This window comes from Scylla paramamosain, chromosome 16 (genome assembly GCF_035594125.1).
Source record: "Scylla paramamosain isolate STU-SP2022 chromosome 16, ASM3559412v1, whole genome shotgun sequence".
NCBI classification, from domain to species: Eukaryota; Metazoa; Arthropoda; class Malacostraca; order Decapoda; family Portunidae; genus Scylla; species Scylla paramamosain.
Window position 1 is genome coordinate 16,759,853 of NC_087166.1, and position 126,413 is coordinate 16,886,265.

The 126,413-nt window shown below is 36.6% G+C and overlaps 4 protein-coding genes across 10 annotated transcripts; 2 read left to right on the top strand and 2 right to left on the bottom strand.

Annotated features, from left to right (window-relative positions):
* The first annotated feature begins 57,711 nt into the window (after positions 1-57,711).
* On the top strand, positions 57,712-120,392 carry LOC135108112 (ketosamine-3-kinase-like). Of its 7 annotated transcripts, XM_064018796.1 has the most exons (7): positions 57,853-58,229; positions 59,202-59,297; positions 60,353-60,449; positions 67,021-67,205; positions 108,859-108,933; positions 111,976-112,150; positions 119,882-120,392. In XM_064018796.1, exons 5-7 carry the CDS (start codon positions 108,918-108,920, stop codon positions 119,943-119,945), a joined length of 255 nt encoding a protein of 84 aa, XP_063874866.1. In that variant the 5' UTR covers positions 57,853-58,229; positions 59,202-59,297; positions 60,353-60,449; positions 67,021-67,205; positions 108,859-108,917; the 3' UTR covers positions 119,946-120,392. The 7 variants fall into 7 exon arrangements, with proteins under 7 accessions (XP_063874865.1, XP_063874864.1, XP_063874866.1 ...); XM_064018791.1 differs by lacking the exons at positions 108,859-108,933; positions 111,976-112,150; positions 119,882-120,392 and adding an exon at positions 73,250-76,128 and having other exon boundaries at positions 60,353-60,507; XM_064018790.1 differs by lacking the exons at positions 108,859-108,933; positions 111,976-112,150; positions 119,882-120,392 and adding an exon at positions 73,250-76,128 and having other exon boundaries at positions 57,855-58,229.
* LOC135108190 (uncharacterized) lies at positions 90,763-92,808 on the top strand. The gene is made up of 2 exons (XM_064018964.1): positions 90,763-92,424; positions 92,533-92,808. Exons 1-2 carry the CDS (start codon positions 90,763-90,765, stop codon positions 92,806-92,808), a joined length of 1,938 nt encoding a protein of 645 aa, XP_063875034.1.
* Positions 98,980-101,891, bottom strand: LOC135108191 (uncharacterized). Its single transcript, XM_064018965.1, has 3 exons — positions 101,378-101,891; positions 99,209-101,286; positions 98,980-99,072 (listed from the first exon to the last, which is right to left on the bottom strand). Exons 1-3 carry the CDS (start codon positions 101,889-101,891, stop codon positions 98,980-98,982), a joined length of 2,685 nt encoding a protein of 894 aa, XP_063875035.1.
* LOC135108192 (putative uncharacterized protein DDB_G0287113) lies at positions 101,888-102,553 on the bottom strand. Its single transcript, XM_064018966.1, has one exon. The coding sequence runs from the start codon at positions 102,551-102,553 to the stop codon at positions 101,888-101,890; it is 666 nt and encodes a 221-aa protein (XP_063875036.1).
* Positions 120,393-126,413: the final 6,021 nt, after the last annotated feature.

Consider the following 126,413-nt stretch of genomic DNA (forward strand, 5'->3'; position numbering starts at 1 on the left):
AAATGCATGGAAAATACACTGTATGGGAATATCAAACAACATTGCAAAAAACGTACATATTGAGTCTTTCAGTTCCTTAAATGCCAAAACGCTTAAACGCATGGAAAACTCTTTTTTAAGGAGAAAGAACAATATTATGAAAAATAGAGTACTTTTAAATTTGTTACTTATGGAAATGAGAATATGTATGGAAAATATGGGCTACCAAAAGGACATAAATAAAAAACGATATTATGAATTCTTTTGATTGTCTTAAGTATCAAATAGCTAAGATTCAGCTCGTCGTTTTAGTACTACCAAGGTAAAATACACTCAAAATACACCTTCTTGGTAAAGTTGTACTTTCTCCATAATGATTGATATTTATGCGTTTTAGAGTTTTCGTACCCAAGAAGCTAAAAACCATTGCTAATACACGTTTCAGGTAACGTTCTTTCGTTTCTCCTTAGAGCATGCATTTTGGTGTTTGTCTAAGTAACAAGCATAAAAAAAAAAAAAAAAACATTTCATGATGTTATTCTGTTTCTACATGAAAAGTGTTTTGTATACGTTTTAGCGTTTTGGTACGTAAGTAGCTCAAACACACTCACAAGACACTATAAATGTGAATCACTCGTAAAAAAAAAAAAAAAAACGTTTTGATAATGTTTTTTTTTTGTTTCTCCATTTTCAGTGCAATTCATAGAATTTATTGTTTTGGTACCTACTAAGCTCAAAAACACTCATAATACATGTTTCTCGTATTTTTTCCCCCCCATTTAAAGTACTTTGAAGCATTTTGTCTTTTTTGTAACATGCTGGAAAACACTCGAAATAATTGTTTTTGGTATTTATTTTGTTTGTCATACAAAGATACATAAGTTTTTAGCATTTTCTTACGTAATTTTCTTAAAACAGGTGTAAGAGATGTTTTTGAAAATGTTCTTTTGTTTTCCCATATAGGACTCTTTCCATACTTTTTAGCGTTTCGGTGTCCAGCACGCACTTAAACATTCGAAAGGCACGTTTCAGGAAGTCTCGTTTTCTTTTTCCATTTAGGATGCTTTATATTCATTTTTGCGTTTTGTTAATTAACAATGTGAAATACATTCAAAATATACCTTTTTTGTAGTGTTGCTGTTTCTTCATATAGAGTGATACTCTAGCCTTTTAGCATTTTGGTACCTGAGAAGCTCAAAAACTCTCCTAACGCATGTTTCTTATATCTCCGATATAAAGTACTTTCCACGTGTTTTTGATATTTTTTCCAAAATACTGGCTCAAAAACACTCCAAATACATGCTTTTAATTGATATATATATATATATATATATATATATATATATATATATATATATATATATATATATATATATATATATATATATATATATATATATATATATATATATATATATATATATATATATATATATATATATATATATATATATATATATATATATATATATATATATATATATATATATTTTTTTTTTTTTTTTTTTTTTTTTTTTTCATGAAGGGCGTTTTAACGTTTTCATAAGTAGCTCAAAACAGTAAAAAAAAACACGTTTTTTGTTAAAGCTGTTTTGATTTTACTTTAGCGTGTTTTCCATGCATTTTATTATTTTGGTTCCCAGCGCAGTCATAAACATTCCAAAGTAATGTTTCTGGAAATCTCGTTTTCTTTACCAATGTAGAGAATTTATCATTGTAAATGTTTTGTATGCTTTTCGACGTTTTGGTAACTAACAAATCAAAATATTTGTTTTGGGTTAAGTTTCTCTATAAAAGCTGTTTTCCATGAGTTTTAGTGTTTTTGTACTTAAATGGTTGATAAAATACTCAAAAACACGCTTTTGCTAATGTTTTATTTTTCCATACAGGATGTTATATATGTTTTTTACCGTTTATCATGCTTAACACGCTGAAAAACTGTCAAAAGACACGTTACTGTTGATGTCGTTTCGTTTCCCCATATAGCTGGCTTTGCAAGCATTTTGTCGTTTGGTAATGGCAGGTTTTGTAAATTTGGCGGCTTTGGTAATATAATTTTGTTTCGCCATACTGAGTGCTATTGAAGCCTTTTAACACTTTCGTACCTAAGATGCACTTAAAATACACGTTTTTCTTAATATTATTTTCATTACCTATATAGAGTTCTATTCATGCATTTGAGAATATTTATATGTAACAAACTCAAAACTCTGGTAAAGTTATGATATTTTCCCATAAAGTGTGTTTCTGCATGCATTTTTGATACGTTAGTAGCTCAAAAACACCGAAAAGAGAAGCTTTTTGTAATTTTTATATTTTTTTCTCCTCTATAGCGTTCTTTCCAAGTTTTTAGCGTTTTATTACCTAAAACGCTCAGAAATACCAAAAAGACGTTTCTGGAAATGTTTCCTTTCCCCATATAGGGATTTTTTTTTTTTTTATTCTGCTCGGCGTTTTGGTCCAACCAAAGAGAAATACACTCAAAATACATATTCTTGGTAAAGTTGTACTGTTTTTTTTTTTTTTTTTCCATACTGAGTGCTATTTATACGTTTTAGACTTTCGGTACCCAAGAATCTCAAAACCATACGTAAGTAGCTCAAACACTCTAACAAGACACTAAAAATGTGTATTACTCGTAAAATAAACGTTTTGATAATGTTTTTTTTTTTTTCTGTTTCTCCATATTCAGTGCTCTTCATGCATTTTATTGTTTTGGTACCTAATAAGCTCAAAAACACTCATAATATATATTTCTGGTATTTTTTTTCCCCACATTAAAAGTACTTTGAAGCATTTTGGCCTTCTTGTAACGTGCTCAAAAACACTCGAAATACTTGTTTTTGGTATTTATTTTGTTTGTCATACGGAGATAAATTAGTTTTTAGCATTTTCTTGCATAAGTTGCTTAAAACACTGGAAAGAGACGTTTTTATAATATTCTTTTGTTCACACATATGGGATGCTTTCCATGCTTTTTAGCGTTTCGATGTCCAGCACGCACTTAAACATTCGTAAGGCACGTTTCAAGAAGTCTCGTTTTCTTTCTCCATATAGGATGCTTTGTATTCATTTTGGCGTTTTGGTACCTAACAATGTGAAATGCATTCAAAATATGCCTTTTTTATAGTGTTGCTGTTTCTTCATATAGAGTGATATTCTTACTTTTTAGCGTTTTGGTAGCTGATAAGCTCAAAAACTCTCCTGACGCAAGTTTCTCATAATATCTCTTTTCCCCATATAGAGTACTTTAAACTCATTATTGGCATTTTTTCTATGTAACAAGCTCAAAAACACTCCAAATACACGTTATTAATAAAAATATATTGTTTTTCCATGAAGGGCGTTTTAACGTTTTCTAAAGTAGCTCAAAACACTAAAAAGAGACGTTTTTGTTAAAGTTGTTTTGTGTGTAGTACGCACTTAAACATTCGAAAGGCATGTTTCTGGAAGTCTCGTTTTCTTTCTCCATATAGGATGCTTTATATTCATTTTTGGCGTTTTGGTACCTAACAATGTGAAATACATTCAAAATATACCTTTTTGTAGTGTTGCTGTTTATTCATATAGAGTGATATTCTTGCGTTTTAGCGTTTTGGTACCTGAGAAGCTCAAAAACTCTCCTGACGCAAGATTCTCATAAGATCTCCTTTCCCTATATAAAGTACTTTCCACGAATTTTTGAAATTTTTCTATATAACAAGCTCAAAACAGTCTAAATACATGTTTTTTAATAGAAATATACTCATTTTCCAAGAAAGACGTTTTAGCGTTTTCGTAAGTAGCTCAAAAAACTAAAAAGAGACGTTTTTGTTAAAGTTGTTTTGTTTTTACTTTAGGGTGTTTTCCATGCTTTTTACTGTTTTGGTTTCTAGCGCGGTCATAAACACTTAAAAGTAATGTTTCTGGAAATCTCGTTTTCTTCACCAATGTAAGCTGTTTTATATGCTTTTCGAAGTTTTGGTAACTATTAAGTCAAAATATTTGTTTTGGGTTTGTTTCTCTATAAAACGTGTTTTGGATGCGTTTTAGTGTTTTTGTATTCAAGTGGTTGATAAAACGCTCAAAAACACGTTTTTGCTAATGTTGTTTTATTTCTCCACACAGGGTAATATCTATGCTTTTAACGTTTATCGTGCATAACACGCTGAAAAACTCTCAAAAGACACGTTTCTGTTAATGTCGTTTCGTTTCTCCATATAGGTGGATTTGCTTGCATTTTGGCATTTGGTACCTAACAATGTGAAAAACACAAAAAAATGAACGTAATGAAAATTTGTTTCGCCATACGGAGTGCTATTGAAGCCTTTTAACACTTTCGTACCTAAGAAGCTCTTTATATACACGTTTTTCTTAATATTATTTTCCTTACCCATATAATGTTCTTTCCTTGCATTTGAGATTATTTATATGTAACAAGCTCAAAACTTTGAAAGTACACGTTTTTGGTATAGTTATACTGTTTCTTCAAAAAGGGTGTTTTGCCTGCGTCTTAGCCTTTTGGTACATAAGAATTTCAAAAGTTCCAACAGCAAACGTTCCACGTAATGTTCTTTTGTTATCCCATGTAGGGAACTTTGAATGCATTTTTGCAGTTTTCTATGTAAGAAGCTGAAAAAAACTCAAAGTAGACGTTTTTTTGGTAAAAGTTATGATATTTTCACATAAAGTGAGTTTTTTTCATGCATTTTAGCGTTTTGGTATGCGTAGCTTTTGGTAATTTTTATATTTTTCCTCCCTATGGCATTCTTTCCATGTTTTTAGCGTTTTATTACCTAACACGCTCATAAATACTAAAAAGACACGTTTCTGAAAAAGTTGTTTCCTTTCCCCATATTAGGTGTTTTGTATTCAGCTCGGCGTTTTGCTCCCAACAAAGTAAAATACACTGAAAATGCACAATCTTGGTAAAGTTGTACTGTTTCTCCATATTGAGTGCTATTGATGCGTTTTGGCGTTTTGGTACCCAAGAAGCTCAAAACCATTGCTAAAACATGTTTCCGGTAACGTTTTTTTTTTTTCGTCTCCCCTTACATGATACTTTGCATGCATTTTAGCGTTTATCTACGTAACAATCTCAAAAAGAAAAAAAAAAACTTATTTTTGATATTGTTATTCTGTTTCCACATAAAAGGTGCTTTGTATACGTTTTGGTACGTAAGTAGCTCAAACACAGTCAGAAGACACTAAAAATTTTAATTTTTTGTAAAATAAACGTTTTGATAATGTTTTTTTTCTGTTTCTCCATATTGAGTGCTCTTCATGCATTTTATTGTTTTGTACCTAATAAGTTCAAAAACACTCATAATATATACTTCTGGTATTTTTTTTCCACATTTAAAATAGTTTGAAGCAATTTGGCCTTTTTGTAACATGCTTTAAAAAAACTCGAAATACTTGTTTTTGATATTTATTTTGTTTGTCATACAGAAATACATGAGTTTTTAGCATTTTTTTACGCAAGTTGCTTAAAACACTGGAAAGAGACATTTTTGGTAACGTTGTTTTGTTTTCCCATATTGGATGGTTTCCATGCTTTTTAGCGTTTCGGTGGCTAGCACGCACTCAAACATTCAAATGGCACGTTTCTAGAAGTCTCGTTTTCTTTCTCCATATCGGATGCTTTGTATTCATTTTGGCGTTTTGGTACCTAACAATGTGAAATATCTTTAAAATATACTTTTTTTGTAGTGTTAATCTTTCTTCAGAGTGATATTCTTCCTTTTTTAGCGTTTTGGTACCTAAGAAGCTCAAAAACTTTTGACACAAGTTTCTCATAATATCTCCTTTCCCCATATAGAGTACTTTAAATGCATTTTTGACATTCTTTTTTTTTATGTAACATGCTGAAAAACACTCCAAATACACGTTTTTAATAGAAATATACTCTTTTTCCATGAAAAGGCGTTTTAGCGTTTTCGTAAGTAGATCAAAAAGACTAAAAAGATACGTTTTTGTTAAAGCTGTTTTGTCTTTATTTTAGGGTGTTTTCCATGGTTTTTAGTATTTTGGTTCCTAACGCGGTCATAAACACTCATAAGTAATGTTTCTGGAAATCTCGTTTTATTTACCATTGTAAGCTGTTTTGTGTGCTTCTCGACGTTTTGGTGACTAACAAATCAAAATATTTGTTTTCGATAAAGCTTCTCTATAAAACGTGTTTTGCATGCGTTTTTGTGTTTTTGTACTTAAGTGGTTGATAAAACACAAAAAACACGTTTTTGCTAATGTTTATATATATATATATATATATATATATATATATATATATATATATATATATATATATATATATATGCTTTTTCTTAACGTTTATCGTGCCTAACACGCTGAAAAGCTCTCAAAAGACACGTTTCTGTTAATGTTGTTTCCTTTCCCCATATAGGTGGCTTTGCATGTATTTCGGCGTTTGGTACCTAACATTGTGAAAAAACACTAAAAAATACACGTCTTTGGTAATGAAATTTTGTTTCGCCATACAGAGTACTATTGAAACCTTTTAACACTTTCGTACCTAAGAGGCTCTTAAAATACACGTTTTCCTAAATATTATTTTTGTTACCCATATAGAGTTCTTTCCATGCATTTGAGAATATTTATATGTAACAAGCTCAAAACTTTGAAAATACACGTTTTTGGTATAGTTATACTGTTTCTCCAGAAAGGGTGTTTTTCTTGCGTTTTAGCCTTTTAGTTCGTATCTTAAAAACACTGAAAAGAGTAGTATTTGTTAATGATGTATTGTTTTCACACTTTTCATTGCTTTCAGGGCGTTTTGGTTTCTAACATGTCTATATTTAGCATTTTTTAGCATTTTAGCGTTTTAGCATTTTAAAATGTAGCACAAAAAAAATCGATTCGTTTTGTATTGCCATATAGGGTGCTTTTCAAGCTTTTCTAGAGTTTTGTTCTCTAATGCACAAAAATACTCGTAACATACACTTCTCTTAATATTGTTTCCTTTTCCCATATAAGGTATGTTGCTTGCATTTTAACGTTTTGGTACTTTACAGTGTAAAAAAAAAAATCTTAAATTACACGTTTTTGGTGATATTGTTGTTTCTCCATATGGAAAACACTTTTTTGGCTTTTTGATACCTAAGAAGCTCAAAAAAAAAAAAACACTCGTAAACACTTATTTCGTAATGTCCTTTTGTTTTTCCCATTTTTCCCATGTTATATGTTTTGTATCATTATTTTTTTCCCCTATAGTGTGTTATTCATACGTTTCAGCGTTTTGGTATTTAAGAAGCCCAAAAACACCAAAAATACATGTCTCTCGTAATGCTCTTTTGTTTCCCGATCATATGTACTTTCCATGTATTTTATCGTTTATGTAAGTAACAAGCTAAAAAAAAAAAACACTGAAAATACTTGTTTTTGATAGTGTTATTCTGTCTCAATAAAGGAGGTTTGCTTGCATTTTAAAGCTTTGTTAGTTAAGTAGCCCAAAAACACTCAAAATGATTTTTTTTAAATGTTGTTTTGTTTTTCCATATCTGGTGCTTTCGATACTTTTTTGCGTTTTACTGTAAAACATGCACAAAAACACTCATAATGTACGTTTCCTGTAAAGTTTCATTTCACCGTAGAAGCTGTTTTGCATGCATTTTGGTGTTTTGTTATCTCACGATGTGAAAACACATAAAATACATATTTTTTGTATTGTTATTCTGTTTCTCCATATAGAATGTTATTCTTGCGTACCTTCGAAGCTCAAAAACACTAAAACATACACGTCTCTCGTAATGTTCCATGCACCATGCACATTACGTTTTAGCGTTTTGGTAACTAAAAAGCTCAAAAACACTCATAATACACGTCTCAGACAAAGTAATTTTGTTTCCCCATATAGGGTACTTTGCTTACATTTTGGCGTTATTCTACGTAACAAGCTAGAAAAAAAAAACACTGAAAATGCTAGTTTTTTTGGTAATGTTTTTTTTTTTTTTTTTTTTGTTCTTTTAAGGGTGTTTTACATGCGTTTTATCATTTTGGTACCTAAAAAGTAAAAAAAAAAAAAATAATCGAGGGCACATTTTTCGTAGAGTTGTTGTGAATTCCGTATATAGGGTGAATTTCATGCTTTCTGGCTAGGTAAGTGGCTAACACGCTCAAAAACACAAAAAAAAAAACGTTTTTTTTTTTTTATTTATGTCGTTTCGTTTCCTCATATAAGGTGTTTTCTATGCATTTTAGCTTTTTTCTCCGTAACGCTCAAACCACAATATTTTTTTTGTAATGTTATTTTGTTTCACATTATTGAATATTTTATGTAGTTTTTGCTTTTTGTAAGCTCGAAAACACACAGAAGAGACGTTTCTCTAAAAGTTACTTTGTTTTCCCATATAAGGTCCTTTCTATGATTTTTAGCCTTTTAGTGACTAACACGTTCAGAAGCACTCAGAAAACCTTTTTTTTTATATATATCTCGTTCACTACCACATATAGGGTGCTTTGCATGTATTTTGGCGTTTTTTAACCAAACAATGAGAAATACACTGAAAAATACACGTTTTTGATAATGTTCGGTCTCCTCATATGAAGTGCTTTTCATGCGTTTTAGCGTTTTGGCACCGAAGAAACTCAAAACACTAATAATACACGTTTTTTTTTTATAAAGTCTCTTTCGATTCCACATATACGGTACTTTACCTGCATTTTGGCGTTTTTGTACGTAAGATGAAAAACACTTAAATTTATTTATTTATTTATTTATTTATTTATTATTTCTTTTTTTTTTTGTAATGTTATTCTGTTTCTCCATAGAGGGTGTTTTACATGAGTTTTAGCGTTTTCGTACGTAATAAGCTCAAAACACAATACACGTTTTTCGTTATGTTTTGTATTCCCATATAGGTTGACGCTTTTTTTTTTGCATTTTGGCGCCTACTACGTTCAAAAACCCTCAAAAGACTCGTGTCTTGTAATGTCATTTCGTTCCCCCCCCCATATTGAGCTTTACAAGCATTTCGACATTTTTGGTACCTATTAATGTTAAAAAAAACATTCAAAATACACTTTTTGGGTAATATTGATCTGTTTCTCTATATAGAGTGCTATTTATGCATTTTATGATTTAGCTTCTTAACAAGGTGAAAAACTCTCATAATACACGTATCTCGTAATATCTTTTAGTTTTCAATATAAAAAACTTTGTATGGGTTTTTGGCGTTTTTCTACGTAACAAACTAAAAAAAAAAAAAAACACTCAAAGTACTTGTTTTTGGTAATGTTATTCTGCTTTTCAATACAGTGTGTCTTGCATGTAATGTGGTTTTGCATCATATATCTGGAGAATTAAATGCTTTTTTTTTTTTAAGTTATAGTGTCTAACACCCTCAAACATAGTAAATATATAGAAACTTTTCTGGTAAAGTCGTTTCGTTTCCTTGCATGCATTTTGCCGTTTTGGCATCTAACAATATTAAAAACACTCAAAATACACATTTGTGGTATTCTTGTTCTTCCTCCGTATAGAGCGCTATTCATGCCTTTTAGCATTTTGATACGTAAGAAGCTCAAAAACACTCAAAAAACACTTTTCTTGTAATGTCTTTTGGTTTCTCCATATAACGTGCTTTTCATGCATTTTAACGTTTTACTACGTAACAAGCTCAAAAACAATGAATATACTTGGTTTTGGTAATGTTATTTTGTTTTTGCATAAATCTTGCGTTTTGGTACGGAAGTAGCTTAAAAACACTGAAAGGAGACGTTTTTTGGTAATCTTGGTTGTTTTTTCCCATATAGGTTATTTTCCAATATTTTTTTTTTATCGTTTTTAATGCCTACCGCGCTCATAAACATTAAAAAAACACTTTTTCGTATATCTCTTTTCCTTACTCTATAAAAGATGCTTTGGATGCATTTTGGCGTTTTGTTACCCAGTAAAGTGAAATATATTCAATATACACGTTTTTTTTTTTTTGTAATATTATTCTGTTTTTCTATATAGAGTGCTATTTAAGCGTCTTATCGTTTTGGTATCTAAGCAGCTCAAAAACACTATTATCATATGTTTCTCTTAATGTCTTTTCGTTTCCCTATATAGCGTATTATTCGTGGATTTTTAGGTTTTTTTTATACTTAAGAATCTTAAACACACTGTAATATTTTGTAATGTTATTGTGTTTTTCCATGAAGGGTCTTTTACATGCGTTCTAGTGTTTTGGTAGGTAGGTTGCTGAAAAACACTCAAAAGACACGTTTTTTTTTTCTTTTCCATTATAGGGTGTTTTGCATGCTTTTTAAAGTTTTGGTGCCTAACACGCTCATAAACACTCAAAAGACATGTTACAAGAAACGTTTACTTTCACAGTATAAGGTGATTTAAATGTATTTTGACGTTATGGCAACTAACAGAGATAAATATACTCAAAATACATGTTTTTGGTAATGTTTTTCTGTTTTTCCATTCACAGTGATATCCATGCGTTTTATTGTTTTGGTAATTAAGAAGCTTAAGATCATCCATAATACATGTTTCTCGTTATATCCTCTCGTTTTCTTTTATAGGGTACTTTTCATGCATTTTAGTGTTTTTGTACGTAACATGCTCAAATACTCTCAAAATACTTCTTTCTGGTGTTTTTTTTTTTTTTTCTAGTTTCAGTGTAGAGTGTTTTGCTTGCGTTTTAGCGTTTTGTTACGTAAGTAGCTCAAAACACTGCAAGAAGACTTTTTAATAAAGTTTTGTTTTCCTTTAGAATACTTTTCTTGCTTTTTATTATTTTGGTACCAAGCACGTTCACAAGCACTCAAAATACACTTTTCTGAAAATCTAATATTATTTACCAATATAAGGTGCTTTGCAAATTCACGTTTTTGGTAACGTTGTTCTGTTTCATCATATAGAGTTGTATTCAAGCGTTTTCACGTTTTGGTACCTAAGAAGCTTAAAATCTCTCATAATACACATTCCTCGCAACGTTTTCTTTCACCATATACGCATTTCTGCTTTTTTGTACGTAACAAACTGAAATACACTCAAAATACTTTTTTTTTAATAATATTATTCTATTTTTCCATAAAGGAGATTTAGCAAGTGTTCTTTTTTTTCTCGTTTTGGTACGTAAGCTGCTCAAGAACATTCAAAAGAAACGTTTTTCTTAATGTTTTTTTAGTATTCCCACATAGGTCGATTTCCATGTTTTTTTTTTAGCGTTTTGATGCATAGTATACTCATAAACACTGAAAATAGATGTTTGTGGAAATCTCTTTTCCATTTTACACACAGTATAGTTTGCAAGCATTTTGGCGTTTGGTACATCAAAATGTGAAATATACTCAAAATACACGTTTTTTTTAATGTTGTTCGGTTTTGCGATGTAAAGTACTAATCATGTTTCATTTCCGTGCCTAAATAGCTCAAAAATACGTATAATACACGTTTCTTGTCATGGCATTTCATTTTCCTGTAATTTGTATGCATATAGGCAGTTTTCTACGTAAGAAACTCAAAACACTCAAAATTCTTGTTTTTGGCATTGTTCTTATGTTCTTGTATAAAGTGTTTTGCTTGCGTTTTAGCGTTTTAGTACTTAAGAAGTTGTAAAACACAAAAAATAACTTTTTTTGTAATATTTTTATTTTTTTGTCTTCCTATACAAGCTAAATTTCCTTTTTTTTTTTTTGCCTCACTCAAAAACAATGAAGAAAAGCATTTTTGGTAATGTTCTGTTTCCTCATATAGGGCGCTTTACAATCAAAACTACTGAAAACACACGTTTTTCGTAATGTTGCTTTGTATCTCCATGTAGTGTGCTATTCATGCGTTAAAGCGTTTTGATAACTAAGAACCTCAAGAACTCTCATAATACACGTTTCTCTTTATAACTTTTCTTCTTATTGTGTATTTTCCAAGCATTTTGTCGTTTATTATTTTTTTTACGTAAAAGGCTCAAAAATACTCAAAATACTTTTTTTCATGTTATTTCCTTTATAAAGAGTGTTTTACATGCAATTTAGTGTTTTGCTATGTAAGTAGCTAAAAACACTCAAAAGGACACGTTTTTGGTAATGTTTCCTTTTCCCATATAGAATGCTTCCCATGATTTTTCGGCGTTTTATGCCTAACATGCTCATAAACACGTTTCTGCAAGTCTCGTTCCAGTTATCAATATATGGTGCTTTGCATGCCTTTTGGCGTTATGGCGACTAAAGATGTGAAAAAAAAACACTCGAAATACACGTTTCAATTTTTTTGTTTTGTTTTTGTTTTCCATATTCATACGTTTTAGTGTAATGGTATGTAAGAAGCTCAAGAACACTCACAATACACGTTTCTTCCAATGTTTTTTTGTTTCCCCATATAGGCTACTTTAAATGCTCATTTGCGTTTTGGTACGTATCAAGCTCAAAATTTTTCAAAATACTTATATTTGGTAATGTTATTCTGTTTCTCCATATACAGTGGTATTAACGCATTTTCCCATTTTGGTACGTAAAAACCTCAAAAACCCTCATAATACACGTTTCTCGTATTGCCTTTTTCTTTCACTATATTATATAGAGTACTTTACACCATAAATCCATTGCATGTGTTCCATGCGTTTTAGCGTTTTGGTAACTAGCTCAAAAATACTAAGAAAGACACGTTTACCGTAATGTTTTCTTTTCTCATATAGGGTGTTTCCCATGCCTATCAGGCTCAGAATCACTTAAAACCACGTTTCTGGAAATGTCGGTTCTTTTCTCCTTATATAATATTTTACATGCATTTTGTCTTTTCGTTACCTAACAATACAAAATACACTTAAAATGCACGTTTTTAGTAATGTTCTTTTTGTCAATAAACAGCGTTTTTGCATTTTGGTACCTCAGTAAGAAAAAAAAAAATCATAATATTCATGTCTCGTAATATCCTGTCAATTCACTCTATAGGGTACTTTGCATGCTTTTAGCGATTTTTGTATGTAACAAGCTCAATGTTTTTTTTTTTTTGGGGGGGGTTAAGTTATATTGTTTCTTCCATGCGTTTTAGGGTTTTGGTACGTAAGCTGACAACAACTGTAAACGCCTTTTTTTTATTTCTTTTATTCCCATATACGATGCTTTCTATCCTTTTCCTATTCCTTTTCTTGTAATGTCTTTTCGTTTCCACACATAAGTGTTTTACATGCATTTTGCCGTTTTCATATCTAACAATGTAAAAGACACTCAAAATGCAAGTTTTTGGTAATGACCTGTTTCTCCACATAGAGGATGCATTTTTGCGTTTTTCTAAATTACAAGCTAGATAACACTCAAAATATATTTATTTGTTAATCTCGTTGTTATTCTTCTTAAAAGGTAGTTTCGCATGAGTTCTACTGTTTTGGTACCTAAAAAGATCAAAATCACTTAAAAGACACGTTTCCCGTAATGTTTTTTTTTTTGTATTCCCAAATAGGGTGATTTTCATATTCATTAGCGATTTCGTGGTTAAGACGTTCAAAGACACTCAAAAGACGAATTTCTTCAAAAGTAATTTTTGTTTACCCTTATATAGAGATTTGCAGGCATTTTGGAGTTTTGGTACCTAACAAGGTGGAAACATTTAAAATTTCCATAATTGGAAATGTTGTTTTGTTTCTCCATAGAGAGAAATGTCATATGTTTTAGTGGTTTGGTACCTCAGAAGCTCATAAACTCTTATAATCTCTTGTAATGTACTTTTCTTTCACTATATAATGTACCTTGCATGCATTTTGGAGTTTTTGTACGTAACAAGCTGAATTACACTCAAAATACTATTTTTTTCTCCATAAAATGTGTTTTGCATGCGTTTTTTGCGTTTTGGTACGTAAGAAATTCAATAACACTCAAAGTAAACGCTGTTCAGAATTTTTTTTTTATATCCCTATATGCAGTGATTTCTATGTTTTTTTTTAGCGTTTTGGTGCCTAACACGCTAAAAAAACCCACACTCCAAATTACGTTTCGATTAATGTCGTTTATTTTCCCCATGATAAGAAGCTTTGCATGCGTTATAGCGTTTTCGTATCTAACAATGTGAAAAAAACACTCAAAATACACGTTTTTCGTAATGTTGTTCTGTTTTTTCGATATACAGTGCTATTTACGCGTTTAAGTGTTTTGGTACCTAAGCTCAAAAATTCTCATAATGCACGTTTCTCGGAATGTCTTTTGTTTACCCATATGGAGTACTTAGCATACATTTTGATGTTTTTGTACGTAATAAGCTCAAAAACACTCAAAAAAATTTTTTTATATAATTTTATTTTTTTTCCATGTCTTTTAGCGTTTTGGTACGTATGTAGCTAAAAACAATGAAAAAAAAAAGACATTTCTTGTCATGCTGTTTCGTTTTCCCCATATAAGATGATTTCCATTTTTTTTTCTAGCGTTATGCAAACACGCTCTTAAACACTCAAAAAAACATGTTTGTGGAAATATCGTTTGCTCTGGTTTGCTTGCATTTTGATGTTTTTCGGACCCAGAAATGTAAAATACACTCAAAATACACTTTTTTTTTTATAATTATGTTCCTTTTCTCCATATAGAGTGCTATTCATGCATTTTCGAGATTTTGTACATAAAAAGCGTAACTCTCTCATAATACACGTTTCTCGTAATTTTCCTTCGTTTCCCAATAAGGTACTTTCCAATGATTTTCGGGTTCTTCTGCGTAACAAGCTCAAAAACACTCAAAGTACTTGTTTTTGGTAATGTTACTCACTTTCACTATGAAAGAGTGTTCAGCATGAGATTTAGCGTTTTGGTACGCAAGTAGCTCAAAATACTGAAAACACACGTTTTTGATAATGTTGTTTTATTTTTCCCATATATTGTGGTTTCCGTGTTTTTTTTTTTAGCGTTTTGTTGTCTAGCATGCACAAAAACACTTAAAAATACGTTTCTTGTAATTTCATTTTGTTTTCCCATATAGGGAACTTTGCATGCATTTTGGCGTTTTGATACCTTAAATAAGAAAGAAAAAAAATGAAAATATACGTTTTTTTGGTATTGATTCTTTTCTTTTTTTCTCGATGAAAAAAAGTATTATGGCTTTTTCGCGTTTTGGTGTCTAAGAAGCTTAAAAACACTGTTGATACACGTTTCTCGTAAATTCCTTTTGTTTTCCCATATTGGGTACTTTTCATGCATTTTTGGTATTCTGCACGTAATCTTAAAAAAATAAATAAAATAAAATAATGTTATTCTGTTTTTCCATTAAGGGTGCTTTGCATGCGATTTACCGTTTTGGTATGTAACTAGTTTAAAAGCAATGAAAAGAGACGTTTTTGGTAATATTGTTTTCCATGTAGGTTACTTTCAATGATTTTCAACATTTTAGTGGTTAACACACCAATAAGCACTCAAAAGATATATTTCTGGAAATGTCGTTTCGTTTCACCATACAGAGTGCTTTGCATACATTTTCATATTCTGGTATCTAACAATGTGAAAAAAAAACACACAAAGCACACATGTTCTGTTTCTCCATATTGAGTGTGATATTCATGTGTTTTATCGTTTCTGTATCTAGCTCTAAAGCACTCAAAATTCGTCTGTCGCAATGTTCTTTTGTTTCCCCATATACTTCCCCATTGCACTTTCCATACATTTTGGTGCTTTTGAACGTAACAAACTCAAAAATCCTCAAAATACACGTTTAAAGAAAAATTATTTTGTGTATAAAGGGTGTTTTGCATGCGTTTTGTCATGTAAATACCTAAAAAAAAAAAAAGACTTTTTTTTTTATCCTTGCATAGGGTCCTTTCCATGTTTTTTTTTAGCGTTTCGGTGCCTAACACGACCATAAACACTCAAAATACATGTTTCTAGAAATCTCGTTTCATTTCAAAATACATGCTCCAAAAGATACTCAAAAGAGATGTTTCTGGATATGTGTTTTTTATTTTGCCATAGAGTGTGTTTGCATGCATTTAAGCATTTTGATACCTAATATTGTGAAAACGCTAAAAATACACCTTTTTGACCATCTTAATATGTTTTTTCCATATAGAATGCCATTGTCTTACCGCTTTGCTATCTAAGAGGTTCAAAAGTACTCTTAATACACATCTTCAGTAATGTTCTTTCGTTACCGTATATAATGTATTTTCCATGAATTTTGGCATTTTTATATGTAACAAGAATAAAAACTCTCAAAATACTTCCTATTCGGTAATTTCATATTCTTGCTCCATAAAGGGTGTTTTGCATGCGTTTTACCGTTTTGGTACGTAAGAAGCTCAAAAGCACTCAAAAGCCATGTTTTTTTTCTGTAATGTTGTTGTTTTTTTTCATATTGTTTTGATGCCTATGATGCTCATAAACACTCAAAACACAAGTTTTTTTTTTTGGAAATATCGTTTAGTTTGTCCAATTTCGTCAGTTTGGTATCTAACAAGAAAAAAAGGAAACAATTTACACTTTCATGGTAATGCTCTGTTTTTCTATACAGTGCTATTACAGCGTCTTTTGCATTTTGTTACCTAAAAGCTATAAAACACTTATAATAAACGTTTCTTGTAATGTCTTTTCGTTATTCTATATATGGTACTTTGCATGAATTTTGGCGTTTCCCTACATAACAATGTGAATAACATTCAAAACACACGTTTTTGGTAATGATGCTTTGTTTCTATATATAGAGTGCTATTCACGCATTTTAGTGTTTTGTTAATTAAGGAGATCATTATATAGGGTACTTTGCCTGTATTTTGGTGTTTTTGTACTTAACAAGCCCAAAAACATTCATAATACACTATTTTTTTTGTTATATTGTTTCTCTATAACGGGTGTTTTTTTTTTACGCGTTCTATGTTTTTGATACGTAAGATGCTCAAAAACACGCAAATGACTCCTTTTTGTTAATGTTGTTTTATATTCCAATGCTTTCTATACATTTTACCCTTTCGGTGCATAAGACGCTCAAAAAACAATAAAAGACACGTTTCTGGTAATGGCGTTGCGTTTCCTCTTAAAGAATAATTTGCTTGCATTTTAATGTCTTGGTACCTAATTATGTGAAAAAAAAACACTCAAAAAAACAAATTTTTGGTAATGTCGTTTTGTTTCTTCTTTTTCTTAAAAATATGTTTTGCATAATTTTTAACGTTTTGACAATGAAGAAGCTTGAAGACACTCTAAAAACACGTTTTGGTAAAGTTTTCTATTACCATATAGGGTAATTCCCAGGCTTTTTACAGTTTTGGTGCCTAAAACGATGAAAAACAGTGAAAAGGCACATTTCTAGTAATGTCATTTTGTTTCCCTATTTTGCATTTTGGAGTTTTGGTACCTCACAATCAGAAAAAAAAAAAACACTGGAAACACACGTTTGTTTTATAATGTTCTGTTTCAACGTATAGAGTGCTATTCACGCGTTTTAGCGTTTTGTTATATATGGTCAACAATACTCATAATACACGCTTCTGTTAATTACCTTTTGTTTCACCATTTCGGGTATTTTGCATATATTTTGCCGTTTTTCTTTCTATCAAGCTTTAAATTACTCAAAATACACATTTTTGGTAGTGTTATTTTGTTCCTACATCAAGGGTGTTTTGCATGTATTTTACGTTTTCGTTAGTGAAAACCCAAAACAAACACACACACACACACAAAAAAAAACGTTCTTAATAACATTGTTTTGTATTTCAATAAAGAGTGCATTCTAAGCATTTTAGCGTTTTAATTGTTATAACGCTGAAAAAAAAAAGGCAGGTTTGTGTTTTATTCGTTTAGTTTCACCATATAAGTTGATTTGCATGCATTTTGTCATTTTGGTGCCTAACAATTTTTGGTACCTAAGAACACACGTTTTATATATATATATATATATATATATATATATATATATATATATATATATATATATATATATATATATATATATATATATATATATATATATATATATATATATATATATATATATATATATATATATATATATATATATATATATATATATATATATATATATATATATATATATATATATATATATATATATATATATATATATATATATATATATATATATATATATATATATATATATATATATATATATATATATATATATATATATATATATATATATATATATATATATATATATATATATATATATATATATATATATATATATATATATATATATATATATATATATATATATATATATATATATATATATATATATATATATATATATATATATATATATATACTCGTATATATACTCGTATATATATATATATATATATATATATATATATATATATATATATATATATATATATATATATATATTTCATTTAGTTCTGTTTTTCCATATAGGGTGTGTTCCACGCGTCTTAGCGTTTTGGTACACAAGAATTAAAAACACAAAAAAAACAAATACTTTTCTTGTAAAATAATTTAGTTTCACCATTTAGGAAACTTTACATTCATTTTTTTCTTGTTTCTGCACATAACAACCTCAAAATAGTCAAAATACAAATTTTCACTGTTATTCTGTTTCTCCATAAAGCATGTTTGGATACGTTTTAGCGTTTTGGTACGTAAGAAGCTCAGAAGCAGTGAAAACACAAGTTTTTAGTGGTTTTCATTCCAAAAAAGGGTGATTTCAATGCATTTTCACATTTTGCTTTCTAAAACGCTGAAAAACATAGAAAAAGCACGTTTCTAGTAATGTCATTTCCTTTCCCCATATAAAGCCCTTTGTATGTATTTTGATGTTTTGGTATCTAACAATGTGACAAACAATCAATACATTCATTTTTTTTGTAATTTTATTCCATTTTTCCTTATAAAAGGCTATTCATGCGTTTTAGAGTTTTGGTACCTAAGAAGCTCAAAAGCACTCATAATACACGTTTCTCTTAATGTACTTTTGTTTTCCCTTATCAGGTAATTTGCAGGTATTTTGGCGTTTTAGTACTTAACAATATATATGAAAAAAAAAAGTCGTTTTTGGTAATGTTCTTCTTCTTTCTCTCTTTTAAGTGATATACATCTGTTTTAGCGTTTGCCCCTGATAAGCTAAGAAACACATTATACGCATTTCTTATAATATTGGTTTGTTTCCTATATCGGGTTCTTTCCTTGAATTTTGGCGTATTTCTCCGTAAGAGGTTCAAAACACTGAAAATCCACGAATTTGGTAATATTCTGTTTTGCCTGCGTTTTGGTATGGGAGAATCTTAAAAACACAGAAAAGACACGTTTCTGTTAATGTTTTGTTAATGCTTTCCATGCTTTTCATCGTTATGGTGCCCAACACAATAAAAAACTGAAAAGACACGTTTCTGGTAATGTCATTTCGTTTCCATATAAAGAATACTTTGAATGCATTTTGGCCTTTTGGTACCTATTAATATGAAAAAAAAAATCAAAATACAAGTTTTTTTTTTTTTTTTTTGTAACGCTATTCTATTACTCTTTAGAATTAAAAGACATGTTTCTGTTAATGTGGTTTCTTTTTCGAAATACAGTGCTTTGCATACATTTTGGCGCTTTGGTAACTAGTAATGTGAAAAAAAAATAAAAACAAACGTTTTAGGTAATGTTTTGTTCCTCCATATAGAGTGCTATTGAAACATTTTTTAGTTTTCTTACCTACGTAGTTCAGAAACACTTGTAATATACGTAACTTGTAATACCGTATGTTTTCCCATATAGGTGACTTCCATTTTGACCTTTTTTTTTATGTAAAAAAGCTCAAAAACACTAAATATGCACGTTTTTTTTATGTTTTATTCTGTTTCATTTTCTCTATAAAGAGCATTTTCCGTGCATTTAGCATTCTGGTACGTAAGAAGATAAAAAATACTCAAAAGACCTGTTTTTGGGGAATTTTGTTTCGTATTCCAATATAGATTGCTTTACATTTATTTTAGCTTATTGTGCATAAACCGCTGGGAAACACTTAAACGCAAGTTTCAAGTAATAAAGATTATTTTCTCAATAAAAAGAGTTTTGGTATATATTTTTGGTAATGTTATGTTTTCAACTGAAAAAACACTGAAAAGAGAAGTTTTAGGAAATGCTTTGTTTTCCCACATAGGGTTCTTTCCATAATCATAATCGTTTTGGTGCCTAGTACTCTCAAAACCACTCAAAAGACGTGTTCCTAGAAATCTCGTTTCCTTTCCATATACAGGGTGCTTTGCTTGCGTTTTTGCGAATTTGTACCTAACAATTTGGAATACTCTCAAAATACTCCATATAGAGTGTTATTCATAAGTTTTAGTGTTTTGGTAATAAACTGAAATACTCTAATAATCTAATACTTTAAAACTCTAATAATAGGGTATATTGCATGCATTTTGGCGTTTTACTAGTTAACAAACTTTAAAGCACTCACAATAATTGTTTTTAATAGTGATATTCTGTTCCTCCATATAAGATGTTTTGCATGCGTTATAGGGTTTTGGTATGTAAATAGCTAAAAAAAAAAAAAAAAATGAAACGTGACGGTTTTGGTAATGTTTTGTTTCCAAATAAAGAATGCTTTCCATGCTTTTTAACGTTTTCGTGGCTAGGACGCTCATGAACAAGTTTCTGAAAATCTTGTTCCCTTCTCCATATAGATGTTCATGTGTTTTAGCATTTTGGTACCTAAGAATCTCAAAAACTCATAATACACTTTTTTCTCGGAATGTCTTTTCGTTTACCTGTATAGATAAGTTTGCATGCACTAAGGCGTTTTTCTCCCAAAAAAAAAGGTGTTTTCCATGCGATTTGGAATTTTGGTACGTATGTAGATTAAAAATGACGAGTTTTGTTATGTTTTGTTTTCCCATATATGGTGCTTTCCATTTTTTTTTTTTTTTTGGGAGGGTTGGGGAAATTTTCGTGAATAACACACGCATAGAGTGTTTTTCATCCGCTTTTGAGTTCTGGCAGTTATGAAGCTCAAAAACAATCATAATACATTTCTCGTAAAGTCCTTTCATTTCTCATTATAGAGTACTTTTATGCATATTTGGCATTTTTATACGTATTAAGCTCAAAAACATTCAAAATACTTGTTTTTGGTATTGTTATTGTGTATCTGTAAAAAGCGTGCTATGCATGCGTTTTATGGTTTGGTACATAAAAAAAAAAAACACTCAAAAGACACGCTTTTTGTAATGGTGTTTACTTTTCTCATGTAAGGAGCTTTCCCTACTTTTTAGGGTATTGGTGTGTAACACGCTTACTACAAGTCAAAAGATACGTTTATATATATATATATATATATATATATATATATATATATATATATATATATATATATATATATATATATATATATATATATATATATATATATATATATATATATATTTTTTTTTTTTTTTTTTTTTTTTTTTTTTTGTCCCTCCTAATAGGGAGATCTCAACCCAGTTTTGTGTAATGGATGTTACACTGTGAAATACAGCTTTTTGGTACCTAAGAATCTCAAAAACGTTCATAATACACATCTCTAGTAATGTCTTTTCATGTCCCCATAGAGGGTTCTTTGGATGCATTTTGGCGTTTTTATACGAAACAATGTCAAAAACACTCAAATTACTTTTACTTATTTTTTGGTAATGTTATAATATTTCTCCATATAGCTTCCTATTGATGTGTTTTAGCGTTTTGGTACCTAAGAATCTCAAAAACATTCATAATACATGTTTTTCTTAGTGCTTTTTCATTTTCTAGTACTTTTCATGCATTATAGTGGTTTTCTCCGTAACGAGCTCAAAAACTCTGAAAATTCACGTTTTTTATGAAGTCATACTGTTCCTTTATAAAGGGTGTTTTCCCTACGTTTTTAGCGTTTTGGTTCATAAGTTGCTTAAAAACACTGAAGAAAAAAAAAGCGTTTTTAGTAATGTTATTTGGTTTTTCATATATATCATATATAATGCTTTTCAGCGTTTTCGTGACTAACACTTTCATAAATACTCAATAGACATATTTATTGAAATGTCCTTTCCTTTCCCATATGCGTGGCTCTTCGTGCATTTTGGCTTTTTCGTACTTAATGTAAAATACTCTCAAAATACATATTTCTAGTGATGTTGTTGTTTCTCCATATAAAGAGCTTTTCATGCGTTTTAGTGCTTTGTTACTTATGAAATTCAAAAGCACTCATAATACACGTTTATCATACTGTCTTTTTATTTCCCCATATAGGTTATTTTCATGCATTTTGGCGTTTTTACGTAACAAGCTTAAAAACACTCAAAATACTTGTTTTTGGTAATATTACTGTTTCTCCATAAAGGGTGCTTTTCATGCGTTTTAGCGATTTAGTACGCAAGTAACTCGAAATAATTGACACACTTGTTTGGTATTGGTTTTTTTTTCTGTATTATATTGCTCTCCATGTTTTTTTTTGTTTTTTTAGCGTTCTTATTTCTAACATGCACAAATATATTTAAGACATATATTTCTTGTAATGTTTTGTTTTCGTTGTTAGGAATGTGCGTGCATTTCGATGATGTAAAAAATCTTTTAAAATACACGTATTTGGCAATGTTCCGTTTCTCAATTTAAAATGTTCTACTGAGACAGAACACAATACATTTTTATAGGAGGACAAAAGAAAATAGATATATCAGAATAATATAGGACAAAAAAAAAAGGAAAAAAAATTACATGCCTCGCAGTGGGTGAAATTCATGCGGGTTAGCCTTTTTGGTACATAAGAATCTCAAAAGGTCCAACAACAAACGTTCCATGTAATGTTGTTTCGTACCCCATGTAGGGAACTTTGCATGCATTTTGGCATTCATCTATGTAAGAAGCTGAAAAACACTCAGACTAGACGTTTTTTTGGTAAAGTTATGATATTTTCCCAGAAAGTGTGTTTTTGCATATATTTTAGCGTTTTGGTACGTAAGTAGCTCAAAAACATGGGAGATAATCTTTTTGGTAATTTTTTTTTTATTTTTCTCCCCCAAAGCGTTCTTTCCATGTTTTTAGCGTTTTATTACCTAGCATGCTCATAAATACTAAAAAGACGTTTCTGGAATTGTTCTTTCCTTTCCCTATATAGGGTGTTTTTTTATTCAGCTCGGCATTTTGGTATTACCAAAGTGAAATACACTCAAAATACACATTCTTCATAAAATTGTACTGTTTCTCCATATTGAGTGTTATTTATGCGTTTTAGCGTTTTGGTACCCAAGAAGCTCAAAACCATTGCTAATACGCGTTTCAGGTAACGTTTTTTCGTTTCCCCTTATAGGGTACTTTGCATGCATTTTGGCGTTTGTCTACGTAACAAGATAAAAAAAAACACTTATTTTGGTAATGTTATTCTGTTTCTACATAAAAGGTGTTTTGTATACGTTTTAGCGTTTTGGTACGTAAGTAGCTCAAAGACACTTATAAGACACTAATAACGTACATTACTCGTAAAATAAACGTTTTGATTATGTTATTTTTTCTGTTTCTGCATATTCAGTGCTAATCATTCATTTTATTGTTTTGGTACCTAATAAGCTCAAAAACACTAATAATACATGTTTCTCGTATTTTTTTTTTTTTTTTCCACATTTAAAGTAGTTTGAAGCATTTTGGCCTTTCTGTAACATGCTCAAAAACACTCGAAATACTTGTTTTTGGTATTTATTTTGTTTGTCATACAGACATACATTTTTAGCATTTTCTTATATAAGTTGCTTAAAACACTGGAAAGAGACGTTTTTTTGGTAATGTTCTTTTGTTTTCCCATATAGGATCCTTTCCATGCTTTTTAGCGTTTCGGTGTCTAGCACGCACTCAAACATTAGAAAGCCACGTTTCTGGAAGTCTCGTTTTCTTTCTCCATATAGGATACTTTGTATTCATTTTGGCGTTTTGGTACATAACAATGTGAAATACATTCAAAATATACCTTTTTTGTAGTATTCCTGTTTCTTCATATAGACTGGTATTCTTGCATTTTAGCGTTTTGGTACCTGAGAAGCTCAAAAACTTGACGCAAGTTTCTTGTTTGCAAGTTCTTGATGCAAGTTTCTTTCTTCTCTTGACGCAAGTTTCTCATAATATCTACTTTCCCCCATATATAGTACTTTCCACACATTTTTTACTTTTTTTTATGTAACAAGCTCAAAAACACTGCAAATACACGTTTTTAATAGAAATATACTCTTTTTCCATGAAGGGCGTTTTACATACGTTTTAGCGTTTTCGTAATTAGCTCAAAACACTAAAAGGAGAAGTTTTTTTTTTTTTTTTATTTAGGATGTTTTTCTATGCTTTTTAGTATTTTGGTCCCTATCGCGGTCATAAACACTCAGAAGTAATGTTTCTGGAAATCTCATTTTCTTTACCACTGTAAACTGTTTTGTTTGCTTTTCGACGTTTTGGTAACTAACAAAGTAACTAATCAAAATATTTGTTTTGGGTTAAGTTTCTCTATAAAAGGTGTTTTGCATGCGTTTAGTGTTCTTGTGCTTAAGTGGTTGATAAAACACCCAAAAACACGCTTTTGCTATTGTTGTTTTATTTTTCCATACAGGGTGATATCTATGATTTTTTGTAACGTTTATGGTGCTTAACAAGCTGAAAAACTCTCAAAAGCCACGTTTCTATTAATGTCGTTTCGTTTCCCCATATAGGTGACTTTGCATGTATTTTGGCGTTTAGTACCTAAAAATGTATAAAACACTCAAAAATACATGTCTTTGGTAATTAAATTTTGTTTCACCATACAGAGTGATATTAAAGCCTTTTAACACTTCTATACCTAAGAAACTCTTAAAATACACATTTTTCCAAATATTATTTTCGTTGCCCATATAGAGTTCTTTCCATGCATTTGAGAATATTTATATGTAACAATCTCAAAACTCTGAAAATACACGTTTTTGTTATAGTTATATTGATATTCTTGTTTCTCCATATTGAGAACACTTTTTGGCTTTTGATACCTAAGAAGCTCAAAAAACACGCGTAAACACATATTTCGTAATGTCCTTTCGTTTTTCCCATTTTTCCCATGTTTCATTTTTTGTATTGCTATTCTGTCTTTTTTTTCCATATTTTTTTCCATATGTAAAACATGCACAAAAAAACTCATAATATACGTTTCCTGTAATGTTTCATCTCACCATAGAGGTTGCTTTGCATGCATTTTGGTGTTGTGTTATCTAACGATGTGAAAAACACATAAAATACACATTTTTTGTATTGTTATTCTGTTTCTCCATATAGAGTGTTATTCATGCGTATCAGGGTTATGGTACCTAAGAAGCTCAAAAACACTAAAACATACACGTCTCTCGTAATGTTCTATTGTTTACCGATATAGTGTACTTTCAATACATATTTGCGTAACAAGCTGAAAAGAACACGGAAAAAATGCACGTTTTTTTTTAGAGTTATTGTTTTTCTATAAAAGGTGTTTTGCGAGTGTTTTTAGCGTTTCGGTGCGTAAGTAGCTAAAAGAAAACACTCAAAAATCGTTTTGGTATTATATATATATATATATATATATATATATATATATATATATATATATATATATATATATATATATATATATATATATATATATATATATATATATATATATATATATATATATATATATATATATATATATATATATATATATATATATATATATATATATATATATATATATATATATATATATATATATATATATATATATATATATATATATATATATATATATATATATATATATATATATATATATTACGTTTTTTCCATGCTTTTTAGTTTTATCATGCCTTCAAAGGACACTCATAAGACATGTTTATATAAATGAAATTTCAATTCACAATTGAGGTGCTTTGCATACATTTTGGCGTTTTAGTATTTAAGACATAAGACCTACCTAAGACCTATTTCAGCCTCACTCATAGTACTTATTTCTAGTATGTTCTTTCATTACCTGAAATAGGGCTCTTAACCAGCCTTTTTTTTTTATACGTAACACGCTAAAAAATATTAAAAATATTTCTTTTTGGTAATGGTATTCTTACTCCATAAAGTGTGTTTTGCATGTGTTTAGAATTTTAGTACGTAACAAGCTAAAAAACACTCATAGGATACCTTTTTTTTTTTTTTTTATGTTATTTGGTATTTTCATACGGGGTGATTTCCATGCATTTTAGTGTTATGGTGCATAACAGGCTCATAAACATTCCAAAGATATGTTTCTGGAAATTTCGTTTATTTTACCCCTTATAGGGTGCTTTGCATGCATTTTGGCAGTTTGGCACCTAATGATGCAAAAAAGTTAAAATACACGTTTTTGGTAATTTTCTGTTTCTCCACATATAATGTTATTCAAGTATTTTTGCGTTTTAGAACCTAAGAAGCTCAAAAGCACTCATAATACATTTTTCTTTACTAATGTACTTTCATTATTCCATATAAGATACTTTGCATGAGTCATTGCGTTTTCGTACATACCAATGTTACTAAAAGTAGTTTAATTTCACCGTACGGGTTGCTTTGCATGAATTATGGTGTTTTGTTGCATAACATTGTAGAAATACTCAAAATACTAATTTTTGTAATGTTCTGTTTCTTCACATACAGTGCAATTTATGCGTTTTACAGTTTTCGTACCTAAGAAGCTCAAAAACACATTCAATACATATTTCTGATTTGGTACGTAACAAACTAAGAAAACACTGAAAATACATTTTTTTTATGTATTGTTTCTCTATATTGTTTTTGCATGCCGTTTAGCGTTTTGATATGTAGCTAAAAACACTGGAGACTTGTTTTTATTTTTTTCTCAAACAAGGTGTTTTCTATGCATTTTACTGTTTTTGTGCCTAATACGCATCAAAATACACTCAAAAGACATGCTCCTGGAAATAGAGTTTCAAATCACAATAGAGGGTGCGAAGCATGCATTTTGGCATTCTGGAATCTAAGTATGTGAAAAAGACCCAAAATACACGTTTTTGATAATGTTGTTCTCTTTTTTCATATAGAATGCTATTCATGCGTCTTAGAGATGTGGTACGTAAGACGATCAAAAGCATTCATAATATCCGTTTCTATTTATGTTCTTTCGGTAGCCCATACATTCCATGCATTTTGTTGTTTTTGTAACAAACCTAAAAATACTCTCTTTTTCATAATGTTATTTTTTTCTCCTTAAAAAGAATTTTCCATGCGTTTTAGCGTTTTGGCATGTAAGGAGCTGAAAGACTCAACATATACGTTTTTTGTAATGTTGTTTGATATTCCGATATAGGGTGGTTTCCATGCATTTTAGCGTTTTGGTGCATAACATGTTTATAAACACTCCAGGGCACATGTATCAGGAAATGTCATTTCCTTTCCCTATATACGGTGCTTTGCATCTATTTTGGTAGATTTGCACCTAACACTAAAAAAAAAAAAAAAACACTCACAACACACGTTTTTTGGTAATATTGTTCTGATTATCCACATAGAGTGTTATTCAACGCATTCTCGCGTTTTGGTATCTAAGAAGCTCAAAAGCTCCTTATACACGTTTCTCGTAATATTCTTTACTTTTTCCATATAAGTTACTTTGCAGCATTTTAACATCTCATAAACGCTCAAAAATACTTGTTTTTGGTAATGTTACTCTGTGTCTCATCAGTTTTAGCGTTTTTGGTAGGTATCTCGAAAACAGTGAAAAGGAACGTTTTTGATAATGTTTTGTTTTTCTAATATAACGTCCATTCCATTTTTTTTTTTCGCGTTTTGATGTCTAACATGGATGAAAATAATTATACGCTTCCTCTTTAATTTCACCATAGAGGGTACTGTGTATGTATTTTGTCGTTTTCTGATCTAACCACGTGAAAATCACTCAAAAAAAAATTGTAATGTTCTTTTTTCTCTAGTTAGTGCTTTTTATACGTTTTAACATTTTGGTGCCTAAGAAGCTCAAAAACACTCAAAATAGACGTCTCTCGTAATGTTCTTTTGTTTCCTTATTTGGTATACTTTTAATACATTTTGTCAGTTTAGTACGTAACATAAACTCATAACGCTCATAAATAATGAAAATACACGTGTTTGGTAAAGTTACTGTGTTCCTCTCTAAATGATGTTTTGCACTTGTTTTAGCGTTTTGGTACGTAAGTGGCTAAAAACACTTAAAAGACACACTTTTTTTTTTTCCTATACTGGGTGTTTCTTATGCTTTTTAGAGTTTTCGTGCCTAACATGCTCCAGAAGACACTCACAAAATATGTCTCTGGAAATGGCTTCAATTCACTATAGAGGGTGCATAGATGGCTCGCTTTGGTACATAAGAATGCGAAAAACTCTCAAAATATACGTTTTTGATTGTCTTTTCTCTTTTGCATATAGAGTGTTACTCACGCATTCATAATACCCATTTCAAGTAATGTTCTTTCGTTACCCCGTATAGGGTACTTTCAATTAATTCGTGGTTTTTATACGTAAAAAGCACAAAAAACACTCAAAATACATGTTTTTTGGTAATAAGAATAATATATTCTTCTATATATTTTCTCATGCTAAAACGCATGAGTAACACTCTATATGGAAAAGAGAAAAGACAATCAAAAACGTGTAATTTGAGAGTTTTTCACATTCTTAGGTACTAAAACGAGCTATCTATGCATCTTAATTGAGATAGAATATATTATTCTTATTTCCAAAAAATAAGTATTTTGAGTGTTTTTGTGCATTTTTCCTATAAAAACCACAGAATTAATTGAAAGTACCCTACCCTATACGGGGTAACGAAAGAACATTACTTAAAATGGGTATTATGAATGCTTCTTATGTACCAAAAAAGTTAAAACGCATGAGTAATACTCTATATAGAAAAGAGAAAAGAATAAAAAAAAATGTGTATTTTGAGAGTTTTGGGACCAGCTTTTTTAGAATTTTTGTACGTAAGAAGCTCAAAAGACTCAAAAGACACGTTTTTCATAATTTTTTGGGTATTCCTATATAGGGTTATTTCAATGCCTTTTAGCATTTTGGTGTATAACACACTCATAAACACTCCAAAACATTTATCTGGAAATGTTATTTATTTTCCCATATACAGTGAATTGCATAAATTTTGACTGGTACCTAACGATGCAAAAAAAGAAAAAGAAAAAGGAAAAGAAATGCTTTTCGTAATGTTGTTCTGTTTCTCTTTATAAAATGCTATTAAATAGTTTTTTTGAGTTTTGGACACTAATAAGCTGAAAAACACTCATAACACACTTTTCTCGTAATACTTTTCCGTTATTAAATATAGGATATTTTGCATGAATTTACGCGTTTTCGTACATAAGAATATAAATAACACTCATAACATTTTTTTTTATACTGTTGTTCTTTTCTACATATAGTGTGTTAATGACCATTTTGATAATCAATAACTTTCACAATACACGTTTCTGGTAATTTCGTTATGTTTCACCGTACAGGGTACATTTCATGCATTTTCCCGTTTCTGTACATAACAAGCTGAAAAAACACTCATAATACATCGTTTTGGTAACATTATTCTGTTTCTTCATAATGGGTGTTTTTCATGAATTTTAGCGTTTAGGTACGTAAGAAGCTCGAAAACACACAAAAGACAGCTTTTTGGAAACGTTGTTTTTTGTATTGAAAATATAGACTTTCCATGCATTTTTGCGTTTTTGGTAACTAAAACACTCAAAAACCCTAAAAAGGCACATTCATGGTAATTTCGATTCGTTTCCCTATAGAGAGTGATTCGCATGCATTTTACTGTTTTGGTACCTAACAATATAAAAAACACTCGAAATAAAAGTTTTCGGTAATGTTGTTCTCTTTATCCACACAAGAGTGCTATTCAGCGGGTTTTCGCGTTTTGGCATCAAACAAGCTCAAAACACTCCTAGTACACGTTTTATCGTAATGTCCTTTTGTTCACCTATATAGAGTACTTACTTTGGATGTATTTTGGCGTTTATGTACGCAATAAGCTCAAAAATACTCAAAATACTTGATTTTGGTAATGTTACTCTGTGTCTCAATTAGGGAGATTTTCTATGCTTTAAGCTTTTTCGTAGGTAAATACCTAAAAACACTGAAAAAAGGAACATTTTTGGTAATGATGTTTTTTTCTTTTCCATATCGATTGCTTTCCATGCTGTATAGCGTTTTGTAGTCTAACATGTACAAAAACACTCATAAGATACGTTGTTAAGGTCAAGAATACTTATAATACACGTTTCTTGTAATGTTCTTTTTGTGTCCCAATATAGGGTGTTTTCTATGTATTTTAGCGTTTTGGGGCCTAAAAAAAAAAAAAAAACACTGAAAAACACTTTTCTGTTAATGAAGGTTTGTTACTCCATATACCTTATGGTGTTTTGGTACCTAACATTGTCAAAATACATTTTTGGTTATGTTTTTTTTTTTTTCCTACATATATAATTTTATTCATACATTTTAGAGTAAAAAAAAAAAACACACTGAAAAACACTTTTCTATTAATGAAGGTTCGTTTCTCCATATACTTTATGGTGTTTTGGTACCTAACATTGTCAAAATACATTTTTGGTAATGTTTTTTTTTTTTTCCTACATATATAATTCCATTCATACGTTTTAGAGTTTATGTACCTAAGAAGCTGAAACACACATGAAATCCACAATTCTCGTAATATCTTCATTTCCCCATATTAGGTACTTTCCATGCATTTCTGAGTTTTTGTACGAAAGCTAAAAGCACTCATAATACTTGTTTTTGGTAACGTTATTCTCGTTCTCCATAAAGGGTGTTTTGCAAGCATGTAGTGTTTTAGTAATAAAGTAGCTCATAAACCCTCAAAAAACATTTTTTTTTTTTTGTAACACGGTTATAAACACTCAAAAGACACGTTTCCGGAAATGTCGTTTCTCTTCGCCATATCAGGTGCTTTCCATGCATTTTGTCGTTTTGGAATGTAAACATGTGAAATACGCAGAAAATAAATGATCTTTAGTAATGTTATCCTGTTTCTTCATACAGAGTGCAATTCATGAATTCTAGTGTTTTGGTACCTAAAAAGCTTAAAAACACTCAATATCTGTTAATATTCTTTTATTTCCCCATATAGGGTACATTACCTGCATTTTGCGCTTTCCTACGTAACAAGCACAAAAAAAATAAATAAATAAAATATAATGTTATTATCTTTGTCCCTAAAGAATGTTTCTTGCGTTTTAGCATTTTGGTTTATTATAACATCAATAACAATGAAAAGACCCGTCTATGGTGATTTCCATGTGTGTGGCATTTTCGTGCCTACTTCACTTAAGAACTCTGAAAAGACATGTTTCTGGTATTGTAGTTTCGTTTTCCCACATAGTGAACATTACAGGGATTTTGGCGCTTTGATACCTAATAATGTAAAAAACAGTCAAAATGCACGTTTTTTGGTAATGCTGTTCTGTTTTTCACTATAGGTATACTATTTATGCGTTTTAGCATTTAGTACCTAAGAAGCTCAAAACTCCCATTGTACACTATTCTCGTAATGTCTTTCACTTTCCATATATAGAGTATTTTGCATGCTTTTTAGCGTTTTCGTGCCCACCACGCTCAAAAACATTAAAAATAAAAGCTTCCATAAACATGTCTTTTGAGTTTTATCAGCGTGTTACGCACCAAAACGCTAAAAACATAGAAAGATCTCTTTACTGGAAAAGAAAACATTACGAATGTTCTTAATCTATTTACGTACCAAAATGCATAAATGCATGCAAAACGCCCTTTTTAAAGAAACAATAATATTACCAAAAAACGAGTATTTTGATTTTTTTTTTTATCTTGTTACGTACAAAAACGCCAAAATGTATGGAAAGTAGCCTATATTAGAAAACAAAAGAGTATTACGAAAAACGTGCATTAGGTACCAAAACGATAAAACTAATGAATATCACTCTATATTGAGAACTCAAAAACGTGAAATATACTCAAAATCCATGTTTTTAATTATGTTATTCTGTTTCTCCATATTTGTTTTCGGGTTTTGTTACCTAAGAAGCTCAAAAAATACTCATTTTTTCAGCGCCAAAATCCCTGTAATTACGTTTCTCGTAATGTGTTATGGTTTCTCCGTAGTCCATGCATCTTGGCGTTTTTATACGTTACAACTTCAAAAAACATTCAAAATAATTGTTTTTGGTAATGTTTTTTTCTGTTTCTCAATTAAGGGAGTTTTGCATGCCTTTTAGCGTTTTGATAAGTAGCTCAAAATGAATGAGAAAAAACGTTTTTAGTAATGTTGTTTTCATTACCCATCCATATAGGGTGTTTTCCATTCTTTTTTAGCGTTTAGATGCATATAATACTCATATATATAATACATATACATAATATATAATATAATACTCAATATATTATATTATGTGGATGAGCTACTGAGCAGGCCAAGAAGATTTTCATGTTGTATGTAATTCAATGTGACAATAAAGCTTACTTACTTACTTACTTACTTATTAGAAGACACGGTTCTGAAAATTTCAGTTCCTATCCTCATAGAGTGTGCTTTGCATGCATTTTGGCGTTTTTGAACCTATGTGAAACACTTGAAATACGCATTTTTGGTAATGTTGTTTTGTCTCTCCACATAGAGTGCTATTCATGCGTTTTATTTAGCATTTTGGTACCTAAAAAAATGAAAAACACTCAAATTACACGTTTCTCGTAATGTCTTTTCGTCTCTCCATATAGTGTACTTTGAATGCATTTTTGCGTTTATGTACGTATCAAACTCAAAAACTTTGAAAATACATGTATTGGTAATGTTACTCTGTGTCTCCATAAAGGGTGTTTTGCGTGCGTTTTAGCGTTTTGGTACGTAAGAGGTTCAATAATCTTAAAAGATTCGTTTTTGGTATTTTTTTTTTGTCTAACATGAACAAAAACACTCAAAAGATACGTTTCTCCTAATGCCGTTTCGTTTTCCCATATAGGGAATATTGCATGCATTTTGGTGTTTTGGTACGCTCAAATACCTTAATACACTCAATTTTTGGGGTTTTGTTTCTCCATATAAAGTGCTATTTAACTTGTTTTCGCGTTTTGGTACCTAAGAAGCATAAAAACACTCCTTTTACACGTTTTTCATGTCTTTTCGTTTTCCCCTTATATGGTACTATGCATGCAGTTTGGCGTTTATGTACTTAACTATAAAGACACTTATGATACTTGTTTTTAGTAATTTTATCCTGAGTCTGAATGAAAGGGGTTTGGCAGGCGTTTTACCATTTTGGTAGGTAAGTACCTCAAAAACACACAAAAGGATTTTTTTTTCTTGTAAAGTTGTTTTTGTTTTCAAATATCGGGTGCTCTCGATCCGTTTTAGCGCTTTGGTACGTAAGAAGCTTTAAACACTCAAAAGACATGTTTCTCGTAATGTTATTTGGTATTCCCATATAGGGTGATTTCCATGCATTTTAGCATTTTGGAGTATATCACGCTGATAAACACTCAAAAGAAACATTTCTAGAAAAATCGTTACTTTTCCCCATATAGGGTGGTCTGCATACATTTTGGCAGTCTGATACCTAATAATCTAAAAAAAACACAAAATACTCCTTTTTGGTAATGTTGTTCTGGCTCTCCATACATAGTACTATTGAAGCGATTTTGCGTAATGTAGCTACTGAAGCTCAAAAACACTAATAATACACTTTTCTCGTAACGTCTATAAGATACTTTCCATGAATTTTTGCGTTTTTGTACATAACTCTGTGAATAACACTAATAACACGCCTTTTTTGGTAGGTTTTTTTTTCTGTTTCTGAATATAGGGTGCTATTGAGCGTTTTGTTACTTAGGAAGATCAATAACATTCATAACACACGTTCCTGAAAATATTTTGTTTCACAATATAGATTTTTTTTTATATGCATTTTGCCATTTCTTCGCCTAACAAGTTCAAAACACTGGAAATACTTGTTTTTGTTAATGTTGTTTTGTTTTTCCATAATGGGTGTTTTGAATGAGTTTTAGCGTTTTGGGTCTTAGAAAGCTCAAAAACACATATGGGTAATTTTATTTTGTATTCTGAAATATGGTGCCTTCCATCCATTTTTTGCGTTTGGGTGCCTAAAATGCTTAAAAACACTAAAACGACACGTTTCTGGTAATGTCGCTTCGTTTCCCTATATAGACTGCTCCGCATGCATTTTAGGGTTTTCTTACCTAAGAGTATGAAAACACATAAACGTTTTTTTGTATTTTTTTTTTCTTTTTCCATAAAGAGCATTATTCGTGGGTTTTTGGGTTTTGATACATAAGCTCAGAAACATTCATTATAAACTTTTCTCTTAATGTCTTATAGATTCCCCATGTACAATTGTTTCCATGCATTTTGGTGTTTTGGTACCTAACGAGTTCAAAATCACAATACACGCTTTTGGGAACATTGTTCTGTTTCTTCAAATCACTTGCTTTGTATGCAATTTGGCGTATTGTTACCTAAAAAGGTGAAAAACACTCTAAACACACGTTTTTCGTAATGTTTATCTGTTTATCTTATAGAGATTTTTTTTTTTTTTAGCGTTTTAAGGTTTTGGGACCGAAGAAGCTCAGAAGCATTCATTACAGTCTACACGTTTCTTGTAATATTGTTTCGTTTCCCGATACAGGGTACTTTGAATGCCTTTGGGCGTTTTTCTATGTAAGAAATAAAAAAAAAAAACACTGAAAATCCACGATTTTTGTAATGTTATTCCATTTATTCATAAAAAAGTGTTTTGCAATCGTTTGAGTGTGTTTGAAGGAAGAAGCTTAAAAACACACAAAAGACAAGTTTTCTTAAAAATGATTTGTATTCCCTTATAGGATGCTTTCCATGCTTATTAGAGTTTCGGTCCCTAACATGCTCTAAAACACTCAAAAGATACGTTTCTAGTATTGACATTTCGTTTCCTCATATACATTGCTTCGCATGCGTTTTTTTTTTTTTCCATTTTGTTACCTAACAATGTGCAAAACACCCAGAATACACGTTTTTTGTAATGTTGTTCTGTTTCTCCATAATGAATGCTTTTCATGTGTTTTATCATTTCGGTACCTAAGAATCTACACTCATATAATACACTTTTCTGACAATATAATTTTGTTTAATCATATAAAGTACTTTGTAAAGTACATATAAAGTATTTTTACGTTTTTGTCCCTATGAAGCTAAAAATACTCAAAATACACCTTTTTTTGGTAATGTTATTCTGTTTCTCCATACGAAAGTTTTGCATCCTTTTTTTTCGCATTTTAGGTACGTTAGAGGCTCCTAAACACTCCAAAGACACGTTTTCTGTAATGTTGTTTTGTATTCTATTCACATATAGGGTGATCTCCATGCTTTTTTTGAAAAACAATCAAACGACACGTTTCTAGTCATATTATTTTGTTTCTCACCATATAGAGTAATTTGCATTCATTTTGGCGTTTTTGCAACCTATCACTCAAAATAAAGGTTTTTATTAATATTTTTTTTTCTTTCTCTATATAGAGAGAAAAAACATGAGCTTCTTAGGTACCAAAACGCTAAAAGGCAAGAATAGCATTATATTTGTAGAAAAAGAACATTACCAAAAATGTGTATTAAGAGTATTTTCAGTGTTAGGTACCAAAACGCCAAAAAATCCCAAAAATACTAACAATACACGTTTCTCGTAATGGGCTTTCCTTTCCCATGTGGAGTGCCTTGCATGCAATTTGGCGTTTTAGGCCCCAAAACGTTAAAATACATAGAAAGCACCCCATACTGGGATATGAAACATTACGAAAAATGTACCTTTTGAGTGTTTAGTATCTTTAGCTTCTTACGTATCAACATGCTAAAAAAAAAAAACCTTGCAAAACACCGTTCATAAAGAAAATAATTTACCGAAAAAGGAGAATTTTACAGTGTTTTGAGCTTGTTACCTACAAAAATACCAAAATGCATGGAACGTACCGTATTTCAGAAATCAAACGATATTGCAAAACACGTGTATTATGTGTTCCTGAGACTGTTAATCTCAGGAATACACGTTTCTTACAATTTTCTTTTTGTCTCCCAATGTAGGATCCTTTCTATAATTTTTACGGTTTTGTGTATAAAAAAAAAAAAACACTGAAAAGACTCGATTCTTGTAATGTATTTTCGTTTCTCCATATAGTTTTTTGGCGTTTTGGTACTTAACATTATGAAAATACTCGAAACACACATTTTTCGTATTGTTCTTTTCTACATATAGGATGATACTCATACCTTTTAGAGTTTTGGTACCTAAGAAGCTCAAACACACTTAAAATGCAAAATTGTCGTAATGTCTTTTCGTTTCCCAATATTGGGTACTTTCCATGCATTTTTACGTTTTTCTACGTAAGAAGGTGAAAACACTCTTAATACTTGTTTTTGGTAACGTTATTCTTTCTTCATAAAGGGTGTTTTGCAAGCATGTTAGTGTTTTAGTACGGAAGTAGCTCAAAACGCTCAAAAAAGCGTTTTTTGTAAATTTTTTTGTTTCCCCATTTAGTCTTTTCCATGGTTTAGAGTGTCTTGGTGCCTAACATGTTTATAAACACTCAAAAGACACATTTCTGGAAATACAATTTCTCTTTGCCATATAAGTTGCTTTGCATTCATTTTGGCGTTTTGGTACCTAAACATGTGATATACGCTGAAAATAAAGGTTTTTAGTAATGTTATTCTGTTTCTTTATATAGAGTGCTATTCATGCGTTTTAGTGTTTTGGTAACTAAGAATCTGGTAATGTTCTTTCATTTCCCCAATAAGTTGCATTGGCTGCATTTTGCGTTTTTCTAAGCAACAAGTACAAAAAAATAACATTAAAAATACTTTTTTTCGTAATGTTATTATATTTATCAATAAAATTTATCAAAAGTTTGCATGTGTTTTAGTGTTTTGACTTATTTTATAAGTTCAATAACACTGAAAAGATCCGTATAGGGTGATTTCGATGCCTTTTGGCGTTTTCGTTACTAGTTCACTCAAAAACACCCAAAAGGCATGTTTCTGGTAATGTTTCTTTTTCCCATATAGTAAGATACTTTTCGTATATAATAATGTGAAACAATTAAAATACACGATTTTGGTAATGTTGTTCTGTTTCTTGACATATATGCGTTTTAGCATTTCGTATATAAGAAGCTTAAAACTCTTATAATACATTATTCTCGTAACGACTTTTACTTTACCTATATTGAGTACTTTCCATGAATTTTTTTTTTCTATGTAACATACACAGGTGCATACGCGTTTTTGGTAACGGTATTGTTTTTCTTTCTTTTTTTTTTTTTTGCATGGGTCTCAGCATTTTAGTACGTAAGTAGATCAAAATCACGGAAGAGAAACGTTTTTAGTAATATTGTTTTTTTTTTCTTTTCCCCACGCTCATAAGCACTCAAAAGACTCGTTCCTGGATATTTCGTTTTTTTTTTTTTTGTTCACCATGTAAGGTCTTTTGCTTCTTTTTTTTTTTGAGGGGGAGCATTTTGGTACCTACTAATGTGAAATACACTCAAAATATTTATTTTTTGTTATGTGGTACTGTTTCTTAATATAGAGAGCTGGTCATGCGTTTTAGCGTTTAGGTACCCATAAAGTTGCTAAACATTTATAAGTGTCTCGTAATGACGTTTCCTTCTCTCATATAGGACACTCATCCATATTGACGTTTTTTACGTAACAAGCCCAAAAAGACTGAAAAATACTTCTTTTTGTTTAAGTTATTTTTATTCATAAGGGGTGTTTTTCAGGCGTCTTAGAGTTTTGGTACAAAAAGCAGCTGAAAAAAAAAAAGCACTCTAAAGACACGTTTTTAGTAATGCTGTTTCCTATTCTAATACTTTTTAGCGTTTTGGTGCCTAGCACGCTCAAGACACGCTCAAGATATGTTTCTGAAAAAATCGTTTTTTTTTTTCTTTCCCCATAGAAGGTGCATTCCATGCATTTTTGTATTTTTGTACCTTACTGTAAAAAAAAACCCTGCAAATACACGTTTTTTGTAATGTTGTTCTTTTCTCCTTATATATTCATATGTTTTAGCGCATTTTTTACCTATAAAAGAAAAAAAACTCATAATACACGATTCATGTAATGTTTTTTTTTCCGTATTAAGGGTAGTGTTTCCATGTTTTTTTGCATTTTTCTACGTAACAAGCTGAAAAAAAACATTAAAAATTCTTAATTTTGGTAATATTATTTTGTTTCTAAATAACACATATTTTTGCATGCGTTTTAGCATTTGGAAACGTAAGAATTTCCAAAGCACTCAATAGAAACGTTTTTCGTAATGTTGCTTTGTATTCCGAGATAGGGTGACTTCCATGCTTTTTAGCACTATAGTGCCTATCATGCTCAAAAACACTTAAAAGACACATTTCTTGTAAGGTCGTTTCATTTCCTATTATCAAATGCTTTGCAGACATTTTGGCGTTTTAGTATATAACAAAGTAAAAACACTCAAAATACACGTTTTTGTCAATTTTCTTCTGTTTCTCCTGAAAGAATTATATTAACGCATTTTCGCGTTTTGATACCTAAGAACCTAAAAAAAACACCCATAATGCACGTTTCTCGTAATGTCTTTCTTTTTCTCTTCATAAAGTATTTTGTATGCATTTTGGCATTTTCTACGTAACAAGCTGAAGAAACACTCAAAATCCCTGTTCTTTGTAATGTTACGTTTCTCCATGATGGGTGTTTTCCATATGTTTTAGTCTTTAGGTACGTAAGAAATTCAAAACACTTGATATGACACGTTTTTATTAGTGTTTTTTTTTTTTTGTCTGATATAGATGAATTTACATGCTTTTTAGCGTTTTGATGCCTAATACGCACAAAAAAAAAAAATCTGAAAAGACACGTTTCTGGTAACGTCTCAGGCTTTCTGAAATTTTAGTACCCAACAACATAAAAATACATAAAAAAAATTAATCACGTTTTCGGTAATGTTGCTCTGTTTCTACATATTTTGCTGTTCATGCGTTTAAGCTTTTTGTACCTAACATGCACGTTTCTTTATATGGTACTCTATAACGTTCTCTCTTAGCATTTTGGCGTTTTTGGACATAATATACTCAAAAACTCGCAAAATAATTGTTTTTACAAATGTTATTTTGTTTCTCCATGAAGGGTGTTTTCAATATTTTGTTTTAGTGTTTATGTACGGAATTACCTGAAAAAAACACTCAACATACACGTATTGGTAATGTTGTCTTTCTCTCATAGGCTGCTTAATATGATTTTTTTGTGTTTTGGTGCTTAACACGCTCGTAATCAAAAGACACCTTTGTTAAAAAGTCTTTTAATTTACCCATAATTGGAGAATTGGAAGAATTTTGGGGTTTTAGCCCTTAACAATGTGAAATACACTGGAATTACACGTTTCACTATATATGGGGCCTTTGCATGAATTTCGGCGTTTTGGTACTTATTAATGTGAAAATCATACAAAATAAAAGTTTTTTTTTTTATAATGTTCTGTTTCTCAAAATAGAGTGCCATTCATATTTTTTTTTTTTCTTCATATATAGTGCTATTCATGTGCTTCAGAGTTTTAATAACAAAGAAGCTTAAAAACACACACGTTTCTCGTAATGTCTTTTTGTTTTCCCCATATAGGGTACTTTGAATGCTTTTATGCGTTTTTCTGTGTAATAAACTCAAAAGACTCAAAACACTTCTTTTTGGTAAGGTTATTCTGTTTGTCCATAAAGGGTGTTTTTACATGCGTTTTAGCGTTTTCGTGAAGTGAGAAACACTGAAAACACACGTTTTTTGGTAATCTTGTTTTTTTTATTCGTATATGGGGTGCTTTCCATGCTTTTTAGCATTTTGTGTGTAACCAGTAGAAAATAATACTCAAATACTTTTCTTGTTTGTCGTTTAATTTCCCAATGAAAGGGACGAACAATGTGAGTGTGTACCTGTCAATGTGAAAAATGCTCAAATTACACGTTTGGGAATGTTGTTTCTTCGTATAGAGTGGTATTAACGCGTTTTCGCGTTTGGTACCAAAAAATCTCAAAATCAGTCATACTACACGTTTCTCATAATGTCATTTCGTTTCCCTATATATAGAACTAGTCATGCTTTTATGTCGTTTTTCTACGTAAGGAGCTCAAAAACACTCGAAAATATTTCTTATTGGTAATGTATATTCCGTTTCTTCAAAAAGTGTGTTTTACAAGCGTTTCAGCGTTTCGTAAGTATGAAGTTCAAAACACTCAAAAGACGTTTTTCGTAATGTTGTTTTTTATTCACATATAGGGTGATTTCCATTCTATTTAGCGCTTTAGTGTTAAACAGTGTCAGAAACACTCAAAAGACTCGGTTCTGGTAATATCGTTTTGTTTTTCTATATAGGAGACATTGCATGCATTTTGGCGTTTTGGTACCTAAAATTGTCAAAAACACTCAAAATACACGCTTTTCATGATGTTCTGTTTCTCCATTTAGAGTACTATTCATGCGCTTTATCGTATACACATTATATACGTTTCTGGTGATGTCTTTTTGTTGCCCCATAAAGGATAGTTTGCATGCATTCTTTCCTTTTTGTACTTAAAATACTTGTTTTTGGTATGGTTAAGGTGCTCTGTAAGCATTTCTTTTTCTTACTAAACCATATGAAATACCGTCATATACACGTTTTTTTTTTCTAATATTTTTTTAGTTTTCTATATAGAGTGGTATTTATGCGATTTAGCGGTTTGCTACCTAAGAAGATAAGAAAAAAACACTCATAATACAAATCCCTGATAAAGTCCTTTCCTTTTACCATGTAGGGTATTTTGTATATATTTTGTCGTTTTTGTACACAATAAGCTCAAAGACACTAACAATACTTGTTTTTGATAATGTTACTCTGTTTGTCCGTAAATGGTGTTTCCATGCGTTTTAGTGTTTCGAAATAAAAAAAAAAAAAAGCACTCAAAAGACGTGTTTTTCGCAATGTTGTTTTGTTTTCCCCATATAACGTACTTTCCAAGTTCTTTTTTTTTTTATTTTTAACGTTTTGGTGCCAATTTTTTTGCACAAAAACACCCAAAACATACTTTCTTTTTTATATCGTTTCGTTTCTCCATATAACATGCATTTTGGCGTTTTGGTACCTAACAATGTGAAAAACACTCAAATTATTTTTGGTAATGTTCTGTTTCTCCATATGGAATGATATTAACGCGTTTTCGATTTTTGGTAGCAGAAAACCTCGGAGACACTCATAATACGCATTTCTCGTTATGTCTTCGTTTCCCTATATAGGGTAGTGTGTATACATTTTTATTATTTTTTTTTTTTAAGAAGTTCAAAACACTCAAAAATATTTTGTCTTTCGTAATGTTTTTTTTTGTCTCCATAAGGTTTATTTTGAATGTTTTTTTATTGTTGATACGCAAAAGTAAAAAAAAAAAAAAAATTAAAAAATCACGTTTTCTTAATGATGTTTTGTATTACTATGTAGGGTGATTTGCTTGCATTTTAGCAAGCAAATGTATTTTGAGTGTATTTCACACTGTAAGATACTAAAACGCCAAAATTCATCCTAAATTGGGAAAGAAAAGACATTTGAAAAAAACGTTTTTCTTGAGTATTTATGAGCGCGTTAGGCGCCAAAACACACACACAAAAAGAAAATCAAAAGCACTCTATATACAAAAAAAAAAAAAAAAAAAAAATAATTGAATAAAAACGTCTTTTGAGTGTTTTTTGTGCTACTTATGTACCAAAACTGTAAAACGCATGCAAAATACAATTTATTAAGAAACACAAAAACATTAACAAAAGCAAGTATCTTGAGTGTTTTAGAACTAGTTACGTACAAAAAACGTCAAAATATATGGAAAGTACTCTTTATGAGGAAACGAAAATACATTATAAGGAACACGTATTACCAAAATTTTTGAGCTTCATGGGTACTAAATGTAGAAAATTAATGAATAGCATCTCTATATGGAAAAACAGAACATTACCAAAAAGCTGTATTTTGAGTGTTTTTCACAGTTAGGTACCAAAAAAGCAAAAATGCATGAAAAGCACCCAATATGGGATAGGGAAATGATATTCCCATAAAGCCTTTTTTTTTTTTTCAGCGTTTATGAGCAGGTTAAACACGGAAACGCTAAAAAGAATGGGAAGCACATGATTTGGGAAAACAAAACATTACCAAAAAACGTCTTTTACGTACCGAAACGCTAAAACGCATGCAGAACACCCTTTGTAGAAAAAATAAATAAAAAATTATAATAAAATAAAAATTATAATTTTTTTTTTTTTTCGTGTTTTTGAGCTTGTTACGTATAAAGACGCAAAAAATCCATGAAAATACCCTACATGGGGAAACGAATGGACATTACCAGAGATGTGTATTATCAGTGTCTTTGAGTTTCTTAAGTACGAAAACACTAATACTCTTGAAAAAAAAAAAAAAAAAAAGAATAACTAACGAAAACATGTATTTTTTTTTTCATTGTTAGGTACAATAATGCCAAAATGTATGCAAAGTTTCCTATAAGAGGAAATGAAGCGTCTTTACCAGAAACGTATGCTTTGGGTATTTTTGAGCTTGTTAGGCACTAAAACAGTAAAAAGAATGGAATCCATACTATATGTGAATGCAAAACAGCATTACGAAAAACGTTTGTTTTGAGTGTTTTGAACTTCTTATATGCCAAAACGCTTAAATGCATGCAAAACACACTTTATGAAAAAATATAATTACATTACCAAAAACAACTATTTTCGTTTTTTTTTCAGATTGTTATGTAGAAAAACGGCAAAATGCATTCAAACAACCTTATATGATGAATCGAAAATATATTACGAGAAACGTGTATTTTGAGGGTTTTTGAGCTTTTTTGGTACCAAATGGCAAAACGCGTCAATACCACTAGAGAAAAGGAAAAAAAAAAACATTACCAAAAACTTGTAATTTGAGTGTTTTCACATTGTTAGTTCCAAAACATCAAATTGTATGGAAAGCTCCTTATATGGGGAAACGAAACGACATACCATGAAACGTATATTTAAAGAGTTTTTGTGAATGTTAGGCACGAAAACGTAAAGAAAGCATTGAAAGTACTAAATATTGGTATAAAAAACTAAATAAAAAAAAATAAACGAGTCTTTTGAGTGTTTTTGAGCTTCTTACGTAAAAAAAAAACGCATTTAAAAACGCCTTTCATTGAGAAACAAAATAACATTACCAGTGGTTTTTAGCTTCTTACGTACCAAAACGGTAAAATAGACGTAAAAAATCTTAATGGAGAAACAGAATAACATTAGTCAAACAAGTATTTTGAATGTTTTTAAGCTTGTTACGTACAAAAACGCCAAAATGCATGCAAAGTACCCTACATGGAGAAACGAAAGGACATTATGAGTGTTTTTGAGCTTTTTAGTTATCAAAATGCTAGAACGCATGAATAGCACTCTATATGAAGACACATAACAACCTTACGAAAAAGAAGTATTTTTATGTATAAACACAATAAGATAAAAGATCCTATTATATATAGTATTATGAGAGTTTTTTTTTTGCCTTTTAGATAACGAAATGTTACAACACATTAATAGCAATGTATATCGAAAGAACATTACAAAAACTTGTATATTGAGTGTTTTCACATTATTAAGTACCAATACGCAAAAATGCATGGAAAGCCCCTTACGTGTGGAAAAGAAACGACATTACCAGAAACGTGACATTTGAATATTTTTGAGCGTGGTGGGCACGAAAACGCTAAAATGCAACCAAATCACCCTACATAGTAATACAAAACATCATTAAGAAAACGTGAATTTTTATTTTTTTTTTTTTACTTTTGCGTATTAACACACTAAAAAGCATTCAAAATAAGCCTTATGGAGACAAAGAAAAACATTACGAATAACAAGTATTTTCGAGTATTTTGAACTTCATAAAAAAAAAAAAATTCAAAATGTATACACACTACCCTATATGGGGAAATGAAGACATAACGAGAAATGCGTATTATGAGTGTCTCCGAGGTTTTCTGCTACCAAAAATCGAAAACGCGTTAATATCATTCCATATGGAGAAACAGAACATTACCAAAAATAATTTGAGTGTTTTTCACATTGTTAGGTACCAAAACGCCAAAATGCATGTTATATGGAGAAACGAAACGATATAAAAACAAAGTATGTTTTGGGTGCTTTTATGCAAAAAAATTGGCACCAAAACGTTAAAAAGAAAAAAAAAAAAGAACTTGGAAAGTACGTTATATAGGGAAAACAAAACAACATTACGAAAAACACGTCTTTTGAGTGCTTTTTTTTTATTTTGAAACACTAAAACGCATGGAAACACCATTTACGGACAAACAGAGTAACATTATCAAAAACAAGTATTGTTAGTGTCTTTGAGCTTGTTGTGTACAAAAAACGACAAAATATATACAAAATACCCTATATGGTAAAAGGAAAGGACTTTATCAGGGATTTGTATTATGAGTGTTTTTTTTTTTCTTATCTTCTTAGGTAGCAAACCGCTAAATCGCATAAATACCACTCTATATAGAAAACTAAAAAAAATATTAGAAAAAAAAACGTGTATATGACGGTATTTCACATGGTTTAGTAAGAAAAAAAAATGCTTACAGAGCACCTTAACCATACCAAAAACAAGTATTTTAAGTACAAAAAGGAAAGAATGCATGCAAACTACCCTTTTATGGGGCAACAAAAAGACATCACCAGAAACGTATATAATGTGTATACGATAAAGCGCATGAATAGTACTCTAAATGGAGTAACAGAACATCATGAAAAACGTGTATTTTGAGTGTTTTTGACATTTTTAGGTACCAAAACGCCAAAATGCATGCAATGTCTCCTATATGGAAAAACAAAACGATATTACCAGAACCGAGTCTTTTGAGTGTTTCTGACACTGTTTAACACTAAATCGCTAAATAGAATGGAAATCACCCTATATGTGAATAAAAAACAACATTACGAAAAACGTCTTTTGAGTGTTTTGAACTTCATACTTACGAAACGCTGAAACGCTTGTAAAACACGCTTTTTGAAGAAACGGAATATACATTACCAATAAGAATTATTTTCGAGTGTTTTTGAGCTCCTTACGTAGAAAAACGACATAAAAGCATGACTAGTACTATATACAGGGAAACGAAATGACATTATGAGAAACGTGTATTATGACTGATTTTGAGATTTTTTGGTACCAAACGCGAAAACGCGTTAATACCACTCTATACGAAGAAACAACATTCCCAAACGTGTAATTTGAGCGTTTTTCACATTGACAGGTACACACTCATATTGTTCGTCCCTTTCATTGGGAAATTAAACGACAAACAAGAAAAGTATTTGAGTATTTTTTTCTACTGGTTACACACAAAAATGCTAAAAAAGCATGGAAAGCACCCCATATACGAATAAAAAAACAAGATTACCAAAAAACGTGTGTTTTCAGTGTTTCTCACTTCACGAAAACGCTAAAACGCATGTAAAAACACCCTTTATGGACAAACAGAATAACCTTACCAAAAAGAAGTATTTTGAGTCTTTTGAGTTTATTACACAGAAAAACACATAAAAGCATTCAAAGTACCCTATATGGGGAAAACAAAAAGACATTACGAGAAACGTGTGTGTTTTTAAGCTTCTTTGTTATTAAAACTCTGAAGCACATGAATAGCACTATATATGGAGAAAAAAAATAATATGTATTTCACTCTATTTTGAGAAACAGAACATTATATAAAAAAAAGAAACGTTTATTTTGTATGATTTTCACATTAATAAGTACCAAAACGCCGAAATTCATGCAAAGGCCCCATATATAGTGAAACGTGTAATTCCAGTGTATTTCACATTGTTAAGGGCTAAAACCCCAAAATTCTTCCAATTCTCCAATTATGGGGAAATTAAAAGACTTTTTAACAAAGGTGTCTTTTGATTACGAGCGTGTTAAGCACCAAAACACAAAAAAATCATATTAAGCAGCCTATGAGGGAAAGACAACATTACCAATACGTGTATGTTGAGTGTTTTTTCAGGTAATTCCGTACATAAACACTAAAACAAAATATTGAAAACACCCTTCATGGAGAAACAAAATAACATTTGTAAAAACAATTATTTTGCGAGTTTTTGAGTATATTATGTCCAAAAACGCCAAAATGCTAAGAGAGAACGTTATAGAGTACCATATAAAGAAACGTGCATGTTAGGTACAAAAAGCTTAAACGCATGAACAGCAAAATATGTAGAAACAGAGCAACATTACCAAAAACGTGATTTTTTTTTTTTTTTTATGTATTTTTATGTTGTTGGGTACTAAAATTTCAGAAAACCTGAGACGTTACCAGAAACGTGTCTTTTCAGATTTTTTTTTTGTGTGCGTATTAGGCATCAAAACGCTAAAAAGCATGTAAATTCATCTATATCAGACAAAAAAAAAACACTAATAAAAACGTGTCATATCAAGTGTTTTGAATTTCTTACGTACCAAAAGACTAAAACATATGGAAAACACCCATCATGGAGAAACGTAACATTACAAAGAACAGGGATTTTGAGTGTAGGAGGAAATGAAACGACCTTGCAAGACGCGTGTCTTTTAAGTGTTTTTGAGCATGTTAGGCACTATAGTGCTAAAAAAGCATGGAAGTCACCCTATCTCGGAACACAAAACAACATTACGAAAAACGTTTCTATTGAGTGCTTTGGAAATTCTTACGTTCCCGAATGCTAAAACGCATGCAAAAATATATGTTTAGAAACAAAATAATATTACCAAAATCAAGAATTTTTAATGTTTTTTTTTCAGCTTGTTATGTAAAAAATGCCAAAAAAGACATGGAAACTACCCTTAATGCGGAAAAAAAAACATTAAATGAATCGTGTATTATGACTTTTTTTTTCTTTTTATAGGTAAAAAATACGCTAAAACATATGAATATATAAGGAGAAAAGAACAACATTACAAAAAACGCAGGGGTTTTTTTTTACAGTAAGGTACAAATATACAAAAATGCATGCAATGCAACTTCTATGGGAAAAAAAAAAAAACGATTTTTTCAGAAACATATCTTGAGCGTGTCTTGAGCGTGCTAGGCACCAAAACGCTAAAAAGTATTAGAATAGAAAACAGCATTACCAAAAACGTGTCTTTAGAGTGTTTTTTTTTTTAGCTGCTTTTGTACCAAAACTCTAAAACGCCCGAAAAAAAGCACTCCTTATGAATAAAAATAAATTAAACAAAAAGAAGTATTTTTTTCCATCTTTTTGGGCTTGTTACGTAAAAAACGTCAATATGGATGAGTGCCCTATATGAGAGAAGGAAACGTCATTACGAGACACTTATAAATGCTAAGCAACTTTATGGGTACCTAAACGCTAAAACGCATGAACAGCTCTCTATATTACAAAACATTACCACATTTTCTTTTCTTTTTTTATGTAGGAAGGATACTGGCCAAGGGCAACAAAAATCTAATAAAAAAAATGCCCACTGAAATGCCAGTCCCATAAAAGGGTCAAAGCAGTGGTCAAAAATTGATGGATAAGTGTCTTGAAACCTCCCTCTTGAAGGAATTCAAGTCATAGGAAGGTGGAAATACAGAAGCAGGCGGGGAGTTCCAGAGTTTACCAGAGAAAGGGATGAATGATTGAGAATACTGGTTAACTCTTGCGTTAGAGAGGCAGACAGAATAGGGGTAAGAGAAAGAGGAAAGTCTTGTGCTGCGAGGCCGCGGAAGGAGGGGAGGCATGCAGTTAGCAAGATCAGAAGAGCAGTTAGCATGAAAATAGCGGTAGAAGACAGCTAGATATACAACATTGCGGCGGTGAGAGAGGGATTTTAGATCGAGAATGTTGTAGAAGTTAATGAAGAAAAAGTTGAGGGGGGTGTCAAGACACTTAGGGTCGTCGATGGAAAGGCAGTCCGACCTGGGGATATTTATGATCCCCTCCCCAGAAGGGGACTCCGAGGCTGGTGTAGGAGTCGCCATGAGTTTAAATTTTTTGAGTGAAGGGTGTGTGTGTTATTAGGTGCTTGTAGTTTCGTGTGGAGGAAGAGAGTTGTCTTTAGAGGGACGGCTGTGACTGCCCCCTTGTGTTGTGAGACACAAAGGGAAACGTTCAATGAGGTCACAGCTGGGTTTAATGATAAGTTCACAGCACCCCCTGAACAGTGCTTTAGACCTCACTGGGAGTAATTATCGTTTCGGCAGGTGTCAACATAACAAAAAATAAATATTTTGAGTGTATTTCACATTAGTAGGTACCAAAACGCCCCCCCTCAAAAAAAGCAAAAGACCTTACATTGTGAATAAAAAAAAAAAATAAAAAATATCCAGGAACGAGTCTTTTGAGTGCTTATGAGCGTGGGGAAAAAGAAAAAAATATATAAAATAAAACAAAAAAATATTACTAAAAACGTGTCTCTTCCGTGATTTTGATCTACTTACGCACTAAAATGCTGAGACCCATGCAAAAAAAAAAAAAGAAAAACAGAACACCGTTACCAAAAACGTGTATGCACCTGTGTATGTTACATAGAAAAAAAATTCATGCAAAGTACTCTATATGGGTAAAGTAAAAGTCATTACGAGAATAGTGTATTATAAGAGTTTTAAGCTTCTTATATACGAAATGCTAAAACGCATATTTGTCAAGAAACAGAAAAACATTACCAAAATCGTGTATTTTAATTGTTTCACATTATTGTATACCAAAAGTATCTTACTATATGGGAAAAAGAAACATTACCAGAAACATGCCTTTTGGGTGTTTTTGAGTGAACTAGTAACGAAAACGCCAAAAGGCATTGAAATCACCCTATATGGGTCTTTTCAGTGTTATTGAACTTATAAAATAAGTCAAAACACTAAAACGCATGCAAACACTCTTTATTGAAAAATAATAACATTACGAAAAAAGTATTTTAATATTTCTTTTTTTGTACTTGTTGCTTAGAAAAACGCAAAATGCAGGCAATGCAACTTATTGGGGAAATGAAAGAACATTACCAGATTCTTAGTTACCAAAACACTAAAATAGCACTCTATATAAATACATTTGAATAGCACTCTATATAAAGAAACAGAATAACATTACTAAAAACCTTTATTTTCAGCGTATATTACATGTTTAGGTACCAAAACGCCAAAATGAATGCAAAGCAACTTATATGGCAAAGAGAAATTGTATTTCCAGAAATGTGTCTTTTGAGTGTTTATAAACATGTTAGGCACCAAGACACTCTAAACCATGGAAAAGACTAAATGGGGAAACAAAAAAATTTACAAATCGCCTTTTTGAGCATTTTTTTAGCTACTTCCGTACTAAAACACTAACATGCTTGCAAAACACCCTTTATGAAGAAAGAATAACGTTACCAAAAACAAGTATTAAGAGTATTTTCAGCTTCTTACGTAGAAAAACGCAAAAATGCATGGAAAGTACCCAATATTGGGAAACGAAAAGACATTACGACAATTTTGCATTTTAAGTGTGTTTGAGCTTCTTAGGTACCAAAACTCTAAAAGATATGAATATCATTCTATATGTAGAAAAGAACAATACCAAAAATGTGTACTTCGAGTGTTTTCATAATGTTAGGTACCAAAACGCCAAAAAACTATATGGAGAAACGAAAATACATTACAAGAAACGTGTCTTTTCAGTGTTTTTTTTTTTTAGGACACAAAACCGTAAAATTTATAGAAAGGATCCTACATTGGGAGACAAAAAGAAAATTGTAAGAAACGTGTATTCCTGAGATTAACAGTCTCAGGAACACATAATACACGTGTTTTGCAATATCGTTTGATTTCTGAAATACGGTACGTTCCATGCATTTTGGTATTTTTGTAGGTAACAAGCTCAAAACACTGTAAAATTCTCCTTTTTCGGTAAATTATTTTCTTTATGAACGGTGTTTTGCAAGGTTTTTTTTTTTTTAGCATTTCGATACGTAAGAAGTTAAAAATACTAAACACTCAAAAGGTACATTTTTCGTAATGTTTCATATCCCAGTATGGGGTGCTTTCTATGTATTTTAACGTTTTGGGGCCTAAAACGCCAAATTGCATGCAAGGCACTCCACATGGGAAAGGAAAGCCCATTACGAGAAACGTGTATTGTTAGTATTTTTGGGATTTTTTGGCGTTTTGGTACCTAACACTGAAAATACTCTTAATACACATTTTTGGTAATGTTCTTTTTCTACAAATATAATGCTATTCTTGCCTTTTAGCGTTTTGGTACCTAAGAAGCTCATGTTTTTTCTCTCTATATAGAGAAAGAAAAAAATATATTAATAAAAACCTTTATTTTGAGTGATAGGTTGCAAAAACGCCAAAGTGAATGCAAATTACTCTATATGGTGAGAAACAAAATAATATGACTAGAAACGTGTTGTTTGATTGTTTTTCAACTTGTTAGGCAACAAAAAGTAAAAAAAAAAGCATGGAGATCTCCCTATATGTGAATAGAATACAAACCAACATTACGGAAAACGTGTCTTTGGAGTGTTTAGGAGCCTCTAACGTACCTAAAATGCGAAAAAAAAAAGGATGCAAAACTTTCGTATGGAGAAACAGAATATCATTACCAAAAAATTTGTATTTTGAGTATTTTTAGCTTCATAGGGACAAAAACGTAAAAATACTTTATATGTACTTTACAAAGTACTTTATATGATTAAACAAAATTATATTGTCAGAAAAGTGTATTATATGAGTGTAGATTCTTAGGTACCGAAATGATAAAACACATGAAAAGCATTCATTATGGAGAAACAGAACAACATTACAAAAAACGTGTATTCTGGGTGTTTTGTACATTGTTAGATACCAAAATGAAAAAAAAAAAACGCATGCGAAGCAATGTATATGAGGAAACGAAATGTCAATACCAGAAACGTATCTTTTGAGTGTTTTAGAGCATGTTAGGGACCGAAACTCTAATAAGCATGGAAAGCATTATAAGGGAATACAAATCATTTTTAAGAAAAACTTGTCTTTTGTGTGTTTTTAAGCTTCTTCCTTCAAACACACTCAAACGAATGCAAAACACTTTTTTTATGAATAAATAAAATAACATTACAAAAATCGTGGATTTTCAGTGTTTTTTTATTTCTTTCATAGAAAAACGCCAAAATGCATGCAAAGTACCCTGTATCGGGAAACGAAACAATATTACAAGAAACGTGTATACTGTAATGAATGTTTCTGAGCTTCTTCGGTCCCAAAACCTTAAAACGCTTTCAAAAAAAAAAAAACTCTATAAGATAAACAGATAAACATTACGAAAAACGTGTGTTTAGAGTGTTTTTCACCTTTTTAGGTAACAATACGCCAAATTGCATACAAAGCAAGTGATTTGAAGAAACAGAACAATGTTCCCAAAAGCGTGTATTGTGATTTTGAACTCGTTAGGTACCAAAACACCAAAATGTATGCAAACAGTTGTACATGGGGAATCTATAAGACATTATGAGAAAAGTGTATAATGAATGTTTCTGAGCTTCTTATGTATCAAAACCCAAAAACCCGTGAATAATGCTCTTTATGGAAAAAGAAAAAAAAAATACAAAAAAAAAAAGTTTATGTGTGTTTTCACACTCTTAGGTAAGAAAACGCTAAAATGCATGCGGAGCAGTCTATATAGGGAAACGAAGCGACATTACCAGAAACGTGTCGTTTTAGTGTTTTTAAGCATTTTAGGCACCCAAACGCAAAAAAATGCATGGAAGGCACCATATTTCAGAATACAAAATAAAATTACCAATGTGTGTTTTTGAGCTTTCTAAGACCCAAAACGCTAAAACTCATTCAAAACACCCATTATGGAAAAACAAAACAACATTAACAAAAACAAGTATTTGCAGTGTTTTGAACTTGTTAGGCGAAGAAATGGCAAAATGCATATAAAAAAAAAAAACTATATGGTGAAACAAAATATTTTCAGGAACGTGTGTTGCGAATGTTATTGATCTTCCTAAGTAACAAAACGCTCAATAGCACTCTATATTCAGAAACAGAAAAAAAAAGGCGTGTTTTTAGTGTTATTCACAGGGTTATGTACAAAAACGCAAAAATTCAAGGAAAGTAGACGTTACGAGAAAAGTGTATTATTAGTGTTTTTGAGCTTCAGTAGCTACAATACGCAAAAACGCTTCAATACTACTACGTATGGAGAGCCAGAACAACATTACCAAAAAGGAGTATTTTGTGTTTTTTTTAGATTATTAGGTATCAAACTGCCAAAATGTATGCAAACCACCCTATATGGGGAAAAGTAACGATATTTCTAGAAATGTTTCTTTTGAGTGTTTATCAGCGTGATATACACCAAAATGCTAAAATGCATGGAAATCACCCTATATGGAAATACCAAATAACATTATGAGAAACATGTCTTTTGAGTGTTTTAAGCTTCTTACGTACCAAAGCGCTAAAACGCATCGAGAGCACCCGATATTTGAAAACGAAACAACTTTACCAGAAAAAATCCTTTTGTGTGTTTTTGAGGTACTTACCTACCAAAATGGTAAAACGCCTGCCAAACCCCTTTTATTCAGTATCTCTCAGTTTGGTCTTAAAAGCATGGTCAGTTTTGGCATTGGCAACGTTTTTACTGAGTTCATTCCATTTGTTCACACTTCTGTGAGGAAAACTTTACTTCTTGATGTCTCTTCTACAGTTGACTTTCTTCAACTTTTTGCTGTGCTCCCTTGCACTCTGTGTGTCTAAATTTATAAAACATTCTTTGTCCACATTTTCCATACAATTTATCATTCTGTAGATGTTTATTAAATCTCCTCTCTCTCTCTCTCTCTCTCTCTCTCTCTCTCTCTCTCTCTCTCTCTCTCTCTCTCTCTCTCTCTCTCTCTCTCTCTCTCTCTCTCTCTCTCTCTCTCTCTCTCTCTCTCTCTCTCTCTCTCTCTCTCTCTCTCTCTCTCTCTCTCTCTCTCTCTCTCTCTCTCTCTCTCTCTCTCTCTCTCTCTCTCTCTCTCTCTCTCTCTCTCTCTCTCTCTCCTATTTTCAAGAGTAGGAACTTCCAACATTCTTAATCTCTCTTTATAGGTCGACTTACTCAACTCTGGAACCATCTTAGCGATTGCTCTTTGAACTCTTTCCAATGTTATAATATTCCTCCTTAAATGAGGAGACCACACCACTGCCACATATTCCAGTCTTGGTCTTATTGTGGAAATCAACAACTTTTTCTATCATTTCTGCATCCAAATATGAGAATGCCATTCTTGCTCTTTTTAACAAATTCATCATCTCTCCAGTAATTTTATCAAAGTGTCTGTCTGGAGTCAAATCCATTTCTTCTTTTGATTTCTGTAACTTCAAACCATCCATCTCATAATGATATTGCATTCTTTTTTTTACTCTTACCAAACTCCATTACTTTACATTTATTTAAACTGAATTCCATTTGCTAAGACTTACTCCATCTATTTATCTTATTTAAATCATTTTGCATAACCATACGGTCATTTATATTTTCTACCCTTCTCATCAGCTTAGCATCATCTGCAAATAAATTCATATAACTATCTATTTTTTTTTTTCATTTATGTCATTCACATATATCACAAACATTATTGGTCCCAACACTGACCCCTGTGGGACACCACTAGTTACTTTCAGCCAAGATGAATTCTGGTCTTGTATTACAGTTCTCATCTCTCTCTCATCCACTCAAGCAGTATTCCTCCAATTTTTCTTTTTTTTTTTTATTTTTTTTTTTTTATATCTTTCATAGCAATCTTCAGTGTGGTACTTTGTCAAACGCTTTCTTCAAGTCTGAGTAGACACCATCCACCCATCCGTCTCTCTCCTGCACAATGTCGACTACTCTTGAATAAAAGGACAGTAAGTTCATGGAGCATGATCTTCCCCTCCTAAATCCAAATTGACAATTTACCAAAACTTTATCTCTTTCCAAGTGTTCCATCCATCCCTCCTTTATTTTTCTTTCACATAGTTTTCCTACAACACTAATCAAGGACACTGGTCTATAATTTATTGGGTTTTCCTTATTTCCTCCTTTGAACATTGGTGTAATATTTGCTCTCTTCCAATCTTTTGGTACTCTTCCCTGTGATAGTGATGTCACCACTAGACTGTGAATCTTATCAGCCAGTTGTTCTCTACATTCCTTCAATATCCACTTTTATGGGACGAGAGGTATGCTGGTGCTGTTCCATCTCCATATCTTTTAATATACAGCTTTGCTTTCAATCCATGTATACTTCTTGCATTTACTATCTCCTTATCCAGACTGTTCTATACATCTATACTTCTGTGTGGGAAACTATATTTTTTTATGTCTCTTTTACAAGCACTCTTCTTCAGCCTCTTTCCATGTCCTCTAATATCTCACGTATCCCAAACCATCAAGTCACTCCGGTCCACCTCCTCCACTTTCTCGTGTGCTTTGTATATTGCAGTCAAGTCTTCCTTTTCTCCCCTTTTTTCTCTCTTCGTATGACAAATGATACTTGGTACCATCTTTGTTTTGCAGCTCTCTCAGCTCTCTCCAACTTCATTATTCCCTTTTTCTTGTAGAACGACCACACTACAGCTGCATATTCCAGTCTAGGTCAAATCAGTGATACAATCGTCTTCCTGGTCATCTTTTTATTCTTAAACTCAAAAGATGGCCTTATTCTTCTCAGCAAATTATAGGTTTCTCCTGTAGTTCTACTAATGTGTTTCTCCGGCATCAAATTTCCACTGACCATAACACCCGGATCCTTTTCTTCCTCTGCCTTACTCAACCTCTCACCATTCAACACATAATTTCCTTTTACTCTTGTCTCACTCTTTCCAAATTCCATTACTTTACATTTCTCTGGATTAGACTCCATTTCCCATCTATGACTCCACTCCAATATTTTGTTCAGATCCTCTTGCAACACTCCACAATCTTCCTCACTCTCAACTTTTTCAGGAACCTGGCATCATCTGCACAGAAGGCTCATGTAGCTATTAACACTCTGTATCATATCATTTATATATGATTAGTGCCATCACTGAGCTTTTGGGTACTCCACTTTCAACTTTCCTCTGTGATGACTCCCAATCTTTTACCACGGTTCTCATCTCTCAATCAGTCAAGAAATGCTCCATCCATCCCAGCAGGCCACCCCTCAGACCATCGTCATGCTCCAACTTCCATAGCAGTCTCCTGTGTGGCACTTTATCAGAGGCTTGCTTCAGGTCTAAATATACACAGTCTGCCCACCCATTCCTCACTTGTATTGTATCCACCACTCTTGAATAAAAACTCATCAGGTTTGTAATACATGACCTCCGTCTTCTACATCCAAATTGTTTTATCATCACTTCATTTTCTAGGTAATGCACTAATCTTTCAAACATCTTACATACCACACTTGTTAGAGACACTGGTCTGTAGTTCATTGGCTCTTCTTGTTACCACCTTTATAAATTGGAACTTTTCATTTTGTTCTCTTTCATTCAAGCAGGACTCTACTTTCATTTAAGGAACTCTCAATAATACTATGCACCACCCACGTCACCTACTGATTGCATTCTTTCAGTATCTATCCCAACAGTTCGTCGGGTCCAGGGGCCTTTCTAACATCTAGTCCCTCACACTGTTTCCACATGTCTTCCTCAGTCACCTGGATTTCCCCTGGACCCATTTCTTCGCTCATCTCACTCTGCCCCACAAATGTCCTCTCTTGTGAACACTAAATTAATGAAAACTCTTATTCATCATCTCTGCTATGTCAACTAGATCCTCACACATTTGACCGTTCACCTTCTCTGTTTTTCATTTTGCTCTCTATATACCTGAAGAATAGTTTTGGTTCCTCTTTACATCTGCCCATAACATCGTTCTCATAACTTGTCCTTTCTTCTGTAACAACCCTTACATAGTCATTTCTTGTAGTGGTGTAGGTTTGCCACATCTTTGCACTTTTCTCCTCCATCTATTCCATGCCTTCTTCCTCTTCCCTTGCTACTTCACATCTTCTGTTATACCAGTCTTTGTTATATCTTCTCTTTGTGTTTCCTTTTGGTACACATCTTTTCACTCCCTCCTGTTATATACCTAGTGATTAATGCTTTCTATTTCTGCACACCTTTTGCTGTAATAAAGGCACTCCAGTCCATCTTATCAAAGCATCTCCTCATTTACTTAAAGTTAGTTTTACCATAGTTAAATCTTTCATCCTTATAATCTTCCCATCTACTTTTCTCTTCCTTTTCTTTGATATGAAACCTTATCATCACTTGATCGCTTTTTCCTACAGGATTATTGTGGTTCATGTGTTCAACAATGTCCACTTCTCTTAATAATACCAAATTGAGTCTTTGTGGTGCCTCTCCTCCTGTGTGTCTAGTGTTTTCCTTGACCCACTGCGTCATCATATTATTCATTCCCAGTTTCAGAACTTTATCTCTCCATGAATCTTCTCTTGTATTCCTCTCCTTTCACTGTATCTCTTTACAGTTAAAATCTCCCAAGACAATAATTTTATCGTTTTCTTTAATTTTCTTCTCAAGCCACTTTTCTGTCCCACTCACCAATTATCCATGCTCTTGTCTATTCCAGGCATTTGCTTTTCCATGGGACACACACACACACACCACTGTAACATATTGTCTTCCACTTTTTTTTTTTTTATTAGTTTTAAACTTCCGCCTTGCACCAAGCCTTCTCCCCTCCACGCTATCCACCTCAATATTCTTTTTTTACAAACATCATCACTCCTCCTTCATCTTTTCCACGTGTTTCTTATCCACATGTTATAATTTCCCACTCCTAAACTTGGTGTCTCTGAATCTCATTGTCATGATGTCCGGCTCATTTTTTTTTTTTTTTAATTCACTGGCTTCATCAATCACGGAGACTAAACCACCAACATTAGTGTATGCCACCTTCCTTGACCCTCACTCTTTTATTGCTGAGGACTAAGAGAGAGAGAGAGAGAGAGAGAGAGAGAGAGAGAGAGAGAGAGAGAGAGAGAGAGAGAGAGAGAGAGAGAGAGAGAGAGAGAGAGAATTTTCTTTATTTTTATATAATCTCCATATTTAATTTGGCTTAACTATCTATTTTCATTTTATTTTTGGCATTTTTTCCTATTTTCCATTTATAGTCACTGTTAATTTTCCATGTCACTTTAATTTATAACATTCTGAAAAGCTTTTATTTTTACATTGAAGCCAATAATTTTTGTAGGTATCATTTTTATATTTGATTTCTTCTCTCATTATTGATTTTTCTCCTTGCTGAGTTTTATTATATTTTCTTATATCTTCACAAACTCATTTTGCTTCTATCTCCTCAAACACATTTTGCTTATTATTTTGTAATGGTTATATTTACTGTATTTTGATGGCTCATAAGACGCACCTTTTCTCCAAAAAAAAGTGTCAGGAAATGAGCCTGCGTCCTATAAGGCCAAGGTTCAGCATTGAGGCAGTGGTAGGTGGTAAGTCTATGGCAACAAAGGCTCTAAAATCAAATCCCAGACATCTTGGTACTACACCACAAAACAACTCTTTCTTTTAAGGTAACAATACATAATGACACCAGTCAGGAAGGATTTGCCTAATTGAAAATGCACCACGCATTGCATGTACCAAAACAAACACGCGATTGGTTACTCGCTGAACCCGGTGACATGGGTTCACTGCGTTCTTTAGTATGATGCCGTTACTCCTTGAGGTAAGACACATACAGTTAAAATTGCACCTATCTTTTAACATTCTTATGAAAAAACTTTATTACCCCCGTAGTCTCTCACAGTCACTGCCGACGCCATAAGCCAGGTGCATGTTTACACCTCACAACAGGATTGGTATGTAGGTTACTAGCAAATATTAAAGTTTTTAAATGCAAAATATTGGGATCTAATATTGATCTAAATGCATGTGAGAATCTTCAGATGTCAGGTGAAATCCTTCGCTTCATTCAGAGCTTAAATCCGCTCATTTATTTATTTATTTTTATTTTTTTTTTTCTTAATTTCAATGTCTGCCAAAACTGGGTGCATCTTCTGAGACCATGCGTCTTATGAGCTATCAAATTCGGTAAATGTGATCATGTTTGTTATCAATGGTGCGCATGCGCAATGGCGACGTGACTCTTTGATGACATGGGGTTACCTGCTACGAATTAGGTCATAGAAATTTGTTGGGCAATCACAAAGGCACGTGTGTTTAGAGGAAGAAGGAGCACTCGGGACTGTCTGTGCTGCGTCAGTTAAACTATGGCTGCGTGGAAGAGACGTGTGTTGGTAGTTTACCGCCAGTTCCTTCAACTTCTTAAGGTATTTTTTGTTAAATAATTACTGTTGGTATGTGGTGATGACTGACATAATGTAAGTTACAAAAAGTTAGTTTACTTTATGGGGCAGTTTTGGGGTTAGGTTAGGTAATGTTAGGTTAGTGACCTTTGGGAGGGGGTCTTGGAGGGGCGAAACTCTCCCGGTTAGGTTAGGTTGGTTACATTAGGTTAGGCTAGTGTAGAAATTCCCCGTTTTCGAAATATGTAGTTTGTCATCCTTAGACTTTTCAGGAATGTCAGAATATTTCATTTTGGTTTTGCCCACCCCAAAAACCTTGCATTTCCACCAGGCTCCTGTGGTTGTTGGCCTTAGTGAGTGATAAAGAGGACAGGAGTATTGGTTGAAACTGCAAGTTTAATGGAAATTGGTTGGGTTTATATCCATTCCATTGTTTTACTGCTTTGTCTTTTTTATATATTCATAGTTCCTTTAAGTTTTATCCAAACTTGAAGTGATCTGATTTTCATTTGTTCACCGTGTTCAGATTTTCAAAATTCTAGATTAGTTTTTTGGTGAAATCAATTCATTACTGCAACAGGAAAGCATTATGTTACAGCTTTGTTGAATGTTAACAATTACACTTATGATGAAGAGCATGTAGGTACCATTGATAAAATGGTTGAACTTCTTCATATAAAATTTTAGCTCTCTAAGCTAATTTGGTTAGTCTCTATCAGTTTTTTTAATGACTAAATGGATGGAAATCAGGTGCTGGACAGAAAACCAGTGCCACTACCCTATCGTACAGAGACTCCTGACATTGCTTAGGGTAAAGATGCATTTGCACATGTGCAGATACAAATAGATATTTGAAAAATTTTTGACCTGAGTGCATATCCATAATTTTTTTGTTTTTATGGCTTGTTCATGTAAACATCATGAGTATTACTAATGAATATTAATCATCCTGTTATTGAACTCAGTCTTAATTTATTCATGTCTCATGATAATCAGAAGCACCAAAGACAGTGACATCTTATGGCTGCCTAAGGTGTGGCTGGCTGGGCCTTGGCTTGCTGCTCAGTTAATGATGGACAGCTGCTGTGATGGGTTTGTATAAATCATCCTGTCAGTATGCTGTGTTCCGTAGTGTAAACCTTAATGAAGAGGTTTGACTCCGTGACATGTTTTGTGGGAAGAACCTAAACTTTTGGGCAAGGTACTGAAACTAAGTTAAGTTGGTAAACTAGTAAGTTTACGTGACTATTAAGTTATTGTTTCCATGCCAATATTTATTTCCTTTTTATAAGTGCAGACCTTATCAGTTTTACTGCATATTTGCACACACATTTAAAGGTTTTTAGGTGCAAAATTATCCTAAGCATGCCATTTCTGTCACACTCCCCACTTTACTTACACTGGAAGATAGGTTTGGTGAGCATTATGTGGGTAATCTTGAGCCATGCAATGATCACAAAGATTGGTAGCTTTTAGTGTGATTCAGACTTTGGTCATCCCTATATCTCTCTATCAATATCTATCTGTCTATGGTAGTATAGTTGGGGAAGGGGTTGAGTGGGTGGTGCAGGGAAGAGTGGGGGCACCCTAACTATTGAACCAGCTTGGGGGATTTGGGGGGCAGCTTGCAAAAGGTTGAAAATCCCTGATATAGAATAAGAGAAAATCCTATCCTATTTAAGATTGTTCCATTTTATTTACCCTATTATTTATTACTCATTTGTAAATTATTTGTATGAGAATGAGAGGTGTTGATTGGTGTATTGGTAGATGAAGGGTTTGGTGAGAGCAGGATGGCAGGTCATATGTTGCTGCCATTGTCAGTCATGTGAATGGTGTTTTGGCTATTGGATTAGTAGCTTGTGATCAAAGGCTGAAACAAAAATAGCCAAGAAACATACTTGGTTTCTAGAAACCCATTGCATATTTATAGAGTTATTTTGCTGAAAAGCATCATTGTTGGTAAATGTGAATTCGTAAGGTTAATATTAAATTAATGAATTAGGATTAGGATAATCTTGGCATGATATATGAGGGTGTGATATAATCATGTTTAGTGAATTTTGGACTTAAGACTGTGGTTAGAAAGAGGTTGCTGTATAGTTGTCTGATCAGTGTCACCTCTGCATGAACTTGGCCTTTTCCAGGGTGAGACAGAGCCATGTTTGCTGCAATCAAGGAGGCCCTGGGCACCTCTGTCTTGGAAAGCACAGGGAGGGATGGCGGTGACTGCATCAATGAGGGGTAGGTGTACCGCATTGACAATGGGAAGGTGCTTCTGAAAAAGAACTCTACAGAAAAGGTAAATTTCATTAGCTTCTAATTATAGATTTTTGAAGGTTAGTTGAAAGTTTAGATCGTGTACATTTTCAGTGGGTGTGTTATGCTGAAATTTGTGGTAGATAAAGAAAGCAGTCTTTCAGTATAGACAAACATCAGTTGCAAAATGGTCGTTATATTTTATATTTCTATCACCTTTGTTTCCAAAACAACAATGCACTATCTGTCTCTCAAATACAGAAGCAGTGTGTCATATTCTAGTCGGTCAGTGGTGCCTTCTTGAGCAACATTTTTTTTTTAGCCATTAAATGATGTTTAGTGCCTTCCATTTCAAATATCACGGCCAAACCAATGGAGTGTTTTTTTTTCAGAGGTGCACATGTAGAGGAGAGATATGAGTGTGTTAATACTCATTTGTGAATGGTAAGGAATTGCTTTGGATGCTTTGAGTGGCATGAAATGGTCCAGCAGAGACTCTTCACAGATAATGTCTGTTTTATGTATTTTTTACCAAATAAGCATTTACTGCACAATTTTATGGATTTTGATGGTGCTGGGATGTGATGACCACAACAATGTGGTCTGGACTCAACACTATGTAATACAGTCACCCCATGTGGGTAAGCATTGTATATGCAGTCCCAAGACATGAGGCATAGAATGCATGTCTCCATTCTTCCTGTATGTCATGGGAAGTGAGTGAAAGGAGTGGAGGAAGGAGACTAAGACCCTCTTTTGAAGCTTTTCTTAACAGTGAAGCAAGGCACAGAGGAGAGGGGGAGATACGGCCTGAACCATACTGGCTGGGTCAACGTGTCACAGGGGCTGGGTTAAGGTTGATTGATGTTTCTTTGTTTTAATTAAAAGGTTTAATTAAATTTTGGGGTATTTATTTAAAGTTGATATTGAATTACTTTCACTTTGATTTAGTTTATTGTTCAATTTGGTTTTGATTTAGCTGTTGTTAATAGATACAGAAATAGTAGATTAGCTGCCACCAGTCATGGTTTCTGCAAAGTAATTCTGACCTTGCTTTATATGGTAGCATTTTAGCTGGAGGTCTATAAGGTACTGGAAAAACTCAATGACAACCAGATTGAGTTTTATTGACGTTATCTTCTAAATAACAAACAGTTCTCAAATATTATTTCTTTCTTCTAATTCACAATGATTTTCTAGAAATTAGATCTGTTACCTTGGAGTTGTGGGACCTTTAGTGGGAACAATGATAACTAGTAAGGTCATAATAATAAAATTTAAATGAATATGTTATAACAATTAATTGGTGCCTCAGGGTTTACCTTAATTTTTAGTAAAACAAAAAAAACATCCTAATTGTATAGGTGTTACATTCAATTGTGTGTTTGTCACTGGTGTTTGACTCTTACCTTATCAAAGAACAGTTTCCCAAATTTGTTTACATTCTAAATTTTGTTCACCCCCTCAAAAAAAAAAAAGTTCATATGAACCACTTTTAAATAATCTTGATAAACATACCTGTGGACAATGATGTCAGTTAAGCTCTGATGCTGATATCTCGCACCCAGGCTTATATAGGCCACCTTACATCCTGGAACTAGTCCTCTGCTTATGCTAATACACATAATTTTGTAATATCCTTAATAGTTCAGACCCCTTCTACATTCACAAATTATTCTTGAACATTTTTTGCTAATGGCCCCATGCACTCCTGGATTCTAGCACTGTCTATTAATAATTTTTTATCAAAATATTAACAAAGAATTTCTCTCAAAATGCATAATATTATCAGTTCTGGCATATTTTCTCTTAACCTACAATGTTTTGTGATTGGGGTTTTTCATGTGACTGGCCCAGAAAAACCTGAGAATATGGTTATTTTCCGGTTGCATTGTAAACCAACCATCCCCAAATATCAACAACTAATTTAACGATTTGTAGCGTACAGTTTCATTTGATTTTCATGTCCTAAAGTTTTACTGATTCCAAAAGTATATACAAAGATTTGTTTACATAACTAAGAAGAAAGTCAGTTTTTTACATTCATAACCATTCCTTTAGGCTTTAAAAATTACTTCATGGAATTATTATTATTTGGATGGTATTGTCTTTTTTTTTGTAATTTTCCTAATTGCTATTTTGTCCCATGGCAAGTGAGCATGTCTTGATATGCCATGGGGAGGCTAAAAAGGAGACTGGAAAAATGTATGTAAAAAGAAAGTTGTATGTGTTAGTTCTGTGGGATTTAAGTCCACAAAGTGGTCAGATGTTGAGACAGGAAGTGCAAAATAAGCTGAGGCTAGAAGTGACACCAAGTGTTTGAAATGGAGAGAGCTTCAATGGAGGTTGATCCAACCGAAAGTGGAATTTGATTGAAAATGGTGGTGTTTGAAGGCACATGAACATAACTGAGAGCATCAGAACCATAGGAGCTCAAATGGAATTACATATATCAAGAGAACTGGCAACTATTTCTCTGTCTAGATGTGACATTTGCAGCACTGTTTTCCAGCTTCAATATGGTTGAAAGTCTTGTAGTAGCAAGTGGAGTAATGACTTACTGACTTGGGATTCACGTGTCGTGTGCGGTGGTTGAGCCAAGGGATGCGTTCATTCAGGACCAGCTGGGCTCAAGTCCAGCGAGAGGGAGCCAGCCAATAGGAGCGTGCGATGGCTCAGCCAGCGTTTTTCTCTATAAGAAACGCATCACCTGGAGCCAACCACCGCACTACTTACTAGCCTTTCTCATGCTTCCTCCCCCAGTCCTGCCTAAACCTCATTCATACCCAATCTTTTCCTGCGACTGACCAATGCCACCTGTTAATCCTTTGTCGTACCAATGTTACTAATAACTCATTATTTTAATGACTTCCACTAACATAGCATTCATTCATCCTTGAATTTGTTGCTTTCTTTTTAAGTAACTAATGTACTGTAGTACCAGTACTAGTATTTTCTTCTATTTTTTCAGTACTTTGAACCTATGATACTTTTCCTTCTTGTAGTTTATTTATTGTACTGTTATTACAGTGGAACCTCAGTTACTGAACATCTCCCTTTTCGGACAGCTCGGTTTTGTAACAAAAATTTTAACTCGTAATTGTATCGGTTACTGTACCATAATTCAGTTTTCGAATAAAGTTACTTGATTTCAAATACTAAAAAATGTAGCAAAAGCAGCCGTTTATTACTTATTTATAGTTTCCATAAAAAAATCCTTCATTTTTTTTTTTTATTCGGAGGAGAGACAAAGGGTAAGACAGTAATTCAATCTTTAAAATAAGTTAAATGTGATCATGTTGAAGAAGCTGAAGAATCTCAATGTAAATAAACAAGGTTTGGTGCTCAGGAATAATCCCGAGCCTCCTGTGGCTGTCTGACCCACAACGCCATCACTACTGCACAACTGGATTTTCTCAGTAGCATTTCCCAACAGCAAGATGTTTAAGTGTTATGATCACCTTCATTTTGGCAGTGAGTGGGTTGCTCCTCTCTGTGTCACTCTGTAAGGCTTCCCTCCAATATCTTTTGATGAGTTTTGCATCACAGAGTTCGTTCAATACATCCTCTCTGGATAAAAAAAAAAAAAATCTAAGCTGGAGATGTTCTGGAGCGGCCATCTTAGTAGTGGGAGTGTCGGTCATTACCCTCTAAGACATGACATGGTGGACAGGTGTCTGAGAATGGATTAATCTATTTTACATTGATTCCTCTGGGGAAAATAGTTTCAGTTTTCAAACGTTTCGGTTTTCGAATGGCATTCAGGAATGAATTAAGTTTGAAAACTGATATTATTATTATTGTTGTTATTGTTATACTATGTTCTTTTTTTCTGTTGTGATACCAGGAAGGTGTGAAAACCACATTGTTTACTTAAGGTAAAACATTTTATTAAGGTTTAAATCCCAGGTCATGCAAACAAAAATGTATGCAAACTTCAAGGGGGGTTACATTTTACGTGCCAGTGCACATATGCACCCTACAGTTTTTTATTTTTTTTATTTTTGCTCCAAAAATTCTGAAGAGCAGGGCTTTCATGTTAGACTTAGTTGAAATCAATATTTTTCTTATAAGTGGTGTTATTGTTGATAAACTTTATTGATGCCTTTCTTAAAAGTGGTGTTATTATTGATAAATTTTAGATGCAATTTTCTCAATTTGTAAAAAATGGCACTTGAGCTCCTATGGTCCTGATGTCCCTCAGTTATGCTGATGAGGATTTGCTGAGTTTCATAGTGAATGTGAATGTAGAATTAGTAGGTGTATCTGAATGTCAGAATTGGTAATGTAAAAGTTGAATGTATATTTGTGTATGTGGTGTGTAAAGAAGAAATGAAAAAGGGAAAAGGATGGGAGGGTTGGTGTTGATTGGAATGTTGTCTAGGAAGGTTGTTTGGTGGTATGCTTTGGCGACACAACTGATAAAAGTTGTCAGTAGAAATAATGAATTATGTGATTGTTCAAAAATGAAAGAGGAAGATTATGCCAAAAGTGAAATAGGAAGATTATTGATTTTGAGATTACTGAAAAAAAAAAATGGTGGAGTTATGTTTGGCCAATACCTGATAGAGGAAAAGTTGAGAATAGATACAGGAAGGATGAGAAAAAAAGTGGATTTGGGTGTACTAAGGAAGTTTTAAAAGTGAGAGAGTTGAGCCAAAGAGAAAAAGCAATAGAGGTCAGAAGCTGGAAGATGAGTTGGATGCAGTGAAAGATTTTGGTGATATGAAGGAAGACTGGCAGCTTTTTAATTGTAATGTGGTGTGGCATGAGAAGAGTCAGTGGTGGGGGACAAGGAAGAGTAGTGGAAGGTGGAATGAAATAAATGTGGCTGCAGCTGAAAACAGACTTGTATATTATGAAGTGCTGCTGAGACAGATGATGTCATATTAGAAATATTAAAAGAAGAGGAACTAGAAAAAACCTTGGATGTGATGCACAAAGGAATGCAATTGACAGTTTTCAATTGAATATCTTGGAAGGATGTAAGGAATATGAACAAAGATATGTTAAGTCTAAAAGAAAATAGAACATGATAATGATGTAGAAGGATGCTATAGGGGAGAGATGGACAGAGCATTGTAAGGGTTTGTTGAGTGTAGGAAAGGATAGAGATCCTTACAGTGGATGGCACACAGATTAATGTGTTGGGAGAGTTATTTAAACAAGTCTGACTGTGATGGAGGAAGTGAAGGGTAACTGTGTGAGGTAAAGCAGGAAAAGTTTCACTTTTATGTGGTACAGTGTTTAAAGACTAGTGTGTGACAGTTAACTTGGCATTATCCATGTAGAGTCTTTGTTGAAATTATAGGAGTATACAAATTACAATTAACTAAAGAATTATTTTGTTCTTTTTTGTTTTCAGTTCTGCATACCCTAAACAACATTTTCAGAGTGGCCACAGCCAAAGATAGGGACTTATCTGAGCAGAATGCGAGATGAGCAGGTTTGATCAGTTTCAACAAATCTAGTGTTGGGAGCTCCCTTATGGTGGCCAGCGTGGTGGTTGGGAGAGGTGATATGAATACATTCAAGTATGAAGTATGAGTTGGTAAGAGAGCCATACTAATTTAGTGACTGGTATATAAACACTGAGGCTGTGACATCACAGCATATTGATTATTCTGATAGGTGAATCAGATTCACATAGTTTTGTCTATGTAATAGACATGTTAAAGATATTATGTCACTCTTTAATCATAACAAATTTACCCAAAGTAAAATGCTAACACATATTTATCATATATTATAAGGATCATGTGCCCTGTTAGAATCATGAGTTGCAATTTTTTGCAATTGGGAATTTTCACAATTCTTATTGGTGGTTTGGTTAGGCAGTTAAGGTCATTTAGTAGATCATAAGTAGACTGAGGTGTGAGAACTGTCTCACCATGTCCAGTGCTGTGGAGAAGAAAAAATAGCCTTGTGTGGGATAATTCTTGCAGTTTGTGTGAAAAAGCAAAAAACAAGTCAGAGCCTAGAGGAGTGTGTGGTGCAAAGAAAGGTTGCATAGAAGAGGAGAGTTGGGAAGTCATGTGATTCTACTACATAAACTCCATGATGAACATGAACATGATTTCATAGCTCTAAGGAAACCTTTAATGTTTTGCACCACCTACCAGATGAGACAGTTCCTGGTGTTTCACTCATGTTCATATTTGTGTTCATGTTTGCCCGTTGTTTCCTTGCTTCTGACGTCACCTCCATGCCTGCCACTCACCCTTAGCTTGTGTATTGGAACGGAATATGGTAATGGTGTTTGTCCGTCATGCTCTGCCTGATAGTGTGGGCATGGCTTTATGGTACATGTGCTGTGCTATTGAGATAATGTAACAAATGTGAAAGTTGGATGAATCCAACAATTATAAGTTCAGATTTTACTAAAGTCTGAAGACTGAAGTCTGAAGTAGAATGCAAATAGACTTACCAAAGTTATAGAAGAGAGCTTGAGAAATTTGTGACAAATTTATTTTACATAATTGCGTTAGAAAAGGAAACCTATAAGAATATAGAACCTGCCATTGAAAACATTGGTGATGATGTCTCCCTGTTACAGGCACGGGAGATCTTTGATGGAGAATATGAAGGCTTGAAGGGAATTCAGGCCACTGGCACAGTGCGTGTTCCTATGCCTCACCTGGCCTTGGACAACCCCGCAGGTGGAGCAGTGCTGGTAATGGAGTACCTCAACATGCAGGGACTTTATCAGAAGTCAGGCCAGCTTGGGACTCAGTTAGCCAGGTGAGAGTTGTCTGTGTAAAGGCTGTCTTTCTCCTCATTCTCCTGTTAGTTGACCTTTCTGAAGTCACCAGGCAGAAACCCCAGTAGGTCAGAAATTTCATTTTACTGCTGGAAATTCATCCATTTGGTTTCCCTAAATTTTGAGTCCAAGCTAATTTTTTTTTGTATAATTACTTTTATATACATATCATTTTACATATTACATATAATTTTACATGGTAATCTTAGATTGTGCACTTAGTTACTATCAAAAATACTATTGAGACGTAAAGCCATAAGATGAATATCACTGCAGTGCATATAAATAGGCATTATTTGATGCATGAAAGAAGCTAACAGAAGTCACCAAAAATGGGAGAGAAGAGGGCACATGTTTAACTGCTGTTCCAGAAAGTGCAGTAGAAGAAAGCATTCAAATGGATAGGCTGATTGAAGTCCAAAGATGTTGAGTACTCCTCTTTTGAAGCAGCTTGAGTCATAGGAGGAAAGGGAAAACAGAAACAAGCAGAGTTTACCATTGAAAGAAATGAATAAGTGAAGATACTGGTTGACTCTTGTATTAGTAAGGTAGATAGAATAAGATGGTAAGGAAGTCTTATGAAGCAAAGCATAAGAGGAGAGGAGGTGCTTGCAGTATGATCAGCAGTCATGGAAACAATGGTAGAGATGACAAGAGATGCAACACAAGCTGTGCAAGATTGGGGATAATTGGTTTAAGGGGACTGACTGAGTTGAAAAGCTGAAAAATATAGAAAAATGCAAAAATCACTTCATGGCATTCTTAGGCCTAGTACTTCACAATGCACACATGTTGAAATACCCATTTAAATGCCTCCCAGTCACACTCAGTCACTCAGTCAGTTGCTCGGTCAAGGTTGTTGTAAGTGGGAGATGGTTGTAGAAAAATGTTCATTAGAAAACTAAGAAAATTTATGAGGAACACTTTTCTTTATGGTGGTGTATGGAAATTTTCTCTCACAGCCTGGCGAGGAAGAGCCATTAGGCTGAAACAGATTAACTGTATATACCTTAATTTCAGTGAAAAAAAATTGTTTTGGTTCTCAAACAATTTGGTTTGTGAACCAAGGCCTAGAATTAATTAATTTGTGAACTGTTGTTCTGCTCAATTATGTAGCTATATATGGATGAAAAAGGATGTGAGCATCTCTTTAAACTTCAAAGTCCTGTATCTCAAAACTTACTGTGCTGTTGAGATGTATTTCTCTGCTATTTATTTGCCAATTTTGAAGATTCTGGTGTCATTAGAAAGGGAATTAAGATACCTAAAAAAATATGTGACAAGTTTGACTGAGCATTTAGTCTTTTTTTTCTTTTTTTTTTTTTTTTTAGCATAAGAGAAAAAAACTGGTTGAGGAAAAATTTTAGATTTTTTTTCTTGACAATAAGACCAGAAAAAAATTGTCACATAATTTTCTTGGAAAACCATCAGAGTATCTTGCGACTAATTTTCAAGAAATTCGAAGAAAAACTATTGGCAAAATATGCAAAAATTTAAATCTCAATTTTTTGTATTTTCTTTAAAAAAAAAAGCTATTGCTCCAAATTGTACAAATAAATCATCTAAAAGAACTTCACGGCTCATTAAAATCTGGTGCAGTTTGGTTCATAAATAACAAAAATGGAAAATAATTCCATCAGTCTCCTTAACTAAGGAGGGGAGTTGATGACATAGAAGTCTTTTAATTCCACTGTACTTAGTAAAGCTGTGTGAGTGCAATACCCTTACTTGTATTTGTGTAAGCCATACAGGAGCCTTACCACTGTAAGGCAGGCTTGGAAAAAACCTGGCTAAAAAATAAAAAAAAAACATAACCCACTTTTTGGGGGATTTATTGATTGATTGGATTTTATTCATTTATTTTCTTTTATGAGCAAAAAAAAAAAAAAAAAAAGAAAAAAGAAAAAAAAAAAAAAAAAAAAATATATATATATATATATATATATATATATATATATATATATATATATATATATATATATATATATATATATATATATATATATATATATATATATATATGAAGTTAAAAGTTTCACTAAAATCCCTAAAAGAGGATGACTAAGACTTAGTAAGGAAAGCCGGTAGATGATCAGTTGAGCAGCCTTGACAGAACCCAGATAGAAGGTTGTGAAATGATAGATGTTTAAGAATCTTCCTGTTGGGGATAGATTCAAAATTTTAGAGAGGCAGAAAATTAAAACAATAGGGAGGTAGTTTGAGCGATGAGAATAGTCACCCTTTTTAGGAACAAGCTGAATGCAAGCAAACTTCCAGCAAGAAGGAAAAGTAGATGTTGATAGACAAAGTTGAAGGAGTTTGACTAGGCAAGGTGCAAGTGCTAAAGCACAGTTTCTGAGAACAATAGGAAAGACTCCATCAGGTCCACATGCTTTCTGAGGGTTTATGGTAGTGAGGACAGGGAAAACATCTTTGCGAAGGATTTTAGTAAAAAGTTTGAGCAGAGAATTCAGCTTTAGAAATAGATGAGATAGCAGTGGTGCCATCAGGAGGGCAAGATGAAGAAGCAAAGTTATTGGAGATGGTTTTGGTTATGTGTCAGAAGTCACAAGAGGAGTTAGATCTTGAAAGATTTTGACACTTTCCGTTAATGAAGAACAGACACTTATTTAGGTTATGCTGTCAGGCTTGACTACTTTTACATTTTTTATATATATGTACATATATAGACCTTATTTATCAACATGATATAGAACTAAATTTTTATATGGTAAATGTAAAAAAAATAAAAGTAGGATGGTTTATTTATTCATTTATTTTTTCTTGGTGGGTTTTTCATGCCAACCCTGCTTATTTATCAATATGATATAGAACAAATTTTTTTTATATGTTGAATATTAAAAAGAGATAAACTCAGACTGTTTTTTTGGGGGTGTTTATTTTTAATGCCAACCCTGACATAAGGACACAAAGGGCAGCACAGCCAAAATGAAGTTAGGCACACCATCAGTGTTTCCAATCCCCCTCTCTCTCTTTATGTAATGTTTGCAACAGTCTCAGATGTGTAATAGGGTTGAATATCCCTAAGAATACAACAGGGGAGCCTCCACCTCTATCTGTCCAAACATTTTCTTCTTGCTTGTTCAAGTTCTTGGCCTCTACTAATATCTCTTTCTCACAGTACTCTGTGGCTCTACTCTTTTATCTTCCCAGTGGCCTTTCTCCCCTATCAACACCTTCAATTTTATTCATGCTTACATTACATCATCTTCATTCTTCACTCAGTATGGCCATAGGCCATGCCATCTCATGGTGTTTCCTTTCACACATTCCACCACTTGCACTGGCACTCAAACCACTTCTTTCATACACACTTTCATTGCTCTCATCCTCCTATCTTGTCATTCCTCACTCTCCTCAGATAATTTACTTTCACAGTATGCACTCTAGACTGATGTGCCCTGCTCCACATCCTGCTCTCTGATCTGTACATTAATATTAGGCTCTCTTAGTCTTTATTGCAGTAATAATGTAGTAATAATGTAGTAGTAACAATGTAATCATTTCCTTTTTGCTTGAAGTTTACCTTCATTCAGCCCATTCCAATCTTTCAAACTACTGTCCAATTGCTTTAATTTCCTGCCTTTCTAAATTTTTTTCAGTCTATCCTTGACAAGAAGATTCTTAAACATCTATCACTTCACAACCTTCTGTCTAATCACCAGTATGGGTTCCATCAAGGCGGCTCTGCTGGTGATCTTCTGGCTTTCCTTACTGAGTCTTGGTCATCCTCTTTTAAGTATTTTGGTGAAAGTTTTGCTGTTGGCTTAGACATATCAAAAGGTTTTGGTAGTGTCTGGCTCAAAGGTTTGATTTCAAAACTACCCTCCTGCTGCTTCTATCCCTCTCTCTGTAACTTCATCTCAAGTTTCCTTTGTGACCAGTCTATTGCTGCTGTGGTAAATGGTCACTGCTCTTTTCCTAAATCTGTTAAAAATGGTGTTCTTCAAGGTTCTGTCCTGTCACCCACTCTCTTCCTATTATTGATCAATGATCTTCCAAACTAAACTTCTTGTCCTATCCACTGATGATACCACCCTGTACTTTTCCAAATCTTTTCCTAGATGCCCAACCCTCCAGGAAGTAAATGGTTCACACAGGGAAGCCACATAATGCCTGTTTTGTAATCTCTCAAGAATTTCTGAGTGGGGCAGAGCAAACTTAGTATTGTTCAATGCTTAGAAATTCAATTCCTCTATCTGTCAACTTAACACAACTTTCCGAACAACTATCCCCTCTTCTTCAGTGACACTCAACTGTCCCCTGTCTTCTACACTGGTGATTTCTTTATTTGTAATCTAAACTGGAAACTTCTCATCTCATCTCTCACTAAAACAGCTTCTATGAAGTTAGGTTCTCTGAGACATTTCTGCCAATTTTTCTCAGCCCCCCCTCCAACCCCTAACTCTGTACATGGACCTTATCTGTCCGTGTATGGAGTATGCTTCACATGTATGGGGGTTCCACTTATACCGCTTTTATAGATAGGGTGGAATCAAAAGCTTTTCGTCTTATCAACTCTTCTTTGTCTTCAGCCGCTTTCTCGTTGCTATCTTCTACCACTATTTTATTGCTAACTGCTCTTCTGATCTTGCTAACTGCATGCCTCCCCTCCCCCTGTGTCCTCACTGCACAAGACTTTCTTCTTTCTCTCACTCCTATTCTGTCCACCTCTAATGCAAGAGTTAACCAGTATTCTCAATCATTCATCCCTTTCTTTGGTTAACTCTGGAACTCCCTGCCTGCTTCTGTATTTCCTCCTTTCTGTGACTTGAACTCTTTCAAGAGGGAGGTTTCAAGACACTTATTCTTTAATTTTTTTATAACTGCTTTTGACTCTGGGGACTGGCAGCTTTTTTTTTTTTTTTGCCCCTGTCCGGTTTCCGTCTTAGAAAAAAAAAAGAAGTAGAAGAAGAATAAACAATGATAAGGACTTCCATGATGGTGGATAAGACTATGGTGAATGTTGACACTGTCATGCTACCTGTTAGTTTTTAGGTGAACAAGTTATAATCATGGGAAATTATGATAGTACACTGTCATTTATGTTGATGATCAGTGTTATCATGGGATAGTACTTTGTCATTTTTGTTGGTGATCAATGTTATCATGGACACAGAATTATTACCATTAGTGGTTTTATTAATAGGGATGCCACAGTCATTGTGATTACTGTCCCAAGAAGCGAGGAATCATAGAACATAAACTGCTCAAATGTTTCATGTAAGTATTGTTTTTCAGACTGTTGTTTTTCAGACTTGCTTTGTACCTACTTTACTAATGACTTGAATGTGATACTCATGAATGATTATAAGAAAAACACTAAAAAATACAAAAATTACATAGTATTTTAGTGTTCCTTTTTAAAAGATAGTAGGTTGTAATGGGTGATCAAAATGTTAGGTTTGGGCAACAACTCTAGCATTAATTAGTGTGCCATAGAACAGTAACAAGTGGATGGCTGATGGCTGTGCTGCGCCAAAGTAATAACACTTCTTAAATATTAGCAGTGATGGTTGCTCTTCTGTGGACCACAGGTACATTAGTAACAATGGTATCATAAATATTGGGAACTCCTCTGTGCACCAGTGGTACAAAAGTAGTAGAGGTAACTTAATTAGTAGTAATGATGGAAGCTCTGCTGTGGATCATTGGTAGAAATGCTTATCTTGTGAACCTTACTTAAGTGATTACCAAATAATTCTGAAGTTTTACTGCTTATAAAGATTATCGAGAATCTCTCTCTCTCTCTCTCTCTCTCTCTCTCTCTCTCTCTCTCTCTCTCTCTCTCTCTCTCTCTCTCTCTCTCTCTCTCTCTCTCTCTCTCTCTCTCTCTCTCTCTCTCTCTCTCTCTCCATCCAAATGTGAACCAGCCTCCCTTACTTCAGTCTTTCACTGTCATGTACAGAATTGAACAATAATAAAGTACCAGTGTTTAGATGAAATATAGAACATATGATATCCATATATGGAATTATTAAGAAAGTATCTTGCATTGTTCCAGGCTACACCTCCACAATCTTGCAGCAAGAGATGAAAAAGTGGGAGGCACTGTGGGCAAAGGCTCTTCTAGTCATGTGGAACAGTTTGGATTTTCCATTAACACTTGCTGTGGTTACATTACCCAAGACAATACCTGGACTGATGACTGGCTGGTGAGATTCCAGTGTGGCAAGGCTGCATTGAGACTCATTTATTTATTTTTTTTATCTTATCAGAAATATTGTCGTCACCATAACATAAACAGAATTTTTTTAACTCTCCCTTTGCCAACAGCCTAAATCCCTGTACAGTATCCCAATACTGACTGGTTTTCACTTTTCTGTAAATAATCTAGATTAATTCTAGTAAATGGGTTCAGGCATGTAAAACCATGGAAAAGTTTACTTTCCCAAAGCCAGAAGAGTAGAAAATTTGTCCACCTCAAGTCCAGTGTAGGATGTGATCAAATCCAAAAATAGACTTGACTTTGCAACTTCTCATTATCTTTGCAACTTCTCATTATCTTCTTTTACAAAGGCAAAGGATCTGAGGTGCTTTCACCATAATTGCACTGTGTCAGTATTATTCATGGGTACACAAGGTTGGAAAAAGCCCAGATTTAAAAAAATCCCAATCCACTGTTTTTTTTTTTGGGCGGGGTTTATTTATTTGTTTATTTTTTGGGGGTGGAGTTACTTTTGTTTATTCTTCATTTTCTTCAAAAGTAAATCAATTTAAATGAGGAATTAAAAACTAATCAAGAATGAAATAAAAGGTTTGAAGTGTTTTTTTTTCATACAGGAGGGGCACTGGCCGAGAGCAGCAAATATATTATAAAAAAAAAAGGCCCACTGAGATGCTGTTCCCCTAACAGAGTCAAAAGCGGTTGTCAAACATTAAAGGATACATGTCTTGAAACTTCTCTATTGAAAGAGTTCATCATAGGAAGGAAGTAGTAGAAAAGCCGGCAGGGAATTCCTGAGTTTACCAGAGAAAGGTGTGAATAATTGAGAATAATGGTTAACTCTTGCATTAGAGAGATGGACAGAACAGGAGTGAGAGAAAGAGGAAAGTGTTGTGCAGTGAGGTCACGGGAGGAGGGGAGGCATGCAGTTAGCAAGTTCAGAAGAGGAGTTAGCATGAAAATAGTGGTAGAAGATAGCAAGAGATGTAATATTGTAGTGATGACAGAGAGGCTGAAGACTACCAGTTACTTAGAGGAGAGGAGTTGGTAGATGAAATACTTTTGATTCCACCCAGTCTAAAAGAGTGGTATGAGTGAACCCCCCCTACCCCCATACATGTGAAGCATTTTCCATACATAGACAGATAAGGCCCCTGTAAAGAGTTAGCAGGTGTGAGGGTGATAAAAACTGGCAGAGACAATTCAGACACCTAACTTCATAGAAGCTGTTTTAGCTAGAGATGAGATGTGAAGTTTCCAGTTTAGACTATAAGTAAAGGACAGACTGAGGATGTTTGAAGGGGAACAGATGTGGGAGGAGAGGGAAATAGTTGAGTGTCATTGAAGAAGAGGGGATATTTGTCTGGAAGGTTGTGTTGAGTTGATATATGGAAGAATTGAGTTATTAAGGCATTAAACAATACTAAGTTTACTCTGCCCCAATGAGAAATTTTAGAGAGATCAGAAGTGAGGCCTTCTGTGGCTTCCCTGCGAGAACTGTTTACTTGTTGAAGGGTTGGATGTCTGTGAAAAGATGTGGAAAAGTGTAGAGTGGTATCATCAGTGTAGCAGTAAATAGGACAAGAAGTTTGGTTTAGAATATCAATAATGAATAATAGGAAGAGAGTGGGTGACAGGACAGAACCCAGAATATTGTTAATAGATTTAGAAGAAGAACAGTGACTACCTACCACAGCAGCAATAGAATGGTCAGAAAGGAAACTTGAGATGAAGCTACACAGAGAAGGGTAGAAGCTTCAGGAGGGCAGTCTGGAAATCAAAGCTTTGTGCCAGAATCCATTAAAAGCTTTTGATATGCCTAAGGTAACAACAAAAGTTTCTCTAAAATCCTTTAAAGATGTTGAACAACACTCAGTAAGAGAAGCCAGAAGATCACCAATAAAGCGTCCTCAATGGAACCCATCCTGGTGATCAGATAGAAGGTTATGAAGTGATAGATGTTTAAGAATCTTCCTGTTAAAGATAGATTCAAAATTTTAGAGAGGCAGGAAATTAAAGCAATAGGGAGGTAGTTTGAACACTTAGAACGTTCACCCATTTTAGGAACAGGCTGAATGCAGGCAAATTTCCAGCAAGAAGGAAAGGTAAATGTTGACAGACAGAGTTGAAAGAGTTTGATTAGGCAAGGTGAAAGCATGGAGGCACAGTTTCGTAGAATAATAGGAGGGACCCCATCAGGTCCATAAGCCTTCTGAGGGTTTAGGCTAGCAAGGGCATGCAAAACATCACTGTGAAGGATTTTAATGGGTAGCATGAAGTATTCAGAGGGTGTAGGAGAGAGAGGAACAAGCCCTGAATTAACCAAGGTAGAGTTTTTAGCAAAGGTTTGAGTAGAGAGTTCAGCTTTAGAAATAGATGAGATGGTAATGGTATCATCAGGCTGAAATAACAGAGGCAAAGATTAAGAAGCAGAGTTATTGTAGATGTTTTTGGCTATGTGTCAGAAGTCACAAGAGGAGTTAGGTCTTGAAAGATTTTGACACATTCTGTTAATGAAGAACAGACACTTGTTGAGGTTATGCTGATACAGGTTGATCAGGTTGGACCATGTTAACTTGTACTGTACAAGAAATGAACAGGCTTGGCTACTTTTACATTTTTTATGTAAATGTACATATATAGACCTTATTTACTAATATGATACAAAACAAAATTTTGACTTGTAAACATTTTGTAAAAAAACCCAAAAAACTCACTTTGGCTCTCTCTCTCTCTCTCTCTCTCTCTCTCTCTCCTCTCTCTCTCTCTCTCTCTCTCTCTCTCTCTCTCTCTCTCTCTCTCTCTCTCTCTCTCTCTCTCTCTCTCTCTCTCTCTCTCTCTCTCTCTCTCTCTCTCTCTCTCTCTCTCTCTCTCTCTATCTCTCTCTCTCTCTCTTATTCTCTCTCTCTCTCTCTCTCTCTCTCTCTCTCTCTCTCTCTCTCTCTCTCTCTCTCTCTCTCTCTCTCTCTCTCTCTCTCTCTCTCTCTCTCTCTCTCTCTCTCTCTCTCTCAATGCCAAGCCTGTGGGTACAGTGAGGTGCAAGGGTGCTGTGGGGCATGAGTAAGTGGCAGATGTTATGTAAGCTTGCTTTTTTTTTTATCACTGCAGCTGACCATATAACAGCATATCTTTGTATAGGTGAGTTTCAAACACAGCATCCCCACTCACCCTCATGGCAACACATCTCTTAAGGGTTGTAGGTGGCCTGCCTCACCAGTGATCTTTGTGTTTAGATTAATAACAGATATTTTTATTTTCAAGTATTTTTATACGTTGGCTGCCTTACTGCAGTAGATGACATGAATATACCTTGTGTGGCGCTGACTCAAGAGAGCTTGATAACAGAAGTATAGATGTATTAGCTTGATACTTAAAGTTTGGCAACAAAATTGGTGTTAATTTGTGTTAATTTCAATATTTTATTTCAATTTGTTTTTCAATTTCCTGTGGAGATAATTAATGAGGATTGAAGTACAGTATACATGCATTTAGTTAAGTTACAGACAAAGGCTTTGGGTAAGAATAGTTTTGTCACTTTCATTAACTTCATTCATGTGTAGCTTAATGGAATTGATTATATATATATATATATATATATATATATATATATATATATATATATATATATATATATATATATATATATATATATATATATATATATATATATATATATATATATATATATATATATATATATATATATATATATATATATATATATATATATATATATATATATATATATATATATATATTATCTTCTAGGTATTTTACTCAAGAAAGCTGGACTTTCATGTATCCTTAATTCAGAAAGAGGTGAGTGGATGTCATTGTTTTACATGTGAATTACTAGGTTTTTACATGTGAATTATTGTCATTATTTTTTTTCTGTATTAATGTTATACAACAGATCATCTTTTAAACCTGTGGAGTGGTATCACATCAGAGAAACAGTGGAATGCAGGAATCCTGTTTGGTATCAAAGTTGGATGTGCAATCAAAAAGAATTAGTGTGCTTGTATACATTATTCTTACAGTGTTTTTTGCACATATGTTTCTTGTGTTTACATTCACATTATACACACAAGTATATAGACACCTACTCCTTCATAACCCAGTCCTTAACATTCCTTTTTGATGAGACATAAAAATGTCTCGGGAATCCCTTCATACAGATCAAACCATTCCCAGCCCAGTCCCAACAACAAGTACTTGTAAACCACAATAGGCTTTTTTTTTTTTTTTTTTTTTTTTGAGGGGGCTAGTACCCATCATCTTACAAATATATATATATATATATATATATATATATATATATATATATATATATATATATATATATATATATATATATATATATATATATATATATATATATATATATATATTTACACACACACGCACACACACGCACACAGAGGTGGAAGGAGGGAATGGAGCAGAGGGGACTGAAAATAAACATGGAGAAGACAAAACTAATGATGACCGGGAATGAAGCTAGAGAAAGATTTCAGTGAGGAAAATGGCCATGTGGATGTTGTGGAAGAGGAATGGGAGCAAACTCAGTGTTGTGTACTAGATGTAATATATGGTGTCACCAACGATGCTCAGGTCTGAGGAATCTCAGAGAGATGCAGAACTTTGGATGTCCAAGATTTGTGAGGGAGGAGGAGGGTGGTGGTGGCGGTGGTGATGACAAGGATGTTGGGTTGGAGGGAGGTGAATGGAGGTGTGTTGGAGGAGGTACGACGGTTCTGCTACTTGGGTGATATGTTGGACTGTGAAACAGGTGTAGAGAGAGCAGTAAGGGCGAGAGTGTCAGCTGCTTGGGGAAGATGGTGAGAAATTGCCAGTTTATTGGTGAACTGCAGCATAAAACTGAGGATCAGGGAAGGGTATACGGAGCTTGTGTCAGATCTGCTCTTCTGTATGGAGCAGAAACATGGGCACTGACAAATAGACTGACAGATATTCTACGTAACTGTGACTGCAGGATGATGAGATACATGGCAGGAGTGAGGTTTCAAGAAGGGAGGTCTAGTGTGGAGTTGAAGACTGTAGCGAAAGGTGAGGTGCTACTTTGCCGCCCGGAAGTTGCTCAAGCGAGAAGTGTAGGCTCCCAACTATGACTCTTGGTCATAGCAGTGTTTAGTCCTTGAAGGGTAACAATTTCCAGTGTCATAACAGTGTAGCTCTGGCAAAGGAAATTTAGCCTGGGTATTCTCTATTTTATTCAGCAAAAACATGAACAATATATACAAAATTTAATTACAAAAATAAATAATTTACATAAAATTATAGAAAAAGAGAGTGTATGTGTGTGTGTATGTCTGTGTGAAGAAAGGAGTAATAAGATGTATTGAGAAGATGTGTAACACATGTGTCAAAGAGCGTGCACAGAATGTGTACAGTAAGAGATATGTATAAAGTGAGGAAAGAAGAGATGAAAGACAAAAGTCTGTGCAGTAGAGAGAGTGAAAATGGAAGGGTGATAATATAACAGAAAACGGAGTGCTAGGAGCGGTGACTTGTGTCCCGCTACTGTATTCCCCCCCTAGTGACGAGGGAGGAGAAACGTAACCGTCTTCTGGTGCCGAGTGGTGTTGGTGGCGACGTTCTCGATGGTGTTGATGACGGCCGGGTCACTGTGAAGGAGGTAGGCAGGCTTGACTCGGTCGATGGAGATGGTGTCAGCCCTACCATCCTTGTCCACAGTGACCGTCTTTCTCCTCCTGCTCAGGACTTTGAAGGGTCCTTGGTAGGGCTGCTGCAGGGGCTTCTTCACAGCGTCAACCCTGACGAACACGTGCGTGCAAGTGTCCAGATCCTGGCTGACAAAAGTCTTGGAGGGAGACGTGCGAGGCTGGACAGGCTGCAGACGCTGCATGAAGTCAGAGAGGTTGGCAGCAAAGTCCTGAACGCTGCAAGGAGTAGAGCGAGGTGCAGGAGTTAGGAGTTCGCCAGGTAACCTGAGCTTGGTACCATAAACGAGCTTGGCGGAGGAGTGGTGTAGGTCTTCCTTTAGTGATGTCCGTATGCCAAGGAGGACGAGAGGAAGTGCCTGGAACCAGTCTGCACGTGTGGCAGAGGCAGCTAAGGAAGACTTCAGCTGACGGAATCTCTCAACGGTGCCGTTTGCCTGCGGGTGGTAACTGGCTGTCCTGAAGCGTTGGATGCCTAGTAGTGACATCACCTTGTTCCACATACTGGACTCGAACTGGCTGCCACGGTCAGAAGTGAGGCTGAGAGGGACACCGAACCTGGAGATCCAAGTAGTGATGAAGGCACGTGCGACGGAGTCCGTTGTGATGTCAGCCAAAGGTGCAGCTTCCGGCCAGCGTGTGAAGCGGTCGACGCAGGTAAGAAGGTACCGGTAACCGTCAGAGTAGGGTAGTGGTCCAACGAGGTCGACATGCACGTGGTCGAACCGTGAAGAGACTGGAGTGAAGGCGGCCGCAGGAGAGCGTGTGTGTCGCCACACCTTGGAGGCTTGGCACTTGACACATGTGGGGGTCCACAGCCTGACGTCTTTGTTGATGCCAGACCAGATGAAGCGTGAGGTCATCATCTGCTGAGATGCTCGGATGCCAGGGTGGGAGAGGTCGTGCAGCTGACGAAAAACACGATACCGGTGGGTCTTCGGCAGGTAGGGCCGACAGGAATCGGTGGAAGTGTCAGCATAAACGTGCATTGTGGTTCCTGGGAGTTGTATCTTCTTCATCTGTAGTGCGGGGTTGTCTTGGAGTTGCCGCAGCTCTTCATCGTTGGCCTGGTCAGCAGCGATGGCAGTGTAGTCGATGGGAGAAGATGACACAGCAGAGATGTTGCGCGAGAGAGCATCAGCTGGGGCGTTGTGTTCACCTTTGACGTAGCGCAAATCCGTGGTGAACTGCGAGATGAAGTCGATGTGACGCAGTTGTCGCGGTGAACAGGAGGTCTTGATGTGCAGGGACTTCGAAGTGAGTGGCTTGTGGTCGGTGTATACATGGAAGTTGCGACCTTCCATGAAGTACCGGAAACGCTTGATGGCCTTGTAGATGGCGAGAAGTTCCCTGTCATAAGTACTGTATTTGGATTCCGCCTTGTTAAATTTCTTTGAGAAGAAAGAGAGCGGTTTCCAACCTCCGTCGACATACTGCTGTAGAACTGCTCCGATGCTGATGTCAGAAGCGTCTGTGGCGATAGAGATGATGCCATCTGGGGCAGGGAAGCTGAGAGGTGAGATGGAGCTGAGAGCTTGTTTTGCTGCTGTGAAAGCTTCCTCAGTGGCTGGAGTCCAGACTAAGGAGATGGACTGTCCTCTCTTGCAAGGCTTGATCATCGCATAGAGGGGCTGAAGAAGTAGTGAGCAGCTGGGGATGAAGCGGTTGTAGTAGTTCAGCATCCCCAGGAATTGCTTGAGTTGGCGCTGTGTTGTAGGCTTGGGGAAGTTCTGGATGGACTCGCACTTTTCTTGCAGTGGAGTGATGCCTTCCAAGGAGACAGTGTGGCCAAGGAAGGTGATGGAGGGGACCCCAAACACAGACTTGTCGACGTTGACTTGCACCCCGTAGTCTTGCAAACGGGTGAGTACTTGCTGGAGGTGCTGTTGGTGCGTCTCTGCGTCAGGACTGGCGATGAGGAGGTCGTTGATGTACGCGAAGCAGAAGGGGAGACCTCGAAGGACTTCGTCAACGAAGCGTTGGAAGGTTTGAGCGGCATTCCTCAAACCAAAGGGCATCCTGACGTACTCGAACAATCCGAAGGGTGTGATGAGAGCAATCTTCGGAATGTCCGCTGGATGGACGGGGATGTGGTGAAAAGCTTTCACAAGGTCGATCCTCGAGAAGTGGGTGCATCCGGAGAGCTGAGAAGAGAACTCCTGGATGTTAGGCACTGGGTACCTGTCCTCGACGGTGCGCGAGTTGAGAGCGCGGTAGTCTCCACATAGTTGTAGTTTGCCATTTTTCTTAGGCACGATGTGGAGAGCGGAAGACCAGTTGCTGGAGCTGGGCCGTATGATGCCTTGCTGAATGAGGGACTCGAACTCTGCCTTGGCTTGTCTGGTGCGCTCTGGAGCTAGGCGGCGGGCCTTGGCGTGGGTAGGAGGTCCCTTGGTCTCGATGTGGTGCGAGACGTGGTGTGTGACCGGCTTGCTGGCTGAGTACGGCTGCGTCAGCGTAGGGAAGGACTTCAGCAGGGAGGAGAACTGGTGGTATGCCTTGACGAGGGAGATCTGTGTGCTATCACCATGAGTGATCTGTCCCTTTGTTGTGACTGAGGTGAGAGGATCGAGCAGCTTCCGACCCTTGATGTCCACTAGGAGACCGAAGTGTCGGAGGAAGTCAGCACCTAGAATTGGTTGCGTGACAGCTGCTACATAGAACGTCCACTCGAAGGTACGGCGGAGGTTCAGGTGAAGTTGCAAGGTGCGTCGCTTGTACACAGGAATCTCCGTACCATTGGCGGCGTGAAGGTAAAGGAGGGGAGGCAATGTCCGGTGTACACCAGGGGCAGGGAGAATACTGACGTCTGCACCAGAGTCGATGAGGAACTTGGTCCGGGAGAGAGGGTCATACAACTTCAGTAGCGCAGACGAGGTGTCGCGAACACTATGCGCCGCTAGTGCTCGCTGTTGGGGTTTAAAGACTTGGCGAAGGTACAGGGAGCCTTACAATTTCTTGCGTCTTTCCCGAACTCTCGATGGTAGTAGTAGAAACTAGAAGTCTCCGGCGTCTTACTCTTTGAACGCTGGCGGCGCCGGAAGTGGTGTCTGGAGGAAGAACGCGAACGTGAGCATGAGCGTTCTCTGAGCTCTCTCCGAAGATCTCTCACTTCAAGTCTAAGCTGTGAGACGAGCTCAACAAGTTGCTTGGTACCGTCTTCTGCTGAGATGGAGGCTACTGCAGCTGGTTGACCTTGTGGAAAGGTAGCCATGAATTCATCGGCGAGAGTGGCAAGCTCGTCTACTGAGAGCTTGTTCTTGACAGTGAAGAGGCAGCGTTGAGTGTCAGGAGGCAGGCGTTGGTAGAACAGCTGTAAGAAGAGTTCCTTGTCGAAGGAGGTGTACTTGTTGCCAAGCAGCTTCTTCATGCGGCGAAGAAGGTCTGTGGGCTTTTCACCACCAAGTTCTTCTTTTGACAGAAGCTCCTGGAGGCGCCTTGACACTGTAGATTGTAGGCGTTGCAGAACAGCAGCTTTGAGGTCTTCATAGGGCGAAGCAGAAGTGCTGGCAGGACTGACGACATCAGCAACTTGTGAAAGAACGTCAGCTGGTACTACTGTAGAGGCCTTCACGAACTTGGTTAGACTTACTGTTATCTTGGAAGCCTTGAAGTTACATTCCAGGATGGAGAACTACGTGGAAGGGTCCTGGCTGATGAACGGAGGAGCACTGAAGGCTACGGAGTCGACGTCATCAGGCATTGTGCTGAGTGGACCACCACGTGACTGTGTAAAGTACACTACAAGCGCCGGAAAGTCCGGGAGCCACAGCGGTGAGGAGTGAAGGCGTGAGGCGCCGGTGTGACCGGGTGCCACAGCGGTGAGAGATGCCGAATTGGGGCAATGTCACTTCACTCACCACTGAACGAACTGTACGTTATCCTTGGCACTGCACTGTAAGTAATCCACGGATGACAGTGTTAATCCTGGGCGATGGACCGTAGGTAATCCCCAGTGAAGAGCTGTAGATGGAGGCGGGACGAGGCCAGTGGGAGGGCTCCAGGTAACAGCAGGAAACTGGAGGGGCCGGCAGAAGTTACGTGGAGGAGCGTCCGCGACTGGGAGAGACTGCTGGCCAGTGGCGAGGGCCAGCTGGAGAGTGCCGCAGGGGGAGACGCCGTGAGGGCGGCCGGGCGGCGGGGAGCGGCGTACGGGCGGCTGGGGGCGGCATACGGGCGGCTGGGGGCGGCGTACGGGCGGCTGGGGGCGGCGGCCGGCGGGGTGGCGGCCAGGCAGCGTTGGTGCGGGGGCCGGGGTCTGCTGCAGGAGGCGGCGACACCGGCGAAGGGGCAGCTGCCGGAAGATTCGCCCGACCGCGTCGCCTTGGCCAGGTGGTTGGAGGATAGCAGCAGGGTGGACTTGGCTGCTCACTCCGGAACAACGGGGTCACCAATTGTAGCGAAAGGTGAGGTGCTACTTTGCCGCCCGGAAGTTGCTCAAGCGAGAAGTGTAGGCTCCCAACCATGACTCTTGGTCATAGCAGTGTTTAGTCCTTGAAGGGTAACAATTTCCAGTGTCATAACAGTGTAGCTCTGGCAAAGGAAATTTAGCCTGGGTATTCTCTATTTTATTCAGCAAAAACATGAACAATATATACAAAATTTAATTACAAAAATAAATAATTTACATAAAATTATAGAAAAAGAGAGTGTATGTGTGTGTGTATGTCTGTGTGAAGAAAGGAGTAATAAGATGTATTGAGAAGATGTGTAACACATGTGTCAAAGAGCGTGCACAGAATGTGTACAGTAAGAGATATGTATAAAGTGAGGAAAGAAGAGATGAAAGACAAAAGTCTGTGCAGTAGAGAGAGTGAAAACGGAAGGGTGATAATATAACAGAAAACGGAGTGCTTGGAGCGGTGACCTGTGTCCCGCTACAAGACCTTTCTGTTGAACTGAGGAAGAGAAGACTGAGATGGTTTGGACATGTGAGAAGGGCAGAGGGAGGGGTGTTGAGTGAGGTGGAGAAGGTGAGGGTTGGAGGCCGATGGCCAATGGGAAGGCCAAAGAAAAAGTGGAGGAATTGTGTGACAGAGGAATTGTTGGGAATTTGTTGGGAATTGAAGAACATATGGCACAAGATTGCCAGTTGTGGAAAGCAGTCATCACCTGTCCAACCCCTCCCTGATGGGAAAATGCGGACGTTAAACGAAAATGATGATGATGACGACGACACACACACACACACACACACACACACACACACACAATAAAATTAGTAAAAACTCCAGCAAGGCGGACACCATAGGTGGGAGTGGAATGTTGCCAACAGGGTCACCATTCCCAGGATTTGATGAAGACAATGAACTACATGGAAAAATGCAAGGAAGGAAAGTGGTTTTAATGGAGAGGATGATGAGTGACCTCATTGAAAGAGTAAAAAAAACTAGAAAAAAATAACATGACCTTGAAGAGGAAAACAAAGAAGTGAAATCACAATGTGCTGATCTAAAAACAAAATTGAAGGAAAACAATGATATTGTTAAAAAACAGGAAAATGAAGTGATAGGGATGAAAAGTGAACATCATATCTGGAGGAAGGAAAAAGGAAGAAAAGTTAACTTCACAGAAATCATAGAAGTGCAAAAGAAGGAAAAAGACAGATTTAAGTAAGGAAATTGTGAAAGTGATCAGACAGAAGGAATTGATGGTAAGGGACACAGTGGACAAAAAGAAATTGTAATTGTATTGTATTGTAATTGTATTGTTATATATGGATTAAAAGAGGAAACAGAACCAGTAAAATACAAGAGGGAAAAGAACAAAAAAATGGTAGCAGAGGATGTTTTAAGTAATATACAGAGAGAAGGTGAGGACTGGATTAGTGAAATTGAGGAAATACATAGACTGGGGAAGTATACAGAAGGAGAGTGACCACTGAAAGTAAAATTTAGGGCACAAACAACAGCCATGAAAGTGATATTGTATGTGTGGAAACTGGACAAGATAGAGCAATACAGGAAAGTTTGTTAAAGAGGGACATGAATGAGGAGGAGAGACTCAAGGTAAACGATCTAATAAAAGAAGCAAATGCAAAAACTGGGAACAGAATGGAGGAAGAAAAAAAAAAGTTCTATTGGAAGGTAAAAGATGAGGGGCTCAGGAAGTGGTATCTGACAAAAAAAAAAGAATAGAAAATGTAAAAAAATGTATGGAAAAATATAAAGTGGACATCGGCATATACAAATATAAATGGTTTAATATCAACATTACGAAAATTGTATAATTATCTTAAGATAAAGCAGCCCGACGTCATGGGTATTACTGAAGTTAAACTAAATGAGACTAGAGAAAATATAAGAATTGGTAATAGTAATTATAATGTGTGGATAAATCATAGAAATAATAAGAAAGGGGGAGGAGTCATGTTACTTACAAAGAAGAGTATAACAGTGGAAGATGTTGAAATGGGAGAAGGAATGGCAGAAGTAATTAGAATTCCAACAAAAAGGAAGGGAGAAGGAAGAAGAGATCTTGCAGTGGCTTATGTACCCCCAAAGATGAATGCATGGACACAAGAGGATTATAAATTACTGTTAAGGGATACTAGTAACTGTTTGGAGAGAATACTGGCAGAGAGTAATGATATAACACTTATGGGTGACTAATTAATTGCAAGGAGATATGCTGGGAAGAGTGGACCACAGATGGAGGAGAAGAGTCATGGGGATATATGCTTCTAAATTTAATAATGACAAATACTATGACCTGATGGATTGGAGAAAATACAAGATTTGGGGGTAATGAAGAAGCATCAAGGCTAGACTTGTTGTTTACAAAGGAAATGGACATCATTGAAATAATAAATTATCAGTGCCCACTAGGTAAAAGTGACCATCTGTTAATTGAATTCAGTATAGGCAGTGGTCCATTAGAAAATAGGAATGAAATTTACAAGAATGTAAGATATAATTACAGGAAAGCAGATTTTATCAGGTTGAGGGAATATTTTGCAGAGGCTAAATGGAAACAACTGTTCACGGCAAGTAATGCACAGGAAAAGTGGGATATATTCATGGAAATTTATAATGAAGGGGTCAGTAGATATGTACCAAAGATCAAAATAAAGGAAGTGAAAAAGAAAATAAAGACTGGTTTAATATGAGATATATAACAGCAAGAAAAGAAAAAGAAGCAGCATGGAAAAGATGGAGAAAAAAAAAGGAGGAAGTGAGAAATGGGAAGAATTCAAGAAGGCAAGAAACAAATATATCAGAATCCTGAGAGAAGAAGAAAGGAATTATGAGAAAGATATAGTTAACAAATGCAAAGATGAGCTGAAGTTATTCTTCAGATATGTGAATGGGAAGATGAAACACAAGCAAACAATAGATAGATTAATGAAAGATGACATTATATATGAAGATACATGGTTATGAGTGGAATTAATGAACAAGCACTTCCAGTCAGTATTCACCAAAGAAAGCAAATTTGAAGGAGAAAGAGCATGACACAGAGACAGTGTGATGAGAGAGATACAGGTGGACATAAGTGAAATTAAGAGTATGAAAGAATTGGATGTAAGTAAGGCTCAAGGACTGGATGGAGTGTCCAACTGGATACTTAAGGAATGTTGTGAACAACTGACAGGAAGTATACACAGTACCATAGTATGCTCTTTTAAGGAAGGAAAAATCCTTCTAGACTGGAAGAGAGCTAATATTGTGCCCATTTTTAAAGGAGGTAATAAAGAAGACCCATTGAATTACAGACCAATGTTCTTAACAAGTGTGGTGGCAAAAAATAGTGGAAAGAATAGTTAAAAACAGATGGATGAAATATTTAGAAGAAACACAAACATTGACTAACACACAATTTGTGACTGACACACAATTTGGTTTCAGAAGTGGAAGATTTTGTGTCATGAATTTAGTGAGCTTTTATAGTAGAGCAATTGATATAATTCAACAGAGTGAGGGTTGGGCAGACTGTGTTTATTTAGACCTAGAAATTTGATAAGGTACCTCACCAGAGACTGCTATGGAAAATTCAAAATATAGGGGGTTTGCAAGGCAACACACTGAATTAGATTACAGACTTCTTGAGGGACAGAGAAATGAGAACAGTAATAAAGGGAGAAAAATCAGAATGGTGTAGAGTTACAAGTGGAGTACCACAGGGGACAGTTTTAACCCTCGTAATGTTTCTGGTGTATGTCAACGATATGGTGGATGAGGTTGATGGTTATATAAGTCTGTTTTGCAGATGATGTGAAATTATTGAAAAGAGTGGAAAATAATATGGATTGTGAAATATTACAGAAAGATCTAAATAAGATATATAAATGGAGTAAGAAATGGGAAATGGAATTCAGTGCAAAGAAATGCAAGGTGATGGAATTAGGAAAAAGCAAAGAAAGATGAAAGAGAGGCATTTGCTTGCATGGATGAAGAGATGGTGAAAAAGTTGATGGAATATGTGATTCGACCAAAACTGTAATGTGCCACAATTGTTTGGTCACCCCATAATAAAAAGGAAATAAGAAAAATAGAAAGGATCCAAAGAACTGCAACCAAATTGGTACCAATTTTGAGAGATTTAACCTATGAAGAAAGATTAAGGAGACTGAAGCTTCCATCATTACAAGAGAGAAGAGAAAAAGGGGACCTGATTGCTATATACAGAGCTTTAAAGGGTAAGGATCAAGTTGACAAAGAAGACTTATTTGTGTGGGACTCAAGAGATACAAGGGGATATGGAGTGAAATTGAGGAAAACAGCAAGTAGAAGAGATATCAAGAAATATGGTTTCCCAAATAAAAGCATAGAAATATGGAACAACTTAGATCAAACAGTGGTACAAGCAACAAATATTCATGAATTTAAAGTTAAGCTGGATGCTTATAGATATGGAGACAGGACAGCATGAGCATACCTCTTTTCCTGTAAAACACAACTAGATAAATACAACTAGGTAAATACACACACACACACACACACACACACGCACATATACAGGGGGTCCTCGTGTTATGCCAGAATTCTCTTCCTACACTGTGGTGTAAACTAAATTTTGGTGTGAGTCAGAATTAGCCTAAGTAAGCACCGAGACTGACTGTCACTTCCTTCCTTGGTTTATTGCTACATGATGACGTATTCCTTTGCCCTGATCACCAATTAGTTTGTTATATTTGATTTTTTTTTATCAAAATGTAATAGGTAATCTATATTTTTGTTTGCTTTCTTTATTTAATTAAAAAAAAGATTGTGTTTGGTGTTGTGTGAGAAGTAATAGATGAGTATGTTGCAAGGCTTGCTGGTACCCTCAGTCTAAGTGTACCACAAAAAAAAAAAAAAAAAAAAAATCAGCAAAAGGAAATGTATGTAACTATGGAACAGCATAAGTTGAGACCACTATAAACCAAGGACTCCCTGTATGTATATTTCATGCCTCACTTGCTCTGGGAGTGTTCCTCAAGAAGGTGACCCAGGCAGAAGAGCCTGCACCTCTCCTTTTCACACCTTCCCTTCCTGCTCGCTGAAGCACTTGGCAGTGACACCTTCACACATGTACTCCTTTACCATATCCTTACACCTTCCAAGTGGCCTTCCTCTCCTACTAACATCTCTGCTTCACTCATATACACATTCTTATTAACTTTTCACTCTTAATCATATCATAATGGTGACAGCATCTCAATGTGTTCCTTTTCAACCATTCCACCACCCCACAATGTGCACCACTTTCACTGGCACTTATACACACTCTCATTGCTCTCACCCTCTGTTAGAGTAGGGGGGTTCACCAGAAAAAGGCAGGCAACACCTGGGAATCTAACCCAGGACCTTCCACTTGTCAGGCAAATGTGCTACCCATAACACCATGGTTGCCTTCCTGGTGACAACTCTCACACCCTCCCATCTTGTTACCTCATATGCCCCTTTCAGGTGGCTCATCTCCACAGTATGCACTCTTGATTCTTGTGCCCTACTCCACATCCAGGACTCTGATCCATATATGAATGTTTGCAGGAAAATACTGCAGTAACAGAGATAGTAGGATACTGTTTATTTATTTATTAGCAGAAAACACAAACTAACATCTCCAAGGCAAAACAGTATATGTACATAAGTGTAATGTAAGGATGTAGTCTAGTTGTACTATTGTGGGGTGTGAGAGTCTGCCAGTGACACAGAATGATGCAGTCTACAGACTTGTGGCTGCAGATGAAAAATTAATGCATGTCTACTCATTGAGGCTATTTTCCTAAGGCAAAATGGAAATGCTGTAAAGCCAGAGTGATGTTCGTCACTATGCACTTCCCTGCGCTTTTGAATGCAGCCACTCACAGAGACTGGAAAGACAAACATGACAGTGTAAACACAATAGACTTGTTTTCATTTTTTTCTTTTTTTTTACTATGTGTTTATTTCACTTTGGATCACTAATGTTTATTTCCTCTCCTTCATATATTCCAAGTTTATACTAAAAATATTCTCATACACACCACTCACACCATCGCACCCTTGGATGTTGTAGTCAGCACTAGAACCTTCACATGACAGGAGATGATCTTGGCACTCTTGCGCCATTTTTAAATTTGCCACATGCCAATACCTTTTGGAAAGTGCTGAAAGATCAGATAACTTTGAGGATGGGACCACATTAGAACCTTGGTTCACAAACATCCCACTTCACAAACAAATTGGTTCATGAACTAGTTTTGCAAACAAATTTTTGCTCTGTTCACAAATAATGCTTTGGAGTACAAACGCACATTACCCACAATCCATGGAAGCTCATGCTCAGTTGTGTGTTGGTGCGCTTGGCATAAACATTGTTTGTAAGGGTGCTGTGTTCAAAAACATTAATTTTTTTCTTTTTCCTTTTTGTGTGTTATTTTAGAACCCATTATACTACATGAGAAGGAGAAAATTATTAGATATCACCACTGGCTCAGTTTTTTGGTCTAAAGAACCTGGATTATTCTTTCAATTGTCATAGGTTACAGTACATTACCAGTTACGAACACATATGGGGGGCGGTGGGCTGCTAAGATGAAATTTTGCCATATCCAGAGAGAGAGAGAGAGAGAGAGAGAGAGAGAGAGAGAGAGAGAGAGAGAGAGAGAGAGAGAGAGAGAGCCGAACCCCCAACCCCGCCCTCCTCTACACCTGTCTCCCTTCCTACAAGTTCCGGCATAAACACCTCCACCTCGCAGACACACAGTACTGCAACCTCCACACAGACCCAAACCCACACCAATACCTTGCCAGCAGTACTACCGACTCCCCCAGCAACACCAGCACCAGCCCCAGCCCCAGCAGTTCCGGCTTACTCCACGAGCACCGCTGGCAATACCACCACCAGGAAAAAAAAGTATAAAAAAAAGAACCGGAACAGCGAGGTCAGAGGAGCCTCTACCACCCAGGGGGCCGGCCCCTCAAGGAGACAGACCCCAGCCAGACCCACGCAGATTTGCCGGTACTGCAATCGGAAGGGCCACAGTACTGAAGACTGCCACACCAGGACTGCTGAGTTGAGGCAGGAGTGACTGCTACGGCAGGTCCTCGCGGAGGAGGGATACTTGGCCACTGCCTCCCCATCAGTATCACCTCACTTGCAGCCCTTTCTGCAGCCTTTTCCGCAGTCTCGCCCGTTTTCAGCTCAGCCTGTTAACTGGGGCCACACTCAGGGCTGGCAATGGAACCCGCCCGGCCTTCGGTACCCCCAACTGAGCCCTGTCACACCCCTTCAGGCAGGACCACAACTCCCTCCAACATGGTAAGGCCTGACCGCCACCGCCACCAATTCAAGGTTATCTCCGCCAATGTACGTGGTCTCCAAATGAACATCGGAGACCTAACCCACAACTGTGTACTACGACACGATGCAGGTGCAGTTGTGGTGACGGAGACCTGGCTGAACGGAGAGGTGGAGCCATCCTTCGGCAAAATAGGTGGCTACACTCACTGGGCCAGGAGAGACCGACGGAATAGAGCTGGAGGTGGAGTGGCTGTCTGCTTCAGGGAGGGAGTGCAGGCACAACAACTCGACGTGGACACGCCGCCGCAGCTGGAGGTGATGTTCTTCCGGGTTGTGCTGGCCAACCACTCTGCCCTCCTGCTCTGCGCCATGTACCGCCCCCCCCGACAAGGGCCTGACTCGCTCATGTACCTCAAGGAGGCCCTAGATGTCCTCCTTGTGACTCACCGCTGCCAACACTTTTTGCTTGTGGGCGACCTCAACCACCACGTGGAGCACGACGCCTACGAAAACCTCCTGACGGTGCAGGGCCTGAAGGACCATGTGACCTTCCCCACTCATGAGCGGGGCGGGACCCTGGACCCCGTCATATCCGACCTGGAGGAGGACACACTCAGCTGCCACCAGCTGGGTCTCGTGGGCAGCTCTAACCACCATGCTGTCCTGACCCAGGTGGACATGGGTGTGGCTCGTGACGAGGCCACCACTCGCACAGTCTGGCTATGGGATAGGGCAGACTGGGGCTCCCTTTGCCGAGACCTGCGCAGGACTGACTGGCCTTCCATCCTGCAAGGTGGAGCGGAGGTACAGGCGCGAGCCTTCACTTCCCACCTCTTGGCGCTCCAGGAACAACATGTGCCCCACCGTGAGTTCGTCGCCAGACCAACGGACCAGCCTTGGTTTGGCTACCGCTGCCGCGTTGCCGCCGAGGCGAAGTATTCTGCGTGGCTCCGCTACAAGCAGAATCCTACTCGGCGCAACAAAGACCTACATCGTGCGGCCTGCAAGAGGATGGTGACGACCTGCCAGTGGGCTATAGGGAGGTGGGAGGAGGACCTGCGGCGCCAGCTAGGAGGCCCTGGAGTGGGCAACAAGACTTGGTGGTCCCTTGTTAAGGGCAGACAGGGCCTAAACCATCAAGACACTGTCCCTCCTCTCACAAGGCCCGACGGAATGGTGGCCACCAGCAGCAAGGACAAAGCCCAGCTGCTGGCCACCCTTTACGCCGGGAAGATGGAGGTGGACGACCCTGAAAGGTCACCGCCTCTTCTAGAGCAGCAGTGCAGAGAGACTGTAACCAAGGTGGCGGTGACGCAGGGGCTTGTCGAGCGTCTGCTGCAGGGGCTCGATGTACAAAAAGCTACCGGTCCCGACAACATCAGCCCGCACGTTTTGAAACAATGTGCCCGTGAGCTGGCTGTACCCCTCACCACTGTCTTCTCTGCCTGCTTACGGGAAAATACCTGGCCCTTAGTGTGGAAAGAGGCCCGGGTAGTTCCCGTACACAAGAGGAGCTCCAGGTCTGACCCAAAAAATTATCGACCCATCTCCCTGCTCTCTGTGGTGGGGAAAGTGTTTGAGAGGGTGGTGGCAGATGTGGTGTGTCGCCACCTCCAGGACAATTACCTCCTCTCAGACCAACAGTTTGGGTTCAGACCTGGGCGGTCCACCTCCGATCTCCTCATGCTCCTCACCGGGCGCTGGCAGGACGCCCTTGACGGCGGCCTCGACTCTGTTGTGGTGGCCCTGGATATAGTGGGCGCCTTCGACAGGGTCTGGCATGGGGACCTTCTAGAAAAGCTGAGGGCAAAGGGGATCCAGGGTGACCTCCTTCAGCTCCTTGGCGACTACCTCCAAGGAAGGACCCTCCAGGTCGTTGTCAATGGGCAAGCGTCCGAGTCCCTCCCGGTGAGAGCGTCAGTGCCACAGGGCTCAGTGCTGGGGCCAGTCCTGTGGAACATCTACGTGGACGATCTTCTCTGACAGCTGCCAGCGGTCTCAGCTTATGCTGACGATTGCACTCTCTCCTGTACCTACCCTCGACACGAAAGTGTGCGTGCTGCTGAAGAGATCAATCAGCAGCTTGGGGTAATACAGGAGTGGGGGGCACGCTGGCAGGTGACCTTTGCTCCGGAGAAGACACAGGCAATGGTAGTTTCTCGATCCCCAGCTGCCGAGCCAGCAGTGGAGGGAGGGCTAAGCTTTGGTGGCCTTCCTCTCAAACTCCAGGAGTCCGTCAAGATTCTTGGGGTGGAGGTGGATCGAGGGCTGTGGTTTGACCGCCACGTCAAACACATTGCCCTTAAGGCCTCACACCGAGTCTCCTCCTTGAGGAGGGTGGCCAACTTGCTCGACAGGAGAGGGAGGCTCTTGCTCTACAAGGCCCAGATACGGCCTTATTTAGAGTATGCCACCCTCTCCTGGATGTCCTGTGCTGCCACACACATCAACAAGCTCGACGGCATCCAGTGACGGGCGCTGCGACTGGTGGAAGCAGCAGGTGCTCCAGCCCATCCTGAGACTCCCGTCGACATGTTAGAACACCGCAGGGACGTTGCAGCCCTTGTGGTGTTCCACAAGGTACAGGTGCAGGGTGTGCCACATCTGGCGGGACTACGGCAGCCCATCAGAGTCACCTCGCGGGACACGAGAACGGTGTCATCCAGTGGTGACTCAGTGGAAGTGCCGCGTTCCCACTCCAGCCAACACCAGCGCACCTTTTGGGGGCGAGTCTCCAGACTGTGGAACGTCTTCGCGTCCTCCGTCCCTCATATCAGGATGGATACCCAGGACGTGAAGTTAGCAGCACACCACTGGAGGGGCTCGTTCCCAACCCCCCTGCTAACAATATTAATATAAGTCTAACATAAAGAATGTATATATATATATATATATATATATATATATATATATATATTTATATTTGTATTTGTGTGTTGTGTCCCACCCCTAAAATAGGTTGCACATGGCAGTACGCCTTCGGGTGATAATGTACCTATGTTTAAATAAAAAAATAAAAAAAAGAGAGAGAGAGAGAGAGAGAGAGAGAGAGAGAGAGAGAGAGAGAGAGAGAGAGAGAGAGAGAGAGAGAGAGAGAGAGTTACATTTGTGCGTGTCAGCGCAAATGCCTTGACAACTGTTGATGATGCTCTCTCTCTCTCTCTCTCTCTCTCTCTCTCTCTCTCTCTCTCTCTCTCTCTCTCTCTCTCTCTCTCTCTCTCTCTCTCTCTCTCTCACACACACACACATAAGTTAACAGAGAGAGAGAGAGAGAGGGGGGGGGGAGGAGGTAGACAGCAGCCTTTTACCCAAAATTAAGTAGGTTCCTCCTCTTCCTCTCCTCCCTCACCATCCACCTGTGTCAGCAACTGTAAACAACAAAGGTAAATTACATTACTGTTTTATTTAATTTAGTGTTATTTGTCTCTGTTTAGGGATATGTATTTTAATTTCATTCTATATTCTTCATCACAAAAAAAAAAATAAATAAATAAATTTGTATATATATATATATATATATATATATATATATATATATATATATATATATATATATATATATATATATATATTTATATATAAATGCCATGTTTCTGAAGCTGGAATGGATGAATTGTTTACATTAATTTCAATGGAAAAAAATGTTTTGGTTCACAAACAACTTCGTTTGCGAACAAAGGCCCGAACTGGATTAAGTTCATGAACCAAGGTACTACTGTATTTTGCAAAAGTGCCAAAACATCAGATTTTCTGAAATGTTGGATGCTAAAATATGGGACTTTTCCTGTATGCCTTAAACTTCACTTTACATCCATAGGCATATTTTTTTTCCCTTTCTTCACTCTTGCAAATGATCCTATAACACATAGGCCTTTCACAGCCCTGTTTCTTATCTCTCTGTCATTCTCATCATGTTGTCCTAAGACTTATCAGGTACTTGATTAAATTCACTTTCCTCCTTCATTCTCCCTCTCCTCCCATAACAACACCTGCTTACAACTGGCACACTCAGTATCCTAAAGTCACACATTCCTGTTTCTTTTCTCTCAGTCACTGTGACCTTGCTTTTCCCATTCTTCATTTTTCATCACACACACACACACACACACACACACACACACACACATTGTGAGAGAAATTAATGAGTTATTAAACTGAACTGCACTGGTTGTTGTTATATTATGTGAGACAAAATGGAAAAATGAATGGACATTGACATTTCTGATAATAAATATGATTTTTGGATGAGAATTAGAAGTGACAAAGGAGGACGTGGAGTGATCATTCTGACTAAAAAATGTGTTAAGTGGAGAAGGTAATAAAAAACTGAAGACAAGACTGAAATTTTACAAGTGATGATTAGAAGTGGAAATGGAAAGATAATGAATTATGTAGGAGTGTATGTGCCACCTATGACCAGTGCTTGGCGAAAAGAAGAGCACAAAGGTATGCTGGTAGATGTGTTAAAAGGTTTTGAAAAGATAGTGATGGAAAGTAGTGATTTAGTTATTGTTGGTGATTTTAATTGTAAAGAGATAAATTGGGAGACATTGACAACTACTGGAAGTGAGAACACATGGAATAATAGACTGTTAAACTAGGCGGTGAAAAACTTGATGACTCAGTGGGTTGATTGTGATACCAAATTTAGTGGAAGAGGTAAACCATCAAGACTTGATTTAGTGTTTACCAAGTACATGGAAATTATTGAAACTATACACTATGATAGCCCTCTAGGTAAAAGTGACCATGTGTTGATGGAATTTAATTTGAAAAATGAAAATGTAATCATTGATGAAAATTATAAGGTAAGAAGATTTAGATATAGTAAAGCTGGTTTTTGAAAAAAATTAAAGTACTTTGTTGCTCTGGATTGGAATGACTTTGAAGATGCAGAAGATGTTCAGAAAAAATTAGATGAATTTTTAAGGATATATAATACTGCTTTGGAGAAATTTGTACTTAGAGAAGGAGCAAGATGTAGAAAGGGTAAGAAATGGTTCAACACAAAATGCAAAGATGCTAGAAATTATAAGTTAAATGCTTGGAATAGATGAAAGAAATGGAAAACTGAGAGCAGATGGGAGGAATATATTGATGCTAGAAATGAGTACGTTGATATAATAAGAATGGAGAGAAGAAACTATGAAACAGAGACGCTTCTGTATCCATATGGAGTAGTATTGTTTCCCCTACTGTCTTCTCATTCATTAAACATTCAAAATTCCTTTTGTACACTCCTGCCATCTCCTTGCTACTCACAAGAATTCCATCCTCTCTCTTCATTTTCATATTCTCATGCTTCTCTCCCCCATATTTTATTATCTTTCTTCAAATTATCATAATCATCAATCATAAGCTCCTATGATTTCACATCAGGATCAAGGTCTCCCCAAACTTCCTCAATGGTGCCTGCCTCTATCCATTCAGGCCCATCTTAGCAAGTTCTCCATCTGCCCTGTTGTATTTCCTATCACTAAAATACCAATGTTATTCTTAATTGTCCATTTATTATCTGCTCTACACTTTGCTGATTAGAAGCTGCTGTTAAGGGCACACTCATCATTGTTTTGTCTGTTAGGTGGTATATAAGAACAAAACAAAATTATTAACTTACAAAAAAACAAAGTAAATAAAAAGAAATAACAATTAACATTTAGACTTTATATAGCCACTCGAGAATTTAGCCAAGAGATGTGGTGAAGCTATATATAAATGATCCTCCAGAAACCATCCCTTATATTTCAGAGGAAAGAACGTAGTTTTTTTTTTTTTTTTTTTTTTTTTTTTTTTTTTTTTTTTTTTTATGTAAGAGAGACACCGGCCAAGGGCAACACTGAAATGCTGGTCCCCGAATAGAGTCTGAAGCGTTAGTCAAATATTGACGGATGTCTTGAAACATCTCTCTTGAAGGAACTCAAGTCATAGGAGGATGGAAATACAGAAGCAGGCAGGGAGTTCCAGAATTTACTAGAGAAAAGGATGAATGAGAATACTGATTAACTCTTGCATTAGAGAGGTGGACAGAATAGGGCTGAGAGAAAGAAGAAAGTCTTGTGCAGCAAGGCCATGGGAGGAGGGGAGGCATCACTAAAATACCAATGTTATTCTTAATTGTCCATTTATTATCTGCATGGAACAGTTAGCATGAATAGCGATAGAAGATAGCAAGGGATACAACACTGGTGATGATAAAGATAATCAGATAGAGGCAAGGAGTTCTTAATATGAAAACCTTTTGATTCCACCTTGTCTGGAAGAGTGGAATGAGTGGAACCCCCCCAGACATGTGAAGCATATTCCATACATGGATAAGACCCCTGTACAGAGTTAGCAGCTGGGGTATGAGAAAAACTGGTAGAGATGTCTCAGAATGCTTAACTTCATAGAAGCTGTCATAGCAAGAGATGAAATGTGAAGTTTCCACTTTAGATTATAAATAAAAGACAGACCGAGGATGTTCATTGTAGAAGAGGGCGGCAGTTGAGTGTCACAGAAGAAGAGGGTATAGGTGTCTGGAAGGTTGCGTTGAATTGATAGATGGAGGAATTTAAGTTTTTGAGGCATTGAACAATACCATGTTTGCTCTGCCCCAATCAGAAATTTTAGAGAGATCAGAAGTCAGGCTTTCTAAACTGCATGAACATGAGTTTCTGTGGATATTGCCAGTGGTGAAAGTTGAAAATGTTCTATACACATATGCATTTTGAGGTGTTTAGGTGTGTGAGATGAAATTCAAGTATGTCTGGGTGACATACAACAGCTGGGCTGGGTGAGTAACCACGTTGGAGAAACACCATTTCCGCACACTCCACATTTCTCTAAAGTATGCAATACATTTTGAACATATTCATTGTCATCGTCTTGGAAGGATTTGCTGCTAGCCTCACTCCTTCCCACTTTCTGCCTGGTCATGCATGGTGCCACACAGCCTGTTATTTTATTTGTTGTTTATTACATCCATACTGTCATTGTATAATGTTTATCGGTAGTCAGTATTGGTATGTTATTGTCACTCGTCTTGTCTTGGGATACTGTTGTCACGATCGCCTACTTACCTGCGATCGTACGATCCCGGTTATCTCTCCAAGAAAGTGGACGTTACACTGATCCCGGAAAGTTTTAAAGGTCTGGATTTTTAAAGGCTTCGAGTGCCTACCCGACCTATCCGAAATCGTCAGAATTATCTCTTACTCCACCTTTACCTTGACTCAGCACACCTGGAATTACCTCTAATACCAGATTAATTTTGGGGGGGGTAGAAAACACGATTATTCTATGTTACCAACACATATATTAATACTAATAATAATTCACAAACAACATGAGGTAGTACACGTTACTACATGACGTTCTCGCCACTTCCCACATCACCAGAACTCGTTTACACCTCCACCAGTCACAGAAATATTTCCCCTCAACCGCAGGAATCTACCCGGACGCCATTACCGCGTCCCCAGACAATAATTCCCGTATTTCACCTCCTCAAGCCTCACAGGAGATTACCATTATCACCAAAGATTACCCATAACACCATAACGTCCCCAAAATCACCAATACACCACAACACCAACTTCCAAGGTTAACACCACAACCTCCACTCACAAAATGGCTGCCAGTTTGACCTATGACCCCTCCCAACAGCGTCACCGGCACAACTCAACAACCGAATTTCAGCGGACAAGAGCTCTTGGTACCACAAAAGACTCACTAACCTGATCCTGGATATCAAGGTTATACCGCTACACCACTAATACCTCCACAAACTCACTCCATCACCAATCCACACCAAGATCCTCCCCTGAGAGACGCCTTCCCTCCACCTTTCCTCACGACCTAAGGCGCTCTGACTTTTCCCCTCCTTGGAATGTGTTGTTGCCCACTCAAGCTCCCCTCGTTTTCAACGTATTTCACCTCAATTATACTCCCTTCCTTATACATATAAAGATATAGAGAACTTAAATTATGAAGAGGATAATACTACATGATATAAAATGGGTAAATAAGCCTTACACTACTTATAACAATAATAAGGATAATGCCCGAATGGCAGGTAACCGGAACACGGGGACACTAAGAAAACGTGATCAAATTCAAGGTAAACTCGACCAATAACATGACATCCCCTTCCCAAAAGAGGCGTGAGGCACCTGATTAGGATGCCTCACGACTAGGTGGTGCGCGGGACAAGGCATCAGCAATAATATTCTCACTGCCTTTCACATGGTGAATCTCTAAGTTATAGTCCTGCAAGACCAGGCACCACCTCATCAGCCTCTGATTGGAGTTTTTCATTTTATGCAAGAAAATGAGTGGATTGTGGTCGGTGAAGACCTGCACAGGCTGTCCCGTCCCTTTCATGAAATGGCTTCAACATGTTTACATGACACAACTGGTTCCTTTTCTTCCTCCCTGGAGTTTTTACAATGTAATTTACATCACTCATTTTCCTCTCAATCTCCCAAGGCCCGCTGAACCTGGCTTTGAAAGGATCACCCTGCAATGGGAAAAGAACCAAGACTTTGTCCCCAGGCTGGAAAGATCTGGCCCTCGCCTTCTTGTCATACCAGCCTTTCATTTCACTCTGACTATTTTTCAGATTTTCCCGAGCCATTTCCCTAGCTCTCATCAATCTGTCCTTGAAATCAGATACATATTTCACCACAGTATGAGGCTCCTCTACTCCTAACCATTTTTCTTTCACCATCCTTAAAGGACCGTTCACCTCATGGCCATACACTAACTCAAATGGGCTGAAACCAGTTGACTCCTGCACACTGTCCCTTAACGCGAACAAGGCTAGTGGCAATGCTTCATCCCACTGAACACTCATCTCCTCACAATACATCCTGAGAGTGTTTTTAAGAGTTTGGTGAAATCTTTCTACACAACCCTGAGACTTAGGATGATAAGCACTCGACAGTCTCGGTTCAATCTTTAGACCCCTTAGGATTTCCTTGAACGCACGAGAAGTGAAATTACTTCCCTGGTCTGACTGCAACACCTTAGGAATTCCCACCCAGGAGAAAAATTTCACCAGTTCCCTCACAATGTTTTTAGAGTTTATACTCCTGAGGGGAATGGCCTCAGGAAACCTGGATGACATACACATAATAGTCAGCAAGTACTGGTTCCCCCTCCGGGTCCTTGGTAAAGGACCTACACAGTCTATCACCACCTTACTGAATGATTCCTCGACCACAGGTATAGGATGAAGGGGGGCAGGGCGAATCACCTGGTTCGGCTTGCCTACCTTCTGACACAAACCACAAGTTTTACAAAACTCTTTCACATCACCCCTCACTCTAGGCCAGTAAAAATGACACAGGATCTTTCCTAGGGTTTTTCTGACCCCCAGGTGTCCTGCCAGATTACCTTCGTGTGCCATCTCCAAAATTTTCTTCCTATACACCCATGGCACCACAATCTGCCTTTTCACCATCCAGTGATCGGAGGTTGGGGCTGTCAGGGGCCTCCAACTTCTCATTAATACCCCGTTATTCACGTAGTAGCCCACGTACTCATTGTCAAGCTCACCCAGCCTGTTAGCCTCATTCCAAGCAGACTTCAAGCTTTCATCACTCTCCTGAGCTTTTATCAACTTGTTCTTTTCTACCAGAAAATCAAGGTTGGGCCCCACTTGACCTGCAACCGGTCCACCACTCGCGCACTCCGGGTTAGTTCCTTTTTCATCAGGTTCCTCAAACAGAACGCCCAGGCCTTCGTCCTCCTGCGTTGCTCCCTCGGTGTCCATGCGTTCCTTCCGGGCCATCGCTCGGGTCACTGCGCAGACTGGGAACAATTCAGGCACCTCTGCTTCCCCATCTGTTGAGTGAGGGACTGCTGCTGGAGTGGTGGTTTCCGTCATCCCTATCAGAGGGTTGTCTACCATCTGAAGTTTAGGGATAACTCGACCTCCAGCCAGGTCGTTCCCAACCAGCATATCCACTCCATCTACGGGCAGTGCCTCCTTCACTCCCACCGTCACCTCTCCAGTGACGTATCCACAGTCCAGCCAAACTTTGTGCAGGGGAATACTGAACTTGCCTCCTGCACCCTTGCATGAGACCTCTCTGCCAGTGCTGGTCTCCTCATTCCATGGGAGTACACTACTTAAGATCAGACTCTGGTTAGCTCCCGTATCCCGAAGGATTCTGATCACCTTCTCTGGACTTCCCTCCACTTTCACTGTGCCCTTACTGGTGAAGTGCTCAAGGCCCTCATCTTTTGGCGGCTCCTCTTGTATCTCTGCATTCATATTCTCCACATACTTTATCAGGTCTCTTTGGGCGGCAACTGCTCCCACTGGCTTCGGCCGTCCCTTCGGACACTGGAACTTCCTATGCCCACTACTTCCACATCCAAGGCTCTTAACTGCACCTTCATCCCCACTACCCTTCTGGTAATAGGTAGTGCTCCTGGGCCTACTCCCATAGGGCGTAGACCTCATGTTGTGGTCGGCTGGCGGGGGCATGGTGTAAGTGTGGGGGAAAACTATAGTTGTTAGGGCGGGGCTGGTTTGATCTGTGGACTGATGTCGAGCTCATCTGACTGTCATTCTTATATCTCTGATGACCATCATTTCTGCTGGGGAATGGCTTTCTCCCTTCATGGTGTTCATCTCCGTTCAGCCCACGGACCGCACAGTACTTGTCAGCTCTGCGTCCGGCTTCCATCACGTCTTTCATGTCGTGTGATGCGAGCTCACATCTTGGCTCTGAGGGACATTTGGCACTGAGGGACATTTGGCTCATAAATTGTTCCATCTGTATAACTCCTTTTACCTCTTCAAGCATAGTGGCTTCCTCGGCCTTCAGCCACCGGTCCAGTTTAAGGATAACCTCTCGAGCCATCCCGAGATAAGTATCACCTGGGCGTTTTGTCGTCCTGCGGAACCTTTCCCGGTACACATCCGGACATAGAAGGGTTGATCCCAACACCGCTTCCTTTACCACTTCATAATCACGCGCCTCTTGCTCACTCAAATTCACATATACCGCTCGGGCCCTTCCCTCAAATTTAGACTGGACTATTATTGCCCAATCATTTTCATCCCATCCCATCATCTTTGCAGCTTTTTCAAATTGAAAAAAAAGTTTTCTTCCTCCCCTTCCACAAAGTTAGGCATACTGATGGCCCTTTTCTCTAAATCCCCGTTGCCTTGAGCACCATTTCCTGCCCTGGTCTCATTTACTTTATTTTGACTTTCTGCTCTAATTTTTTCTATCTCAATCTCTTTTTGCATCTGTATCTGTTGAAACTCCACCTCTTTCTGCATTTGCTCCCTTTGCAATTCCCTCTTTAACTCCATCTCTTGCTGTTTCTGTTCCCTCTTTAACTCCATCTCTTGCTGTTTCTGTTCCCTCTTTAACTCCATCTCTTGCTGTTTCTGTTCCTTCTGCATCTGTATTTGAAGTTTCATTAACTCAAATTTTTCACTACTAGAAAGGCCATCTGTTCCACCAAAAGCACTCAGGTTTATCTCACTGACCCCAGCACCTTCCTCTACACTCTCCCCATCATTATCCTCACTTTCACCACCATCATTTTCAAACCAGCTCCTCTCCACAAGAGCATTTTTCAACTCCGCCTGCATTTCCTCTTTTTTCTTGGATTTCAACTCCACTTGAAACCTCTCAGCCACTGAACACAATTCCTCCTTGGTTAGTGTGTACAGATCATGCACACTTCTCGACAGAAGGAACATCTCAACACGTCTAGCGGCCATGATTACAATCACTACACTCCACAAAATATTTCTTCAAATATTCACCACAATACATGCACAGTTTTAAAGAAATATTTCACACAGGTAAATTCCTCCCAACAACAATCACCATGTAACACTCGTTACACCCCACAAATGTTCAACAAAATCCCGGACAGGCCCCCATATTCTGTCACGATCGCCTACTTACCTGCGATCGTACGATCCCGGTTATCTCTCCAAGAAAGTGGACGTTACACTGATCCCGGAAAGTTTTAAAGGTCTGGATTTTTAAAGGCTTCGAGTGCCTACCCGACCTATCCGAAATCGTCAGAGTTATCTCTTACTCCACCTTTACCTTGACTCAGCACACCTGGAATTACCTCTAATACCAGATTAATTTTGGGTGGGGTAGAAAACACGATTATTCTATGTTACCAACACATATATTAATACTAATAATAATTCACAAACAACATGAGGTAGTACACGTTACTACATGACGTTCTCGCCACTTCCCACATCACCAGAACTCGTTTACACCTCCACCAGTCACAGAAATATTTCCCCTCAACCGCAGGAATCTACCCGGACGCCATTATCGCGTCCCCAGACAATAATTCCCGTATTTCGTATTTCACCTCCTCAAGCCTCACAGGAGATTACCATTATCACCAAAGATTACCCATAACACCATAACGTCCCCAAAATCACCAATACACCACAACACCAACTTCCAAGGTTAACACCACAACCTCCACTCACAAAATGGCTGCCAATACACCACAACACCAACTTCCAAGGTTAACACCACAACCTCCACTCACAAAATGGCTGCCAGTGACCTATGACCCCTCCCAACAGCGTCACCGGCACAACTCAACAACTGAATTTCAGCGGACAAGAGCTCTTGGTACCACAAAAGACTCACTAACCTGATCCTGGATATCAAGGTTATACCGCTACACCACTAATACCTCCACAAACTCACTCCATCACCAATCCACACCAAGATCCTTCCCTGAGAGACGCCTTCCCTCCACCTTTCCTCACGACCTAAGGCGCTCTGACTTTTCCCCTCCTTGGAATGTGTTGTTGCCCACTCAAGCTCCCCTCGTTTTCAACGTATTTCACCTCAATTATACTCCCTTCCTTATACATATAAAGATATAGAGAACTTAAATTATGAAGAGGATAATACTACATGATATAAAATGGGTAAATAAGCCTTACACTACTTATAACAATAATAAGGATAATGCCCGAATGGCAGGTAACCGGAACACGGGGACACTAAGAAAACGTGATCCCATTCAAGGTAAACTCGGCCAGTAACATGACACTGTAAAGCTCCAAAACTTGTAAAAATCATGACTGAATCATTGATAATTTCAGATCTCCACCATGGATACCCACTGGCTCTACCATTGTATCTGTTGCTAGGCCACACTTGAAGAATTTCATTCCATGGCTAAACAATGTCTCAAAATGCACATGTGCATAAAAGATTTTCCACTTAGAATAAACTGTTTTCACCTCTGGCAATATCTGCAGAAACTCATGTTACACCTTGTATAATCAGTGATATTCGAGTGTTCCTGAGCCTACAAAACTCCCTTACTTTCAACTTTTGAGTGGTTAACAACTGATGCTAAGTTCACTTGCTGTGTTCCCATGTTTTGTTGGGGTGGGCTGCACTCTTTTGTGCCTCCCATAAACCTCAGTAATCTAACTTTCTTTTGATATCTGGATATTGTTATGACCACAAATCCCTGCTCTTCCCACAGCTGTTTCAACTGGACTAGCTCCCCCCAAGTCATCCCCTACATGACTGGCTACAGGGCTTAAGACAGTGTACAAGGTCCTCTTTTGACTCTTGCACCTTTTACACTGGTCACAACTCCAGGTTACACAAATGATGTTGCCAGTCTGCTTCCCCCACCAGCAGACAAGGAAATAGTTCCCGAACTATCAGCTCCAACAGCTGGGAAAGAATCAATCACCACATTCTAGGGAAAAGACAATTATAACAAGTGACAACACATGTAAAGTCAAGGTATAATATCTTTGGGGATTACCGCCCAAGATAACAGACTGCCCACACCTGACAAGGTGTTATAGTCCTCTGCCAGGCACTATAATATCCCCTTTCTCAAAAGGAAGAAAGATAAATTACTTCCAGACAGTGTAAAGTATTCCTCTATATCAAAAAGGGTATTGGAGACATGCCTCTGATCGCAGTAGCACTTAACACAACAACACAAATACAGACGAGTGCTCGCAAAACAAACAAGAGGGTAACTCACTTCTTACTGTAATAAAACTCAGCTTGCTGTGGCCTTGCCAAGGAGTCACATCCTGATATGTAGCCAGTGTGTTCCAAATAACTACACTTCAAGCCAGGCCGATATGGAGACTCCTACACTACCTATACAGGCTGGGGCGTACGACCAGTAATTGCTCAACTATCCCCTTAAAGCAATTGGCTCGTCTAATTGTAAAAACTCCTTAGTCTCTTCCAAGCAACACTGTCTGCCTTTGTATGTCTGTCTCATGTGGTAGCTGGACTGTAACTGACTGTGGGACTGACTGTTAGTAGAGAATGGCTTTCATTTACTGGAGACACAGATGTCAAAGTAGTCTGGAAGAATCCTCAAGACCCAATGGAAATTTTTCTCTCTTTTGTAGATAGGGATATTATTGAACACATAGCAAGAGAAACTAATGAATATACTGCCAAAGTCTTTGAAGAAAAGAAGAGAAAAGGAAAAATGATAAAGAATAGAGATTTTATGTGGAAAGTAATGTTGCAGAGATGTATACCTTTTAGGTTTTGGTTCTGTGAAACTGTGCCACCATGCTTGCACCTTGCCTAGTCAAACTCTTTCAACTCTGTCTGTCAACATCTGCCTTTCCTTCTTGCTGGAAGTTTGTCTACATTCAGCCTGTTCCTAAAAAGGGTGACCATTCTAATCCCTCAAACTTTTTTTTCTGTTTTTTTTTTTTTATGTAGGAAGGACACTGGCCAAGGGCAACAAAAATCAAATAAAAAAAATGCCCACTGAAATGCCAGTCCCACAAAAGGGTCAAAGCAGTGGTCAAAAATTGATGAATAAGTGTCTTGAAACCTCCCTCTTGAAGGAATTCAAGTCATAGGAAGGTGGAAATACAGAAGCAGGCAGGGAGTTCCAGAGTTTACCAGAGAAAAGGATGAATGATTGAGAATACTAGTTAACTCTTGCATTAGAGAGGTGAACAGAATAGAGGTGAGAGAAAGAAGAAAGTTTTGTGCAGTGATGCCGTGGAAGGAGGGGAGGCATGCAGTTAGCAAGATCAGAAGAGCAGTTAGCATGAAAATAGTGGTAGAAGACAGCTAGATATGCAATATTGCGGCAGTGAGAGAGAGGCTGAAGACAGTCAGTTAGAGGAGAGGAGTTGATGAGACGAAAAGCTTTTGATTCCATCCTGTCTAGAAGAGCAGTATGAGTGGAACCCCCCCCCCAGACATGTGAAGCACACTCCACACATGGACGGATAAGGCCCTTGTACAGAGTTAGTAGCTGGGGGGGGTGAGAAAAACTGGCGGAGACGTCTCAGAACACCTAACTTCATAGAATCTGTTTTAGCTAGAGATGAGATGTGAAGTTTCCAGTTCAGATTATAAGTAAAGGACAGACCGAGGATGTTCAGTGTAGAATAGGGGGACAGTTGAGTGTCATTGAAGAAGAAGGGATAGTTGTCTGGAAGGTTGTGTCGAGTTGATAGATGGAGGAATTGAGTTTTTGAGGCCTTGAACAATACCAAGTTTGCTCTGCCCCAATCAGAAATTTTAGAAAGATCAGAAGTCAAGCGTTCTGTGGCTTCCCTGTGCGATATGTTTACCTCCTGAAGGGTTGGACGTCTATCAAAAGACATGGAAAAGTGCAGGGTCGTATCATTAGTGTAGGAGTGGATAGGACAAGAAGTTTGGTTTAGAAGATCATTAATGAATAATAAGAAGAGAATGGGTGACAGGACAGAACCCTGAGGAACACCACTGTTAATAGATTTAGGAGAAGAACAGTGACTGTCTACCACAGCAACAATAGAACGGTCAGAAAGGAAACTTGAGATGAAGTTACAGAGAGAAGGATAGAAACCGTAGGAGGGTAGTTTGGAAATCAAAGCTTTGTGCCAGACTCTATCAAAAGCTTTTGATATGTCCAAGGCAACAGCAAAAGTTTCACCAAAATCTCTAAAAGAGGAAAGCCATATGATCACCAGTAGAGTGGCCTTGACGGAACCCATACTGGCGATCAGATAGAATGTTGTGAAGTGATAGATGTTTAAGAATCTTCCTGTTGAGGATAGATTCAAAAACTTTAGATAGGCAGGAAATTAAAGCAATAGGACGGTAGTTTGAGGGATTAGAACGGTCACCCTTTTGTAGGAACAGGTTGAATGTAGGCAAACTACCGTCCTATTCCTTTAATTTCCTGCCAGTCTGAAGTTTTTTCAGTCTATCCGCAATGGGAAGATTCTTAACCATCCATCACTTCACAACCTTCTATCTGATTGCCAGTATGGGTTTCATCAAGGCTGCTCTACTGGTGATCTTCTGGCTTTCCTTACTGAGTCTTGGTCATCCTCTTTTAAATATTTTGGTGAAACTTTTGCTGTTGCCTTGGACATAGCAAAAGCTTTTGATAGAGTCTAGCACAAAGCTTTGATTCCCAAACTACCCTCCTATGGCTTCTATCCTTCTCTTTGTAATTTTATCTCATGTTTCCTTTCATACCATTCCATTGCTGCTGTGGTAGATGGCTACTGTTCTTCTCCTAAATCTGTTAACAGTGGTGTTCCTCGGGGTTCTGTCTTGTCACCCACTTTCTTCTTATTATTCATCAGTGACCTTCTAAACCAAACTTCTTGTCCTATTCACTCCTATGCTGATGATACCACCCTGCACTTTTCTGTGTCTTTTCATAGATGTTTGATGTTTCATAGAGTTTGTTTTGTGTTAAATGCTACTGTTGGCTGAGGCAGCTAAGCCACATAGGACTTAAGTGATTAGCAGTGTAGTGAAATTTACTCCCTCCTCAGGCTCTGATCAGGCCTGCCGTCCTTGAGGTGGTAAACAACACAACTAGGCTAGTGGCTATAAGACGTTGGTGGAGAGTAGGAGGATCTGTTAGATGGGTGGTTGTCCAGTTGGGTTTTATACCTTGACCATATATATTCTGTTGCTTGTTACAATTGTTTCTATCTAGATGTGGCTAGGTTAGAGGCTATAACAAGTCAGTGGACAGTGGGAGAATGTGTAATGTAGGCGGTTGTCCAGTGTGGTTTTATACCTCAACCATATATGTTTTGTTGCTCGTTACAATTGTTTCTTTCAAGACATGGCTGGTGATTCTTGCCCAGCTGATAGAGTTTCTTGTAGTTGTTGTATTTCCCTTGTCTTTGGGTGGGTAAAACAGACTGGTGATCTCATTTGTGTAATCTGGTGTTAAGACAGTTGGTAAGAAGTGAGTCAAAAGTGGACCTTGTAACCCATATTAAGCCCTGCACCCAGTCACAAAGGAGGTGACTTGGGGGAGGCTAGTCCAGCTTTGTGAAGGTGGTTGGAAATTGTGGTCATAACAATATGATAAGCATATAGCAATTATTCCCTATTGTGGTAGAGTCTAAATATAGTTAGCATACAGTGCATGCTAACTTTAAATAGACACTTTTCTATTTTGGGGGCTTCATAGAGACTACTGCCACCAGCTAAGGGTTAACTACACCTGGATACTTATATAATGTTTCCGTACGTTCATCTCTTGTGTATTGTTATAATATTTTCAGCTGAAAAATGTAACAAATGCAAGAGAGTTGGAGCTCAAAAAAGAAATCTCTTGGTATAGAATGTGACAAGTTGTGGCCAAAAAACTTCCAGTATAATAACATAAGAAAACAAGGGAAGCTGCAGTAAGCCACATGGCCCACACATGGCAGTCCCTGCAAGAAAGATATTTACCTATTTTTCACCTGTCATCTTCATATATAAATTTGTCAAATCTTTTAAAACTCCCTAATGACTCAGCACTAACAACCTGATTATTGAGTAGTCTATTCATCTACCACTCTACTTGAGGACCATTCCTTTTTATCTCTTTTAAATCAAACTTTGTCAAGCTTGAATCCATTATTTCTTGTATGGTTTGGCATATATTAGTGTTGTATGTGTCCTTATTCTAGAATAATGAAAATAAAAAGTTGTCTATATTTTTACCATTATGGGGATTGAGAAGTGAGTGAATTGTGGTCCCACCTGCAGTTGAAGATACCACAATATTTCTCAGGTGTTGAAGTGTTCCCATCCCTCCTCCATGGTGACCTGTGGAGCAGCAGTGCAACAGAGATGGCAGATGGCCCAGGTGAGTTGTACTGGATTTTGCATGTCATTTCATCATTCTCTCTCTCTCTCTCTCTCTCTCTCTCTCTCTCTCTCTCTCTCTCTCTCTCTCTCTCTCTCTCTCTCTCTCTCTCTCTCTCTCTCTCTCTCTCTCTCTCTCTCTCTCTCTCTCTCTCTCTCTCTCTCTCTCTCTCTCTCTCTCTCTCTCTCTCTCTCTCTCTCTCTCTCTCTCTCTCTCTCTCTCTCTCTCTCTCTCTCTCTCTCTCTCTCTCTCTCCTCTCTTCTCTCCTCTCTCTCTCTCTCTCTCTGCCCCAACATTAAGTGGTGGTTCATGTATAGGCACTACAGAACTGCAGCATCCCTATATTCACTTGATAACAAAATGTAATGATTCTTTTTGCCTTTCATTTTTTTCTTGAAATCTTTATACTTGTACATTGTATTCAATACTAGTATCAATAACCATAATGCTTAATGTCAGTAGCCATTATCTCATTCATGAAAAAATACAAAAATCCTTGCATGGAAGTGTGTACTCCATAGTTCCAGTGATGCAGTGTTTGGCTGTTGCACACAGGCACACTTCTCCATGGGAGAGAGAAAGAGCACTGTCACTCATGCAGTTCTGATCTTGTTTGTGTGGGAAGTAGTGTTTCATGGTTGAAGTAGAAGGTCAGCTAGCATGCAGGCTGGGGTGTGAAATGTGGGAGAGAACAGCATCAAGTGCATGCTGAGGGATACATCATGCTAACTGAGCAATTTTTTGGTGTAAAAACAGTAAGAAAAAAAAAAACAGCAAACACTGGCATTTGTTACTTTCAGTTCCTGAAGGACAAAACACTGAGACATATGCATCAATTTATGTTGTCAAAATGGACACTTTAATGCAGACCATGGGATAGTTTGTTTAATTCACTTCATAGATACTGAGAGAGAGAGAGAGAGAGAGAGAGAGAGAGAGAGAGAGAGAGAGAGAGAGAGAGAGAGAGAGGAAGTGTGTAGTGTGGATCCAGCTGATGGTATGCACTCTGTATGTACATCTGTCCGGCTAACCTCTTTTTTACCTCAACAATGTGTTTATGTTATGCATCAGCATGTATAGTGCTTAATAATCATGTATAATGTGGGGAGTATATGAATGGGATGAATTGTAGATGTCATATAAATATATATATAAAGTATATAAATATTTTTTTGTTTAGTATTGTATCATTATATATAAATTTTATTTCTGTATGTCTGTTTTGTGTTATACAATAGTAAAACAATGCCTAAAAATTTTTCTGAAGCAGCGTCCCCACTAATTCAATTCACGAGCCACCACTGCTCTTGATCATATGAAGTATGTGTCCTAAAACTTTACCTTGAAGGGTGCTACTGCTAACACCAGTACAATCTGATGAATTTTCATTTATAATCATTTGATATTTGTTTGCATTGACAGCCAGTTTTCTGTCCAGTTGCAATTGTTATACCATGAGGTATTCACTTTGCTTATGAAATGTTTATATAGAATTTTATCAGATGATTTTTAGGGTCAGTACATATTATATCACTTGCTCCAGAGTTATTGTACTCTGTCTACATTATGAGTGATCACATATTGGAATGAAAGTGAGTTGTGGCTGGGATTGGAAGGAGTGGCATGGTGTGTTATGGATGAGAAAAGTAAGGGAAGAGGAAAAGAAGGGTGTGCTTTACTAATGTTCCCACCAATACAGAAGGGTACAGAGGTACATGTGTGGTTTGGATCAGAGATAATATAGGTGATGGGGAAGACAGAAATAGTTAAATATGTGTAGGTTTATGTATACACATATGTATAGCGGCACACAAAATGCTTAAGGGTTACTTTCCCCAAACAAGTTTCTTTGAAAATGAAGGAAATTTGCAGATAGTATCATCTCTCCTTAGCAACACCAGAAGCTTATACTAGCAACAACTGACAAGAAAGAATAAGAATGGCAAGACTCTTATTTCTGGACCACAGACAGTGAGGGGTGCACAACAGTGGCTGAAACAGTTACCTGCTGTACAGTCAACAAGGACTGCCACTGTCAAGGATCAGAGTAAATCAGAAGATTGATGAAGCAAAGATCCTGGAAGCCATTAATATAGCTATAAAGACAGATTACCAACCCAAGTCTTGTCACTCAGCACTTGCAACACAAACACAAGGATAGATTCTCCAACACGGTGAGGCCCTTGGATGATAGACATGGGTAGCTCCAACAAGCAAATAACCCCACCCCAGAAACAATTACTCTTCCTTCAAGACATGCCACTCATTGCAGAGGAAGAGGGAATGTGGCATTAGCCAAGAGAATACATTTGCATAAACTAAGACCAGTCTAGAGGCACAGTGGATGTTGGCAGATACTCAGGGCCAACCCATGACTCCAAAGCTGTCCAAACAGAGGGAGCAGCCAGGAGTACAAGAGGCAGGAAGTGCTCAAGCGAGAGCTCAGTTGCTGTCTGCTTTCCCCAGCATAAACTAACCACCAGATTACTTGACACTCCTCCTTAGAGTAAGCTGGTGAAGCAAACTGAGTCAGCTGAAACTTACCTTCAATCCTGAGCCTAAGCCAGATGAAGCAGAGTGAAAACAGTGAAGCCTGCTTCATCCCAGGCATCTGAGCAGACTGGTGAAGCAGGGAGGATGAGTACTGAAGCTGCTGGACTGAAGGAAAGTTATTTATCCCTGTAAGAGTGGTGGTGGTTGCCTCCTTACAGTGTGCCATGGGATCACTTGTAGGAGGCATGAAAGGGTTAAGTGTGTCCATGGTTGTAAGGAGACATTTATGAGATGATGATATCCTGGCAACACTGATATTTACATTTAAAAAGATTGGACGTTGAATATGGCACAGCAGTCAAGAGTGCATGTTGTGAAAATGAGTTGTCTCATAGGAACATTAGGAGTTAAGATGGGATAAGGAAAGCAATGCAAGCATATATGAGAAATGTAGTATGAGCACCTTCAGTTTGAATGTTTTGTTTCTAATGGTCTGTTGACATAAACTGTCAGTGTTTGAAGTGATCAGTCCACACTTTGTTTTTCCAGTTATCTTCGACCCAGCATCATTCTATGGCCACCATGAGTACGACATAGCCAGTGCTGCCATGTTTGGAGGATTCTCACCACAGTTCTGGGATGAATATCATGCCCTGATTCCAAAGGCATCTGGTTGGAATAATAGACACAAGCTGTACAAATTGTTCCATAATCTGAATTACTGGTCAGTAATTTACAAGAAATGTGTGTCATTCATACAAAGTTTTGTTTCTTAGTCATGGTTTGTATTGTTAGCAATGTAAAGGTAATTGTTTGTCACAGCTTTTTTTTCTTTTCATGTAGACAAGAAGATTTTACTGATTATCATATAAAACTTAATAGTAATTACTTTTTTGTGTTAGTAATCATAGGTTTATGAGCCAGGGAGGACAGGGACTACAGCCCTCCACAGATCAAGGCATACAAAAATTTGGGAGGCCAGAAAAGGCAACACACACACACACACACACACACACACACACACACACACACACACACACACACACACACACACACACACACACACACACACACACACACACACACACTTATGTATGCTAATGTGGATGGTTTGGTGTTGAGCCTATTAGAACTTAAAGACTACTTAAAGAACAATAAACCAGATGTGGTATGTTGAATAGAAACCAAACTAAAAGATGAAATATAGTTGGGATTTGCAAAGGAAGGATAGAGCACATGGAGAAGAGACAGAAAAAGAAAGGGCGGAGGAGGAGTGATGATATTGATAAAAGAGGATATTGTTGTTGAGGAAGTGTAATATGGTGATGGAATGGCAGAAACTTTGAGTGTTTTAATTAAGTTCAAATGAAATGAAAAAGGAAAATCATTGTGACATACATACCACCAAAAACTAATGCATGGGAGACCAGTGAATTTAAAAGTATACAACTAGTAAAAAAAATAGTATAGAGGAAATGTTAAGGAAAAGTAACAAAGTGCATTTAGTAGGTGACTTCAACTCTAAAGGATTTAACTGGGAAGAGATGGAAGTGAGTGAAAATGTCAGGACATGGAGTGAAAAACCTACACAAACCATGATTGGACAGTGTGTGAATGAGCCTATAAGATGCAGAGGGGAAGAACCATCATATTTGGAGTTTGTGTTTACAGAAACCCCAGAAAATAGACCAAGCATACATTGTCTGAGTCCACTGGGAAGAAGCAATCATGTGGTAATAGAAATAGTACCACAGGAGGAAAAAGTGTTGCACAGGAATGAACAATATAGAAACAGGAGACAGAAGGCAAACTTTGCAGAACTTGAAAATTTTATGGGAAAAGAAAATGGAAAGAGCTATTTGAAGGTAAAATAGTGCAAGAAAAATAAGTGATATTTTTGAGCAAGTATAGAGAGAGTGTGCAACAGTTTATGCCAAGTTATAAAGTGAAAGTTGGGAAACATGGAATGGTATAATGCCAGGTGTGTAGAAGCAAAAAAGAAAAAGGACAGGGCATGGAAGAAAATTATGAGACAACAGAACAGAAATGCTAAAGAAGAAAACAGAAAGGAATGAATGAAAGGAATGAAAGGAATGAATATAGTATAAGAAAAAGAGAAGAAGAAACTTTGAAAGTGACATAGTAAGAAAATGCAAGGAAGAACCCAAACTCTTCCAGATACATAAACAGAAAAATTAAGCATAAGGATGGCATAAACAAGTTAAAAAGGGAAGGAAGAATTTTATGAAGCTACTGAGGAGATGAGCGAACTAATGAATGAGAGTTTTCAATCTGTATTTATAAAGAAAACCGAATTTGTGACACCAAAAGTGGTATCACAAAATGAGGGAATACAGGAAGTACAAATAAAGAGACAATAAATCAAGAAACTGCTGGAAGAGTTGGTTGTTAATAAAGCTATGGGACCAGATCAAATAAATGGATGGATATTAAAAGAAGGCAGAGAACAAATGGAGGAACCCATATGGGATATAATTAACAGCTTGTTGAGAGAAGAAAAGTACCAAGAGAATGGAAAACAGCTAACATAGTGCCAATGTATAAAGGAGGAAATAAAGTGGAACCATTAAATTATAGACCAGTGTCACTAACAAGTATTATAAGCAGGCTTTGTGAAATAGTAATGAAAGAGATAGGTGGAATATCTGGAAGATGAAAAGATAATTACAGAAAAGCAATTTAGATTCAGGAAAGGGAGATCCTACTGAGCTTCTGTATATTTATTTATTTTTTATGTAGGAAGGACACTGGCCAGGGGCAGCAAAAATCCAATAAAAAAATATGCCCACTGAAATGCCAGTCCCATAAAAGGGTCAAAGCAGTGGTCAAAAATTGATGAATAAGTGTCTTGAAAACTCCCTCTTGAAGGAATTCAAGTCATAGGAAGGTGGAAGTACAGAAGCAGGCAAGGAGTTCCAGAGTTTACCAGAGAAAGGGATGAATGATTCAGAATACTGGTTAACTCTTGCGTTTGAGAGGTGGACAGAATAGGGGTGAGAGAAAGAAGAAAGTCTTGTGCAGCGAGGCTGCGGAAGGAGGGGAGGCATGCAGTTAGTAAGATCAGAAGAGCAGTTAGCATGAAAATAGCGGTAGAAGACAGCTAGATATGCAACATTGCGGTGGTGAGGGAGAGGCTGAAGACAGTCAGCTAGAGGAGAAGAGTTCATGAGACAAAAAGCTTTTTATTCCACCCTGTCTAGAAGAGCAGTATGAGTGGAACCCCCCAGACATGTGAAGCATACTCCATACATGGACGGATAAGGCCCTTGTACAGAGTTAGTAGCTGGGGGGGGTGAGAAAAACTGGCGGAGACGTCTCAGAACACCTAACTTCATAGAAGCTGTTTTAGCTAGAGATGAGATGTGAAGTTTCCAGTTCAGATTATAAGTAAAGGACAGACCGAGGATGTTCAGTGTAGAATAGGGGGACAGTTGAGTGTCATTGAAGAAGAAGGGATAGTTGTCTGGAAGGTTGTGTCGAGTTGATAGATGGAGGAATTGAGTTTTTGAGGCATTGAACAATACCAAGTTTGCTCTCCCTCAATCAGAAATTTTAGAAAGATCAGAAGTCAAATGTTCTGTGGCTTCCCTGCGTGATATGTTTACCTCCGGAAGGGTTGGACGTCTATGAAAAGACGTGGAAAAGTGCAGGGTGATATCATCAGCGTAGGAATGGATAGGACAAGAAGTTTGGTTTAGAAGATCATTAATGAATAATAAGAAGATAGTGGGTGACAGGACAGAACCCTGAGGAACACCACTGTTAATAGATTTAGGAGAAGAACAGTGACCGTCTACCACAGCAACAATAGAACGGTCAGAAAGGAAACTTGAGATGAAGTTACAGAGTGAAGGATAGAAACCATAGGAGGGTAGTTTGGAAATCAAAGCTTTGTGCCAGACTCTACCTAAAGCTTTTGATATGTCCAAGGCAACAGCAAAAGTTTCACCAAAATCTCTAAAAGAGGATGACCAAGACTCAGTAAGGAAAGTCAGAAGATCACCAGTAGAGCGGCCTTGACGGAACCCATACTGGCAATCAGATAGAAGGTTGTGAAGTGATAGATGTTTAAGAATCTTTCTGTTGAGGATAGATTAAAAAAACTTTAGATAGGCAGGAAATTAAAGCAATAGGATGGTAGTTTGAGGGATTAGAACGGTCACCCTTTTTAGGAACAGGTTGAATGTAGGCAAACTTCCAGCAAGAAGGAAAGGTAGATGTTGACAGACAGAGCTGAAAGAGTTTAACTAGGCAAGGTGCAAGCACGGAGGCAAAGTTTCAGAGAACAATAGGAGAGACCACATCAAGTCCATAAGCCTTCCGAGGGTTTAGGCCAGCAAGGGCATGGGAAACATCATTGCGAAGAATTTTAATATGTGGCATGAAGTAATCAGAGGGTGGAGGAGAGGGAGGAACAAGCCCAGAATTGTCCAAGGTAGAGTTTTTACCAAAGGTTTCAGCAAAGAGTTCAGCTTTAGAAATAGATGTGATAGCAGTGGTACCATCTGATTGAAATAGAGGAGGGAAAGAAGAAGAAGCAATGTTATTGGAGATATTTTTGGTTAGATGCCAGAAATCACGAGGGGAGTAAGATCTTGAAAGGTTTTGACATTTTCTGTTAATGAAGGAGTTTTTGGCTAGTTGGAGAACAGACTTGGCATGGTTCCAGGCAGAAATATAAAATGCATGAGATTCTGGTGATGGAAGGCTTAAGTACCCTTTGTGGGTCACCTCTCTATCATGTATAGCACGAGAACAAGCTGTGTTAAACCAAGGTTTAGAAGGTTTAGGGCGAGAAAAAGACTGAATGTACGCCTCCATGCCAGACACTATCACCTCTGTTATGCGCTCAGCATACAAAGACGGGTCTCTGACATGGAAGCAGTAGTCATTCCAAGGAAAATCAGCAAAATACCTCCTCAGGTCACCCCAACTAGCAGAGGCAAAACACCAGAGGCACCTTCGCTTAGGGGGATCCTGAGGAGGGATTGGAGCGATAGGACAAGATAAAGATATGAGATTGTGATCGGAGGAGCCCAACGGAGAAGAAAGGGTGACAGCATAAGCAGAAGGATTAGAGGTCAGGAAAAGGTCAAGAATGTTAGGTCTATCTCCAAGACGGTCAGGAATACGAATAGGGTGTTGCACCAATTGCTCTAGGTCATGGAGGAAAGCAAAGTTGTAGGCTAGTTCACCAGGATGGTCAGTGAAGGGAGAGGAAAGCCAAAGTTGGTGGTGAACATTGAAGTCTCCAAGAATGGAGATTTCTGCAAAAGGGAAGAGGGTCAGAATGTGCTCCACTTTGGAAGTTAAGTAGTCAAAGAATTTCTTATAGTCAGAGGAGTTAGGTGAGAGGTATACAGCACAGATAAATTTGGTTTGAGAGTGACTGTAGTCGTAGCCAGATGATGGAAAACTCGGAAGATTCAAGTGCATGGGCATGAGAGCAGGTTAAGTCATTGCGCACATAAACACAGCATCCAGCTTTGGATCGAAAATGAGGATTGAGAAAGTAGGAGGGAACAAAAAAGGGGCTACTGTCAGTCGCCTCAGACACCTGAGTTTCAGTGAGGAAAAGAAGATGAGGTTTAGAAGAGGAGAGGTGGTGTTCTACAGATTGAAAATTAGATCTTAGACCGCGAATGTTGCAGAAGTTAATGAGGAAAAAGTTGAGGGGGGGGGTGTCGAGACACTTAGGGTCGTCGACAGAAAGGCAGTCTGACCTGGGGACATTTATGGTCCCCTCCCCAGATTGGGACTCCGAGGCTGGTGTAGGAGTCGCCATGATGATTTAAAAATTTTTGAGTGAAGGGTGTGTGTGTTATTAGGTGCTTGTAGTTTTGTGTGGAGGAAGAGAGTTGTCTTTAGAGGGCAGGCTGTGACTGCCCCCTTGTGTTGTGAGACACAAAGGGAAACATTCAGTGAGGCCACAGCTGGGTTTAATGATAAGTTCACAGCACCCCCTGAACAGTGCTTTAGACCTTACAGGGAGTAATTATTGTTTCGGCAGGTGTCTACTGCCTCCTGCTCCTATATGAAAATAATAGATGGAGTGTAAGAGAGGGACAGATGGGTTGATGTGGTATACTTGGATCTCAAAAAAGCATTTGATACATTTCCTCACAAAAGCCTTATGTGGAAGCTAGTGAATGAAGGAGGACTAATGGGAGCAACATTGAGATGGAGGATTATTTACAAGGGAGAGAAAGGAGAACAGTAATCAGAGACACTAATTCAAGTTGGCACAAAGTGACAATGATCTGTGGTGACATCTATTATGTTTTTAATATATGTAAATGATATGACAGAGTATCTAAATAGTTATTTAAACCAGTTTGCTGATAAAAATAATGAAAATAATAAAAGGTGAAAAAGACTGCAAGTAGTTATAAAAGAATATGACCATGATACATGCATGGAGCCAAAGATGGAAACTAGAATTTAATGCCAGAAAATGTCACATGTTGGAAATACGATAAAAGTTAAAAAAAAAGGTCTTCATGGAAGTACAAAATGGGAGAAGAAATAATAATGAAAAGTAATGAAGAAAAAGATTTGGGAGTAATGATTCAGGACACATTATCACCTGAAACACACATAAATGGGATATTCAGCTCTACATACTGCTTGTTAACAAACATCAATGTGGTGTTTAACTATTTAGATAAATGATGAAAAAAATTATAACAAGCATGATACATCCTAAACTGGAATACACAGCAGTAATTTGGGCTCCAGATAGAAAAAAAAAGATAAATGGAAACTGGAAAGAATACAGAGGATAGCGACGAAGATGTTACGAGAATTGAAAGACCTAAGCTATGAAGAAAGACTTGGAGATGGGATTACCAACACTACAAGAGAGAAGAGAAAGAGGAGATCTGATAACAATGTACAAATTACTAAACAGTATGGAAAGAACAGACAGAAATGACTTGGTACCACAGATGGAGGAGGGAGAGAGAGACAGACGAGGGGGCATGGGAAGAAAATAAAGAAGAGTGGATGTTTAAGCAACATCAAGAAATGCAGCTTCCCATATAGAACTATTGAAATCTGGAATGATTTGAAGGAAGAGGTAGTTGTGACAAACAGTGTACACATGTTCAAAGAGAAACTGGATTAATATGGTTATGGAGACAGGACAAAATGAGCTTTGGCTCATGCCCTGTACAATACAACTAGTTAAACACACACACACACACACACACACACACACACACACACACACACACACACACACACACATGCACACACACACACACACACACACACACACACACACACACACACACACACACACACACACACACACACACACACACACACACATTTTACTGTAGATAAATGTCATGTGATAAGGTTTGGCAGACCTGAATTATAAATTGGATATCAATACAATCCAAGCATCTGAAAAAGTCTTAGGTGTAATAATAAAAAGCAGGCCATCACCTGAAGACCATGTAAATGGCAAAGTAAGGAACATAGAGCACTTGTTGACAAATATGAGGATGGCATTTGAATACACAGATGAGGAAATTAAAGAAAATAATCACAGCATTTATAAGACCAACACTTGGATATGCAGCAATAGTTTTGAATCCACATCTGAAAAAAAAAAACATGTTGAAAAGCTAAAGAAAGTGTAAAGAGCAGCAACAAAATTGGTAACAGACTTGTTAGATTTTAGCAATGAAGAAATTCTTGACAAACTGAAGCTTCTAACAGTAAAGGAAAGACGAAAACAAGGTGACATGATCATGATGTATAAATGTGTAGAAGGAAAAGAAAATATTGATGCTATAGGTTTTGTGATATATAACAATGAACACAGTAAGAAATTGTACAAAAAAATGTAAGGAAACATAATTTTCCTGACAGTAGTCAGCAATATTGTTTCTGTGGCCCTGCTCAGTCCTGAGGACTAAACAGGATTTCATGCTTATGAATTGCTGCAAAACAAGATTGAGTTCCTGAGGTAGGCTGTCACCAAAGTTTTAGACATCTACTGCCTAAACTGTTATCCTGATGGTGAAGGTGGTGCTGGTGGTGGTGGTGGTGGTGGTGGTGGTGGTGGTGGTAACTGTTTAAGCTGATACATTCAACTTACAACTTTTTATTAATTTTAAAATATTCTTTGTAATCTTTTTGGAGATAGGAGCACTGTATCACATTTGCACAGCTACATTTTATGACATAGCTGGGATTTGGTTCTGATTCATAAAAACTTCCTTAACTTACATAATAGAGGTCAGCAAGTAAATATGATTCTAACACATTTTTATTTAATGCATGATTTTTAAGGAAGATCATTTTTTCTTAGGGCCTTAGTAAATGGTGATTAAAATGTAGCAGTGAAATTATGCTTAGTATGTGTATCTGCTTGTAAAGTTTTTGCCTCTTCTAAAATCTTGACATATTTTGACAATTGCAGGAATCATTTTGGCTGTGGGTATCGCAACAGAAGCCTGATAATGTTGCGAGATTTGTGCTCTTAGAGTGACCTGCTTATCCGAATTGAATGTTTTGGGGAGATACAGTGTATGGTAAGCACAGTGACATTTCAGTTCATTTCTAGTAAAGTCTGTTGTTTAAGAGACAGGTTGTTTAAGTAAAATGTGTTACAAGAAACAAATCTTAGAAGTGTGGATACTTTATTGGTTATTGCCTACCACATAAGATGTAGCAGTATGCAAACACTAAATTGCCAACAACAAATTAGAAGGACACTGGTAAAATAAAGAAGGATTCACCATGTTGGAATGCAGTGGCATAGCCACAGTGAAAGTCAAGTGTGGTAGAGTGTTTCAGTTGGCATGGACAATGATAGCAATGTATGGAAGAGGTTGAGTGTTTGGTTCACTGATGTAGCTCTACTTATAACCATGATGTCATCTTGGCACTGTGACTTAATAATCATTTGATAAGACATGACAGTTATATCCTTCATTAGTTTGATTTAATATCCTTTAAGATACATATTTGAAAATTTGCCCTTTTTATTTTTCAGAATGAAATTCTGACCTTATTGCCTGCCACCATGAGTTTATATATATATATATATATATATATATATATATATATATATATATATATATATATATATATATATATATATATATATATATATATATATATATATATATATATATATATATATATATATATATATATATATATATATATATATATATATATATATATATGTGCACACAGTGTTCTGGCATTTGTGGGAATTACATTCCAAAGCCTCCTGTGAATAGTGAAAATCCATCAATCTGGGAAACCACTCCTACAAGGCTCAGAAATACTTATGTTTATAGTTTAAACCATAAGATGTACATCTCACTTATAAAGCATATTTAAAATTCATTTTAACATAATATGAAACAGTTATATGTATAGTATTGTACATAATATTTTAATTAAAAAGAAAAATTCAGTACACTGTAAAATGAAAGGAGACTAAGCTGATATGTACAGTAAACCCTCAGTGTAACAAACCTCTGTTTACCAAATTTTGGGTATAACAACTCCATTAAAGCTTTTGAACACTTGTTTAATTTTACAAACTAACTGCTTGCAAATTATGGCACATTTCAAAATTATCGAACACTTGCTTTATGTTACAAATGTCCTAGGTCTTAAAATGTGGGAGAGTTGGCTGACGTGCAGTCAACAGAATATTTTTGAAAAGTGGTAAGGTTTCTCTCCCAGAGGCTAACTGCACCTTCTGCAGTGATACATGGGTGACTTCTGTGATTGGCTGCTGCCTGCCTATTCCTCCCCCACCCCCTCTCTCTCTCTCTCTCTCTCTCTCTCTCTCTCTCTCTCTCTCTCTCTCTCTCTCTCTCTCTCTCTCTCTCTCTCTCTCTCTCTCTCTCTCTCTCTCTCTCTCTCTCTCTCTCTCTCTCTTATCTGAGCAAGAGAGAGAGGGAGAAGAAAGTGTATTGCGCATTGTGTTAGTGTATAAGTGTTAAAAACATGAACCTTCTTAAAGTCACAAATGAGGACTATGTTGTTGTGTTCAGGATTGTGTTGAATAGGGAATACCAGTGGTATATCAGTATTGTATTGATGTGTAGCTGTTACAGTCCCAGAAAAAAGCGTGTAATTTACAATAATTGAAAGAATAATCAAGACTGGGCTGAAAGAATGAGCAGTTGGTGACATCTGACAACTCTGAAAATTCCCTATTTGTTAGATTAGGTTAGGAAAAAAAAATCCTTGAATATGCAAAGTTGCAAATGCTGAACTGTGAATAGGCAAGGGAACACTGTGTGTGTCTGTGTGTGTGTCTGGCTTGTAGAAGAACATGTAGGAACAGTGTAGGTGTCAAGTTAAACCAACTTTGGTGTAGTGAGGTTTTATTCTTGCAACTTTTCGCTGTATGTCTGACAGCATTTTCAACTGAAATTGAAGAGTGATGAGTAAATCCTAAAGTGGGTGGTATTAAAAAGCTAAAATCCAACGATGAACTGGCCAGTAGAAGCAATGAATCCATCCAATGCATACAGTCACAGCAACTACTCAAAGGTACTGTGATGAAAGAGTGGTAGTAGTGTAGGCTATACTGTCACTCATCAAGCAAATTGTTGCAGAAATAAACCTCATTCCGCCAAAGTTGGTCTAACTCGACATCTCAGTTGTTCATACACGTCCTTCTGCACAACAGAATATTTACAAGATGGGCCAGCGGTGTAGCCTACACTACTACCATTCTTTGGTCACAGTACCCTCGACTGGTCATTGTGACTGTATGCATCAGGTGGATTCATGGCTTCTGACCAGGTTCATCATTGGATTTTGTCTTTTTAATACCACCCGCTTAAAGATTTACTCACCACCTTTCCAGTTTGTTTGAAACGTTGCAAGAGTAAAACCTCACTCCACCAAAGTTGGTCTCAACACCTGTGTTTTATATATATATATATATATATATATATATATATATATATATATATATATATATATATATATATATATATATATATATATATATATATATATATATATATATATATATATATATATATATATATATATATATATATATATATATATAAAACACAGGTGTTGAGACCAACTTTGGTGGAGTGAGGTTTTACTCTTGCAACGTTTCAAACGTTGCATATATATATATATATATATATATATATATATATATATATATATATATATATATATATATATATATATATATATATATATATACGAGTATATATATATATTAGTTTGACAGATTCAAGGCCTGTCTGTTAGTGGGACGCTGATTGCAAGCCCTCTTTTCAGCTGTGCCTTGAAATGGCACAGGAGTTTCCTTGCATCCAAATCCTGTTTGAAAAGGGAACAAGTAGACCAGGGAATGGTTGGTGACTCCTTTGGCAGTCTTTACCCAATCAACTCAGGGTTTCCCATTCTATGCAAGTGATTCTACTTAGTTTCCATGGGGATCACATGCAATCATTGTGGAATTGTGACAACCTCCCATTCATGTTGAGGCAGCCTTTTATGTCTTTAGTGGACACTTTTCTCATGGACTTGCTAGATACTCATTTGTTCACCTTTTCCACTTGTCAGTAGATATTTTAGAAATGTAAGACAACTTATCACTTATTGTTTGGTTAGATACATCAGTGAGATCTGATAAATTTTGTATGTTACCGGATCAAGCAAAAGACCTTAACCTGCGGCCCTGCACTAATTGAGAGCAAGTGAACAGATGCAGTTCATATCATTATCCACATAAGTCAAGGGTCTGATATTAATGGTAGCTCTTAATTCCATAAAAATACTATGGAGTTTGTCTTGTGAAGCTAAGGCCTTATGAAAAAAAATATTATAAAGAAATTATTAGGAATTGTTATGTTAAAACCCTAAGGAGTAAAAGAATTTGAGGGATTATTTTGTAGAAAGAAAAAAAATAATATCAGAAAGGAAGATTAATATATATTGAAAAAAAAAAAAAAATGTTATTCTTAAGAAAAAGTATGTACTTAACAATTTTTCCATTTATTTTCATTGGTGTAATAGAGAATTCCTTAATATTCTTTATTAAAACTGTGTAACGTAAAATTTTTGTCTTGTTCGCACCGGTGTAATAAACATAAATATTGAATATTTATTACCTAGACTATGTAATGAGTAAAAAAATACACCATGCCATCAGTAAAACCACAGGCCACCGTGGTGACCTCGCACCAGTCAAGATAAGAAAACTGGGAAGTGGGAAGGCCATGACGCAAGACCCTGCTGCCCTTCCACTGCGGTATGCAACAATTCACAACACTGAAAACAGTGTACGTTCTCCTCATAAGCATGTACAGGAAGAAGGCATAAAAAATAATAGATTTTGCAATTTAGAAGAAAATATGTCTCCAAGTGGTTAGTGATTAAAAGATGTGTCAAATAACAGTGAAAGAGTTACAGACACTCAGAAGGCACAGTCCAGGGAGGTGGAAGGCGAGAAGGTCTGACTACTCATCCTCCTCCTAAAAAGAACATGAGAACAAGAGAAAATAAGGAAAGTTGTAAGAAGCCATCAGTTTTGCACATGGAAGTCCCTTTATGAAACTTACCTATCTATTCCCACCTATCGTCCGCATCCAATCTAACCCTTCAAACTACCGCCTTATTGCTGACAGGCCAGTTCCAGAGTCACCCTTTTTCCTCTTGCTAGCTAACCAACAAAAGTACTTTAGCCGTCATCAGGCTCCACAATCAACTTTGCTCACTGCTTTTCGTTTGGGAGAGTACCGAAAATTGGAACTGGTAAGGCAAAAGGATCAATTCCACAGTCTTTTCGTAAGCTAACCAACCAAAAACGTTTCCTAAGATGGTAAGCTCCCGAACAAATAAGAGGAGTGTTTCGTTTGAATAGCTTATGAAGAGACTGTGAAACTGACCCGGTATATTCGCTCATGGTCTCGTCTGTCCTCGTCATATATAGAGAGTCACGGCATGTCCATTTAAGCGAATCTCAACTCCGCTTCTTGATGGTGATAGCGCATTGAAGAAGTAAGTCGACATATTCAGGGCACAGTAAGCGGGGAGCCAGTGATACACAGACAATTAGGAAAGCAGAATGTCAACGAAAGGATGGTAAAACAAGATAGTGCTGACAGAATCATTAGAGTTGGAGAGAAGAGAGAAGTGTTGCTTGGGTGACCTGGAATAGACAGAAATGATGATGCGGATAGGATGTTTGGAAGACATTTGTACTGCAGTATTATCGGAAATAGATTATGATTGTGGTGATGGTGGTGGTTAGGAGGAGGAGGTTGTGATGATTATGATGAGAAAGATGGAGATTATGATGGTGAGGAGGAGGAGATGAGAGGGAGAGGAGGAGGAGAAAGGAGGAAGAAGAGAAGGAAGAGGAGAGGAACAAATTTCTGATGATGAGGAGGCGGAAGAAGAAGATAATTTGATGATGATAAAGAGGAGGGAAAGGAGAACGAGGAGGAAGAGGAAAAGAAAGATGAGAAGAATTATGATGATGATTATGATGACAATGCCTGAAACACACCGCCACAAATCGCAGTGGTGGTGGTGGCACTTTAGTGTATACCCAGCCAAAGAATAAATAAATAGATAAATGAAAATAGATAAATAAATAAAAGATAAAGAAAAATCATTCGAATAGAAATCATGTTTCTCTCTCTCTCTCTCTCTGTCACACACACACACACACACACACACGTCTTGGATTAATGTTCCGTGGTGAATCTGTCATCGTAAAAGCTTCAATGTATGACTCGAATCAGCGCGGGTTAGTTTCACGTGACAATAAAGGCCATTGAATATAAGTACGTCTCCTGGAGATCTTGTATTACACCTTATCCTTAATTCACGTATTCTCCTACACACTAGAGAGTGCTATAGATATTTCCCGCACTGTAAGACCGTGGACATTTGGCTCATCTGCGTGAAGAATACTCGAAACAATGAACTTCCGAACTGAGATACTGAATCTGTAACTCTCAGCCGCCATAAGCCTGCTCGCCTCGCCACTGCCGCGTGGTTACGTCAAGACACCGGGCCGCATATTAGTTTCCTAAGTACTTGTGCGTCCGTATCAATACCGTGTGCTGTAAAATTGTGAACGAACTGAGATACTCATTCAGTTTTGCTCGCCTCTCCATTATCTCGTGGTGACGTGTTAGCTTCCCTGGGAATTGTGCCTCCGTAAGGCCGGTGTCACACTATGCGGCGTCGCCGCTGGGGCAGAACCATATGCGGCACCGCACATGGTGATATCACCATGTGCGGCGCTGCCGTTTCAGCCGCACTGTGCCGCAGCATGCTGCGGCAGCGCCGGACCGCCGCACCGCCGCACCGCCGCATCCGGCCGAGTGTCGTGGGACAACACACACAGTTCTATGCACGTGGTCACACCAGACGGCCACGCCGCATCCGGCGCTCCCTTGTTACAAGATGTTTGACACTGATTTATTCATTCATTGTATTCATGCAAGGCCAGCACTTTGGGGAGAGATTAATAAAAAAAAATATTGTGATAAGAATTCTAGAGAGAAATCATGGATTGTATTTTGCATCGAGATATGAGGCCTCAGCACTTCCAGCAGCTCATCAAAAGAAAGTTTGGACATTCAGTAATACTCAAAAAAACATTTCATCATATTTCCGTATATTCTCACAAAACTTTTCAAATCTTTTACTTGTTTCTCGTTCAGCATTAAATGGGTGAACCCAGTGTTTACGACGAGTTGGCTCTTTCAGTAAGCCTTCTGCTTCTAATGCACAAATAACTTTTAGTTTGGACAACATGATAGTCAACCTATCAATGCTGGCTGCTGGGGATAGACTGAGCAACTTCGCCGCTTATGTGTGACAGGATGCAGGCAATGCGGCGGTGACGCATACGGTTCTGCTGCAGCGGCAACGCCGCATAGTGTGACATCGTGGTGTGCCGTGGTCGTGAGAACTGCGAGGCTGTGGTGCAG

What these genes read in the sequence shown, in the direction of transcription:
- LOC135108112 (XM_064018795.1), top strand. Translation starts at nt 67,093, where the DNA reads ATGCCTCACCTGGCCTTGGACAACCCCGCAGGTGGAGCAGTGCTGGTA. An exon ending in CTTGGGACTCAGTTAGCCAG is followed by an intron (nt 67,206 to 73,249) that starts GTGAGAGTTGTC and finishes GCATTGTTCCAG; the next exon opens with GCTACACCTCCACAATCTTG.
- LOC135108190 (XM_064018964.1), top strand. Translation starts at nt 90,763, where the DNA reads ATGGAACCCGCCCGGCCTTCGGTACCCCCAACTGAGCCCTGTCACACC. An exon ending in AGAGGGTGGTGGCAGATGTG is followed by an intron (nt 92,425 to 92,532) that starts GTGTGTCGCCAC and finishes GGGCGCTGGCAG; the next exon opens with GACGCCCTTGACGGCGGCCT.
- LOC135108191 (XM_064018965.1), bottom strand. Translation starts at nt 101,891, where the DNA reads ATGATGGGATGGGATGAAAATGATTGGGCAATAATAGTCCAGTCTAAA. An exon ending in TCAGAGATATAAGAATGACA is followed by an intron (nt 101,287 to 101,377) that starts GTCAGATGAGCT and finishes TGCCCCCGCCAG; the next exon opens with CCGACCACAACATGAGGTCT. An exon ending in AAAGGAACCAGTTGTGTCAT is followed by an intron (nt 99,073 to 99,208) that starts GTAAACATGTTG and finishes CTGGTCTTGCAG; the next exon opens with GACTATAACTTAGAGATTCA.
- LOC135108192 (XM_064018966.1), bottom strand. Translation starts at nt 102,553, where the DNA reads ATGGCCGCTAGACGTGTTGAGATGTTCCTTCTGTCGAGAAGTGTGCAT.